Source organism: Solanum lycopersicum, chromosome 12, assembly GCF_036512215.1.
Source record: "Solanum lycopersicum chromosome 12, SLM_r2.1".
Taxonomy (NCBI): domain Eukaryota; kingdom Viridiplantae; phylum Streptophyta; class Magnoliopsida; order Solanales; family Solanaceae; genus Solanum; species Solanum lycopersicum.
This window is the reverse complement of record NC_090811.1, coordinates 61,556,766-61,700,944: the sequence shown is the minus strand read 5'-3', so window position 1 is coordinate 61,700,944 and position 144,179 is coordinate 61,556,766. Positions and strand designations below refer to the sequence as shown.

The window sequence follows — 144,179 nt, the reverse complement described above, 5'->3', positions numbered from 1 at the left end:
ATGAAATACTAAAAGCAAAATAAAAGAGGTCCTTCATAATGCAAGGAGGCTCACCAACTTACTCTGAGTGCTCAATTGGATCAAAAAGACAATGTGTGCTGATCCTAGTAACATGCATCTACATCATATATAAGATGATGTAGGCCAAGTGATATCAGTACATTGAATGTATGAATATGCGAGTTGGAATGCTAAACACAACATAGACCTGAAAAGAATCTGAATAACTTACCTGGCTCAAGTCACTCAACATAACTGAACTCATTTCATTATAAGGCAGTTTAAAACAAATGCAATATAAATAAAACTATTTAGAACATGATGTCAACTTTATGCATGCAAAGATACATTATTACTCCGAAACCTATGTAAAAAATAAATATTTCTAACATATAAAAATACAAAATATTGTTGTGGGAGTTTCCATCGTGATGATACAACGTTTTGCCTCACGCTGTCAGGGTCGTCCAATACCTTGTCGGGGTATAAAACTGTCATGTCCCAAGCCTAAACCAATGACAGAACTAACACTCGAGAACCATTGTTGGCCCCAAGCAAACCTTGGTCTAACTTAGTTACTCAGTGGAAGCCTTAACTTATTAGATAATCTCAAAACATAACTTTAAGAAGATATAAAACTTAGGCAAAATGGCAACTGGAGTCTTTAAACAACATTTGAAAGGATAATGTAAAGACAACTGAACTACATAATTGTATATGAAGTCTCTAAAACAAATAAGGATGTTGGGGCAGGACCCTCAATCAACCGAACAACTAAAAACTAGAAAGCAAATGATAAAAGAGTCCTCTGAAATGTAAGGAGACTCACCAACTGACTCTGAGTGCTCAACCTAATCAACGAGGCGTTGGATGGTGATTCTGGTTACCTGTGTCATCATCATAAGATGATGCAAGTCAATTGATATCAGTACATTGAATGTACGAGTATGCAAGTTGAAATGCTAAACACCACTTAAGCTTGAAAAGAATCTGAAAGGAACACTTACCTTATTTTTATTCAACTCATTAATAACTCAACTCAAAATGCAGTGTAAAAATAACAAAAATAGTGCAATTTAAACAAAGCATATAGAACAGTAAATAACTACTCAATTTGATAAAGAAATGTAATAACAATTTTAAACTTTACTCATGCTGCTAGAACTGTTTTATACTTTGTAGTCATAAAGGAAGCATCGACTAAGTGGAGACACTATTCTATGCTAAAAAGCACATTTAAGGATTTATCTAAAAAAACATGATCCTTTACTATCCATGATGGCTATATAGATTTTGAAATTTGAGTTAATATGAACTTGAATCTCCATATTGGTGCTTAATACTACTCTCAAAATACACTTAGCTTATAAGTTTTAAAATAATTTCTTTGATTTGATTTGAGATAAATATTCAAAACTTAGCTTAAAGAATCTTGAAAAATACATAGTCTCCATATACCTTTTTGATGAAATGAACTTCAGTCTTTACTTTTTTTCAACTTGAATTATTTGGTGCAAGAAAGAACTTTAGACATAAATTTTTTTATTTTTTATTTTTGTTTAGTATTTTTCTATTTTATTTTATTTTTGTGAGGAGAAAATAAATATTCTCCAAGTCTACGAAACATAGAGTGTGAATAAGCATTATCATTATTAGTACTTAACTCATATTTTTATTTAATTTTTTTTATGTGGTTGTTCTTATTTCCTAAAATGTACTTAATTTTGTCGAGCTAACAACGACAACATACTTAGTAAAAATTCTACAAAGTGGAATTTGGGAAGGGTAGAATGTATGCAGTCCTTATTACTATCCCTCAGAGGAAAAAATGTTGTTTCTGAAAGACCCTCGGCTCAAGCAAATCAAAACAGTAATAAAATGAAAAAGTATGTTGAGAAGCATGAGAAGGAATATTAGCAAAGCAGGAACAATTATATGCAAGGAACCATAATAACACCAAATATAATAACCGGAGATGATAACGAATACCAAACGCTAAAGACTACATGAATAGGCTAATACAAAAATGGACAGAGTGATCTATATTACCCCAAACCAAATACAAACATATATATAAGGTAGTAATATGCATGACAACTCTTCAACTGCCTTCTAACCTTCTACCCTTATTTGCAATCTGCATACTCTCATATTTAAAATTATGTCATTGGTAAGCTGAAGATGTGTTATACTCTGTCTAATCACCTCCCTCTAATACTTCTTCGGCCTACCTCTATATCTCCTCGACCCCACAATATCCAACCTCTTGCACCTCCTCACTAGGGTATTGACACATCTGCTCCTTACACGTCCAAACCATCTCAGTCTCCCTTCCCTCGACTTATCCAACACGGAGGCTACTCTCACTTTGTCTTAGATATCCTCATTCTTAATCTTATACGCCTGGTATGTCCACACATCTGTCTCAACATCTTCATTTCCGTCATTTGCATCTTTTGAACCTAAAAATTCTTGACTGGCCAACAGTCCACCTCATTATTTAGAATAAAGTCGGTCTAACCATGACTATATAAAACTTGCCTTTAAGTTTGCATGGTACTTTTTTATCACGCAAAGACACCAGATAGAAGACTTTCATTGAAGGAGCTTTATCTTTTCCAGTATTTTCTCTATAAAAGTTTGCATATATATAATGTCATTGTAGTTAACAGTACCAGTGTAGTTATTTGCCTTATTTCTAGATTAGCATGTAACACGTCTTATTTTTCTAAATTATGAATCCATAATTTTAAAAGACTTACTTATATTGTGTACATATTCTTGTGGGTTTCCTATTAGTATACAAAATTCTATATATTGATAATGGTATATATAATCTAATTTTTTACGAATTTGAATTTGTTGTGGCTCGTTATCATAAAATATCTCTAGTAGTCGCAGAATCGGGATTTTTAATGTTGAAGTTTTAAAAAAATTGAGACGGAATCGACCACCCGAACATGAGAAGTTTTACATACCTCAACTGTTGTGCTAACTCTTTACTTTGTATCAAGAGGTATTAACATTAATATATGTATGTATAAAATAAAAAATATTTAATCTATCTATATGGCGTAATTAATTTTCTGACGAAGGGGTGTCACTTAATACACCTCTCTGGCAAGGGTAGCTATGCCCCTAAGCTGTAGTGTGACATGCAAAAACAACAACAACACACATACCCAGTATAATACCACAATTGCTAGTTCATATTGCAAAAGAAATTGAGAGGTTACACAGTGTAGACACAAGAAGTGGCTCGGTGATGTTGTTGAGATAATATTTATCTGCCTATAAACCAATAAAGTACTAGCTGAATTCATTTGAATTTTATTTCACTTAGATCCCATTCGTTCATAATAAATGTCTTACAACGTGAAACCTACTTGTTCAATATTATACTTTCAATGTTATTTAATAAGAAGTAATTTACTGACAATTTTTTAATAGAGCTGGAGAACAAATATCCTAAAATTGCAGTCATAGTAAAAATTAGGTTATTTTAATCATCAGGGACTCAAACACAGGAGTTTGAATAAAAATATAAATTTACAATGAAAAAACTTATGTTCATTATGACCTACCTAAACTAGAGTTTCAACTTTCAACTTATTTATATTGAGTAATTATAACATCTTGTAGCTCGAAATAGCTAGGAATAAGCTAAGAAACTAAAAGTAATCACTTTTGGAAAGAAAGGAGAAATCTGGAAAAAATTTTAAGTCTAAAAGTGAGTTTTTGGTCATTTTCAAATGGTCATTACTTCTAGCTCAGGAAGAGTTAGAGGTATTTCTTGATATGGTTGGAAAGCCCTTGGAGAGGTCTTTCCAACGCCTCTAAGTTTGTGCATTTTTGATATCGTATGAGGGATATATGCCTATTGAAAATTGAATTGTCGAAGTGAGGGAAGTCCAATTCCGAATTTTAGTAAGGACAAACTAGTCTTTTCACCCGATATTTCCTAGTTCATTTCAAGGGTTTAATTGGGGTAAAAAAAGTCTTATGTCAGTTTTGGAAAATCGATTCACTCGTAGGGCTTTGGAGAAAAGAGAAGAGAAGAAGGAGAAGGGAGAAAGATCAAGGTTTCGCCAAGAACGCCAAGGATTTGCGAGTGGGATTCGTCGGGGGTGATCCCAATTATGGTATGTGAGACATTTTGTGTTGGGTTGTTTCAACCACACACCAATTTGTTTCAATTCATCAATCTATGAGTTGACATGCTAAAAGTTAAAGTTCTTGAAGAAAAGTGTCAAATTCTTGTTGATTAAATTGTCGGATGCATATTGTTTGTTGATTCTTGGCCAGTACACCAGGAATTGGCATCAGTCGATTCAGGCTGGCGCAGCGCCCCCCGAACGCGCTCGTATCGACGTTTTTCATTCAGTTTTCGTAGTTTAGCCTTTTTAAGTCCTTCTAAGGTACTTTAATACCTTCCGATTATTGTAGTTACTTCAAATGATTTCTAATTACCTAGAAATCTTCAAAGAACACAAATCATAACCTTGAATCCATAATCCAATTCGTGGAAAGCTAATATCAAAGTCAAAGAAGCTAAGAGTCGAGTCTAAAGTTAAGAAGCTAGTCTAAAGCAAAGTTCTTAAAGGTTTCGAAGAGTCTTTACTGAATATTTTAACTTCATTTTAAGGCTCAAGTTTCAAGTTATAGCAAAGAGTAAAAAGGTTGAAGTTTTTTCTGCAAAAGTTATAGGGAGCTAAGTATTCCCTAGGAGTCGATTAAGACTCAAGTTTCAAGTTAACCAAAGAGTAGAGAAGTTGAGTTCATTTCTCAAAAGTTATAAGGAGACTAAGTATTTCCTAAAAAGTTCACAAATGATTTCACATTTAAGTTAAGAGGAAACTAAGATTTCCAAAAGAGTTTTGAACAAGAAAAGGGAATATTGATTCCAAGACAATTTTGTAAAGCTAAAGCGTTGAGCAAATTATCTCAACTCAAAGAAAGGAATTTGTTTTAAAAGCACGAGCTAGAGTACATTCTGGAAGTAATATTGAGCACCGATGTGGGGATGAGAGTTCACAATTAACTCAAGTCTCCATAAAAATCATGTAGTCATCATGGAAATTAATAGGTCATACTTTTTAGATGATTACATAAGTTAAGCTAGTGGCCCACAAAGTTAAGTAAAGTCCTATACCGATGGCAAGGTATAGGATGGTCCTTGGCAACGTGAGATAAAACGTTGTACCGTCACTTAGGCTCGTAACGATGGTTGTCATTTAGAGAATCTCCCATATAAACTATATTGCTTTCATATATAAGTATAGTTAAGTTTGATATTGCATTTTCTTTAACGAACTAACTTGTTTACACTGTTTTTATAAGTTACATGTGTGTGTGCGCGCGCGCGCGTGCGTGCATGCGTGTGTTTGTGTGTGTATTGCGTGTATCTTTATTATTTTATATTAAGTTCAGTACTTCATGAGTTGACCAAAGCCAAGGTAAATATTTCTTATTACTTTTTTCGAGCTTAGGTGTTGTTTAGCCTTCCAACTTGCATACTCGTACATTAAATGTGTTGAGGCCAGTTGGTATGCATCGTTTTATGATGCAGAGGCTTTTAATAAATTAAATTAGAACAAGTACTTTATACAACAATAAGAAGAAGAAAGGATAGTATAAAAATTCTTTACATTGTTAATAAACATTAATTAAACTTCATTACCTTTTTTTTTTCTCGGTCCAACCTATCTGCTTTCCAAATAGATATACGGGTACCAAATTAGCATCGGCATCTTGATCAATAATTTCTTCTTGTTGATCCAGTGGCAAAACTTTAATATTCTTCACCACATCAATTACAAAGGTATTGCGAGTATTCACTTTTGTTCCATTCATGGATTCACACGAGTTAAAAACAACTTTATTTTTCGCTCTTAAACCTTTATTTTTGACAAAGTTAATCCAACCCGTTGTGAAAAGATAACTTTGACTATTTTTACAATAACGATACCTGAATATCCTAATGTTCTTGACATCTCTTCATCATGGATTTGAGAAAAATATTTTGTTGCAAATTTTTTGGGGATCACAAGCCTACTATAAATTCCAACATCTGTTGGAGTTAGCTCCTTTCGAAAAAGTTCATTGTACAAGAATTCAATATTATCCTGTATCTAACATTGAAAATATGAATTCTAACAAGAGGATTTTAAAAAATTGACACAGAATGCTTGATAGGTTTGTGACCCCTAAATAATATTGGAATCTCATATTTTAATTAGGTTGCATGTAATTTGTAGATATTCTTGTGAGTGATCCGATAGTATACAAAAAAATTAAATTAATGGTATATATAAATTAAATTCTTACGAATTTGAACTTCTTGTGGATCGTCATGAGAAAATATCTCTAGTGCGATATGAAACAACAACAAAAAGTGAAATTTGATGAGAAAAATGTGTACACATACCTCAGTGCAATGACCACTATGTTCGTCCACAATACCTTTTAGTTTTGAACCAGAAATGCTAGGGGTTTCCATATTGAATCCTGAGAAAACATAGAACAAATATTTGAAAAAATTTATAAAAGTATTAGAGATTGATAGATACAAGTTCAAATGCTTACATTTGGTGTTCATACACACAAAGATCAAAAATATGAAAATAATAATATTACTAATGAATGAAAAAACATAAATGGTCTCACGCAACTAATATTTGTTATCTACAAAACTAGCTTTATTGTTAATTCAATTCTTTTCAACAAAAAAATGATTTATTGAGATAGTATTTAATTATTAGTTTAGTAACCATGTGAGAAATCAATTCAACTTTTGACTAAATGCTATTTTTTTTCTTTTAAAATTTCATAAATTTTATGTTGACACGCCCACGAAAACAAAAGATTTTCTAATCAGAACGCATTAAGGCTCTAATTTTCTTACAATCAAAAGAACAAAAAAAAAAAGGTTTTCCATATAAGGATTTAAAGCATAATAGATTTTTTTTTGCAACACAAATAAAAAAAAGTTCATGTGAAAAATTATTAGAAGAATGAACAAAAAACAGACCTGATTATCTGAAGTATTAACAATAAAAGCTATAAGAACAACGTATATATAAATGCTTTTATAGAATTTTAACATATAGATTGTGGTTCATAATGGATAATTGACTAATTAAAATATTTCTTTGAAAATTGATGTAACTTCCAAATTTGCATTATGACAAGTTTTATTTATTTGTTGCTGTTAGATAAATAGTTTTGACTTTGACACACCTTTTATGGAGTATTAATTAATAAAATGATGATTTTAGTATATTACCATTTAAATATGATAAATTTAGTATTTTAAAAACGTATTATGAAATGACTATTATTGATAATAAAGACAAATTAGGAATTTAATTATAAATTATCCTTTGATGTATATTAATTGAACAACTAAATATAGTCGTAAGAGTTTAAGAATATATATAACATGACGTAGCATTGATTATAAACTATCCTTTGTTGTATTAATTGGACAAGTAAAAAATAGTCGCAAGAGTTCAAGAATATATATAGCATGATGTGGCATTCATTATAAATTATCCTTTGATGTCTATTTGTAATGGTGTTTCATCAAGTTCTTTCCATTAGTATTTGTTGAAAACTTGAATTAAAATATATTTAATTATAATTATAATTTTACCAAAATAAGACTCCTATTTTAAAAAGGTAAAAAAAAAAAATTTCATTATTGGATATTTTCCTCTCCAGAATCCTAGTACCTTTATCAAACATCTCTATGGGATTTTTTAAAAATATTTTTAGTTGTTTGTTTTAATTAGTAAGTGTAGTTATACACATTATTTTTATGACCCAAACCGTCGTGATTGGCACCCACTCTAATCATCCGGTGGGAGAACCACTACAACAACCCAAACTAAGACACTAAACAAAAAAGAAGGCCATTAAGTTTCAAAAACAAGTTTAATTAACTAAACAATATGGAAATTAAATACCTAAAAGTTGAAAGTCAATATACAAAAACTCTACCAAAGACATATCTAAGATCACCCTTGAATTCGAACGGTCAATGATTTTCTAAACAATTTTATCAATAGCCGCTTAAAGAAGTCCTATACTTAATAAAAATAAAAGAAAGTGCAGTATCAGCACACAACCATAGTGTACTGGTAGGATCACGCGGCTATCCCACTAAGTGAAACATATATAAGTAAAAGCAACAATATAACCATGTAGCATACTGAATATCAACAATATTGATTTACACAAATCTTCATAGCATACGAGAATCAAACTACAACCACTCTTAAGTCTACTTGTGCAATGCATGCATGAACTCTCATTCCAACATCCACATTAAGTAGAACTCTTTGACAAGTCATAAGTGATAGTCCGTACACAATGATTTCAATAATCACAGGTAGTTGGTCCTCTCATGAAACCCAAAGTCAAATTGTTAGCATGCCAGAACGTGGTAATCAGACCCAATATTTATGTCGAAACATGGAAATTGATCCCAGTTAACATGTTAGAACGTGAAAATCCGATCCAAGTTTTGTGTCAGAACGTGGCAACCGATCCCCAGTTAGTATGCTGGAACATGGCTTTGCAATCCCAATCACAAATCCCAATAACATCATCAAGATCATACAACAAGAAGTGATTCATGGCTAACAATTGTTCATTCACACTCATTTACATAATGCGTGAACAATAATGCAACATTCTCATACATACATGCATTATAATGAAACAATAACAAACATATATCACACCAACATTAAATTAGAATCATTACCTACCTAGAATCCAAGCTTGAATCCCCTAAAGCACTTGAATCATCCCTTTTTAGATTATTTCCGTTTGTTCTAGGTCTACAACAATTACTATACACAAGGATCAACAATCAAAGGTCTAATTATTTGGATTATAACAAACGCAATAACCCTAGACCAAACCTAAGATCATAATACCCAAATTACAGCTTTTTCCACCATAATTCTTAAATCAAAATCCTTCTCCATTGATAATAACCCAAGAAAATAGGTTCTACAAATAAAAAAACTGATTCGGAGAGTTAAAACTTTACCTTTAGCCTCAAAAATGGTGAAAAACTGTTATGAACTCATCTCGGTCGCCTCCTTAGTCCTAAAAGTTGAAAAATACCATATAGGATCGTGTTAGGGCTTCAAAATGCGTCTGTTCCACTCCAATGGACCCATCCCATTGTAGAGGTACCGCACCAGCGGCCTAAATCCCGCTACAATAGCCTTAATGCGGATATAATGTACTCATTCACGAAATATCAATTTTAGGAGTTCTACTCTTCCAAATTTGATTTCGTAAAGTGCTACAGGTTCCTTATCATAGTAGACCTCCACCTATATAACAAAATTCACAATTTGATCTCTTATTTATTAAATCTGATTCCTTTTAAATCTGGACTAGGTTGGGTAATTTTGAGTTACTACGAAGGAGTTTTCTATCCCCAATTCTTTCTTCATTAATTTTTCCATAACGATGAAATTAGGTCGTTACAATAGATACCCATATACCTATCACTCGTCCCCAAGTGATCAACTGTAGTATCTGAAACGTCGAATTACTAAGGGTACTTATCTCGCATGCCTTTCTTACCGAATCTCATTACCTCATAAGGATTTCACATCTCCAACCTCAAACCAACCAAAAATACCTATATATCCCCCCTTACCATGTATCAATGGAATCATCTCAACACTCAAGTGATACATATTGTTGTATGTAAACTTAACTAATGAACAAAATGAATCCCAACAACCGCCAAAGTTGATCACGCACACGCTACCACATGTTATCAATGATCTTGACACAATCATAAGGACTAATTATTCCTCACGTAACAATGATAAAAATCTAAAATCAAACTCACCACAATTAGAGGTGAACCTAAACCAACCAACACACACTCATAATACCCAAACAATCATAGTTCTTATCAACATCTCTTTCTCACAACATAAATTTTTATAAGCTTAAGTTACACAAATTTCAATCTTTAGACATCAGATACTCCTTGAGAGATATGTCCAGCCATACAAACCATCTAACAACACTATCGAAATTCTAGATTTAGTAATTGTAGATTACCTCTTAAGAACAGTAGAATAGGATTCAATGATCCCCACATTCAATCACACACAATCAATAAATGACTTCAACGACTAGATGAATATTAAGATTATCGGCCAACCATAATTGCGCATGGTATCTCTTCTATAAACTCTCATAAGTAAGATGGTACAATCAAAACCACTAAACTACTTTTAACAACTGCAAGTCCATACCACATAAGTCATCCAAATAACAAATTCATCTTAATCATCCCATTCATCCAAGAGAACATCGCAGTATCGATTCACTCGATCCACCACTAGGGATCCACACTCAAAATAAAAGAATGTGTGACCATAGTTAGTTCATCACACTTACAACCATGCACAAATAGAAATAGATGGTCATATAAGAATTTATTGAATAACACGAAAGTATTTCCTTTGAAGAGTCGATATCAACCATTTCCATTCATTTGATTGTACATACTCTTCACATCTTTCCATTGGAGCTCACACTCTCAACACTATCAACCAAACTGGACACTCCAACCATTCACCATCCTCGAAACCAATACCTTTAAAGTTAAAATCTTTGTTAGGTACTTTAACAATTCAATAGTAATCAACTTTACAACTCAATCCAGGTGTAACTCTTTTCGAACACTCAATACATGTTACATTTAATCATTCCTCACCTTACAAATTCATACCTTGATAAATGTATCACCTCAATGTAGACTACCAATGATAAATCTGAATGGTAATTCAATCGTCTAACACAATTCCCTTATCTATCAACATTAGCTTATATTTTTATTAAAGACCTTAAATCGTGCTCATCTCGCTACAACGGCACCGATCCAGTTGTCGCGGTGTCGTTGTAGCGGCATGAAACCCGCTACAACTGCAATTTTGAAACAATTTGCCCTTGTTAAAAAATCGATGATTTTAAGTCTTATCTCGTCTACCATAGCAGCATCAATCCCACTGCAGGGGCATCACTGCAACGGTAAAACTCCCGTTAAAATGGCACAATTCAAGATAGAACCTTTTTTGAATAAATTCAGTTCCACCTTTTTATAACACATTCTTAACCCACTATTTGTACAAAATACGTTTCATGGTAAGGTCTATTCCTGTAGATCTACATATCCAAATTTGAAACAAACAAAATACTTTTCATCACCTTCGAGCTAGTGTTTGTATACTTCTTTCTCAAGTCTTCTCCAATAGTTTATAAATAATCTTACAGACTTATGACACTATTACCATAGTCACAACAATATTAATAAAATTATGCATCCCAGCACCCAATTATCAACACCTCTAAAGATATCTATTTAGCCTTTCCATACAATACAATATTCTTGCCCTCGCCGCTCTTTAAAGGTTGTGCTATATCCCATTATACTTAGATCTTTACAAATATATATGAGTGGTTTCCCTCCAACTCATAAAACTTCACATACAACCACGTTACTTAAAAAATATTAGAAATATACAACCTTAGATATTTACAAGTCATAATTACTACACCAAATTTGCTTAGCCACAATCTTATTATATAGATGCATCCTCTCACAATCTACTACAATCTCTTATTACCATTATGTTCAGTCAGCCCAGACTATCACTACAAAATCAACCTTTTCATCAACATGGTACCTAAACTCAAGTATACTCATCAGATTCGAAGGAGTAACACCATTTACATGCATTTTCTAACTAGAATTATCAATCTCCTTCACACAAGTATACTCAATAGAACTTTATTTATCCATAATATTGTCATTTTTGGTATTAATCCGCTCCCTTATGGATTAATATAAAATCATCAGTCCTCACACTACCCTCCTTTTTTCAACAAACAAGACAGGAGCCCCCACGGGGAAAATAATAGGATGAATGAAAATTTTATCAAGAAGCCCTTGGATTTAACCTTTAAACTCTCTAATTTCTAACATCACATTAATAGACTCAATAGAGGAAGCGTTCGACCACAACATCCCTAATATGAACCACTTACGCCAAACAATCCTTCCCTATCAGTTTTCTAGCCAGAATGAAGGATATAATCTTAGCTAGCTTTGACTTGTACACCCCTTCCAACTCTTATTTTTCTCTATCTAGAATATATAGAGTTACCTCTTAAGAACAGTAGAATTCGATTCAATGATCCCCACATTCAATCATACACAATCAATACATGACCTCAATGACTAGAAGAATATTATGATTATCGGCCAACCATAATTGTGCATGGTATCTCTTCTAAAAACTCTCCTAAGCAAGGAGGTACAAGTAATACTATTAGAATTATTTTAACAACTGCAAGTCCATACCACATAAGTCATCTAAATAACCATTTCTTCTCAAGCATCCCACTCATCCAAGAGAAAAATGCACTATCAGTTCACCTGATCCACCACTAGGAATCCACCCTCAAAATAAAAGCACGTGTGACCATAGTTAGTTCATCACACTAAAAATCATGCACAAATTGAAATAGATCGTCATGTAAGAATCTATCGAATAACACGAAAGGTTTTCCTTTGAAGAGTTGATATCAACCATTTACATTCACTTGAATCTACATACTCTTCATATTTTTCCATTGGAGCTCACACTCTCAATATTATACACTAACATGGAAACTCCGACCATTTACCTTACTCGATACCAATACCTTTAAAGTGAAAACCTTTCTTAGGTACTTTAACAATTCAAGAGCAATCAACTTTACAACTCAACCCAGGTGTAAGTCTTTTCTAACGCTCAATACACTATAACAAATTTGATAATCATGGACAAATAACTTCGTCATTTATAAATTATATTTCGTCACTAAAAATCTTGTGAAACGAAAAATAGTTCGCCAATTAGCCGTCATTAAATGTGTCTCTAAAAGTATACAAAGACAATTTAGTGTTTTGTGGCTAAAAGTATTATATTAACTACAAAAAGAAAAATCGTCCCCAAATGCTTAAATATTTTTGACAAATTTATTTGTCATAAAATTATGTTTTTTTGTTGTTAATAGTATGTTTTGTCCTAAAAAGGTTATCACTACCGACAAAGTTATATCGTCGCTAATTATTTAACTTCAATCAGTGACGATATCTTTTGTGAGGAGAAAATATCTCTTGCTAGAGGCTATGGGTAAAAGACTTCCGGGAAGGAAGGACACAAGGTGAGAAAATATTTCTACAAGTCTACGAAGCATCGGGTGTGAGAAAGTATTATCATTATTAGTACTGACCTCATACTTTTATTTATTTATTTATTGTTATATGGTTGTTCTTATTACCTTAAATTTACATGTACTTACTTTTGTCAAACTAACAACAACATACTTAGTGAAATCCTACAAAGTGGAGTTTACTAAGGATAGAGTGTATGCAGTCCTTGTTACTACCCCTCAGAGGAAGAAAGATTGTTTCTGAAAGACTCTGGGCTCAAGCAAATCAAAGCAGTCGTAAAATTGGAAAATATGTGGAGAAGCATGACAAGGAATATTAGCAAAGAAGTAACAATTATATGCAAGGAACAGTAATAACACCAAATATAATAACCGGAGATGATAACGAATACCAGAAGCTAAAGACTATCTGAATAGGCTAATACAAAAATGGACAAAGTGATCTATATTACCCCAAAACAAATACAATCATATATATAAGCTAGTAATAGAACAACTCTTCAACTACCTTCTAACTTTCTACTCTTATTCGCAATCTGCATACTCTCATATTTAAAATTATGTCATTGGTAAGCTAAATATTTTTTATACTGTGTCTAATCACCTCCCTCTAATACTTCTTTAGCCTATCTCTATCCCTCATCGACCCCACAATATCCAACCTCTTGCACCTCCGCACTAGGACATCGACACATCTCCTTAAATTCCAAACCAACTCAGTCTCCCTTCCTCAACTTATCCAACATGGAGGCTACTCTCACTTTGTCTCATATATCCTCATTCTTAATCTTATCACTCCTGGTATGTCCATACATATGTCTCAACATCTTCATTTTCATCATTTGCATCTTTTGAATCTAAGAGTTCTTGACTGGCCAACAGTCCACTTCATTAATTAGAACAAAGTTGGTCTAACCATGACTATATAAAACTTACCTTTAAATTTGTATGGTACTTTTTTATCACCCAAAGACACCGAATAAAAGACTCCACTTCATTGAAGGAGCTTTATCTTTTCCAGCATTTTCTTTATAAAAGGTTAGCGTATATATAATGTCATTGTAGTTAACAATACCACAGTGTAGTTATTTGCCTTATTTCTAAACTTAGAGCACAATCAAATAATCTTTATATGTTATAACATGTAATGTTACTTATTTTTCTAAATTATGAATCCATAATTTTAGAAGACTTACTTATATTGTGTAGATATTCTCGTGGGTGTCCTATTGGTATACACAATTCTTTGTATTGGTAAAGGTGTATATAATCTAATTTTGTATGAATTTGAATTTGTTGTGGCTCGTTATCAGAAAATATCTCTAGCAGTCAAAGAGTCAGGATTTTTAATGTTGAAGTTCAAAAAACTTGAGCCGTAATCGACCACTCGAACATGAGAAGTTTTACACCCGTCAACTGTTGTGCTTAACTCTTTACTTTGTGTCAAGAGGTATCAACATTAATATATGTAGATATAAAATCAAAAATGTTTAATCTATCTATATAGCATAATTAATTTTTTTTGACGAAGGGGTGTCACTTTATACACCTTTCGGATAAGGGTAGCTACGCCCCTGATCTCTAGTGTGACATGCAAAAACAATAACAACACACATACCCAGAAGTGGCTCAAAGTAAGAAGTGGTTGAGATAATATTCATATGCATCAAGCATTTACACCTATAAACCAATAAAGTAGTAGTTGAATTCATTTGAATTTTGTTTCACTTAGATTCCATTTGATCCTAACAAATATCTTACAACATGATTCCTACTTGTTCATGCAATAGTATGTTTTAAATGTTATTCAATAAGAGGTAATTTATCGACAATGTTTTTTAATATAGCTGGAGACAAATATCTTAAAATTACAGTCATAGTAAAAACTAGGTTATTTTAATCATCAAGGACTCCTAAACACACGAGTTTATTAAGAATAATAATATAGATTTACAATGAAAAACTTTATGTTCATTATTTGACCTACCTCATCTAGAGTTTCAACTTTCAACTTATTTATATTGAGTTACTGCAGGATCTCAATGCCCTTTGGTTGTCAACATAAAGTCTTCTTAAAAGTATATATTTTTTTCTAAAAATATATAAAAAATAACTAGTAGCTGTCACATGTCTTTGTGATATATATGGCTATTAATATTAGTAACAAAAGAGAAGAACTTAATCCTAGTTTATACTCCCTCTATTTGAAAATAAGTAATATTTTAATTAGTAAAAAATTTGTCAAAAAATAAGTGTCACCTTAGAGTTCAAGATAAAAAATAATAGTAATTATTTTTAACTATATCCTTATATTAAAAATTTATTCTTCTTGTAGTGCACATTTCTCAATAAACATATTATAAATAAGGTAACTTATAAGTTAAATTTTACATTTATATTTATTTTTAAAAACCTAAAATAATACTCATTTAGAGACGAAGAGAGTATCAAAAATCTAATAAACAATATGCTAAACATTGTCATTAAAGGATATGTGATCGATTCCTATCTAAGAGCAATAACCTTAAGAATCTCACTCCCCAAATAAGACATTAAAGTACTTTTCGCTATACCAGTAGCAGAATTATTAAAACAGTTAAACTTATAAATATCGACAATATGATACGAATTTCCAATTATGAGATTAATTCTTGAAAAAATCTAACAATAACTTTCACAAAATAGTGCTTTTAATAATTTAAACATAGAACAAGTACTTGATACAACAATAATAAACAGAGCGGATAATATAAAAATTCTTTACATTGTCGATAAACATTAATTAAAGTTCATTGCCTTTTTTTGTCACAGTCCAACCTATTTGCTTTCCTAATAGATATACGGGTACCAAATTAGCAGCAACATCTTGATAAATAATTTCTTCTTGTTGATCCATTGGCAAAATTTCTATATTCTTCGCCACATCAATTACAAGGTATTGCAAGTATTCACTTTTGTTCCATCCATGGATTCACACGAGTTAAAAACAATTGTATCTCTCGCTCTTAAATCTTTGTCTTTGACAAAGTTAAGCCAACCCGTCGTGAAAAGAAAACTTCGATTACTTTTACAATAACGATACCTGAATTTCCATAATGTTCTTAGACGTATCATAAATGAATATCATTTCTTCATCTTGGATTTGAGAAAAATATTTTGTTGCGTATTTTTTGGGGATCACAAGCCTACTATAACTTCCAACATCCGTTGGAGTTAGCTCCTTTCGAAAAAGTTCATTGTACAAGAATTCAACATTATCATGTATGTAACATTGAAAATATGAATTCTAACAAGAGGATTTTAAAAATTGACACAGAATGCTTTATAGGTTTGTGACCCCTAACTAATATTTGAATCTCAATTTTGATTAGACTTGCATGTAATTTGTGTATAATCTTATCTTGTGGGTGATCCGATAGTATGAAAAAAATTATACTAATGATGTATACAAATTCAAGTCCTACGTATTTTAACTTGTTCTGAATCATTATGAGAAAATATTTCTAGTGTGACATGAAACGACAACAAAAAGTGAAATTTGATGAGAATAGTGTGTACACATACCTCAATGCAATTACCACTATGTTCGCCCTTAACATCTTTTAGTTTTGAACCAGAAATGCAAAGGGTTTCCATATTTAATCCTGCGAAAACATAGAACAAATTTCGAAGAATATCTATAAAAATATAAGAAATTGCTATATACAAGTTAAAATGCTTAAATTTGGAGTTCATACACAAAGATTAAAAAAAAATGAAAATAATAATATTACTAATGAACGACAAAACATAGATGGTCTCACTCAACTAATATTTGTTATCTACAAAAGTAGCTTTCTTGTTTATTCAATTCTTTTCAACAAAAAAAATGATTTTTTGAGATAGTATTTAATTATTAGTTCAGTAACCATGTGAAAAATCAATTCAACTTTTGTATAAATGCTATTTTTTTCTTTTCAATTTTCACAAATTTTATGTTCAAACGCCAACGAAACCAAAATATTTTCTTATCAGAAGGCGCTAAGGTTTTCATTTTTTACAATCAAAAGAACAAGAATTATCACAAGTAGTTTGTCCTCTCACGCAACCCAAAGTCAATGTATTAGCATGCTTGAACATGACAATCCGATCCAATATTTATGTCGAAATATGGCAACCGATTTCAGTTAGCATGGCAGATCGCAGCAATTCGATCCAAGTTTTATGCCGGAACGTAGAAATCGATCCCTATTAGTATGCCGGAACGTGTCAATCTGATCCCAATCAAACATAACAATCACATACATAATCAAATCATCAAGATCATACAACAACAGGTGATTCATGGCTTACAAATATCCGTTCATACTTGTCATGCCCGAGCCTATACCCTGGACGTGGCCGGCACCCAATGACCAATGTTTGCCTTGAGCGAACCTTTGTTCTAGCTTACTTAACTCAGTAAAAGACTATACTCATCTTAGATAAAGAATTATAAGCATTCTCATTAAATAACTTAGATAACTGTCTTGGCCAAAATGAAACTTAAGTCTCAACATTTGAACATATGAAATTATAAAATAAAAGAGACTCTAGAACTAAACGACCAACTGTCTACGAAGCCTCTAAAATGACTGAGGTAGATGTTGGGACAGACCCCACAACATCCTAATGAACTAAACTAATAAAAAAATAAAAAGGATGTCCTCTGAAATGCAAAGAGGCTCACCAACTGACTCTGGAATGCTCAATGAGATCAATGATGGGCTGCGTGCTGATCCTGGCTACCTGCGTCTGCATCATAAAATAATGCAGGCCAACTGGCATTAGTACATTAAAATACGAGCGTACAAGTTGGAATTTTGAACAACACTTAAGCTTGAAGAGGAGTAAGAAAGAACACTTACCTTGGCTCTGCTCAACTCATGATCTACTAACTCTTATTCAGTATATGCAGTTAAAAGTGATTGAGATATAAATGAATGTTGATTGAAAACATGCTATAAACTCTGAATGTATACAAGTATATAAATAATATCTGATATATATGTAAAAATATAAATAATTAATGTATGTGAAAATACAATACTTCCATGGGAGCTTCTCTAACCGACAATCATCACTTAAGAGCTATAGTGAAGATAAAGCGTTACTCGGCCCACGCTCCACGACCATCCTAATCTTGCCAGAGTATAGGACCTGAACTGCCTAATGTATCCACTAGTAAAAATGATAAGGGTTCATCTAAAAAGTATGACCCTTTTCTACTCATGATGGCTACATAGTTTTCGTGGAGACTTGAGTTAATACTGACTTAATGATTTTGAGATTAGTGCTCAAAACTTAGTTTTTACAAAGCTCTCTTGAAAATCATAGTTTCCTTGGTTGTTTAAATGTGAAAACATTTTACTTTTCTTTGGGAATACTTAGTCCCCATATACTTTTGCAGAAGGAACTTCAACTTAACTCTTTACTCTTTGATCGTCTCATAGTTTGAGCCTTAAAAGAATGTTTAAAATGTTTGTTTCAGACTCTAGAATCTTTAAGAACTTACTTGGACTTGCTTCTTTACTTTAAGACTTGACTCTTAATATTTTTGACGTGATCCTAACTTTTCTTTAATTGGATTATGAAATCAAGGATCATGATCTCATATTTTTTTATGATTTCATGATGTTTAGATGTACTTTAGAGTGTTGGAATCAACTAGAAATGATAGGTACATCACTTAGGAACTAGTACGAAAAGATTGGAAAAGAACAGGGTCTCCAAGTGGCCTTGACGTGCTAAGAGGCGCGGAGCGCTAGAGCCTGATGGATAGAGGTTGTCCTCAGGCACTCTGGCTGGCGCATCATGCCAGAGAGTGACAGACAAAGTCTAAACTGAGGGTCTCTGGTAGGTGCGGCGCCCCAGGGCCTGTCAGACGGGTTTTCTAGCTTTTCTTCTCGATTTTCAACCCTAAATATCCTAAACTTCCATGGATCTCATCCTCAAACACTTATTCATCATTCAATATTCTCTAACTTGCTGAATTGAATAAAATTGGAGTGTGCGTGAGAGGACCCAACACAGAATGATCTCACATACCTCGATAAGGATCACCCCTGACGAAATTCACCCGACAATCTTGATGTTTTTGGACAATTCTTGATCTTCTTCATTTTTTCTCTTTTCTCCCTAACCGTAAGCTTTCTTAATTTTTGTTAAATTGAATTGGGACTTGTATTTTACCCCTAAATAAATCTCAAAACGATAAGAAAATACTAGGTTGAAAGGAAAACTTTACCCTTACTAAAATCCGGATTGACCTTTCTCAGCCCAACTTTCGAAAGACATATCTTCCTCATACAACATCGAATTTGCGCAAACTTGGTAGCTTTGGAAAGATCTTCCCAAGGTCTTTCCATACATATAAACAATTCATCCAAACTATTCCTTGGATGGAAGTTATGTTCATTTGAAAATGATCAAAACTCATTTTTTAAAGCTGGAAATTTTCCAGATTTCCCTACTTATTCCGAAAAATGATTATTCTTGGTTTCTTAGCTTATTCTTAGTTGATTCAAGTTACAAGATATTACAATATTCATTTACATAGTATATGTACAATAATGCGACATTCTTATACATATATGCATTATTATGAAGCACTAACAAACATATATCACACCAACATGAAATCACAATTATCACCTACCTCGAATCCAAACTTGAATCCCCTAAAGCACTTAAATCATTCCTTTCCGGATTCTTTCCTCTTGTTCAAGGTCTACAACAATTAATATACACAAGGATCAACAATCAAATGTCTACTTATTCAGATTATAACAAATCCAATAACCCTGGACCAAACTCAAGATTATAATACCCAAATTAGGACTTTTTCCACCATAATACTTAGATCAAAACCATTCCCCGTCGATAATAACCCAAGAAAATAGGTGCTACGGATCGAAAGACGGATTCGGGGAGTTAAAACCTTACCTTTAGCCTCAAAAATTGTGAAAAACTATTGTGAACTCATCTGGGTCACCTCCTTAGTCATAAAAGTCAAAAAATACCAAATAGGATCGCCTTAGGGTTTATAAGCGACTTCAAAACGCGTCTGTCCCGCTCCAACAGACCCATCTGTTGCAGCGGCGCCACACCAATGGCCTAAATCCCGCTACAGTGGCCTCAGTGCGGACAGAATGTATTCATTCACGGAAAAGATCAATTTTGGGAGTTCACTCATCCAAATTTGATTCCATAAAGTACAACGGGTTCCTTATCATCTTAGCTATTCAATCATGTAATAAAATTTACAATTATATCTCTTAATCATTGCTATACTTTTCCTTCACCTTAACGAATCCAATTTCTTTCAAATTTGGACTAAATTCCTTTCAAATTTGGACTAAGTTCGGTAATTCCGAGTTACAACGAAGGAGTTTTTTTATCCCGATTCTTTCTTATTGACTTTTCCATAACGACGGAATCAGGTCATTACAATTATAAAAAAAAAATCAATGAATAGAAACTATGGTTTGAGTAGAAATTGGTTTAAATATATTTTGAAAAATGACTTACAGTTTATATAATATGGAAATCACTGTAGTTGTGTTATATTTTTTTTTTTGGATTTAGAAACAATTTATGTGATCTAATTAGGATCAGAATTAATTTGAAACTTCTAAATTTTGATACTTTCTAGGTAGTTTAAGATAAGAAATGATTTAATAACAATTCTTTTAGTTGATTTCAAGATTACTAAGCTTCAATTTGTGTATAAACTTTTAATATGAATTTTAAAATTTTGAGTTTTTGAAAGTTAAATTTTGAAACTTGAAGTTGTGTTTGAAGACATTTTACTTGAAAGATAACTTGGACTTTTGTCACTGAAAGATAAACATTTTTCTATTAAAAAATTAAAATTTTAAAATCTAATTAAGAATCTATGGTCAAACACTTGCAAAATATAAGATGATTATTAGCAGGGAGGGTATATGGTTATATCACATAGTTTTAAAAAAAATAAAGAATTATATAAGAAATAGATTATATTTAAAAAAAATCTTAATCAATTTGAAATTTATAAATATAATAGCAAATAAGAAAAGATTTACTAAGCAAAATTGTAGTTGATTTAAGTTTTTCTTTTTTCAGCTAACTTAAAAAGGAATCTACAATGTGTTTTCATAATAATATTTCAAGATTATCAGACATTACTAAAGAAGAGGAATTAACGAGGGACAAAACGCATAGTTAAACAACTAAATTCGATGATAATCAAGATTAATTAGCGATTAATTATCATAAAATTCTGTCACTTGCTACTAGAGTGGAAGAGAGAATTATGCAAAATGTAGTTTTGTTTACTCAAATCATGAAATTCACATTTCACATACTTGGCAATACTAGCAGTTGAATGGTTAAAAGTGTTTAACTTATATACACATGATATTATATAAATTTCTCATTATAAGATTTTTGTAAAATCCAGCGATAACCTTCACAAGAAAAGTAAGTTTTATAATCATAAAAATAAAATAGGTACTTGTCCCTCCGTCTCATTTTATATGGCACCATTTTCTTTTTGGTCAATCCCAAAAAGAATGTGACATTTCCTTATACGGTAAGTATTTAAATGTATAATTCCTCTTTTACCCTTGTTGGTCTCACATAATTTTACGGGAAAATTACGTGGATAAGCAAATTTATACTATTTAATTACTCATTATAGCTTAGTTTGCTATAATTACGACTTGCGACCAATATTATACATTAATTACGTGGGCAGACTTCGAGTTTGTATCATTAATCATGTTTGTATATGTATAATTCGTCAGGCTATACAAATAAATATGTATAATATACAATTTTTTAGTCTATATACACATACAGTTCATCTCTCAAATTTGATATAGCAAGTACTAAGTAAACAAAAAATAAATTGCAAAAGAAATTGAGAGATAAAACAGTTGTAGACAATTAATTGTATTCATACACTGAACGGAATGGCTCCATGTGTAATTGGGATAGAGTGTTAACATTAAATTAATAAAGTGTGATAATTGACTATTCACGATGTAACATTAATATAATAATGAATAAATAGGAGTTAATATCATTTCAATTACCATTAGTAGAATAAGTTTGTCTTTAAGGATGTTTTATCAAGTTCTTTCTATCTGTTGAAAAATTCAACAAAATTCAACAAAATTCAATGATTTTAAATACATTAAGTTATTATTATAATTTAATTTTATCTAATAAGAATCCTATTTTTAAAAGGTAAAAATAATACTTCATTATTTTAATGTCTACTATAAACCCTCAGCACATAAGCCAAAACTCAAACAAAACTACACGGAAGCAATTAACAAGGAGAAGAGGGTTCCATAGCATATATGTATAAAATGATACAAAATATACAAAAAGGGTCTATAAAAGTGATTGAGAAAGACAATTATATACAAAGAACCAACTTCGAAGCTAGTTCACCGATATAAGAGTGCTTAAGTATAGAAAGGATTATATACAACAAAATTGTCCAACCAAAATACAAAATATATAGACAATATAAAAGAGGGAACAACATCAAGTCTCCAAAAGCCCAGAGCTCACCACAATCCAAGTCTTCGATGGTCACATCAGGCAGAGGCGGACCCAGTAAGTAAGTTCAGGTGCTCGAGCACCCATTAACTTTAAAATTATATATATATATATATGATAAATATGTTATTAAAAATTAAATGAACACCCACAAAATGAAAGCAGTCATGGGCTCGCTAGTTTACACTTGGAAATGAGAGGCACACGAAGCACACTGGCAGGGTTTGAATCCCGCCAGTCCCATTTTTTAAAAAAACTTTTTCCAGCAAATTTCGCATCTTTTTTTTCTTTTTTAATTTTTTTTCCTTTTTCTAATTAAGGGTTTTTTTTTTACTTTTTTTTTATCGAAGAGTTTGAGTTAGTATATATTTACATTTTTTTTATTAAAGAATTCGGGTTAGTATACGTTTATATTATGTGATTGCTAAAAGATTTATGTTAAAGGAACTGAGCACCTACAACCTTTAAATCCTGAATCCGCCACTGACATCAAGATTGACCCTCATGGAGCTAGAAGTTCATGTTTAGATTTCTTCATTTGTTGCTTGGCGTCCAGATAAGCCAGCAGTTAGTTATGTGCTTGATTGAATGATATATTATGAATTATCGGGTGGTAGCATGCATAGGCTAATGGCATGGAGTCTGGGCATACGAATGTGTTGATTATAGTTGTATAGGATGGTAATGGACTTGTTTAGCTATGTTGATCTTGTGAGTATTTTCGACTGTTATCCTAAGGGTGTTAACTTGTTGGTAAACAGATTATGAACTGGAAACGTCTGAGAAGAATTATCTGAAGTAGATAATGGTTATTATTATTTTTTCTGTTTATTTTATACGTGCTTACTAATTGTTTCATTAGTATTGCTTGTATAGTACATGGTTAGGGAGATGAAATGAGTGAAAACTGAAATGTTAGCTTGTTGTTAATCTCATACAATGAATGTGTTTGACTTGGATTTATATTTGTAATTGTATTCATTGTGATTGTGAATGTAATGTGTAATTATTGGTTGGCTCAGGTACCATGTCTGGTACATACTAACGGTTGACTCAAGGTACCATGTTTGGTATATATTAATGGTTGGCCTATATATATATATATATATATATATAATTGGCAGATACCACACCAGGTGCATGATATTTATTTGTTAGCTCGAATACCACGCCTGATACATAATATTTATTTGGTTGGCTCAGGTACTATGCCTTGTATAAGTTACTATATGATTGGTTTGGGTATCATGTCTGGTATATGTTTGATTGTTCATCGTATGTTGATTCTATGAGTGAATCGATTTTTATTCTTTTTAATGTAATTGTTAAACACTATAGGTGATGATTGAGAATTTTTCAAAGTTTGGGTTATTTTCATAATGGTGGTTAAAATTGTTTATATATATTTTGAAAGTTGTAGCTACTTGTTCACATGTTGTATGGTTGGAGTGTGTAAGGAAGGGAGGGGAAAATTTAGTTGTCTGGTGTTCTGGGAAATATTATGAGGTAGTTGGGTTAGGCTATGATCTGAGGTGAGTGGAGCTGGCAGCTGAAGGAAAGTGGTGTTTTGAGTTTTGAGTTTCAGGTTGACGTAGTCCAGTTACAGGAATTAACGATGTTTTATAGGTAAAGACGATAATAAACAACAACTTTCACTCCTATTTTTTTTATGATGGGAGTTTGTATCATATATTCCTTTTATGTCTTGTGTCTTCTTAGTAGTTCTTGTATTTGCTTAGACTAGTTCTTGTACCTTTTTAGACTAGTTTCTTATGTGAAATTTTTGTTGTACTTTTAAAAAAGTTTTTTTATTATTGAAATTAAGATCGAAATTAGTAACTCTTTTATTTTAAGATAATATATCATATTTCGAGTTACTTTTGCATTTTTAGTTTTATTGATCGATAAGGGTTCTCCTTTCTAGATGTTAAAATATATCATGACCTCTTATTTTAAGTAGGTTTCAGTTTTTAATCTTTTTTGTGCAAATGGATGTTCCCAGCTTATGCTACTTAAGAACAAGTCAACACCCTTAAGAAATCATATGCTTTTGTTTTTAGAATATGTAAAATATCAAAAATTAATTCTTATTGATTTTTTAGACTACAATTGGGTAGATTTTGATAATTTTTACAATTTTTAGGGTTCTCATATTTATAAGAAAATACTAAAACTTAGAAAATTCAAATTACATATTCATACAAAACTTCAACTTCAAAGAAAACTTCGGATAGATTCAAATCATATACATGGTAAGAAATATATAGAGAGTATAGATAGTGACAATATGTTAATGATCTCATGCAAAGAACTGGTTATGTAACTGGTGATATTAGGTGTTATTATTCATGATGTTTGTGATTGTGAATGATTGTATGTATTTGATGTTTGACTTGGGTATCATGCATGGTACATGATATTTTGATGATTGGTTCGGGTATCATGCCTGATATTTATTAACGATTGACTGGGATACCGCACCTAGTATGGGGTGATTCATATACGGTTGGCTCGAATACTATGTCGATACACTAACTAAGGATGACTCAGATACCACGTCAGCATACTAACAATTTGATCTTGTATTTTTATCGAGGATCAAATATGTATTTATGCTTTGATGAGTGAACTGATTTATTTCCTTATATTGTAATTGTTGCATGTTGGATTCTAGAGTAGTCTAAGGTACTCGAAATATGAGTTGATTGAGGTCTGACTTGTGATCATGTGGGACATTGTTCATGGTAATTTGTGGGCTATGTACTAGTTGTCATGGTGGAGGTATATTCAGAGGTTATTGATAACTAAATTCTAAGGGGTGTTATTCTATATAATTGTTTGACTATTGAGTTGAGTTTATGTGGGGACTTAATTTTTAAGTTGTCTAAATTTAAGGATGGCAATGGAGCGGGGCGGACGGGTTAAGGCTATCAAGGTGGGGCGGGTGGAATGCGGTGCTTGTTGAAGTAGGTTTTTTAAAACTAATGTGAGGTGGAGTAGGATGAGGCGGATTGTGAGTATATGTGATTTTACCTGGGTTCAAATTTAATTTTAACTTATGTTAGAAAAATGATAGAGCATTATTGATTAAGATAATTTCGTTAAAGTTACTAAAATATTAAAGATAGTAAATGAAAATGATTCAATAAAAATAATACAATTTCTTACCTGTATACTACTTAATGAAAAAAAAGAATTTATATTTATGAATTTTATTTTTAGTATTAAACTTAACTAGAAAAAGAAAATATTAAGAAATGCAGGGGCGGGTTCATTTGGGGGCTGGGGAGGGTCTATGCAGGGAGGGTTAGGGTGGATTGAAATAAAAAAAAATGTTATGTGGTGCAGAGTGAAACAGAATAAAAATTTTGCAGGTTAAACTCGATCCATCCCATCGTCATCCCTATCTAAATGGTGTGTTTCTCTAGGTCATGATGAACTCGATTTTGTATTGTGTACTAAATTTAGTTTTGTATAACGAGTTAGTTGATAGAACTACTAATGACTTGGTATTTGTGGATATTAATGTAATAGAAGAATGAGACTATGATTTTACGTTGTTGTGATATTACATGTAGGCTTGAGAAGTCCTAGGGTGACATAATTGTGGGACATTGGAATAAAGGTGCATAGTCATATTAGTATGTGAATAGAGAGAAGTGTGGTGGTGTAACTTTGGTATTACATGATTTTTCCGATTAATTATATTATATTGTGTGTTAGAATCGAATCGATGATGATATGTACCAATACATATGTCTTCTTGATACTAATCAAGCTATGCTACTTGAATAATTTGATCGCAAGGCGACTTTTCATAGATGAAGATAAAAATGATATACGATATCTTTTATTTTTCTTTCCTAATGATAGGAATTGTGTTATTATTTCTTGATAAATTGTATTTTTTGGTAACTCTTATATCAGTTTAGATTAGTTTCTCGCGAGAGAATTTTATTTTGATTTATCGTAAAAAGCTTTTATTAAAGATACTAGATTTCATGAAAATTTTCTACACAAAAAAGATTTTCTTTTAAATTATTTATTTTTGGTATGTTTTAACCTATTTAGGTTTTAGATGCCTTTGGTAGTGAAATAAGCCAGTTTACTCTTAAAACAAGCCAACGCCGGAGATGACGATGACACCGGTGATGGCGCCGATGGGAAACGCAAACTTTGACGGCGGTGCACCGGCCTTACCGCCGCAACCTGGGACTGACATGACGGGTATATGCTTCAGGGACCAGTTATGGCTGAATACGTATCCACTGGACCGAAACCTAGTATTTGACTATTTTGCTCTCTCTCCATTCTACGACTGGACTTGCAACAACGAGCAACTACGATCACGATCCATTCATCCACTCGATACTTCTCATCTCTCGTATGATTTTTTATCTTTGAACTCCTCTGCGTTTGTTCTATTTGATTCCTTCTTTGCTTATCATCTTTTTTCCTAAATTAGCGGTACTGTTCACCTAAGCATAGAATTATTGAAGCAAAATAGAACTGTTTGTTCAATTGCCTCTGAGATTTGCTGAAAGTTTGAATATTGAGTGGTTTCCTGTTATTAAAAAGAGACATTGAAAAACTAGCTCATGAGATGTGGATAGACCAATTACATATTGTGGGACAATTTAACTTCAGGGGAATGATTGAAATTGTGTTTTTCCTATTTCTGGATAAATATGTTTGAAGTAACTAACGGTGTTTATGCGAGGTTTACATAGCCAGATGAGTATATAATAGAAGCTAATGGGCGGATTGCATATAGGGGATTTACATAGCCGGAGTAGTGACTATTTGATATGGTAGAAGTATTATTGAGTTTAAAACATTTCTAAAGACTTTTATCTTCCTTTTCACTCTTTCCTTTTGCAATGGGTGGGGGAGGGAAGAGGGGAGAAGGTGTGTTGGATGAGATAAATATACGTAAATGTACAAGTTGGTTGCAACAGATTCTCAAGGAGAATTAACAGTTCATCTTTTTTATATTATTCTCTATAATCTGTGCAAATGTTTAATTTTTCATAAAATACATTTGACTCTGTTTTAGCACTTTCTGATAGTGGAGCTAAAGTTTCACTATGTAAATTTCTGGTCTTTGGTAAACATATGCACAGCTAACCATGCGATTCACTTATTCTTTGCTAATTGCTCTGCAGGAAAATGACAGGCAGTGAATATATGCTGAGTGAAGTTATGGAGCCAAATCTCTTTGTCATCCGTAAGCAAAAGAGGGATGGCCCCGAGAAGGTCACACCGATGTTGACTTATTACATATTGGATGGTTCAATATACCAAGCTCCACAGCTCTGCAATGTGTTTGCAGGTCGACTGGTTAGTATTCTCTTCTTATCGCACCTTGGTACATGGTTTATTTTAATGTGTAATACTTTTACACCGTTTGTATCTCGCATTCTTGTTAATCATTATTATAATGTTTGTTTGATTAAAGTTTATTTGAGATACGCACATTATATGTATGTGAAGTATATCAACCTATAGGGTGGTCCTCTGATCAGTATTTCATCATCTAGACCCCTATTCTTACCTGAATAGATAATGGTGGATAGAGATTTTCTTATTTGTTGATAACCGAAAAATCTTCGAGGGGCAATGGCGGACTGTTCAAAAATGAATGGATAATAGGCTGCGGGACCCTTCTTCACTTAAACATCAAGCTTTTGGCTGTAGCAGGATCCAAACTTGTGATGTGCGCCTAAACCACATCACATCATGTGCTCTTTTCGCTAAACCAAAGCCCCAGGGACATGAAAATCTGTGATTTGCTTGTAGTTGTATGCCAGTAGGGATCACATATTATATTACTTAAAAAAAAATTCCTCCTTGTACGAGCTGCCTTTGGCACCAAATGTTGCAAAATATCATATATGACACTTTTGTTCGTATTTGTTGACTGTGATGAGGCGTTTTTGAACTCATTTAAGGCACTTTCATAATTTGGCATGAGATAACAAGGGGTTTCTTGGTTGCTGAAATGCTAGGGGAAGTACTCTGTAGGAAGAATATAAAGTCAACTGCATCTTAAGGATCTCACTTTCATCCTTTCTTTGACAGTGTAGTTTGAAAGGTGATGTCGAGGTGGTTAGCTTGTAGGGTTGGTGGGGCTGTTAGTTCTTTAGAGGAATCTGAAAGAATAGGATAGAAAGAAATATGGAGGAGTCAGGAGATACCAGGAATTTCACCTACAAATTTTCTCAGACACGAGAATTCCTAGAGGAGGTGGTAATGACAAACTGTACAGAAGTTCTCATTGTTAATGACAATCAGTATTGAGGCTTTCAATGTTTTCTTATGCCTTTGCAGTTTACATGTCTTTCCAAAGTGAAAGAAGCAGGTAATATCCTTGAACCGTAATATTTTGATTGCCTTGTCTGTAGCGTATATTCGTATTGTTGCTTTGTGAGACAATCAGCTGATCCCTATCTTATTTGTTGAAGTTCTTGAGGCCAGTTTGACATAAATTTCCTTTCAAAGTTTTGCATTTATCATCCTATATGTTGCTCGACGCTCATAATTAGTAGGGTTTTGATCACCTGCATCATTGCATGTATGTATGCTCATTTTCATTGAACGGAATATTGAAGAGAGGGTTCAAGTATACATATGGATTTTATTTCCAGTTCATTGAAGTAAGTTAACTACTATGTACTCCCTCAATCTAGAAAAATGACTTACTTTCCTTTTGGCTCATTCCAAAAAATAAACCTTTGCTAAAGTGTTGTAGGTTATATAACTCGATATTTAGTATCTGTACTAATTCAAAGATTTTGTTATCTTGCATAATGTGATATTAGAGAATTTGTCTGTACTTGCTGCTGTTCATGTTGAGAATTAATCTCTCCTCTCTTGATTCATTTATTTGACAGGGACGTGCATTATATCATATATCAAAAGCTTTCAGTTTTGCATCTTCAAAGTTGGAAAAGACTGGATATGGTATCTTGACATCCCCTTTCTTGTGCTTCTCTTTCTTATTTTGTTTTCTTGGGTATGCTTGGTTGGGATGGGTGATGGGGACTTGTCTTATGAGAACTTGATGCAGCAAATATCAAAAAGATTAGCTGAAACAATACTATAATAGCATTGGTGGTTTTGTTTTATTGTCTCCATTGTGTGCTCAAGATAGTCAAATCACTTGAATATCCTCTGATGAATGTAGAGGTGCTGAATTCCTTTTTCCATTTTCCTTTTGTTGTATTCTACTTGTGTTTATTCGGTTGATTGTTCAATTATAGTTAAATCTTGCTTTTAGAGATGAACTACCACAATATGCATCACCCAAAAATTTTGCTGTAAGGTGCTAGTATCATGTATTTTAATTACTCCAATGCGTAACGTCCATCCAATTTTGCACTATTGTAGATCACTCGCTACTAGTTCGTAATGCTCTATGATTTTCATGCTATTTGTTAGTTCCCTTTATCTCCATGACTATTCCTATTTTTAAGAACATCTCCTAGTGTAGATTAGCCCACAACATCATATTCCTAACATGACTCAAAATCAATGATTTGTTGCTTAAACTAAAATGGAGGAGAGAAGCTCCTAATAAGCATGTTAACTCTTGTCAAAAGACGCCCTGCGTGACTTTGCAGGTGTCTCATATTTTTTGATATTAGGATCTGCAAATATCTATTCAATTTAGGAAAAATAAGTTTTAAACTAATGTAATTAATGACAAAGTTAGGCACATGATGGTCAACACCCATTCTCGATTTGGTTCCTGGAAAGGTTAATATCTGGGATAAAAATGAACTAGTTGGAATTATGCTCTCTTTAGAAGATGTTTGTCCTAACGGGAAACTAAAACAAAAATATGAATAATAATGGGAAGTAGTGATATCAGATATGTTATTTGAAGGTGCTTTAATTCCTTGCAAGGGAATCACCAAAAACCAAAAATTCTTTAAACTGCATTCCTGATTGCGACAAAATTCCCTTTAGTACTCCGTCTGCGGAGCTTGAATTGGACCTCTCATTGTATATTATCCTTCATAGTTATGTTACGACAAGAATAGTTAAAATTTGATTTGAATCTCTCTATCAAGGAAGGTATCAAATTCTGTGCCCTGTGCCTAGATTGTTCAGATCTATTTCTCATGCTCTTTTTTAACATTTTATATAAGTATAATATTTTTATATTCGGTAACTTTATTTCGATCTGCATGCTTTCCTTTCACAGTGGCTTCTGAAAATGAGAGCGCAGCATCTGAACCTAAGGCTGCTAAGGAGACCATTGACTTCAAGGAACTTAAGCGAGTCGATCATATTTTTGCTTCCCTACAACGCACGGTAACTGTAATGTCTTAGTGTAGTGCGTCTGGATGGTGCTTTAGACTTCAGTTGTCTTGTGAGCATAACCTCTTAGCCCAGGGGCTTGATTTGAACTGTTAATTTATTATGATGATATTTTATGTGTTATTAAAGGTTAAGGTTTTTATGCTATGTTGCTCGGACTCTTCAAAAACGTCAACAGGTGTGTGGTGGATCCTCCCAAAGTAGTGCATTTTTGGAGGATCCACTACGGATGCAACAATATTCTTGAAGAGTCCTTGCAACATAAATTGTATGTTATTTTTACGAAGTCTGTGTTCACGTTAGAGAAGCATCTAAAAGTGACAATAATCTCTTGCAGCTACCACCAGTACCTCCGCCACCACCTTTTCCTGAAGGCTATGTACCGCCTTCCACAGCAGAAGCCTCTGAAAACGAGCAAGAAGAAACCCAGTTGCCTCCAGTTGATCCCATTATCGATCAAGGCCCGTCAAAGAGAATGAAAGTATGAAAGAACGAATGTCTAAGCACTTGGTAGCTGAAAAAAGTTTACGATTCCTGGGATGGTCCAGAGTGATCCTTTCAGAAGATTTCTGTAAATTATGTAGTGTAAAATCTTTATGTTAGGGATAATATATATCACCTGTATGGTGATAAAATGTTGATTCATAAGTTCAGGAAAAATTTGATAAAATAGCCAATTCTAATATATGGTATCAATATTAGTTATCAACGTCTAAAAAATGTATCAATGCTTTATTGCTGTTGTTGCTATTATAACACCTTGTTTCGAGCTATGTTTTGAACCGTTCTACGTATGTAGTTAGACTCGAACCCAGTGAAAATAACTGTACCTAGATGAAAAGGTCAATACTCAAGTTTGAGAAGCGTGTTGGGTGTGAATTAAGGTCACAAGGAACCGTCAACACAAGCTGCGTAGAAGGGTTCTTTACAGATTAAGTTTTTATATAAGCTCATGTAAGGATTAACTTTAAATAAGCATATCTCCTAAAATGTCAAAGAGTTACGTGGCCCATTAGTTATAAAACTAAAGTTCTATGATTCTAGTTTTCATACATTAAATCGTTCATCATTCAGACCTTTTAACAAAAAAAATTGTGATCAATTTATCGTAAATCCTATTCCCAGAATGTCTACCTAACTTTGGACAGCAGAATGTGTTGTCAGCACCTAATGGCACTGCATCATTCCTTAATTAGTAATCAATCCTTACACCTCCGAACTACGTCATTCATGCATCTCCTCGTCACATTTTCAAATCATGACGATCTATTTTTGTCAATCATGACGTTCAGATCCAATCAAATCATATTTTGTTGGCTTGGTTACAGATGTATTAAGAATTTGAATCTTATGGTCATGACTTTGGAATGCCAGTAAACAAACTGATATTTTGAGTAACTAGATTAAAAGTTACTTTCTCTTTTTCAGAAAGAATGAGCTGGTTTGATTTGACATCGAATTTAAGAATATAAAGAAGATTTTTGTATCTTGTGGTCCTAAATTAAAGTTAGGTTAAATGTACAAAATTATCCTTTGATCTTGTGGCCTTATACATGTCACGTGGAAAACTGAAATTAAAATGTTACAAAAAAAGAAAAAGGTCATTCTTTTTTAAACAGACTAAAAAGGAAAAGTGGTTATTCTTTTTTAATCGGAGGGAATATTATTTATGCATATTTACACAAGACTTGGTAGCTGCATTAAGTATAACTTTTTTTTACAAAAATAAAATTTTTGTTCCTTTTATCTTTATTTTACGAAAACTGATGTTCTATCCTGTATAATACAAGAAAATCGAGTTTGCTGCTCCAATCATTACCAAACCAATACCTATTTTTTTTTAGTGCTTACATTGTGTATATAACATTAATCCCTTCGTGAATCAATTCCAACGAGCCTTTCAAACTAGCACTATAGTAATCATTTCTATCGTAGACATGAAATTCAGTTTGTTGTAGCCATTATATCTTAGACAAAAAATTGCTTTTAGACTTGCAATAAAATGTCTACAAAATGCTGAATACACAATATTGTTGAAGTAAACTTTATAACCAAAAAAAAAAAAAGGGAAATATATATAGCAACCCTAAAAGAGAAAATATCTCATGCTGCTTTTTATTTTCCCATAAACAAAAAAAAAAAAACTCCAGAGCCAATTTGACCCTAGAAAATACATATGCAATCACAAAATACAACAAAATTCAATTATGCCATAATCAATTTTATTAGTGACTAATTAATATCCCTGATCAACAAGGTAATCACCAATTTTCTCCACCACCATGTTGCACTGTCCTGGAGTCACTGGTTCCTCATACACACCAAAAATCAGTGCCTGTGCAGTCTTCTTAATAGTTATTCCACCAGGACCCTACACCCAAAAAAAAATAAAATTACTCGCAATCAAATTCATCAGATTTAAATACTGAATTCCTCGAAAAAATACCTTTTTCCCGCGGATAACAGCACCAGGTTCTCCTTGAATGACCATGTATTTTGTACCCGCAAGGAATAGACCAGTTGGAGCTAGATGTCCAGGTTCATCGAAATCTTTCATGATGTTAGTTATCTCCTCTGCTTTAAACTAGACAACGCAAAATTACCATTACATATAAGCAATATTGAAAACATACGTAAACACAAATGTCAAGAGGTAGTCTCGATCCATCAATATATTTTCCGATCGATAGATTAATGACAGATCTATCGATCCAAATCGAAAAAATGAGAAAAAACATACAAGATCCATACCTTAGGGAAATTGGGACTCTGAGCCCAGACACTACCATCGAACCCGAGGATGGCTGCAGAAGAGAGATGGTGACCAGTACCTTCAATGTCACACATCAAGTGATCATCTACATAGGTTTGCCACGACATGTTTCGTTATTTTTCGATTTTTTTTTTTAATAAAGTTAGGTTATTGTCTTGTCGATTTCTCGTAGTTTTCTTTCCTCTGATAGTAAGGTTTGTTTTAAATTGATTAAAATTGAAGAGAGAAGTGAGTATAAATAGGAAAAGAGAAAGAATAGTAGCCTTTGATTGGACGTGATTACATGAGTACCATTCACGTTGCTCATATATTCTCTTGCTTACCCATTATTTCTGTTAAATTTGGTCACCACTCACTACTCATGTGCCACAACTAACATGCATCATTATTCACCACCCACCTCATCACACACACAAAATAATATAAAATAAAATATATATTGCTTTGTTCAAAATCTAATATATATAAGAATGGTTTGGTCTATTTGCATGTATTTTTATCCTTACATTGTTTGATTAGATATAAAGTATATGAAAATAGATTTTAAAAATTTTCATTCTTATATTGTTAGATTAGATATATATATACCAACATGGTCGTGGTGCGGCACTGGTGGGAGTGTTTCACCCTTAATCAAAGGTCTCAGGTTCGAGCCCTGGATATGGAGAAAATCATGTTGGGAGCGTCACTCTCGAATGGGCCCTGCAATGCGCGAAGTTGAAGCTCTAATATGGACTTGGAACATCGAGTGGAAAACCAGGAATTGTTTTTAGATATATAGTATATGATGGTAGATTTTAAATTTTACATCCTTATATTGTTTTATTAGATATAGAATATATGAATTATGATGATAGATTTTCAATGGCATGTATAATATGTAAATGCAGTTGTTAATTTGATCTCGTTTCACGTCTATTTCTTTTTAATTTTAATTTTGGATATACACAAATAGATACTTAAATTTATATAAAGTTGAACAAATAGACACTTGTGTTTGTTTAGTTTTAAAACATTAGTTGATGAAGTACAATAAATAATCCATTTTAAAACATTAGTTAATGAAGTAATACAATGAATGACTTCTTTTATATGATTTCAGTGAGGAATTTTTGTTTAGTTTAATTTTGAATTAATAATTTTATATGGCTGGCATCATATGATAAAATGTATTATTACTATATTATTTCTCCTTTATTTTAGTCTATCATGAAGCTCCATCATCTTCTTTAGAAAATTCATGTCTATTTTAATATAGTTCAAATAAAAATTTAAAATATTTAATTAGTATATTGAGAAAATCAATCTTATATAGTGTTTGTACTAACTATGATTAGTTTTACCGTTAAATTATTTTTCTATTATAAATAGTAAAGAATATTTCGAATAAAACATATGTTAAATATATCTACATGTCAATTAATCTTATTATAATAAATATTTCATGTGAAAAGTTAGAAATAGTTGATTGTTACATAGAAAATAATATAAAGACATAAGAAGAAAGAAGAACAAACACTTAAAAATATTTGAAGTATTTGATTTTTTATCAAGATAAAATAATGATAAATTAATATTATTCTTAGAAAATTTCAACACAATATATATATTTTAAAATTAAAAGCATAGTTGATATAGCTATATAAATTATATTTAAAAATTATAAAATTAAATTGCACAGTAATCACATTAACTTAATGTGCTTAAATAAATAAGCTAATGATTTCTGTTATTACTTCCCATTTTATATTAGTTAATCATTTTTTTTTATATACACATATTAAGAAGTGATAAAAAGAATATAAGTTTATTAATTTATCTTTTAAAAAATTTCTTGAAAATTTTACAAATAAATTTTACAAATAAATGTGAAATAGAATTATTTGCAAAGGTGGTATAAACAAATTAATTAATTCATTCTTGATTTAGTAAATGAACAACTAACATGGAACAATTATTTTTAGTAAGATGATTAATTAATATAAAACGGAGAGTACTCCCTGCGTTCATAATTAATTGTTATTGTTTTCTTTTTAGAGTCAAATTATATGAACTTTAACCAACATTTTATGATGTATATTTTCATCATATTGATATGCAAAAAGTTGCAATTGATAGTACTTTTCATATAGTTTTTAAATGTCTATTTTTTTTAAAAAACATATCGAGTTAGTATAATCTAATTTAACTTTAAAAAATAGTTAAAATTGACTTCTGAAAAGTGTAACATGACATATAAAAATAGAAAGATCGAGTATTATTTAAATATATCACCAAGTGAATATCAATTCTTATTAGTTATTTTAATTATAAAATAATTATATTTTAAATATTTGCATAACGCGCGAATATGTATACTAGTACGCTAAAAAGTATAACAAATGACAACAATAACTTATTTATCCAATTTTTGTATACTCCCGTTTTTAATTATTCTCTAATTGATTCTTCAAGTTGAAAGTTATATTTAAATGTTATGCTAAACTTTTTGACATACTAATTAATTGAGTTTGTCTTTACAAATTTTTTTTTTTGTATTTATACATGCAAAAAACAATAATATAGATTGTGTCAGAGGTTAAATAACAAGCGGTGAAAATTTGCAAAACAAAGAAAAAATCTTTTGGGTATTTTTTAGGCATATTATGGTAGAGTATAATATATATATATATATATATATATATATATATATATATATATATATATATATATATATATATATATATATATATATATATATGATCGATATTTATAACGAAGCTTTCAATCATAAAATTAAAGCACAGGAGTGTTCAACCATTTGGTTGTAACGAGAGAGGCATTTTTGAAAAGGCTAGAATATAGGCGAAGTTAGGTGAGAGTTTGTGGGTTTGAAAGAATCCAATAGCTTTTTGGTGGATTCTATATATGTACAAGAAAATTATATATATATAAAAACTCGTGAAGCCTTTAACATAACTAATTGATGGTTTAATTATAAGAAAAGGGTCATGAAAATATGCTTTTCACGCAAGTCTTATTGGTGTGAATCTCATTATAAAAAAAATTTAAAACTCTCAGACTCCTAATTCGTAAGTGTGCGCATGCATCAACTACTTCCATGATTAACTTTTTCAAAATATTTTCAAATTTTCCTAAACTATTTTAGGATTCAACTCACTTGAAAATCAAAATTAATTTTGTTCCTTTTTGGTGAACAAATCATATTTGGGATACCTAAATTGTTTTGTTTCCTTTAATGGAAAATGACGTTTTTCATCTCTTGCTCTCCAATGATTATGACGTTTTTCATCTCTTGCTCTCCAATGATTATGACGTTTTTGGTTAATAAATGCATTTTTTATCTTCGTACATAAAACAATTAAACTATTCTTAGAAAATATTATTACACAATATTTTTCAAGGAGAAATTACTAATGTTTGCCTTTAAAATTAATACTCTTATTTTGGTTAACAAATATATCTCTTTTTCTTGGTACATAAAATAAGTAAACTATACATAAATATATTTCTTAGAAAATATTATTTCACAAATTTGTGTATGACTATGATTACTTTTCCATTTTCAAAACTCATTCGACCCTATAAATTTCACAACACCTTAATTCTCCTAACATAAGAAAAATCTTGCTAAACACATATTGAATACTGTATTACTTGTGGTATCCATTAGAAATCATGAAGAATTTGTCTAGCCTAATTGCCTTCATGTTTGTTCTTTCATTGCTATCGGTAAGTACCAGTCTCATTATTGCACCACAGCTCAGGTTACTTTCGATGTTTCTTATATTAACTTTGTTGTTGTTTTTTTAATACACATGCAGGCATTAATACAAGGGGGGCAAATGGATCAAGAGTTTGTTTGGTTCCACTTGAACATAATGTCCCTTGTGAGACAAGTGATTGCAACTCAAGATGCCTTTATAAATTTGGAGTAAAGGCACCTGGACCTGGTAATATTAAAGGACAAATTATTGGTGGAAATTGCATTGGTTCATCTGGAAAATGTTATTGTTCTTTTTGTTGTGAGAAAGATTGTGCTTAATTCTAATTAGTTTTCTTTAGTTTTTTTTATTTATTCATGATGTGATGAATTACTATATGAAAACATTATCAATATAGAAAGAGTTTTTTGCTTAACTTATTGGTTGTTGATTGGTTTTTCTGTTTACTTTTGGTGAAAGACATTCAAAATATTTAAAACTTTGGTCGAAACTGTTGTTACGATATCAAACTTTACGAGGATCTTTTATTCTACACTATTTAAGTAGCTTATTTTGAAGGTTTATATGTGTCCATATGGACATGTTACTATTTATAATTATGCAATATTTTTAATGTCCATATAGACACATATATACCTTTAAAATACACTATTAAATAATGTAGGGGTAAGAGGTCCTTTTCAAAGTTTGATATCCTTACAATAATCTCGGTCAAAATTCATATATATTTCAAACTTTTTTCTCTTTACTTTTCTTTTGAATTTTGTACTCTCTCGATTCTATTTTATTTTACTATTGACTACATGGGAACAATGTTATATAGGTCGATTCTAATTCTTACTGCCCGCTTAATAGTATGAGGGGAATAGAATGGAAGAAGCAAAGTGAAACTATATTGATTTTACACTTTCTAAAAAAGAGCTAGATAAATGTACTTCAAGTGAGAGTCAGACAAATTGTATTTTAAGTGGGAGAGAGATAAATAGTTTTGATTCAAATAAGAGTAAAACTAATCCAAAAAAAAGACGATATAAGATTATTCGAATCTCAACCAAAACATAACACTTTCTGAAGGTGAAATAATGAGTCAATAATATTCATATACTCTTTTATGACCTTTAAAGATAAAATGAACAAGTGCTTAAAGATACAAAGGGAGTCTAAAAGAATTAATCAAGTATAAGAACACTATTGGGGAAAAAAACTTAGGAGTGAAAAAAACATTATTGAACCAAACATTATTTTGAATCTAATTTCTTTGAGAACGAAGAGCAATCTTTATTATTATTATTATTATAGATGGAAAGCTCTCCAATTGGCTACTAATGTAAGTATTGTTGTCGTTTGGTAGAGTGTATTAGAAAAAATAATGTATACATTAGTCTTGTGTATGATTATTATCTTATTTGGTACTCTTTTCTAATCTATGAATGATTAATATTTGTATTAAGTATACAATGTATTAAGTTGTGCATTACTAATATCATGAATTTATAAGTATTAGTAATATAAAAAACTACTTAACTACACTACCATATATACTATATTTATCTCTAGTTTTAAACAATTATACATGCTTGATACTACCACTTTCAATATTTATATCATATATTTTAAAAGATTTAATCAAATACACATATCTCTTAAATATGGTATTGGATAATTATCTTAAATTAAAATTTCTTAATAAAAGGAAAGGGGTCAAAAATATCCTTGAAGTATTCGAAATAACTCAAATATACCCTTGAACTATGTTTCGGCTTTAATATACCCTTTTTGTCAAACTATAGGGTCAAAAATACATTTCTCATTAACATAATCTGTTAAACGCTACTTGGATGTCATGTGGTGCCACATAAGCCAATAGAGTTTCACTCATGCCACGCAGACTAATAAACTTACCCCTAAATTCCCCCAATTTTCTCCATTTCCCTTAAAATGTAGAAACGGTTTCACTGAAGAATATAGAATCCCTTTCCCTCATTTCTCTATTTCTAGCATATCATTGACCCTTTTGAGCTTGTTTCGTTTGACTTCCAACAACAGATTTCATTGTTTCAGGTACTGGGCACCAGAAATATTGCTTGAATCAAGTCGTTACTTTGTTGATTTACTTTGCTTCATTCCGATTCCATTTGAAAGAAAGCCATTTTTTATTGAACGGTTGTTCATGGATGGGTTGAGTGGCTATTGTTAAGACACAGACCAAAATTAGAATTAAGAAGGTATGTACTTTGAAACCTTATATGCAAAATTGTTCTAAGGAATTAGAGTAATGAGGGAAAGGGGTACTATTTCCTCAATGAAATCATTTCTAAATTCTAAGGGAAATGGAGAAAATTTGGGGAAATTAGGGGTAAGTTTAATCTACGTGGCATGAGTGAAATTCTATTGGCTTATGTGGCATGCCATGTGGCATTCCCATCGCATCCAAGTGGCTTTAATAGATTCTGTTAATGAAAAGGGTATTTTTGACCATATAATTTGACAGGAAGGGTATATTTGAGTCGAAATATAGTTCAAGGGTATATTTGAGCTATTTCGGATAGTTCAAGGGCATTTGCCCCCACTCCCACGTTCATTTGTCCTCTTTCTTCCTGCCTTCATCTTCTCCCTCTTTCATCGTTCATCCTCTCAATACATGTTTGCATGTTCAAATAAATATTATACGTATAGGTTTGTGTTAATCGATTGCAGGAATTCACAATGAATTCGAGGATCGAAACACTATTTCAGAATTTATCGAGAAAACAGTTAGTAATAAAGAAGAATAGAAAGAGAGAGTTTAGAAAGAGAAAGTAATATTGCATTCAATATGATAAATGTAACTAATGATTACGTTGTCCATTTATAAAAACTTGAATAACTTATTCCATCTAACAAATTGAGTTACAACTAACATCTAACTAACTACCACTACACTGATTATTGTTGCTTAACAATGTTTAACTAACTTTTAAATTTTGAATTCCCAAATTATTGTAACAGTACTCCCCCATACAAAAGATCATTGTCCTCAAGGATCAAAGAATGGAAACCTTGTATTCAAGATAGTAACAAATTCCTAAGTAGCTACATCAGCAGAAAGACCAACCCATTTAACCAGTACCTGCGCAACAACTTTGTTGCCCTTCTTGACCATTCGTCATTGTAAAATAGACTCTGGAGTAGGGCAATTTGGATCACTAAGTCAATATTCGGCAGATAAGAAATGTGGGAATACACTTCATAACACTTTTTTAACAACGAGACATGCACAGTTAGGTGAATCTTGACAAAACTAGGCAACAAAAGAGTGTAGGCCACAGGTCCAACCTTCATAATGGTCTGAAAGGGACCATAGTATTTAGCAATAAGCTTATGAGAAGAGTGATGACAGATAGTCGTTTGTTAGTAAGGATGCACCTTAAATTATACTCAATCCCCCTACAGCGAAATTCCTCTCACTGTTGTGGGAATCTGCCAGCTGTTTCATTCAGAGATGATCCTTATGCAAATGATGCTTAAGAAGTTGCAACTTAAGTTCTCGATTCACCAAGGTAGTGTCAACTTTGATAGAAGTTGATTCATCAGGTAAGTAAGGGAGATGTAGAGGAGGTGGCCTGCCATATAAGGCTTTATATGGTGTAGTTTGTATAGCTGAACGGAAGCAAGTATTATACCTATACTCAGTCATAGGCAACAACCCAACTAATTGGAAGCATTATCATTGTAGTAGCATCTTAAGTAGGTTTCAAGGCATCTATTTAACACTTCTATTTGTCGATCAGACTGAGGATGATAAGTTGTAGGTGTATGCAATAATACCCCTTAAAGAGTAAATAGCTCCTGCCAAAAAGACCTCAGGAATAGAACATCCCTATCACTAGTTATAGCACTAGGTAAGCCATGTAATTTCACAATAGTATCCAAGACACCGGGGCAACTGATTGAGCAGTATAGGGTTGTTTCTGTGGAAGGAATCGACCATATTTGCTGAGTTGTCAACGACCACCAGAATCACCTTACAACCATGAGACTTAGGAAGACCATCAATGAAGTTCATACTAATTTGAGGCCACACCACCTCAGGAATGGGTAATGGTTGATACAACCGAGGGTAAGCGGCTGAATCAGATTCCTTCTTCTGACAAACATCACACCTTTTAATGAAACCCTTCACTTCTGTTCTCATGTTCTTCCAATAAAATAGTGTCAACAGTTTTTTGAGGGTAGCGTCTGCACCTAAATGACCTCCTAGAGGGCAAGCATGTCATAGGAGCATAATTTCATTCCTTAAACTCTGCACCTTTCCAATCACTAGATCCCTTTCCTCCTTAATTTTCCTTGCAACCAAGTAAATTTCCTATGAGATTCAGCATTAGCTTGTAAATCTGCAATCAACTGTATAAGCTTTGGGTCTGAGTGAAAACTGTCTACAATAGCTTGAAAGATATCAGTGTTGGTTGGGGAAATCACCAAAGCAAGTAACTCATCCCCAATAACTCTTGACGATGCATTAGTGAATTTGTTCTCAACTCCCTTTTTGTACTCAATAGAATAGTCAAATGGCATCAACTTTGTTAACCACAATAATTGTGAGTTTGTGTGCAACGTTTGTTCCATACGGTACTTTAAGGCTCGTTGATCAGTCCTTACAATAAACCTGATCTAAAAAGTACTGCGACCACTTAATAACTCTGTATCATAAACTAATATAGCAGCATGTCTTGGAGAAAATGTTTTGCTAATAAAGGCTATAGGATGTCCCTCTTGCATAAGAACAACACAAATTCCATAACCACTGGCATCAGTTTCAACGATGAAAGCTTTGTTGACATCCGGTAAATCTAATACAGAAGATTAAGTCAAAGTTTCCTTCAATTGCAAAAATGCCTCTTAGAGATGTGTGGTGCCATTTGAATTTATCTATTTTAGTTATACTAGTAAGAGGTTTACAAATAACTCCAAATCCCTGTATAAATCTTCTATAATAACCAGTCAAGCCTAAGAAGCCCCTTAATTTCTTAAAAGTAGTTGGGAAAGGTCAACTCCTCACAACTTTGATCTTTTGAGGATCGGTAAAAACACTTTATGATATGATAAAGTGACCAAGGTACTCAATTCTGTGGACACCAAAGAAACATTTGCTTTTCTTGGCAAATAGCTGATGCTCCGCCATTTTCAAAAAGACAAACCTGAGATGTAATATGTGTTCCTCCATAATTCTACTATACATTAGTATATCATCTAAAAACACCAAGACATGCTTCCTTAGAAAATTCTGGAACACAATGCTCATCAGACCTTGAAATGTAGCTGGGGAATTTGATAAACCAAAAGGTATGACTAAGTATTAAAAATGTCCCGAGTGTGTTCTGAACATAGTCTCGAGCACATCATCCTTTGTCATTCTTAGTTGATGGTATCCAGAACTTAAGTCTATTTTAGAAAATATTTTGGATCCTCCTAGTTCATCTACAATATGGATTGGAAACTTGTTCTTTATAGTTAGATTATTCAAGTCTCTATAGTTTACACCTAGTCTCTAGGTACCATCTTTTTTGCCTACTAATACCACTGGTGATGCAGAAGGACTGCAACTAGGTTGAATGATCCCTTGATCCAACATTTGTTGCACAAGATCCTCAATATTATCCTTTTTTCACTGAAGGATATCTATAAGGTCTCTTATTCATAGGTTCAACTCCAGAATGTAACACAATCCTATGATCAAATACACCTCTAGAAGGTGGTAAACCAACAGTTTTTTCAAATAATGCAAAAAACTCTAACAATACCTCTAGTAGTGCAGGTTTTTCTTTAGGATGTTTATCAGTTGCTACTTCTAATGGATGTCACTTTCTTCATCACTTCCCTGAGGAATTACTTGAATCATACAAAGTTGAGATTAGTTTTCGAAGTGTTTGGTCAGTTTCCCAACACTTACAGTCAACACTTGACTGCCAGACCCTCTGAGTAAGTGGTTTCTTCCCTTGTACCAAAACTCCATTGTTAAATTTCTGAAATTCAACTTGATATCACCAAATATTAATAGTCATTGGACCCAGCACAACTCCACAAGAACCTAAATTTAATAATAGAAAACCAGCAAAAAAACTCCGCTTCTTGTAGTAACCAATTCATAGAAGTCATCTTGTCCACCTGCATGCTACCATTTGTTGCGGCTACTATCTCGGGTTTAATAGACTTAACTTCAACCCAAATTGTTTGACAAAATCAAGGTTGACAAAGTTATGAGAACTTCATATATCAATTAATATGTAATGCCATTTTTGAGTGATAACCAGTCACCTTCAAGGTTCTAAATCCCAAAGACCCTTTTAACGCATGCATTGAAATTTCCATGTGTTCCACAAGTAGCCCCAACTCTAGTTGTTCATTTTGTTCCTCTTTTAATTCTCCAATTTTTTCCTGCATTTGATCATGTCATTCTTCTAATTCTTCCACTTCTAACAGGTACAACTGCTTGTAATTTTTATACTTATGCACAAGCATGTACTTTTTATTGCAAAAGTAACATAACCCCCTTTGCCCTATTTTCATTCATATCCTATGCTCAAAGTTCTTCTATTTATTGCCTTGGAAAAAATAGAAGTATTTGTACCAGGGGTAGATAACAGAGGTTTATTATTACCAATCCTTTGGTCCATGAATCTTTTTTCTCCCATTTGAGACTGGTTACATATTGGTTGTCTCACGGTAGTTAATTATGCTTCTTGCATTCTTGCAGTCTTGTATACTTGTGATAAAGAAGTCGGATAGTGGTCTTCATATCAATATTCAGCTCATGTTTTATCCCTCCAACAAAGTTATTGATTGTGTTCTCTTGTGACAAATTCACCCTAGTCAGATGTCTTCCAAACATTGATTGATATTCCTTAACACTCCCTACTTGTTTGATCTTCTAGATTTCCTCCATGGGATCATCAAAATTTGTCCCAAATCTCTCCACCATAGCCATCACATACTCATTCCAAGTATATTGTTGTAAGTATTGTTTGTATCTCATGAAAAAAAAGATGTCATTGGATGGCTTCTCCTTCCAGTTGCATTGCATCTACTGTTGCCTTTTCCTCTGCAGCTACATTATCCATAGAGAAAAATTGTTCAATCTTGAACAGCCACGATCTCAGATCTTCCCCTGCAAACTCAAGGAATTCCATTCAGACCATCTTGATAAGTTCCAATGATGGGTGTTGTAACTGGTAGGACTCCTGGGTTTGTGACTTCTCCCTTCAAAGTGGTGAATTCTCTCATCAAAATTTCTTGCAATCGAAGGACCACCTTTAATACGAGTTTTCTCCCTCCCAAATTCTCGATTAGAGACCAACTGTTCTTTCAATTCCATGACCACTTGATCCAATTTTTTAAGGTTTGTAACTTCCCATGCCAACGTTCTCATTTTCTAGCCAAATTATGCATCATTTCCTTCAATTCCCCTATTTATGTTGGAGAATTATCAACAGATCTTGTTCATTTCGCCATTAAAATCCAAGGATAAAGTAGCTCTGATACTAATGCTACTAGATTGCAGGAATTCACAATGCATTTGATGATCAAAGCACTGTTTTAGGATTTCTCAAGAAAATAGTTAGTAAGAAAAAAAGAGTTTAGAGAGAGAGAGAGACAGAGAGAAATTTGTATAATCAATATGATGAATGTAACTGATGATTACAGTGTCTATTTATAAAGACTTGACTAACTTATTCCATCTAACAAATTCAATTACAACTAAAATCTAACTAAGTATCACTACACTGATTATTGTAGCTTAATAGTGTTTAACTAACTTTGTCAACTAACTTTTTGAATTCCCAATTACTGCAACAGTTTGTTTCTATTATTTTATTATTCTCGTGTATCTTGATTTTGTATCTGAGTTAAAATTCATAATGTTCTGAAGTTAGAAATTAGGTTTATAGTTTTTGATTTTGTTGTATTTTCAAACACTTTTCAAAATTGGATGATTCTTGTTAAAGGTACTACACATTAACAATATTACAATCACATAACATACTAGGATATTCATTTGCGGACGGATCTTTGATTATGTACAAAGATTTTTATCATCCCTTCTTTTTGTGTTCTTTAACTTTTTCAAGATTTACAAGAGCCGCAGGGATACTAAACCTCCAATCCCTTAGTCTTCTAGTCCATCTTTTCTGTGCTTGTGAGGGGTTCCAGGAGTGTCAGAAGTATTATGTATCTCAAAAATAAGAATGTCAGAACTAGAGAGGAGACCCAAAAAAAACCCACTAATTTCTGGTTGCCTTTGGGAAGATGGAAAAGTAAGGCACCAAATTTGAGAAAACTGATGTTTCCATCCTAGATTAGTTCTTCCGCTTGAGATATTGCATCAAATACACCATTAGATACACTTTAGGTGAAACAATGTTGGATATACCTCAAGTATACATGTATCTAGTTAAGAGTTCATAAATCTGAGTTAAAATTATATGTATTTATGAGAAAAAATTCAGAGCCTAAAAGAAAGAAGAATTTTGAAAATTTTTACTTTTTTTGGATTAATGACAAGACAGATGTTCTATAGTCGTAATTTGTTCCTAAATTTATGTGTTTCGGTTACATTTCATGTTTAGATACACACAATTATATGTATATGTTTGCTATGTATATGAGATATATGTTTTTGAATATAATGTATGAAATTGATACTTGATACATCAAATTAATACTAGATACAGATAAATGATACATGAAATTAAAATTAGATTATATAAATAGATAATTAAATCAATACTAGGCACATATAACAAATACACGAAAATAATACTAGATACTGCTACGATAAATATGAATATACTTGTATGGGTACTCATATATCTAAATGTTTTTTTGTTAGATATTTCATATATTTGATAATACATACATATAATTAATGAATTTATTAATTTAAGAGTAATGAAATAAAATTAATCAAATTGCATGATCAAGGTACATGCTTTTTTTCTTTTATTGATAATGTTAATAAATTTATTATTTTAAATAATAATGAAATTAATTATACATAGATGATATATGACTTATATTAAGAGATTTGATCAAATTCAATTTTCAGAATTAATTGTCCACAGATTTTGAAAATCCTCAAATAGTCCTCTAATTAAGAGAATTAGTTACAACCAATTAATTTAAACAAATAAAATACGTATCTCAGTTTTTAAATTCGGAAAATACATGTTTCTCGCAGATTTCAAATTCATGTATCCTAAGCATGAAATACGGTAGAGGAAGTAATATTTGAAATGCAGTATTAATAATTATGATCTAAACTAGTGAGATTTATGTAATTTTTCTATCACGCCCCAAGCCTACATCCTGGGCGGGACTGGCACTCAGTGACCATTGCTGGCCTCGATCTGGCCCTTAGCCTGGCTTACTTAACTCAAAGGAATACAACAATCACACTTATAATGATACAAAAAACTTATCTCAACTGCAAACAAAATAACTGGAATGTCTTAGAGATTTAAACATTCAACTTGTCCAATATGGCAACCCAAGTCTTTAACATACGAATGAAAATGTAAAGACTGTTGAACTACTAACTGTCTATGAATCCTCTAAACTGATTGACATGAACGTTGGTACAAACCCCACAACATCCTATTGAATTAACTGAAAAGCAATAAACATGTCCTCTGGAATGCAAGAAGGTTCACCAACTGACTCTGGAGTGCTCAATTGGATCAACGGTGTGTTGGATGTTGATCCTCGTTACCTGCATCTGCATCATAATACGATGCAGGCCAACTAACATCAGTACATTAAATGTACGAGTATACGAGTTGGAATGCTAACACAACATAGGCTAGAAAGAGATTCTGAAAGAAACACTTACCTTGACTTTTCTCAACTCATGAATACTTACTAAACTCATTTCATTATAAAGCATGTTTAAACAAGTGCAGAATAATGAAAAGTTGTTTACAAACATGCTATAAACTACGTGTGAATGCAAAGATACAAGAAACTCTGAAATGAATATAAAAATACAATGAACTGATGTGTATGAAAATACAATAACTGATATGGAGTTTCTCTAACCAACAATCATCACATAATAGCTATAGTGATGATATAGCGATCTTTGTCACACTGTCAACGCATCCTATACCCGGCCAAAAGGTATAAGACTTGAACTGCCTAATGGATCCACTAGTCTACTATGAAAAGGGGTTCATCTAAAAAGTTTGAACCTTTCCTACCCATGGTGGCTACATGGTTTATGGGGGTTATGAGTTGTCTGAACTCTCCCCCATATCGGTGCTCAATACTACTCTCAAATATATGTTGGCTCTTATGTTTTAAAAACATACTGATTATGTGGTTTAAGATTAGTGCTCAAAATACTTAACTTAAATCTATCTTGAAAATCATATTTTCCCTGCTTAGTTCTTTTTGAAATTGATAGTTCTTTTCTAAAAACTTGCCCTAAGGTTCATTGGAAATCAAAATTTCCTTACTAGTTAAATGTTAAAACATTTCAATTCTCTTTAGGAATACTTAGTCCCCTTATACCTTTGAAGAAAAGAACTTCAACTTCACTCTTTATTGAACTCAAAACTCAAGTTAAATCAAAGTTAAAATGTTCGTAAAAGACTTATGAAAACTTGAAATGACTCCTCTCATTTGACTCTTGATTTCTCTTAATTTCACTTCTTAATTGCTCTTGACTTGACTCTTAACTGATCCTTGAATTGAATTATGGATTCAACGAATTAATTTCGTGTTTAAAAAAATCTCATGATGTTAAAGAATGATTCTAGATAGCTGTCATGACCCGAAATGGGTGTGATGGCACTCGTCTTATCCCACCAAGACAAGTCAGTCTAAAACCCAATATCTAACAAAGTGCGGAAGTAAATGACAATCCAACAACAATTTCTAAAAAAAAAGACCAAGTCATATTAATTCAATCCCCAAAACCAGGTTGTCACGTGCACAAGCCTCTAATGTAAATATTAGAATTGAAACAAAATAAAAGTCTAAAATGAAGTTGTCTTTCAAGTAAAAACAAAGTCATAAACTGGAGTAGGAAAGTTCGCTGAGATGACAAGCAGCTACCTCACAATCCTCCACAAGATGCCTCGGAAACGAAGAGAATGGAAGGTATCACAAAAATTCGGACTCGTAACCGACAAAAATATAATATCCATCGCGACGCGCGATACGACCCTCGAAATGGTACATCCTCTTACCACAACCATGTCTCAGAAAAAATGCAAATGACATGCTCAAATGAAAATGAGGAGATAACCGTTTTGATAACAAGCGCAATTTACTACAAGGAATATAACACCAACAAATAAGCAACAAGTCTCCAAATCATTCTCAACATCACAAAAGGAAATACACGAATTTCATACGCTTAACAAGAGTTTAGAATTTCACTTGCCTTAGCCAATCGAATAATTACTCTTGGACTTGAGCCTTCCCTTTCCGTTGAGCTTCTGAACCAATGGAATCTATTCAAATATATATATTCACAATAAGGTTTTAGAACTAACAACACTCACACTTTTATGTGTTTAACCTTGACCTAAAAATACACCCCAAATTTATAATCAAATTTGTAATGCTTGATGTCAACTAACATTTTAACTATCATATTTTTCCAAGTTTCAAGTCTAAGGTTAAGTCCCTTTTTTTTTGTTTTTAATACCAACTCTATTAATTATGTATGATATAATATACCAATAATTAATTTCCTATCTTAGTTAGCAAAAACTTGAATACTTACCTATCTAGTCAATGGCATAATTAATAATTGTCACTTTCCTGGTAAATTCTCAACCTTGCAGAATGCAAATATTTACATATACTTTCCCCTTCCAATTACTTTCAACCATCCAATATAATAATACATTATTTCCATAGGATCATTAATGCTCCATGATAAATTTACTTGTAATTTGTGTACAATGTAACAAATGTACTCCACTTTCCATTTTATATTGCAGTTATATTTATGCCTATCAAAAATTTATTTAATACTAATAACAATAAGTTACTTCCATTCAACAATCAAATAACATAAACAAATATAACCAATAACATATCTCCAGCAATTATATAAAATTACTAAATAACTACTGCTCAATCACTTGTAACCCAACCAACAAAATCATTTTTTTTCTTTAATCCAGAACATTTTTTTTTCTACACTCAATATTGTGGCTAAGCATTACACCTCCCGTAATGATAATAATATAAAATAATGTGACTCTCCATTAAGTAAAACAAAAATATATATATATATATACACATCTATATATATCTAATCATCCATGACACATACCAAATCGAAAGTGTTTACCTTAATGGTTTCTTTCCACACGAACGGCGCCAGGAGTATTTCCCCTCCTCCTCTTTTCTAAAATAAGCCCTAGTAAGGAGTATTTCCTCTCCTTCTCTTTTCTTAATTTAATTTTTATTTTATTTTTTTTCAGTTGTGATTTATACATTAAACCCCAAATAACTTAACTCACTTTAACCCACTAAGTATTAACTAAAGTTAGTTATTTAATAATTAATCATCAATTAATTCACTTTAGTTAAATTAATATTTTAAATTTCCAAAAATGACCTTACGGGTCATTACATTATTCACCACTAATAATCATGTTCGTTCTGAAACATAAAGTAAAAGAAAGTACCTGAAGCTTCAAAAAGTTGAGGATATCTGGCACGCATGTCAGACTCAGTCTCCCAAGTTGCCTCTCTCACTGATCGGTGCTTCCATTGCACCTTCACTGAAGCAATCTCTTTGGTCCTAAGCTTTCGAACCTGTCTATCCAAAATAGCTATAGGCTCCTCCTCAAATGTCAAGTCTGGACTTAACTCCACAGAGTCAAGTGAAAGCACATGAGATTCATCCGGAATATACTTCCGAAGCATAGAGACATGGAAAACAGGATGAATAGCCGACAAACTAGGTGGCAAGGCCAACTTATAGGCCATCTCTCCAACTCGGCTCAAAATCTCAAAAGGTCCAATGAACCTAGGGCTAAGCTTGCCCTTCTTTCCAAACCTCATCACACCCTTCATGGGTGAAACTCGGAGCCAAACATGATCAAGTAAGCACCCTACAAATGGTACACGCTAGGATGCAGAACCTTTTACAACACTGTCGGATAACCATAACTATTCATGAAAGCTCTTTTGTAAGTTCCCATAAGCAAGGTTGTGCATATAAAAATAGTGATATATTTCTAATTTTTCAAACAACACCAAATATGCCATAACTGAAGTGAACAAGTCTAACCAATGATCCTACCCTATCAAGAAGACATAAGAGGATCGGTACATCCGATCCACCACTAGGAATTCACCCATAGATGTAAAAAAAACGTGGGCATATGCAATGAATCATACTCCAAATCATGTCCGAAACGAAGTAGGTGGTCAACTTAAGAATATACGAAATCAAGGTCGAATAACACTAGATACATTCTCCATAATTCTCATATCAATATTTTCATTCATCTGACTACATCCCTCAATTTATTTATTTATTTATTTAATTTTTTTCCACCCAAAATCAACCAGTCTGATCTCCATTACAATTTTACACATGCTGGATTTGCCAAACCCTGTATACTTCTCACAGTACTCCATCATAGCCAACACTATTAATATTAACAAATATCATAACCACACCAACCATTTACCTTACTTTCACACCGTCATTACGTATCACATTCTCCTTAGCAAGCACATTGTAGTCTCCAAGACTTTGAACCATGGTTTCTTATCTTTCCATTTAAGCATCCCATAATAGATATAAGTCACACCCAAGACCGATAACACTAATTTCAAATCTATATTTCTCCTTTAGGGTAAAATAATTAAGTCACACTTAATGTCAACTTCACCTAAACTTTCACATATCATTTTCAACCACCATTTGCACCATCATTTACCTCATGCGGTAACTCGAATAAACTCTTGATCACTCCAATATTTATGTATACTATAATCTCATAACCTCTACTCACCATAAAATGCCTATGTAACACATTATAACAATATATTTTGTCTCGTCAATAAAATAATTTTATTTTATTTATTTGATTTTCTTTTTTTTCTTTTTTTTATTCTTAGCAACAAAATAATCCTTTATTAAATCTAAAAATTATGTCACTCATTCTTATAAGTCATATAAGTTATTTACAAAATCTACTAAAAAAAAGTTAATATAATAATACTGGTTAAAATTTCTAAAACGACTAAGAGGATCATATCCAAACAGGTCACACATTTCTACCCATCAAATAGATGTTAAGTATTATCATAGTTCCATATCTAGCCCAAGCTATATGAATCCTTTCATAGTTCAGGTCAATATCAAAAGTAGCACACTCCATAACTCCAACCAAGTAAGCATCGATACTACTATAGTAGAAATTCTAACCTTAATTGGTGCATCATTTTCTAAGAATTCCATTCATATTATGATAATTTTACTGATTATAGTTTCCAAAGTTACAACTCAATTATCTATTCATCCCTTTAATCACCCCACTTTCAATTGTTAACCACTCTAATATCGTATATACCACACAAGTACTAATCATTTTACTAGGATAACTAAACTTACATAGCCCCTTAATTTTTTTATTTTTTTTTTAATATTCAAAATATAACCACAAATCCTTTTTATAAGTATATCACTTCCACTTTAATACCAGATCTAACATCAAACCAATACACGACATGGCAATGATTCACAAAAGGAACTATGCACGAGTCATCACATAAATGAGAACGAATGGAGTGAAGTGATAAGAATCAAAATGGAACCAAGTACGCACAATAGAATCCAAGAAGTGAAGATATTTCCTAGAAGTCACTACAGCCTCTCAAAGATAGGTACAGACGTCTCCGTACCGATCATCGAGACTCTATTTAGACTCGACTTGTACACACGTGAGACCTATGAACCTGGGGCTCTGATACCATTTTGTCACGACTCGAAATGGGTGTGATGGCACTCGTCTTATCCCACCAAGACAAGTCAGCCTAAATCCCAATATCTAACAAAGTGCGGAAGTAAATGACAATCCAACAACAATTTCTAAAAAAAAAACCAAGTCATATTAATTCAATCCCCAAAACCAGGTTGTCACGTGCACAAGCCTCTAATGTAAATATTAGAATTGAAACAAAATAAAAGACTAAAATGAAGTTGTCTTTCAAGTAAAAACAAAGTCATAAACTGGAGTACGAAAGTTCGCTGAGATGACAAGCAGCTACCTCACAATCCTCCACAAGATGCCTCGGAAACGAAGAGAATGGAAGGTATCACAAAAATTCGGACTCGTAACCGACAAAAAAATTTGTAGAAGCAAGGGGTGAGTACCAAACCACGCGGTACCCAACAAGCAAACCTCTAAACACAAGTTAAGTGAACAAAATACGGGTACTTCTTACACCCTATCTAGACCTCCACGCTACAGCCTAACAGTTTACAGTTTACCAAACACACAACTCAATAACCACACTCTATCAGTTTACACATTCTCAATAACAACTCTATATTCAACAGTCACAAGCTTCACAGAAAAACACTCACAAGGTCAGCAAAACACGTGTTCTAGTTCATCAATAATAAATGTGCAATGCCATGAGATGCAATGTCAAATATAGTGATGCATGTCTTTCTTAACGATACACACCCGCTGTCTCTCAGTCCGGGACCCATGGGGGACATATTTGTCCATGCATCTGTCGCGGCGCACGACACGACCCTCGATAATAGTAAGCGGCGCGCGATACGTCCCTCGAAATATAATATCCATCGCGGCGCGCGATACGACCCTCGAAATGGTACATCCTCTTACCACAACCATGTCTCAGAAAAAATGCAAATGACATGCTCAAATGAAAATGAGGAGATAACCGTTTTGATAACAAGCGCAATTTACTACAAGGAATATAACACCAACAAATAAGCAACAAGTCTCCAAATCATTCTCAACATCACAAAAGGAAATACACGAATTTCATACGCTTAACAAGAGTTTAGAATTTCACTTGCCTTAGCCAATCGAATAATTACTCTTGGACTTGAGCCTTCCCTTTCCGATGAGCTTCTGAACCAATGGAATCTATTCAAATATATATATTCACAATAAGGTTTTAGAACTAACAACACTCACACTTTTATGTGTTTAACCTTGACCTAAAAATACACCCCAAATTTATAATCAAATTTGTAATGCTTGATGCCAACTAACATTTCAACTATCATATTTTTCCAAGTTTCAAGTCTAAGGTTAAGTCCTTTTTTTTTTGTTTTTAATACCAACTCTATTAATTATGTATGATATAATATACCAATAATTAATTTCCTATCTTAGTTAGCAAAAACTTGAATACTTACCTATCTAGTCAATGGCATAATTAATAATTGTCACTTTCCTGGTAAATTCTCAACCTTGCAGAATGCAAATATTTACATATGCTTTCCCCTTCCAATTACTTTCAACCATCCAATATAATAATACATTATTTCCATAGGATCATTAATGCTCCATGATAAATTTACTTGTAATTTGTGTACAATGTAACAAATGTACTCCACTTTCCATTTTATATTGCAGTTATATTTATGCCTATCAAAAATTTATTTAATACTAATAACAATAAGTTACTTCCATTCAACAATCAAATAACATAAACAAATATAACCAATAACATATCTCCAGCAATTATATAAAATTACTAAATAACTACTGCTCAATCACTTGTAACCCAACCAACAAAATCATTTTTTTTTCTTTAACCCAGAACATTTTTTTTTCTACACTCAATATTGTGGCTAAACTTTACACCTCCCGTAATGATAATAATATAAAATAATGTGACTCTTCATTAAGTAAAACAAAAATATATATGTATACATCTATATATATCTAATTATCCATGACACATACCAAATCGAAAGTGTTTCCTTAATGGTTTCTTTCCACACGAACGGCGCCAGGAGTATTTCCCCTCCTCCTCTTTTCTAAAATAAGCCCTAGTAAGGAGTATTTCCTCTCCTTCTCTTTTCTTAATTTAATTTTTATTTTATTTTATTTTTTCAGTTGTGATTTATACATTAAACCCCAAATAACTTAATTCACTTTAACCCACTAAGTATTAACTAAAGTTAGTTATTTAATAAGTAATCATCAATTAATTCACTCTAGTTAAATTAATATTTCAAATTTTCAAAAATGACCTTACGGGTTATTACAATAGCGAAACATGAGAAAAATCCGAAAATAAAAATTTTAGATGGGTCCCCGATGTGGATGCATAATTTATTTTGGTTTCGAAAACGTCTTTTGAGGCAGAACACCTCGTTTGAAATTTCAAAATTGCATGTTGGACGCGCGACACATGATCAAGTCCCAGTTTTGCCATCGAATTTTCTTCTTCATTTTTTTCCCAATTCATCCAAACTCGATTCTTTTTCAGATACAAATACCTAAGAACCTAACCCAAAATGACCTCATAATGCGACGTAACGACTCAAAAACTTCACAACTCAGACAATTCAAGAACAACATATGAATTCAAGAAAAGATATCAAGATATCAATATTATAATGATTTTAGGACGAATCCAAACTGAAATAACATGTTTGGCACGTGGGAGAAGGATCCCAAAGTTATGAGAGTCTCACATACCTGTTTAAAGAAAGTTTCTTAGCGAAAACACCAACGTTCTTGGTTGATCTTGATGATTTTGTTTTTTTTCCTTTTTTTTTCTCTTCTCCTTTCTCCTTAGCCCTAGCGTGAAAATAATTTTCTAATACTGATCAAGTTCAGTCTTGACCAATATTTAACTCCTAAAATGGAATAAAATAATAGGGTAGCTAAAAGACTAAAATACGCTTAAAATTCCGAATTGGACATGTTCTTAATTCGACAGCCCAACTTCTGATAGGCATATCTCTCATACGATGTCGAAAATGCGCAAACTTGGTGGAGTTGAAAAGATCTATCCAAGGGTTTTCCAACCATATAAAGAACTGACCCTAATTCATCCTGAGCTAGAATTTATGACCTTTTGAAAATGACCAAAAAACTCACATTTACACTTAAGGAAAATTTTCAGATTTTTCCTATTCTTTTCAAAAATAACTATTCTTAATTTCTTTGTTTAATCCTAGCTATTTCGGGTTAAGAGATGTTACATTTTCCTTGCTATATAGTGATTTTAATGCTTAAATCAACTCTGTTAAAGACCCAATTAGCCCTCAAAATAATTTTTTACGTCTTTTCCACCTTAATTGTAGAAGGTATTTTTTTTAATTTATATTTTTATATAATACATGTTATTTTTAATGCATCAAATAAAAAAATACATAAAAAAATAAATTTTGTAAAACTTACACAAATATGTATTACTATTGCAAGCATTACTAATACACCCTATTTAACATTATTTTTTTAAACTCTATCAAATGACACTATGGTTGAAAATGATTCTACGGATTATAAGACCTCCATAAATTTTAGATACTACTTGGAAAAAGAGTGTAAGTTGAGTGAAAATTTTAGTATATATATATTTTTTTTGTAAAGTATAGTTGTGTTTATTTAATACATAACGTATACTATGCAAAATTTTCTTTCATTACTATAGATATATTATACACAAAGCTCATAGTTTTAAGATCTAATTACATTCTATCTCTACTTTTCTTCAAATTATAAAAATTTCTTAAATTTGGTGGAATCCGTATACATTTCAAAATGTTCCGAAATCTGAAAAGTTGCAAGGATGACACAGAGAGGGTGCTTTCCTGTGTTGCACAGAAAAAAAGGATCTAAGAGACGAGCGTCTTCTACATCGAGTCCCGATTTTGGATACATCCTTAAATATCCTGATACACTGCGTCTCGATTTCGAATATATCACTCAACATCTTGATATATTGTGTAGTTTTGATACATTGCGTAAAGTGATGTATGTGACTAATACATTGTGTAAAGTAATGTCTCAATACATCGTAAAGTGATATAACTTATTGATACATCACGTAAAGTAAAAAATTTTATAATTTTTTTAAATGATAGAAGAGATTATAGTAAAATAAGTTATTTGTAATATTTCCTTAATATATACATAGCTCCTCCTATTGGGCTCCAATGTAACAAAGCCGATCCATATAATCTCAAGCCCGAAAATAATTCAATTTCAAATTCAGAGAAGACAGCAAGAAGTGACCGTTGGAGAAACACGAACCAGATGCCGACTAACAATCTGAAGAACACCGCCGGAAAATCTACGGGCAGATTCAAATCCACTAGAAAACCACTACGAGATGTATCGAATTCAAATATGGTAAAGCCATTGACAACTTCCTTCAAATCCAAGAAGCCCTACGGAAGGCAAAACGACGACGTCGAACCAGTTGCCGGTGAAAATGTCATCGATCATCTCCTTCTCATTCGGTCCGACTTCTCCTCTGTTATTCACCAGGTAAGATTAATTTGCGCTCAAAAATAGTTCGAGAAGTATTCGATAACGGCCTTCGAAGATAAATTATTTAGAATTAGAATGAAATGGATTCGAATAGAGTGGAATGGATGTAGAAGTACTACACAGGCACAGCCAATCAAAATAATTTGGGGGATTTAAGTGATTCATATAGACAATCTATATGTTTTTGGGAAATGGCCTCGTCAGGTGGGCATACACTCTACCCTCCTCCGATATGTTGTTGTTATATGACCAACCAAATAAGGATTTCAGTGCTGGATAGACATATAGACAATCTATATGCCTTTCTGAAATGGCCTCGTAAGGTCTCATACACTCTACTCTACCCTCCTATGATATGTTGTTATATGACCAACCAAATGAGGATTTCAGTGCTGGATAGACATAGACAATCTATATGTCTTCGGAAATGGCCTCGTAAGGTCTGTATACAATCTAGTCTACCCTCCTCGGATATTTTTTTGTTATATGATCAACCAAATGAGGATTTCAGTGCTGGATAATTAATTAATTGGTTTGCTTATTAGAGCAAATTGCTTTGGTGTACAGTAGAGGTTTGTCACTTATTATAAGTAGCGCAGTGCAATTTACGCCATTTTGGATACTTATCAGTGCAACTGAGAGAGCTTTGATGTTTCGGCATTGTCTGTGAGTTTTATATTCTTGTAAAACAGGTTTTGCTGCATCCTTTTATTTTGGAGGAGAAAGAGGTATCCAGTAGTTCTCATTGGTTACTAGAAATTGGTTTCTTTTGCACTCTGCTGTTGAGTGTCTCTGCCTGCTGTAACTGCTTCCATGGATGAGTCTACAAATGAACGCTAACTGTAGGTCTGAGCTTCTTAGCTGTGAACACAATCCTAGATAAAGTCACGTGAAGAGATGGATTAAGGGCTAATTTTTTGGTACTGGGACAAGGTTGTCTCCTTTTGGAAATTCAAAGATGTACATTGGCAGTCCCAGTTAGTTGGAATTAAGTTATAATCATGTTAGTATGTTTCGTAAGATCCATTATTTGGTAGGAGTCTTAATAGAGATTTATATGCCATAAGAAAAATGTAGAGAACTTCTAGTCCTAACTAACTTTTGAAATATAGGGAGGATTTAAATAGCTGACCCCAATTTGCTTGGAATTGAAAGGTAATTGTTATTGATGTTCTTAGGAAGTTCATAGGTTACCCCAGAATAAGATGATGAACATCAGTTGTTGGCCCCATAACTCTGGTAAATGGAGCAGAACTGAAGACCTCTGCGAAGAAGTTGTACCTTCCTGCTTCCTTTTTTTATCCCTTTTTACATAACCCTCATCAGCCTGCGCTCATTCTCCTTTTGCTGAAAATTAGGAGTTTTACTTCAGTCATCTTTACCTGACATATATAAGCATTTTGAATAATGACAAGGCATCCAGATATCTATATATTTATCGCAGTAACTCTCACATAAACTAAATTTTGTATTCTCAAGTTACTTTAAACTCAGAAGAGCTGAGAGACATTTACCATCTTGCTCGAACTGTAACAGATACCAATACCAATCTTTTGAAGTTTGTTTGCCTGCATCAACTTCAATGTTTTCATAAAGAGGTTAATCTCATTTTCTTTACTTGATCAACTACAGATTGATGAACTTGTTCAAGTGCTCAAACTAAGGGGCAAGAAGAGTGGGAAGGAAATTGAATCTTTCGCACATGTCTTGTCTGAAATGCAAGCTTCTTTGAAGGTTCTCTTTATTTTCTGTCATATTCTCTGCTCCTATATTAGTCTTTCATTACACTGTATTTTACATATTTTTTATGTTGGCAAATTGCAGCCATGGGTTCTCAAATTTCAGAAAGCCCTTTCTGATCTATCCACGAGGCCCGAACATCCATCTGAACAGTCACAAATTAGTGAGGCAGTTCCCATGTTAGCTGATAACACAAGCGATGGTGTTGATAGCCCTGATCAATCCAAATGGGATTCCCTAGTTTCACCATCACCTCTTGTGTCCTGGCGGGCAGGCTGTACGACTGAGAGTGGCAGACAACTTTTTCTGCTCACACCTTTGCCTCTTCACAAAGTGCTCTCATCAAAATGCCAAGGATCTTCTAAAACGTTTGGCAACTACACATCAGACACGAATGCCCAGCAACATCCTCTTTTTGATATTAGGGGAGTTATGGAAGAATGTTTACTTGAGAACACAATATCCATGGCTAGTCAACCACCATCCCTTTCTGATGTAACTGGGGAGATGGACATACCACCATCCCTTTCTGATGTAACTGGAGAGATGGACATACCACTATCCCTTTCTGATGTAACTGAGGAGAGGGACATATTGCGTGTGAATAACGAAGTGAAGTCAATTCTGAATAATGTTTCTGCTCATGATATGATCATCAACGAGGTCCCTCAGAAAAGAGATCTTATTTCGCCTGTAAAATTTTCACAAATTGACAGTTCGTTGCTAGTGATGACTCCATGCTTGAAAATGTCACCGCCGAAGACCTGTGTACTGCTTGAACCTTCATCAGAATACAACTGTCGGGATAAGCATGGGGCTTATAAAATGACACCGTTTCCTATTTCACGTCATTTCCCTGGCATGTCTGAAGATTCAGAATCCTCCAGCTCCGAAGGTGCTGAACATTTAACAAAGAAGTATCCAGAGCTATTTGGAATCAAACTAAGTCAAAACTTGACAAACGGAGGGAAGGTGGCCGATGATGAATCACCAGACTTTCTATTTTCACCACCCAAAACTTGTGTATTGATGGAGCCACCTGTGGAAGAACCATTGACTAATGCAGCTGGTGAGTACCCACTGCCCAAACATACACCTGACTATATTTATCAGCAAACATATTTTGTGAACCTAAGTAAAAGAATATTCAAGATCTTTCTTTTTTGAATCCAATCAAGATGTTTCCATTTGGTATTCGTTAACATGATCACTCTGATATTTATTGTTCTTTCTTTCTTTTGGGAACAGAAACTGGTGGCAGCAACTTAGATATAGTTGAAAGAACTCCCGTGATGACAGAATCGAAGAGCATTCTAGTAATGAGAAAGCATCCTGGTGAGAACACTTTGAAGAAAGAACTGTGGATGAAATTTGAAGCCGCGTCAAGTGATGGCATCTGTTTTAATCCCTCTACTATCCACGAAACTATCCAAAAAGATTTCCTTGAGAGATTAGAAGAGGTTTCTGTTGATGAGTTAACTGCAGAGGAGGGGGCCTAAGATGGTAGAGATCATCACCCCCTCGGATGTGCCGGAGTATGCAGGGAAGAGGGATTCAGAAAGACAAAAAGATGGAACTGTGTATCTTAAGTTAAATTTGAAACTTCTTCTTCCCTCCTGTTTTGTGAAGTGAAGGTGAACAAGGACTTCAAAAAATCCCTCCAAGTGCAATATTTTGTAATTTTCTGATGAAAACTTGAAGTTCTCATCCTCCTGTTTTGTAGTAAAGATGAACATAGCAACAAAGGACATCAAATATTGTAAGTGCAATTTTTTCTAATTTTCGAATGAAAACTTTGAACTTCTTTAGTAGGTGTTTCGACAAAATTGCAAATAAAAAGGACATGGTGCAATATAAAAAGCTATTCCTCTGTCTCAATTTAAAATAAAATATGTAATTTGACTGGATATATGAGGAAATTTTGCAATTTGTCTAAATTATCTTTAAGGTAAATAAAATTTTAAATAGAAGAAAGAGTATATCTTTGTGAATTTTTTTGTCAAATAAGTGAGATTCAACCTAAGATAAATAAGAACAAAGAGGCTATTAAAAGACAATAGCCAACCCACTATATCCCTCAAAGTCACTTTATGTCAATTAATTTTATTCACTCAATTAATAATTATTATTTCAAAAAATTATTTTCTATTTTCAATTTGTAAACAGACTAAAGTAATAAGCAAATCAATAACGTATTAATTATTGACTTTTGGTTTTTATCTATTTGATTTAAACCAATAAGCAAACGCTCCTCTATTTTATTTTTAAACTTTTTTGTTTATTAATTTTCATTTTTTCATATATACACTATTTGCTACTTAAATTTACGTGGCAAAATGACAAAGTCATGTCTCAACATTTGTTACTTATACTCAAAAGTCACAACAATTCCATATTTTAGATGGGTTCAAAAGTCTTAATTTGCATTTATTGAATTAACCATAATAATAACGATGCTCAATTCTAACTCAAAAACAAGAACGATAAAAATAAACACATCCATTTTAATAAAGTAATTACGAAGTTGAAAGAAATTGAGTCTCATTGAAATTGAGTAATTACCAGGTTGCTTTTAATTAGTTTATATACTTATTTTATTTTTGTTTTTTTTATTAATTTGCATTAACACTTTAAAGCTATTATTTGTTTACTTAATGAATTTAGGAATAAATGGGTTACGATTTAACTATTAACAAAAACTTAAAAATCGAATTAATAAATTAATTAAAAGAATTTACAAAAGCATTTAAAATAGTTAATTCAATAAATATCGATAAATTAACAACATTTTTATATATAATTTATCATAAAATTAATTTTTACGCACCTCAACTATAAAAAAAAACTAATTATTTTAATGTATTTTATAAACAAAACAATTTGTAATAATTTAAAATAATACATAAAAATGTTATTATTTTATTTATTATTATTTTTAACAAAGATATCAAATTAAACATCAACAAGCATATTGTTTTGGTATTCATGCTATACCATGCATATTCGAGCACTAGTCACCAACGTTAATTTTCAAGCTTCAGCAGGGGATCTACGGAGATAGAGAGTGAATCGCTGGTATCATAGTTCAATTATCATCTGTATATAGTTTTGGTTAGTCCGTTGTATTTGAGATAAATTTATATTTATTTAATCTAGTTTGTATCTTGTACTATTTTCAACAAAATGTATATAAATTTATATTTATTTAATCTAGTTTGTATCTTGTACTATTTTCAATAATTTTGTACCTTCGGCCACCGGGTTATATAATTGGATCTTGTAATTGTATATATTTGTTTCATTTCCTTTTTTCCACTCACTATGTTTTTCTTTTTATTTGTTATTATCTTCTCATTGATTTTTGATTCTGCCCGATAAATTTGTTACTTGTAATTTCAGGATATGAATAGACTTACTTATTAGTCAGTTATAATAAGTGTCATTATGATGTTCGAATTTTCGAATCATAATATTAAGTGAAGACTTAATTAGATATTTAATTGATAAATAATTAAATAAAAAATTCACCGATACAAATCCATATGAATATAAAAAGGAAAATTTAGCTAACTAGTCAAAAAAACCAACTTATTCAGTGATAATATCCATACTTTAATAATATTAGTAAACATGTCAAAAATGTCATTATTTTGAAAATAAATAATTATTATGATATTATTAATATTTTCTCTCTCATTATTTACAGTTTTTTTTTCTCTCTCATAGATTACACATTTTCCTATATTTATGTAATTGGATAAATATTAATGTCATTTTAATTTTTTTCTTTCTTTTCTTAAGTTTATCAATTTCTCTTTCTTACTTTCTTCCAAATCAAATTTCCAGATTTTTCTATCTTTTCTTATTCTTCTTTTAATTTTTCGCTCTAACATTCTTCCAAATCAATTCCACAGATTTTCCATTCAATATATTAATATTTTCTACTATTCTCATTTAATTTCGTTGCAAGATTTAATTTGAAGATTAACAATGATTTGGGTATTATGTTTTTCAGATTCCTTATTTATTTACTTACTGATTTTAGTGTTTTTTTTTAATTTTGTTGTTGTCCTTAAAATATTTTTTGGGGTTTGAGACTACATAATTTTCTTTTAAATTGACGTTTTCAAGAGAGTTACTAGAGTTATTAGACAAAATAATCAAAGTTCTTCCGATTTTCCATCATTTTTTTTTCACTCAAGAATTAAACAACAATGTAGGTTCCGCTTCTAAGGAGGATATATGACGGAAAAAAATGCCTGAATCCGTCGATGTGCAAAATCCCACACAAATTCATAACCATGAAGTTGAAGAAGACCAATTTGTTGGAGAAGGGGGTTTTTTTTTTTTACATATTCTGTGTCTTGCATGTTAGATTAATTTGTTTAGTAATTTTTAAGATTAAAAAAAATTCATGTTACAATGCGTTTGGAAGTGTATATGGAATTTTTATTGTGTTATAGTTAGTATTTATTTTTGTATTTCATATATTTATTGTATTTTGTGTTCTATTTTTTTTTTTGTGTTAGTTATGTCAATATAACACATTATATGAGTTTGATTGTGTATATTTCATAGTTTTGATGTTTTTTGTATTCATAGATTTGGAAGTGTATATTGAATTTTGTTGTTGTTTTACATGACGTATGTATTTTTGTATTTCATTATTTTATTGTATTTTATATCCATAGATTTGGAATCGTATTTCATATATTTAATTCATTTTGTATTATGTTTTTTTATAGTTATGTCAATGTACCACACTTAGTATTTATTTTTGTATTTCATAGTTTTATTATTTTTTGTATTCATAAATTTGAAAGTATATATTGAATTTTGATACTATTTTAGTCAGTATGTATTTTTACAATTAACAGTTGTATTCATTCAAAAATTATGTTGCATTGTTTCTGAATTTGACATTTTTTTCTAATTTGTATTTATTCTAAAGGTATGTCAACTAGTTATGTATTTTATTTAAGAATGAGTACACCAAATATTCAATTATTCCTTTTCAATTTTATATTTCATTCACTTTTTCATCATACTATTTTTTTGTATTTTATATATTATTATACAAAATTCTAAATAAAAACTAGAATAAATAGAAATACAAATAAAATACATATTGAAATGAATACGTACAAGATTTTTGATGAAAATTAACTATATAGGGAAAAAAATATATGAAAATACAAATATATTTCTTAAATGACTATATAGATAAATTCGGCATACCTATTGGAATGAATACAAACTAATAAAAAACTATAATAAATATAAATAGAATATATTTTTGAAATGAATATAATTTTAAAAAGGTAAAAATTCTAGAGAGAAAAAAAAGAATAAAATTTAAATTTTATTTGAAAATGTAACTGATGAGAAAATTAAGTATCCTTACTTTTTTGAAATATTCTCTTCCTTGATTTTCTCCCTTTTGTTATTAAATAATTATATTTTTTAAATAAAAACAAATAATAAAAACATAAATAACATACATAACAAACTAAAATTTGACATTATTACTAAATATTGAAAGTGTTGCTAATGAACCCTCTTAAATGATAAAATATTGACATTTTAAAACATTTTCCCTGTAAAAATGCACTCGTTAAACTAAAAACATAAGCAAATTTCCTTTTTTTTCTCTCTCTTGTTGATTGTACACTCCCATCCACAAACTAAAGTCTTTTCCTTTTTTATCTCCCTCCTTCTCCACCTTATTATTCGCATATTCTTATCCACCATTTATAAACCTTTCTCCTTCAAAATCAACAACAAAAAATTATATAAACTTCTAAATCATAAAAAAGAAATAAAAAATTAAATCTTATCCATTTACTCGCCGAGTCAATCATCATGACTCGGCGGTGTTCCCATTGCAACAACAATGGCCACAATTCCCGGACTTGTCCTACCAGAGGTGGCGTCACCGGTGGTGTCGGTGGTGGTAGCTCCGGAGGCGGAGGTGTGCGGTTGTTTGGTGTTAGGCTTACGGATGGTTCGATCATGAAGAAAAGTGCTAGCATGGGAAATCTATCATCCCTTCACTATCATTCTTCTTCATCCGCTGCTGCTTCGCCTAATCCTGGTTCACCTTCTTCTGATGTTCTTCGTGAATCTGTTCATTTGACTGATGGTTATCTCTCTGATGATCCTGCTCATGCTTCGTCTTCTGCAAATCATAGAATTGAAAGGAAAAAAGGTTTGGTGTTTTATTATTTTTTTTTCAAAATTGATGAAATGTTGAAATGAATGTGATATTAAGGCTTATTTACTGCTCTTTAATTGCCAAATATAGCTGGATTATTCCTTTGAAGCAAGATTAAAATTAGTCTAATTATGAGGAATCTTCGAAATTTAATCTTTTTTTTCTGGACAAACAAATCTAGTAGCATGCCTGAATAGAGCGTATGGAATACTGTGCTGACTAGTTTGTGGTTGAGGTTTAATTGATTAGTTCATTTGAAACTTTTATGTGTTTTCCCTAATCCTAGAAAGTGGCTCTGGGAGGTTAGAGTGTAAGCAGACCTTATCCTACTTTAGAGAGGTAGTAGAGTCTGTTTCTAATAGACTCTTAGCTCGAGGAAAAATATGACAATAATTGGATAGGCAGGATGGTTAGATTTACCTAGTGCTTGATATTGATTTTTCATCTTTAAACCCCTTCCCCTTTTCTCCCTCTTAATTTTGTCTGTTTTATAGTAGTAAGTAAGAAAGTCGGGTTTTTTTTTTGTTTCGGATGATTTTGTTTATTTGCAATTTACACTTCTCCTCTTTATTTACTTGGATAGGTAGGATGATTAGGTCTATGTTGTGCATTATATGTGACTCTGATGATTTTCTTTGAATACTACATACGATACAATACTCATATAACCGAGCAACCTTTTTTGGGAAATTGATTGATATATACACCTGCCAAACCCCTACCCACTTCTTTCCTCCATCCTAATTTGTTTGTTTTTACAAAATGAGTATCTTTTTAGTATTTTGCTGTCTCTTTACTTTGGGGCCGAGGGAGGGAGGAAGAGGTTGATGTTTCAGTTTGCATCTTTGATTGATGGTACTTAGTTGGTATTTTCTTCTCTTAAAAGTTGGTTTTAGTATTTTCTCCTTTTTTTGGTTCTTTTTTCCCTTTTAGGTTTTTAATGCTTTTGTTTCTGCATCTTCGGTTTTGTATTGCTGTTGTGCTTTATATTTGATGTATATCTTAGATGTTATGTTGTGCATGTTTGTGTCTGGGATTTTTTTTTTGGTATCTTTTGTGCCTGATAATTCAACCTTGGAACTCAACCAAAATACTAGCTAAATAGGTGAGCATTGTCTAAGACCATATGAGGAGAAAACAGTTCACTCCTCAACTAATGTGAGACACTCTGACACCCCACACAATAGGACTGGAAATCTAGAGCATAGACAACATAATATGAGGGCCCAACATTGTATAAACCGAGAACATGAATGTGTGTGGCTCTGATAACATGTGAACAGAAGTGATTTTTGGGTCTAATTCAATCTCAAAATCTAGTATAATAAGTGATGATTGCCTAAAACCCTATAAGAGTTCTATCTTTCCCTCTTCCCAACAGTTGAGTTTCCTAAGTACAAGTAGATAATTCTTGTTAGGTCGATCTGGTTGATTTGTCACATGTTTTTGCTGGTTGATTTGTAGCATGTTCTTGCTGGTTGAATGTCTCTAAGTTAATTTTTTCGAGCAGTTTTGGTATATGGAAACTTGCATCCCATTTTTGGTGTGCTCAGAGTGAATGTTAAGTTGTGGGCTAGATACTCGCACTAGGTAATCCAATTAATATCAAATGTCCAGAATAAGTGGAGCTCTTTTGTTTTTATTTGTTTTTTGATAAAAAAAATGTTTCTTGTGGAATAGTTTGGTTACGCTTGAAAAATAAAAAGGGTTGCCAATGCATGAAATGTTGCATTCACATAAGGTCCAAAGCATGGCCGCACCGTAAAGGAAGGGTGTAATGTAAGCAGCCTATCTCGAGGCCAGCACCAGTTGTTGATTCCATGGTTCAAACCCATGACCTCAAGTGATTCAGAAAACTTTACTGTTGCTCCAAGGTTTCCCTTTTTTTGGCTACATCTTGCATATTCACTTGATTTGTCTTTCACTTTTGCACTCCATGCAACTTTGTATTCTTGAAAATTGAGCTGTCTTTCCTCTTTTGATTGGAAAATACTGTTTCTGTCAAGTTGTGCCTCTTCTTAGATGTCCAATAGTGCCTTTATGAATTTTTGTCAACTTATGACCAAAAAACGATGAAGTCGTATTCATCATCTGAACATCTTGATCAATTTAATCAAATCAAAAGTTCTTGTGACATCGCCTGGAAGAGTAAAGATCAGCTGCCTTTTTGGACGTCTGATGCAGATCTTCTGTAACCTTTGTTTTGTTTCTCCTTCCTTTCAAGGCATTTCAATGCCACATCTGTAAGCCACTTTTCAGTATCCTCTATTTCATGCTTCTCAATATACTGGATGATTCCAACTTACTCCATACCTTTGTCACACTCCATATGTCAATTATATCCTACTTAGCCATGAGAATGGATGCACCCTCTCGGTCACTTTCTTCTAGTGGATCTTTAGTAAATCAATCCTTTCATCTTTAGCTGTTTCTTTTCATTCTTAACGACTCAAATTTATCGTCGATAAATAAATGGAAATGAGAAATTGCTGCTTCCTGCTACGGATATTAATGAATGGGATGATCATTGGATGTAAGATGTTTGGAGTGGTAGCGTGGAATTGATATAAAATAGTGAATTTGGTCTATAGCGCTTCATACTGTTGGATATTCATACAGTGTCAGTATGTTGCAATAGTTGATGATTAAAACAAACTGATGTTGGAAAATAGTTATTAGTATAGCGTTGTTCTGGTGTGATTTACTGTGTTTGTGTGAAAGGGGAACTTTCTTATTCACTGTGTGTTTACTGCATCAATGAACAAAAAGGGGGCCGTTCTTGTGGTGTGGTTAATGCATTTGTGTGGAAGTGCACCTTTCTTATTCACTTGATACAAATACATTCAATGTGATTTATAGTGTTATCTAGTTGGCTAGCTCTTCCTGCGGTTGCTGATCATAATCAAATTATTAGTCCTCCTACTGTAATTCGTGTTACATTGATGCATCTTCAAGTTGACATTTGTCTGTGATTTGGTAATGCAGCTTCAACTGGAGGTTTTGGTTTCTCTTATACTTCCTCGTGTAGTTTTCGTCCTTCTTTCTATGGAGAAGATAAACTGAAAAGATCAACATAATAAGCAGGGTGACACAAAAATGTGATCCCACCAATAGTGCTTGTAGTAATGACATGGTTGTTTCTCTAGAATTAAGTTGTATAGCAAGTCATTGATCCAATAGTCTTTTCGTATAAACAGTTAAGGGTTTTTGTTATCTCCGAGGCTTCTAAAGAAGAAATTATGTGGTCTTGCAATTATTTTCAAGTGCATTGATCAAATATTCTTATTTAACTCATTCCCTTATAATTGGACATAGCATGTTGCTGTTCAACTAATGATGCCATCTACCATCTTGATTTGGTGCGTGATAAGTTCGGTCTAAAATGTAATCTTCTCAAATTCTTAAAGTTGTGCCGAGGTGCATGAGAATTCATGGAATATCATCTTAAACAAAAGTTTTTGGAATTGGAAGTTTTTCTTTTCCCAATTTGTGGTTTTTGTTGGTTTTTTAAGAAGGGTAGAACAACAAAAAGATTAAACATTTTTGAAATTGTCTCTTAATTTTTATCAAGCACAGAGTGTTTTTGAACAGAAGATAGAGCTAGGATGGATGAAAAGGAGGATCGCATCAGAGTCATGTCTGATAAGAAGGACATAACCTTACATAGGAAGGTGTGAATGACAGAATTAAGGTAGAATGTTAATAGGTAAGAGCAGTGATTTAAAAGGCGGGGGCGGGGGGCGTGAGGCGAGGCGAGGCGTTTTATACAATACGGGGCGAGGCGTAAGCCCCGAGACATGGGGCATAAGTCCCATGGATCTATAGGGCGTGCTCTCATGTATATTCAATTTTATAGTTCTATTACTAATTAAATTCCTTTCAATGATTTTACATATTATTTTTTATTAAAAACCTACGATATATTTGCGATAAGTATTGAGAATCTATAATAAAGAAAAAAAGTATCATAATTACTATTTGAGAAATATCATTACACCAATAACAATAAAACATGACTATACAAGTATAAATAATCTAATATCTTAACTTTCTAATAATAAAAGAATCATCATTTCTAATATATATATATATATATATATATATATATCGTACTATACAATTTATCCCCATGAAGCCCTAAAAGAGAATAATCAATAAACTTACAAGTATTATAGTATAAACATCACTGTTTCATCAATAAAAATAAAATTACTTTCAAATAATTAAATAAAATATGATAATTTTGAGACATATGACAAAACCATGAAGACCAATGATAAGTGAACAAGTAAAATTTTGCTACATATTTTTAAGAGAAATGTTACGTAATATATAATTACCTTCATAGTGCTACCAAATAGTAAATATGTGATACTACATTTGTTGTTTAGGGTACTCTCAATCTTGTTATCTTTATAGATTAAAAAGTTGTGTATCATTCATTTATTCAAGAATTATGAGGGTCAAAAATGTTAATTAAAGATTTTAACAGATAATTTGTGTAAGTATTGTCAGGCGAGTACCGAGCGTTGGGCGTGCTTAGGGCATATAGTCGGGCGCTTAGGGCGTAAGTCTTGTAGAACTAAGTCCCAAACTTGAGTCTCGAGGCGTTTTGCTAGAGCCCCGCCTTAGGGGTCCCAAGGCGAGTCCCAGAAGAGTCTTTTAAAACACTGGGTAGGAGTGTGTCCTTAGTAGTAGGTAGCAGTGTTTTGTCTTGTTGCCCTTACTAGTAGTTGTAAGTCTACTTCTGTAGTTTCATGTTCTACAATTTCTGTTACCATCAATTATTTCATATAGTTCGTTTCTTTTATTGTTTGTTATAGTACTATTTTGTCACCATCTGTGGTTTTTGTTACTATTTATTGTCTCTTGTTCTTCCTTTATGCCTTTTTCTAGAACCGGGGGTCCATCGGAAACAACCTCTCTAGGTAGTATGTACACTCTACCCTCTCCACCCTCTCTAGACCCCACTGAGCGGGACTATATTGAGTATGTTATTGGTGTAGAGGGTCTTTTAAAAAGCCAACATATAATTAGAAAATTTGCAAAAGAAAAAATGCATAATGAAATTCAAAAACCTAAAATATCTCAACTAAATTTGTCTAACTAGGTTTAAGTTTAACAAAGACTCATCCTACAACTACACCACTAATTGTTCTTGTAAATTTTGTAGCAACAAAATAAAATATTCAACATTCCTCTGCTTCAGTTGCTGCAATCTAAAAAGGTTGTTCCTCCTTTAAATTTCTGCTTAGGTAGTTTGTGCTTGTGAATTCTTTTGAGTGTTGTTGAACTTGCACACTTTTTCGTAACATGATTTTCCTTCTCCTCCTTTCTTTTTTGTCTATTGGTTTGTGCATAAACATCAGCCTCAATAATATTGTCTTGTATGAAAGATCTTTTAATGTGCTTTAATTTGGACAAACCTTAGGATTTGCAAAAACTTGTCATGAGGATTTTTCTTCCATTATAATGTCTCATAGATCATAGATTTCAAAGTAAAACTTGAATTTCACTGACCAATTTTGATAGTTTTCGTCCGTGATTCAAAAAGATATTGATGCTTGTCTTGATTAAAATAGGTACGGATTAAAATAAGTATTGGTTTTATGTATCCCTACATTAAAAATTGGTATTTGGCTCAAGTGTTAAAAATAAGCACAGGTTAAAAATGAGTTGGAAATAGGTATAGTTTAGTGGATGGAAGGTTTTCTTCTTCAGTGAACTCACAGATGCAGTAAAATAAGATCAATGAAAGATCTTATACCACGGGTGGGTAATTAAAAAAGGGTGGAGCTGCAAAATGATTGAAATTCCCTTAATTTTTATTAAGCATAGAGGCCTTTAATAGTCAATTGAAAGAAAAAATCTGCAGAAATTTATAAAATATAATTCAAAAACCTTAAATATCTTAAATAAAATTTACTAATTTTTATTTATACAGAAACTCCTCCTACAACTAACCTATTTATTATTCTAGTAAATCAACAGTAACAGAAGCAAATATTTTCCTTTCCTTTTTGGGTCTCACTTTTGTTGGGATGATTTGCTAAAAGAGTTTTGTCACTAACTCCAACATTGGGTGACAATTATATCACCTAGGTTCGTGGAGGAAAGTTGGTTGTGAACTTATTTCTCGGATGTGTTTGTAGGCATTCCATGGACAGAGGAAGAGCACCGGCTTTTCTTGATCGGCCTACAAAAATTGGGCAAAGGAGATTGGCGGGGTATATCGCGAAACTTTGTGACGTCAAGGACTCCTACCCAAGTAGCTAGCCATGCCCAAAAGTATTTTATTCGGCAGAGTAATGCTACTCGGAGAAAGAGAAGATCCAGTCTTTTTGACATTGTTGCTGATACGGTTTGTCTTGCTTCTCAAACTTAAGCTTTGGATAATGATCATATTATGACCATATAGGCATTGCTGTGCACTATAGTAGGCCTAAAGCTACCCCTGCCCAAGCCCACCCAAATGCATAGGCAGTTGATATGCCATTGCAGCATGTGTACTCAGTTACTTGGTCATCCACCCAAATTCACACTTTCGTTTTGATCCTTTTTCATGTTTCATTTCTATGATGTTAAACAGGCTGCTGATGCTTCCCATCCACTTCCCGAAGAACAATTTATGCTCCCACCTAGAGCAATGGAAAGTGATAAGGAACAGTTAGCACCTTCTGCAACAAAAGCAATAGAAACTGATTTTGCAGATTCACTCCCTTCCTTAGATCTCTCTCTCAAGTCAAATTTTGAATCCATGGAAACCGCTCCAAGTGAACCTGTTGAAGAAACGAAACCAAATACCACAATCAGCGAAATTCCTTCAGGATTTCCAGCATTCTTCCCAGCTTACATTCCAGTTCCATATCCCTTCTGGCCATCAAGTGCCTTCCCGGTCCCTGAAGATAGAGGAGCAGAAGCATCTCATCATCAGATCCTCAAGCCAATTCCATCCGTCCCTAAAGAACCAGTGAATGTAGACGAACTAGTGGGAATGTCCCAGCTTACTTTAGCAGACGCTGGTTCTGGCCATATTGAGCCTTCACCACTCTCCCTAAAGCTAACAGCAGAACCATCACGGCAATCAGCTTTTCATGCTAGCACACCAGTCAAAAGCTCAGAGATTACCAAGGGTGAAACTGCTCCGATTCAAGCAATTTAAACCCATTGGGATGAGTCTACCTTGTTTTTCTTAAGGGTGCAAGTACATGTTCTCTTCCCTCTCATCTATGTGACATAGGGTAGGTACTTTCAAAGAAGCAGCAAGTAGGTGAATTTAGCTGAAAATTCATTCTTTGTCATTGTATAGAACTTAGGGTGTCTTAACATACTTAATACTGTGGTGTTTTATGTAAATTGTTGGCTTCTTTGTAATTGCTTTTATTTTCTCATATTAAGAGAAAATATAGGGTCACTGATTCTGTTCAGTGTGAGGGAGTGATGGTTTTGGCATAGTTGCTTCCAATTTGAGAACTTTTGATATGGAGTTGATTGTCATATGTTATGCATCTGTAATAGTATGGTAAAAAACTCAAGTGTAAAAATGTAGAATACTTCATGCTATGCTTATAGAATAATCATGAACTTATATTCAAATCAACTGAAGTGTGAGTGAGATAACATGCGTCATTGTATGATGTTTAATATAAAGGCGTAAACATAATGTGTTCTTTAACTTTGCTTCACTTGACCTCTAATCAGGAGTTTCAAATTTAGGGATTTTTCATTTATGACCTTCATCTTTAGGTGTGCATAAGTAAATGTTTAAATTTGTATAAAATTGTTCAAGTACTTGCACATGTCTTACATAATAATTTGTGTGAGATATACTTGAACTGATTTGTAATTTTTGGGGGGTGTAATGGTCCATTTATGTAGTTTTTCCTAATCAATAACTAAGGTAATTTACAGAATTTTCATTAGCTTGGAAGTTAATTACTTAGATATATGTTTTTTACAATGTTATTAGTCTTAATAAATTTTGATGCGTCAGATACGTTCAAATACATGTAGCTTGGTATATATGAATCAAAATTAGGTGTGAGTTGGTCTACATACATTGCATCCTATTGGATTCGTATGTGTCTAAGATACACAGAAATATTTTACTCGTCTTCCTCCAATCTTGCTTATCACTCTTTAAATGTATTTGGCATCCCAAATCCATGTGAATCTTATCAGATACATGTATCTAGTGGAATTCGCATGTATCTGGGATACATAGACAAATGTGATTCGCTCTTTATTATTTTTTGTCGCCTTTCTCCCTATTTCAGTTTGTCTAGTAATAAAAGCATATATCTAGGCGTATCTTGCTTGAAATCTGATATAAAATTATAAATTAATGATATAAATATAATTATTTTAAACTATAAGGAAAATTAGTAAATATAATAGGATTATTTGTGTAACTAGATAGTTTCTCCTAATTATTACTACATATTGATATTCTCACTATTGGATATGTAAGGGTTGTTCGCTTTAATGTGTTATTAAAATAATATTGATGTTAAACTCATACATAAATAAATGTGTTTTGCTTTTAGTAGTATTAATTGCCAAGATATGAGACAGGTTAATATGAAATTGAAATTTTGGAAAAAAATCCTAGAATCAATATATTTTAAGTTGAGCGAAATTAAAATCAAATATTTAAAGTGTAAATTTAGTGATGTGTCTCATATAGTGCATGGATGTGAAGACACACGGTAGATGAAATAGACTCCCATCTGATATCATGTGTAATAACAATGTGTCATCTAATCTGGTAAATTTTACAAAGCAATAGTTAAAGTTATTATGATTTATAGGACTGGATATTGTTCAACAAGAACTCGCATGTTAAGAAGATGAAGTGTAATGACGAAGTGGAAGTTTGGTCATACCAGAAGAGATAACATTAGGAGTGCGGCTATTCTTATAAGGAGAGAGTGAACTCCATAAAGGACAAGATGCAAAAAGTGAGATCGGGTGGTTTGTGCATATGTGTGGAGGTAGAAGGTTAATCGAAAGTCAAACGTATTTATTTTCCATTCTCACAATATTAATATTAATTCTTTTTATTTTTTCTTATAATTATATGTCTACTAGTATAAACTAAGTATAAGATACATTATTTGTCATGTTATCATGAGATATTCATTGAAGTACTAAAATGAAACTTAATGTTAAATTTAAAAGTAGAGCTGTCAAAATGAGTTTGATTTGCTAGGTGGGTCCAATCTAATAATTAAGAAAAAATGGCACAACATGTACTCTTTTTAATTAATTGGCAACATATAGCCTCTTTTTATTTTTATAACAAAAAAAAGATTTTAAAAAATTAAAATTGGCATATTTTTGCCCTTATGGCCAGTTAATATATGAGAAGTAATTTAGTTTTAAATCAATTATTTTTTAAAATTAGTAACAACATGTTGCACTTTTAAAGGGAAGCGGGACTTTGTTCCCTTTTTTCTCTTTCTTTTTTCATAAACGTTTAATGTAAAATTTAGATCATTCTTCTTCAATCCTCTTAAACAAAAGTGTTAAAAATTGATGTTCTAGAAGATTTGTATGTTTTCGGTTTTTATATTGTTGTTAACTTTTTTCTTGGTCTTTTAATTTTTTCAACTTGAAAGTTTTTATATTTGGGTGAAAATTAAGGAAATAGTAATTGTGGGTATCAATTGTCATGGTTAAGAAAAACATTTTAAAATTTTTTCCTAAAAAAGAGATTCTAATTTTGTTGAATCTCCATCAAAAACTTTAATTTTAGTCATTTAAGTTCTTCGTAGTATCCGATTCGTAGTAAAGATAATCTTAAAGATAAACAATGTGAATCAGTTGGTGTTGTAGATTAAAAAAAATATAGAAAAGAGATATTCCATTTGAGGTTGCTAGAAGGAGAAGTGAAGGAACCTTACCCCAGGTTCTTGTAAGTTGCTTTTAAGTAAAGACACAAACACGTATTGAATTAAAAACCTTCCTCACTCAAGGAAGGAAAAACCTCGTTTTATTAATTCAACTATAAGATTTTGTGATTACAACTCAATAATCAAAAGTCTTATCTCTACCACCTCTCTCGATTGACTCCAATCGATCTCTCCATAAGGCCAAACCCACCTTTTGTTACAACTTTCACTAACACTCAACCCTACAAAGAGCCAAACCCACCCTTTGTACAATAAACTATAAATTACAATCAAAACAAAAAAACAAGACAAATAGTTCTACACGATAAAACCTTCTCACTCGAGAATGTTTTAAACGTAGCAATCCTATCAACTTTGAAGACTTCAGTTTGATGAATAATTCTCTCTTGTTCCCTGCATGAAGTCGTGCCTTTCTTCCTCTGCCTCGTGCTCTTCCTATAGAGTTTATTTTGTCTTGTACAATCCTTTTCTGATAAGGTAAGGAAGTTATGTTTAAACACCCTTTTAAAGTACAATCCTTATTATATACAACTTCCTTCCCTAATAATATATTTAAGGTTTTTCTTATTTGTATCAACTTATACCTTTAATATATTATTTTTGGCTTTGACAAATAACTCTATTTTCTTGATTACAAATAGAGTTATTTGTCAAAACCAAAAATAATATATTAAAGGTATAAGCTGATACAAATAAGGAAAACCTTAAATATATTATTAAGGAAGGAAGTTGTATATAATAAGGATTGTACTTTAAAAGGGAATCCTTGTTTAAACATAACTTCCTTACCTTATCAGATAAGGATTGTACAAGGCAAAATAAACTCTATAAGAAGAGCACGAGGCAGAGTAAGAAAGGCACGACTTCACGCAGGGAACAAGGGAGAATTATTCATCAAACTGAAGTCTTCAAAGTTGATAGGATTGCTACGTTTAAAACATTCTCGAGTGAGAAGGTTTTATCGTGTAGAACTATTTGTCTTGTTTTTTTTGTTTTGATTGTAATTTATAGTTTATTGTACAAAGGGTGGGTTTGGCTCTTTGTAGGGTTGAGTGTTAGTGAGAGTTGTAACAAAAGGTGGGTTTGGCCTTTTGGAGAGATCGATTGGAGTCAATCGAGAGAGGTGGTAGAGATAAGACTTTTGATTATTGGGTTGTAATCACAAAATCTTATAGTTGAATTAATAAAACGAGGTTTTTCCTTCCTTGAGTGAGGAAGGTTTTTAATTCAATACGTGTTTGTGTCTTTACATAAAGCAACTTACAAGAACCTGGTTCTTGTTCTGGGGTAAGGTTCCTTCAAGAAGAATTATAGAAAATGATGAATCGTCTAACTTTGAATATTTTTTACTTGTATAATATTTAACATTTTAACTTCCAATGTAATCCTCATTTACACGCTAAAGGAAGAATCTGGAATGTATACAAGTTTTTAGTGAATGAATACACATGTATGCTACATGAATTTTTGTATACACGATTGTTCATTCAAATGATAAAAAATCCATTCAAGTGATAAAAGATTATTCAATTCAATGTTTACATTTTTAGTGAATGAATATACAAATATGTATACATGATTGTTCATCCACGTGATAAAAATCCAATCATGTGATAAAAGATAATTTAGTTAATTATTTACCTATTATAAATGATTGGATACATAAAGTATATAATTTTTGAAAAGGCATCCATTGTAGTAGATAACATAGATTTATATGTCTAGTTGTACTAATTGAATTGAATAGTGTGTGGTGGTTAGTTTCGCAAAAAAAATTTAAAAAAAAACAAAAAAAAAACTACTAGTATGACGTGGTTAATATGAGCAAATTGGCTCTCTTCTTCTTCTTTTTTTTGGTCTATTAAATGCTAATTATTTATGGGCTATTTAGTGCTAATTTTTCATAACAGTTGTATATATATATGTCATTTGGAGTTGGGCTTAATTCTTTTGGCTCATTTAGGAACGAGACTTTTTAACTCAACCTCATTTGGCCCGCTAGCCTCGTGGCCCAACCCGCAAGCCTTAGAATCCACCCCGTGGGCTGTGAATATTTAAAAATACTTTTTATATATATATTTTTAGTAGTGTTTTATTTGTAAAGTTTTTATCAATAAATATTTTTAAAATAAAAAATCAAGTCTTTTAAATTAGCTAGTTTTTTTGTGGGGAAATTGATGGAATGATGAACATTTTCTGATAAATCTTACGTTGATTATTATGTATTTTGTGAGTATTGTCCGAAGTGTTTGAATCATAGATGTATTTTTGTAAATATTTACCGAAGTGTGTGATTTGTAAATGAAAATTTATATGCATTGATGTCGTGTTCATAGACGTCAACGTTCGATGCTCTTAGTTACTCTTTCTAAGAGAGTAATATTGTTCATTTTTTGATTGAAGGTTCAACCCGTCCCACCCTATGGCCTGCTTAGGATTGGGTTGGGTTGTTATTTTATAAGCCCCTTTAATTAAAAGGAGTCAGTCCATCCCTATCCATTTAACTCTTTAGCCCGTTAGAGTTGGGTCAATCTATTTTGACAACCCTATTTAAAATGTTATATATGTGTTTGGTCAAAAATAAAGGAAAAATTGCCAATTAATATAGTTGTGAGGATTAAATTTAAAATATCTATAAAAGTTTCAGCCTTCTACTTCGGCTAACTCTACACTTTTTATTTAGTCGTTGCACTCTTTTTCTCTACTGTGTGAATGATCTTCATGAGCCTTTAGTATCTTTTTGTTAACAATTATAATTGTTACGTTATTTTTTTTTATACAAATAAAGCTATATTTTTATGGAATAAACATGGGCAAAGCAAGTAGTGGAAAAGTCATCTTCAGATACATAAGCATATAATTAATTGTTTTTTAACAGTGTATGGATATTTATAAATGACTAGTTATTTACACCTACTAAATGCTTAATTGTTTTTTTTAACAATATATGGATATTTGTAAATGACTTGCTATTTGCACCTACTAAATGCGTATGAATTGTCATTGATACTTTTGGATTTCTTTCAATGTTTAGGATGACCTACATAAGCATACACTTAATTGTTTTTTTAACAATGTATGAATATTTGTAAATGACTTGCTATTTGCACCTATATAAATGCCTATGAATTGTCATTGATGCTTTTGGATTTCTTTCAATGTTTAGGATGACATATGCTTGCTCTTCTATTTTGGTAAGTTTATAATATTTTATTTTTATGTTATGAAAAAATTGAATAAAAATTTTACTGTCTCAGTATTTTAATTTTTATTTTGAAGTTGATGCAATATTATTTCACAAATAAAATTAAGTATAGATTATTAATAATTTTACATTTTGAATTGATTATCTATGTCATCTTGATTTTATATCGCAAATTCTTAGGTGCGTCGACCCATTTGTCAAAAGCTGATAAAATTATGTGAATCATTTTTAACTTTCTAAAAGTATTATAAACGATCGGATTGAATGACATGCTTGGTTAAAAAGTCTATTTTATTAGAAGAGATTCTTTACCGATAGCTATTTCACTCAAAAGATTATCTTTTATAGAAATAATATATCATAAAATCACTTATTTTTTATTATTTATTCATAAGGTTACTCAAGTCAAAAAGTGGTACATATTTAGCTAAATTTTGATGATATGACTCTTGATTTTTAAAACCTAATCCATTTTAACAACTACTATTTGACCTAATACCCAATCTGTAAAACCTATTCATATGTTACGTCCAAAAATTCTTTTATATGATAAACAAATCTCTTTATATAATAATAATAATAATAATAATAATAATATTAATAATAATAATAAAAAAATTATATAAAAATAAAAATAATAATAATAAATAAAAAATTATATATAATGCTTAAAAAGGAAACATAAAAGGTAGAGGTCATAAGAGGAAAGTAATTGCATTGACAAATTTTATAATTGTACATATGTATTAATTCGTTAAATTAATAAACGATCTTCTTACATTTATGTATACATATTTCTTAGGTTTTTTTGAATCATTTTGAATAAGAAATGTATCCATTAATTATGACATATGATGTAGTGACTTGGAACGATTTCTCAAATTATTAACATTTGAATAAAAATGATGTGTACATTTTATTCTCTATAAATCTTATTCTATATTGCTAATATTTGCATCATATTTCTCTCAAGACCAGAGACAGTTTACCAGCATACTTGAGTAAGAATAAAGTATTTACAAAGAAAGAAATATTATGTGCCCAACAACTAGCTTTAATTTGTCTCAACAACAAGCCATGGGCTTAAATTAAATTATAACTAATGGTTGATCATCACGTATTATAAAAAAATAGTACTTAAATAATTTAAATGAAAATTCATTGAAGAAGTGGTCATATTTGGAATCAAAGGTGGATGACAAAGATATTTAGAAGTCAATAGGTGAATAAAAGGTAATTTCATACCGTTTTCAATACTTTAAGCGTGTTTTAAGCCCTTATCTTATAATATATGATATTTTTGCATCTAGATCAAATTGATATAATATCTAATTAAGTGCAAGTAAGTTGAAAATTAAAATCTAGATTGATCAAATGAAGGTAATAATTATTTGTTAACTGACATTTTTCTCATTCCACCTTAATTATATAAGACACCAAAGTATCAAAAGACATTTTGGTTATTTTTCTTCTTCTCCACAATAATCTACTAATATTTGATGCTGCAAAGTTCCCTACATTTAACTCTTAACATAATCAAATATTTCACGAGTACACCATATCTGCAAGCTACCGTATTTTCTTAAATTTTAAGAGCAAACCAACTAAAAGGAGAAAGGAATGACATCAATAACTAACTAACACTGGAAGGAACAGTGACTAATTTTGAAGCAACAATATCTTCTCTGACTCAACGATAGCTGCGGTATGCTGGGCTGTACATGCAGCTCTCTGCATATGCGACTAGGTCCTTGGGCTGCGGTAGACGAGTGGCCAAACCTATTAAGCAACAAAGTGGACAAAGTTTAAGAAATATGTGTTAGGCATGCATGTGAATCTTCTTTCCAGAGAAGAAACATACCTAATTCATATGCTTTAGCTGCCACTTTGGCAGCAATATGCGCTGAAATCTTTCTTATGTTGGAAAATGGCGGGTATATGAGTCCCTTTTCAAAGTTCTCTTGAGAAACTTGCTCCGCTAAAGCTTCCGCTGTTTCAAAGAGCACAGTTGGAGATAAAAGTAAGACCTCATGAAGCATAAAAAGCTAAAAAGAATAGTCATCTTCCACAAGAAAGATGACAATGAATTCTCGCTTATGTTTTTACGAGTGGCCATCTGAGTCGGGTAGTGAAGTTGTTTGAAAATATAAAAAGTGGCTAGAAGGAAGTGCAGTATCAAAAAGGATGAAGAGCAAGTGTAAAAACTGTTTTTATCTGTGCACCAAACTCGGAAGTGAGAAATTTACAACTGAAATGGTACTCTTCAGAACATCTGAAAGTTTGTCGTGGTCTGTCCCTCCAAACTTAAGGATAAATGAGCTTGCTAGAGGTGTCGTGATTGTTTAAGTGGTCCATGTTTGACTGCATAGGAAGCATATTATGGACTACTAGCTAACTATGTCCTTGTAATTCGATTGCAAAATCTTCCTTCATAGTGTTTATCTTATTAGTCAACCTTTTTAAAGTATGAACTAAATGCAAAGGTTCGCAACTGACAGCTAGCTCATGGAAACATGTAAATCCCAGAGACCTAGAAAGATGAGCAATTTCATAGAATCAAACAGAAAAGGTGGACCTATTTTTGCAATTCCATGGACAAAATCTGTTCTGGCTGAACACTGATCTCCAAGGTTTGCACCTACTTTGTTAACCTCTAATTTCTAGGCTACACCCTTGGGTCCTACTGGTTACTATGTTGTTCGAAGTCTGGTGTGGGTATCCGATCTGGGTATCTAGACTAGAGGTCTGATCCTTCCTAATACAAAATTTTAAAATTCAGGCTTACCGCTAAAATAATTCAAAATTCTGTAAAAGATCTACAAAAAAAAACTTAAATGTTGTGGGATGCTAAGTTGAGTGGACTATTTCACTTTCGATGCCGCGATTCTCCAAAAATAAACTTTTGAAGAATCCGAAAGCACCCATTGACATTTTAGAATAGTCCGAGTAACATAGATGGGATGTAGCCAAAATTCAATCTTTCATTTTGACAATTTCCCAAGTAGTAGGCATTAGCAGGCAGCACCTAAAATTCGACCTTTCATTTCCCATTTTTCCTTGAAATTGTCATGGATTTTGGTCAAAGTACTAGATCTCGATTGACCACACCGTTATCAGTACCACGTGTCGACACAGATGCGGTGGCTAAAATGAAGAGTCCACACAACATAGATTGGCTGTCAAATCTTTTACTACACCCAAGGAGAAAGGCTGGAAATATGTTGATTATGGCAAATTATATCAGTGACATCTGGCTAATATTTTCATCCAGAAATTTTCAAAATATAAGAATGGATGCATGTCAGTATTTTCCCTTTTTTCCTGTTGCTCTTTTCCCTCATTTACGTATTTATGGAAAAAAGGAAGTGGTAATATTGAACTACAACAAAGTTCACAACTTACAGGCTACCAGGAGCATGTCATCGTGGACACGAATTGCACCAGAGATTATCAGTCCTAGACCAAACCCAGGGAAAATATATGCATTATTTGCCTAGAGAAAGAAAAGAGAGAAGTTTAGTATGGATCTTGCATAAGACTGATAATGTAAATAATATACCAAAAAGAAAAAATGATGATAATGGAAAATAGCTAAGGGTTTGAAATCTCTGACCTGGCCAGACGCATAGACCTTCCCATTGTACTCAACTGGAGCAAATGGACTCCCACTAGCAAAAATGGCTCGCCCCTGAAGGAGACATGATAAGAAAATTACACAGAGATAAATATTCACGGTGTATTAGACCGACTTCAAACATGAAAGTAAACAGTATCTTACCTCACTCCAGCTATAAGCCTCCTCAGCAGTACATTCAGACTGTGATGTTGGATTGGAGAGGGCAAAAATAATTGGTTTCTGCAAGACATAAAATTGAAGGAAAAAGGACCATCAGTTTATTGTGTTACATCTTAACTACACAAACTGGTTGGACTACAGAAAGTAGCTTTTCCTATCCTAGTAGGGCTTCATTATCTTACCTCATTGAAGGTTGCCATAGCTTGTACAACTTCTTTAGTAAACGTTCTCCCAGCTCCAGAAGATCCAATCAAGACCGTAGGCTTAATTGACTGACACAAAACGAGAATTGTGAGAGGGAGGATGAGAGGAGGGAGGGGGGGAGGGTAGAGGAGGAAAAATAGGGGCACCACCTTCACGGCATTCACTAGTTCTTGTACTGGTTCGTGGTCATGTGCCCAGGGCCTCTTGAAATGTTGAAGCATCTCCATGCGAGACTTAACAATTAGCCCCTGGAAAGAGAATGACATATGGATGCTTCAATTCCATACGAAGTGTGGAAAATGATGAAAATAAATAGCAAGTCTGATAAAGGAAATTTAATACCTTAGAATCCACCATCCAAATTTTCTTGCGAGTCTCTTCTAGAGGGATTCCAGTCTGCACAAGAAATAGTAAAGTATAAAGGCTTGTAAAATATCTTCATTTTAGACGTAGCTGAAACTAGAATGGGAAGAGCTGACTTAAAAAAAGACAATTGTTCTATTTAAGTCCAAACCTGCTTTGACATCTCAAGAGCTATGAGTTCAGCTATACCTGTGCCAGCCTGCATTAACAACAAAGTGAATGGGATACAAAATGATCAATTGATTGAGGCAGAAGGGGTGATCAAATCATAAGAAATACAAGCAGCTCTTGAAAAATAGATAAAATATTAAGAGCAAGGAACACACAGAGCAACTTTAAACAGAATCCCATTTTGGTCATACAGTACACGATACTTTGTGACAATCAAATTTTCAGTATTCCAGTAAGACGTGTTATTTCTAGGAAATAGTGGCAAAAGAAAGTTCACAGTTCAAAAAGCAAGTCAGCAGTATAAGTGAAAGATGTACCTCTCCTGCTCCAAGGAATAAGAATGTATGTTCAGACAAGCTTCCTCCAACCAAGTTTAATGCGGCCATCAGCCCAGCAAGGACCACGGATGCTGTCCCCTGGAACAAAAACACGATAACATGTTTGCATTTGCTAAAGAATTTCTGTAACAAACAGAAAACCACCACTTCCTACTCCAAGCACCCGTGAAAAGAAAACAATAACAAATTAAGGAGTCCTTGACTTACCTGTATGTCATCATTGAAAACAAGGTGGCTAGTTCCATACTTTGCAAGGAGGTCAAATGCATTATGATTTGCAAAGTCTTCAAACTAAAGATGTCAATAAACAAAGTCAGATTATCAAGTATAATGTTTAAGTGTACTTATCTGCAACTTTGCCAGAAAATATCTACCTGAATGAGCACTTTCTCCCCATAATTCTGCTTGACGGCATACATAAATTCATCTAAAAGTTCAGAATATTCCTGAGAATGGAAAAGAAGATCAAACAAAGAACATTAAGGAAATATTACATCTTCTATAAATCCAAGGTAAAGTAAGCATGATCAGATATATCAAATTTGTGAACCTGTCCGGTAGCTCTTCTTTGCCTGAGTCCAATGTAGAATTCATCGTTCAACAAATTTTCATTGTTTGTACCCACATCAATGGTAACGGGCAAACACTGAAAAGAAAGAGAGGATAATCAGACTTTCAACTGATGGACAGAAAAGCAAAGACCAAACAAATAATATTATATGACTGATAAACCTAGTGCTCCCACCATCCCAATGAACAGTAGAGTAGAGTTGGAGTACGAGAGTCCTTAAAGTATTGAAAATGGTACATTTCTCGCCAAACATTTAGACAAGGAAACAGATGTTCTCTCTTCAAGTAGTAATAGTGCCACACAAATTGGAATATAGAAAATATATGATATTTTAGCTCTGTGTGCTCATAGCATATACAACAGAGTAAACTATAGCAGGAGACTATGAAAGGTGACGACCAGGAAACTGTCAGATACCGCTCAGGCTGTTAAGTTAAAAACATTTATGCTCAAATTACAGCTTCATTTGGGAAACATCAATCAGAAGGAATTCATTAACTTACACAACGAACCACATAATATGAGTCTATGACAAGCTGTTACTGGATAGAGTGATAAAGTGAAATCCCAGAACTCCATATAGATACAGTAGTGTTTGTGGAATAAAGTATTTGTGGATACAGTAGTATCATCTAAATTCCAACTACTGTTATAAAGAGAAACTTACAGCTGAAGGACGAATGCCTCCCAGAGCAGTGTATAAAGAGAGCTTGCCCACTGGTATCCCCATTCCCTGGTAGAAAGAAATACATTAGGAAAAAGATAAATATAGGTCCAAAAATGTACTGGAACCAATAGTTAAACTGAAGGAGGATTTATTTCTCCTGAAAATAGAATTAAGGAACTTCAATCAAATCAATACACAATTTACCTGGCAACCAAGGTCCCCAAGGCCCAGAATTCGTTCTCCATCAGTAACAACAATAACTTGAATTTTCTTCTCGGGCCAATTTTTTAATACCTCGTGAATTTTGCCTCTGCAAAAAGCTAGCACATATTAGTTTTAACAAGAAATAAGAAATGTCAAGCCTTTAATTTGAGAAGCTATCTAGTGCATTTCAAATGCTTACTTTTCTTTCAAGCTGATAAAAAGACCTTGAGGACGCCTGAAGATGCTACCATATTTCTGGCATGCTTCACCAACAGTTGGAGTGTAAACTATCGGAAGAAGCTCCTCAACATTGTCAATAAGAAGCTTGTAGAATAGCCGCTCATTCATTTCCTGCACCACGATTCATACAACAATAAACAAGAGTATTATGAAGCAACTAAAGCCGGGCATACACGTGCAGAAGGACTTCTGGACTTGAGCTGAACAAACAAATGGTTTAACATTTCCCAGTGTCATCACACTTGAAAGATTATTATACACTAATCATCTGTGTTCTGCTCAATTTAGTATAACATAAAGGAGTTTTGACGCAAAAAAAACCTTAATTGCAGAAAGTATTTAGAACCTAAAAATCATTTTGTTTACTACCTGAAGATCCATCATGGCCATGTATCTTTGAAGTGGTACATCATACTTACGGATGCTGTTCATCATTTTCTTGACCTGTGACATCGAGTAGCACAACAATGTTGTTATTGAGCTTTCATCTGATCAGATAAAGAGAGACACGGAAACTGTAGGATTTTGTAACATGCAGAATATACAACCTGAAGGTCATGACTAATTACGACAGGAGGAAGAAGACCACGCAAATAGTGGGTGTCTCTCTCTCTCTCAGAGAAAGCAAGGCCCTTATTGTAGTGTGGGTTACGCAACAATGAGAAACCACTGTAAGCAAAAGAACACAGTATGTTTCAGTGCACGTAAGTAAAGACAACTTCTGAGATAATCAAGTGTCAGACTAAAGCTCGAGTCTTTTTCATTAACATGGAAGTAGGAATTGTTAAATGAATGCTGAAAACAGATGATCTTTGAAAGAAAACGACATGGAAGTTCAGCCCTTCTAAAAAAATACATAGAGCAACCGCATTTATGATATCCCAAGACGGCTCAAGAGCAGACTGTATTAATTCGAACTTAATGCAGAATGTATATCAAGAGCAAACTGCGTTAATGATATCTCAAGAAGGCTCAATCAGTAACTAACAACTTCAATACATTAAGAAATAAACATATAATATACTCAAACTTAATGCTCATATCTTATAATTGTTGCATCATCATGATGCTTTTTATTGAAATTACTAACTTCATCAAACAATAAATACTCTAAATTAATATGGAAAACTCAATCTACAACAAGGCTTATAGAAATAGCCCCAAATTCCTGGGATCACCCTTTGGAAACAGTGTCTCGTGATACACCTTACCCTCCGTGGACCCCACTTGTGCGACCTCGCCGAGTATGTTGTTGTTGTACCCTTGGTGACTGTTGGAGCATAGAGGCATCATACTTAGGAAACAGTATCTATAATGTAAAATTATAGGTGACTAAAGAAAACAGTGACTAACACAAAATATGTCCACCATTGGTTTACCAAAAAGACAAATCCCAATAGCTCTTTAGTGGGGACAAATTCTTATATATTCTTTTTTTTCCCCAAAAGATTATAATAATTGTAAAAGAAATAGAAGAAAAGCAAGTGCCTTTATTTGATATTAACAAAACATCTAAGAAAATCAGATCATGCATATGTAGACAAAAGGTTATAAGTCTAGCTGTGATGAAAGCTCAATTTCTTTTCTTTTTTAAATCAAAAAAAAAGCCAGAATACAAGAGCCTCTAATACCAGATAACCCCATTTAGTTGGACCGACATGAACATTCATCTCGGTCACAGATTCAAGCCGTGAAAACAGCCTTCGTATACAATACACTCTTGTGGTCCGGCCTTCCCGGTCCTTAATTGAATTAATCAAAATCCATCTAAATCTTGAACTTAAACCCCATCTGGGAACAGAAAGCATAGGATTATCAATTCAAATTCAAAAGAAGTAATTTTTCACCTAGCAACAGATAAGGTCCAAGGTGTGATGGATTGATCTTCTGTGGCACTATCCTCACCATAAACGTCTTGAACTCCACCAGTAACAGTAGATTTAACCTCCATCTCAACCGGTGCAGGACTTTCCGTCAAAGCATTCTCAACCAATACACTAACACTTCCATCTCCAGGTTTTCCGTTTGAGTTCACGGCGGCTACCACCACCATAGGAGCTGAAACTCTTCTGCTTGACTGATTCAAACATCTTGAAACCCCAGATAACGAATTGTTCTGCAAATTACAATAAAACAATCACAATAACACAAAATAGAAATCAAAGATTGTCCACAAGTAAACAAAAACACTAATCAACAGCTTTTCAACTCAATTCTAAATATGGGTATGTCTAAATCAATCTGAATATTCATGAATCACATCAAGATTCCTTTTTTTTCAGTTTCAGTGAAAAAAGAAATCTGGGTGTTGTTCCCTTTTCCTTATCCTATCTCTATCACTCAAAATTAACACTTTCAGCTCAATCTATGAAAATGGGAGTCGTAAAAAACTCAATCTGAATCAAAGAACTAACAATCAATCAATCAACACAATTTCTCCTTCTTCTTCTTCATTTCATCAGACTGTGAACAATCAAAACAGAGATTCAAGAAATGGGTCACTGGTATTACCGTAAAACTGGTGCCATTCAAGGAGAACATGGCTGAGTTTTGGGCAGAGTGAGAGAGAAGAGATTGTTTGTGATAGATCTGCTCAAAAAGTACTGCTCTTTATCTTCCTCTCTCCTACTTGTCCTCACAACTCTGCAATTTTTCAGGGCATTTTGTAGCAAACCAAATTAGTACCACTTTCCTTTTTATTTTCTTTTTTTCACTGTTCAACTTTTTTCTATTACACCATTTAACCTTTTTCGGACACGCTTTCAATAAGATTTTCTTTTATTAATATTTGGATACGAATTTGGATTTGAAATCTTTGTAAGAATATGAAAATACTTTTACACATTCCATAAGTCATTTTCTTTCTATTTTAAAAAGAATGATTTTTTTAAGTATGTTTTAAAAAGAATGATTTTTTTAAGTATGTTTTAAAAAGAATGATCTTTTTTTTTATAATAATTTTTCACGTGATATGTTTAAAGCCAGAAGATTAAAAAATAATTTTATATATTTGGCATAACTTTAATTTAGAACCACATGATCAAAAGTCTTCTTTATTTTCTTAAATTTCATGTCAAATCAAACTAGGTCGTTATTTGTGAAACGGAGGATAATAATCTAGGTTGGTAACCCTGCCTCCAAATGAACCCAACTAGAATATTTATTTTATTTTTCTAAATTTTTTTAGTTCATGTAAAAAAAAGGGATTTTTAGATGCATATATATATTTATAATTTAATTTAAGTTTAATTTAAAATTATATTAATTGAGACTGGTGAACTGTAATAGAAATTACATTTCTACTTATAAAGCACTTCTTTTATTGTTATATAAAAATGAGTAAATGTGTTTTTATTAAAATTTGATATTTAGATTATTAATATATATTTTTTCAAAAATAACATATAACATGTGAGACTGTTAAGAAAGGAATGATTTATTTTTCTTTTTAGTTTATTTTGAAAAGATGATTTTTTTTTATAATATTTTAATTTTAGTTTTTTATGTGCTATGTTTTATGTCAGAAAATTAAAAGGTACTTTGACATAATTTTAATTTAACATAATAATATTTTTTTAAAAATTATTGTATTAAGCTTCACGTTAAATCAAATTAAAATATTAATTCAAATATTAATCATATTTTAATACCTTAACATAGATTTTAATTAAAGTAAATAATTGTAATTTTCCAACTAGAAAATATTTATTCTTCTATGAAAAAATTGGTTATAATTTTAGTTTGTTGAATTATGTTTGCTTCTTCCTCCTTATTGTCTTGAGCGTAATAAAATATTTAGACATTTTTTATTGGTCAGACATTTAAATTAATTAATATACATTGTATTTCATGCTAATTTTTTTTTAAAAAAAATCAAACTCATGAGGACACGATATATACCTATGATTTTTTCTACATTGACTGACAATCCAAGAGAATATTATTTCCTTTTAATTTGACATAATTTAATAAGAATTTTAAAAAAATATATGATAATATTTGTATAATTATAACTTTTATTAAAAATTTGATGTAAAAAAATTTATTAAAGTAATATTTCAAAAAAGTGGTATTAATTTGAATTAACTAACTTTAAAAACATCATGAGAACCATGTGTTGGAAAAAAGAATAAGAAAGTGATGCTGGGATCTGTTTGTGCATCTCTGTGGACATCTGACATATGAATTGTATATGTTTTGCAAAAGATTTTGTGATTTGCATCTAAAAAACTAACAAGGAATAATATTTTTTCGTATCGATTTATATTAAATTATACTATATCACGTAAATTAGAATTAAAGTGTTTTTAGCTACACGTTTGAGACCACTTAGTCCTAACATGGATGCAAGTCATGTCTATTTCTGCTTTGGGGATTTTGTTCTCATCCCTTTAACAACACAAAAAGGAATTTTTTTTAAAACTTCCTAGTAGTTGTTATTATACCATATAATTAAGGAAAAATAATTAGAAAAAAATTTTAATTACGAGAAATGAATAAAATTATCTTTTGTTTATAATTTGACTTTAATATATCTGTCATCAGTTTTTTATTCAGAAATACTTTTGTAATTAATATTTTGATCTACAAATGCCTCTATAGTTATTAAATGGGTTAAAAAATTCTTTATTCTAAATAAATATATTATTTCTTTTTTTAAAAATATAATTTCTTTTTAATTAAAATATTATTAAAAAATTGTATTCTTGTTTTTTTCTTTTAAAATCGGTTTAACAAATAAAAATATAGGAAATAACTTTTTTCTTCTTAAATCTCATTTATTAATTAAATAGAATAATTTCATGTACCCTTTGATGGATTATATATATAAGAATATAATATATTCGTCATTTATTTTTATTTATATAACAATAAAATTAATTGTAATAAAATAAGAGAAAAAAAATTAATTGAAGTAGGATAAATATATCTTTTTTAGAAATAATATTATTAGAAAAAAATATATTAAAAAGAAAATAAAGAATATATTTATTCGAAAATGGGCATTTTTAACTCATTAAATAAAAATAAAGACATTTTGAATCAAAATATTAATGACAAGAACATATTTGAATCAAACTATAAATAGAGCATTTTTATATATTTTATCTAGTTTAAGGCCTTTTTTTTTTTTTTACCTTTTTTCCTATAATTAATTTTAAATTTGTTCTTTAATAAATATTTAACGAGTAATAAAACAATATTAATTATTAAAAGAAACATCCAATGGAAAGTGAATAACACAAGCCATTCAATTTTGGTGGGTAGGGTAGACTGCCTAGGTTGGGTGGAAGATGTAATGTTGTATAATTGGAGTCCATGCAATTAATCACAAACATAGGCTCAATCATAGTTTTACGTAGCGGATTTAAAATCTAAAAAAATAGACATATGAAATAATTAAAAAAGATTTAAAAATTATAATTATATATAAATAATATAATTTTTCATCAAGAAATTCAAATAAACCCCTTAATTATATCTGTCACTGATCACAAATATTATCTTTACAATCAAAATAATACAAAATACTGTATACGTTTGAAATTACATCCACACAAAACCATGATTTTTCACATCGTATAGTTCGTTTAATTTGGACATTAATGATGATGACAAACCATTTATTTGGCCAATCAAATTAAAATGGGTTTCTTTTTTATTTTTAGGTATAGAATGAATATTTGTTTTATAAAAATACCATAAAACTAAAATAAATAAATTGTAAATGGCCTATAAAACTAATTCTCCCGGAAATTGACATATTTGACATGTCAAATTATTCTACATTTTTTTTTCGTTTGGCGTGTGATATTTATTTTAAAATTTGACTAATTCGAATTCATATATGAAAGTTTCATCTTTTTCTTATAGATAAAGTATTATATATAAAAGATAACTCTAAATTCAAAACTCAAATATAAAACTTCTAACAAAAAATAGAGAATTTCTTATTCCACGGTTGGATGGCGCAAAAAAGAAATTCTAATTTGTTGCTAACCACTTTGGAATTTTAAAATGTGAGAAATTTTGGAAAGACAATACGTTAAAAGTTGTTGAGAAAATATTCTTAGGGGAAACAAAAATGAATAGTTTTGAATAGATTAAAGTTGTGTCCATTGCAAAAAAAATAAAAATAAGAAATTCCTTAAAAGAAGTAGTCATTTTCCTTGAGTTATGCTTCTACTCAATTGTCATCAACATTAAGTCATGTATGTTGTTTTTGTTAATTAACTTCTTCAACAAGACTACAACCAATCTAAAATTTTTAGTCATGCACATAATTAATTACATTAAAAAAAAACAAATAGTGAAGAAGAAATAAAATATTTGTAAGAATTTAACTAGATTCAAGCTAATTTTATGGATCATGCAGTGAAATTCAAGTTGCTAAGGTGGACAAGATATTAAGGCTAATTAAGAGAGGACAATCATAATGTTTCGAGTTGAAAATTGTTTGCTCCATATTAGGCCGAGTATGGTTCGATTTTAGAGTTTATTAATTTGATTTATCGAATATCAGTTCGTATTTATATGAATTATTTTATAATTATTAATCATTATCGGTTTTGTTATTGATTTAATAATTAAATTTCTCAAGAAAATAAAATTAAAAATTCATTTAAAATGATAAACTAAATAAACCATACATATGAATTGACATATTGTACCATGCTCAAAATCAAACACTGATACCTTATAGTAATTAAATTTTGAATCAGACTTAATATATCATTAATATAAGTATAATTTATTAATTTTATTAATTAACTGTTAAAAAATTCTCAAATCATTAATAATCAATTATTCAAAAATAAAATAAAACAATTTAAAATTGTTATTTAAAATTGCTAAATCAATAATCTATTATATATTTTGATGCAATTAATTTGGTATGTGGGGTTAATAAAGTTGAACCAGACAAACTAGGAATTCTCACATCGTTGAATCCGCCTGACGTTAATGTTAATGCTCTTTTCTTATTGCGTGGCCAAAAATTAGCGGTAGACATAAATATCGAAATATCGAAAAATTAAATCGAATTTAATTATTTTAGTTTTTCTGTGCCGTTTCTTTGATTTGATGTCGACTTTTTATTTGCGAAACTTCAATTCTTTAATTTAGAATTCGATGAAAGGATCCTGAAATTACGATTTAATATATTAAATTTAAAACCAAATGTTATAAACGTTCTCCTTTTCAATAACATTAGGGTAAAAAAAATAAATTGAGCTCTCATTAATAAAGTAAAATTTAAGTAGTAAAAATTAATAGGTTCTAAATCTAACAAATCAATTTTTTGATACTCATTTTCTGTTCAACAATAGTCGTCTACTATTGAGATATATATTCTTTTGACACACATTAAGAAATATTAAATGTTCTTCGAATATAAATGTATTAAATGTTTTTTAACATGTGTCAAAAGAACCGAAGTTCCAAAAATATTCTTTAAAATAAAGAACCGAAGCTCGATTTAATTTTTTTTACCCTAATGTAATTTAAAAGGAGAACGTTTATAACATTTAATATATTAAATTTAATGCTTTAAAAAATATATTTAGACATTGAATAATAATATTTGATAGCAAGAGTAAAATAGAAACACAAAAAATAAATTATCTCTTAATTTTAAAAACTGAACGGGCATTGTTGAACATTTATATTTAGAATAATGGACAAATAAAGGACAAAAATAGTAGTATAATATATTTAAGAAAAGACATAATACATAAATTGAACTTTAAACTTGACTTCAAATTTTAACTTTGACTTCACAACTTTTATAATGCACAAATAGACACTTAACTATCCAACTTTTAAATATATAAACACATGAGTCCTATATGGAACAATACATGTAGGACACCACGTAGGACGAAAAATGACATGTAGGACATGTGTGTCTACTTGTTCAACTTTATACAAGTTTAAGTATATATTTGTGCACATCCAAAGTTGAAGAGCATAAATGTGATTTGAATCCAAGTAAAATGGCACATTTATGTATTATGCCTTAAGAAAATAAGATAATTTTTTGTAGTATTAATTGATTGTTAAAAGTATCAACTAATTTGGATCTAGATCTAGCTATTACCCAACAAATTCAAGTTCCCTATTAAAATAGTATTAATAACAATGACGACTAATTAATTAAGGTCCGTTAGAACATCAATTTAATCTGTTAAATAATTCAAAATATTTTCTCATATACATTAAAATGATTTTTTCGTAAAAAAAAAAACACAATTTTTTCACGCACATTAAAATTTTAATTACTTTTCTTTAATTTTTTTTTAAATATCACTCGATTAGTATCAGAATACCTATTAAATATTCAACTAAAAACTAGTATTCCGGTGTTTCTGAGTTAGATGTGAATGGCGCAGAAAAGTTAGATGGGAAGGCAATTGAATTTATGGTTTTATTGACCTATAATCTAAAATTGTATGTAAATTAAGAAAAGTCACTCATTGTTAGAAAAAATCAAAATAAATTTAAATGATTTTTTAGCTTACTCTTTGTATTAAATACATCATTGAAAAGGGAGTATATTATTTATATGGTTGGTATAGATATACGATAAATAATCATTAAAAAAGATATGAAATAAGATAATTTTAAAAGGTAAATAATTTTTTTAAATATACATAGTTATTAAGAAGAGATATGAAATAAGATAATTTTAAAAGGTAAATATTTTTTTTAAAATATAAATAGTTATTAAGAAGAGATATGAAATAAGATAATTTTAAAAGGTAAATATTTTTTTGTTAATATTTCTGTAAGAGTCAGATAAAACTAAAAATGCGATAACTATTTTGAGACAGAGAAAATATGAGTTTTGTGCTATCAACCCTTTTCATTGTCATTAATTTCCACCAAGAAAAATATATTAATTTCATACTTCCCCTTTTTATCCTCTCTAATTCCATTTTCTTGGTTATCATCTTATGGAATATGAGGTGTTTAGTTTAATTAAGAGTCAATTTTGTCACAAATCATAATACTATTTGAATATGAGCAATTTTGCCCTTGTTCTAACTTCTAATTAATATTCTCTTTTAAAAGAAATTCCCGTTTGGCCCTTAAACACTGACATAATTTCAACTTATATTAAACCACGATCAAAAGTTAATGCATGTATATGTTTAAATATTTATTTTATAAAATTTAAACACGCATGTAAAGTCCGTTTATTATATCCTAAAGCTAAGCGAGTATTATTTCAGTATTTCACGTGAAATTCATGTACTGAAGTTCAATAACCATAACTTATAATCAAGTTGTTTATTCCAAAATACAAACAATAGTATTTTTGCAAATATTAAAATTATATTCAAATTTGAACATTTTCCAATTAAAAGGAATTAAATCAGAGAGGAACTTACTACTAAATCCAACGCGTTTGGACAATATTTGTATTAAAGTTGTACAATTAAATATTTGAAGTTCAAATTGCTAAGAAGTTAATAAAAACTTTGTGTTTGGATATGAATTTAACTTAAAAAATAATTTATTTTGATTTGATATAGAGTTTATAAAGTAAAATTAATTTGAAATTTTGCGATTTTAAATTAGAATATCTAAAATGTATTAAAATATCCTTTTATTTTAAATTTAAACATGTCATATAAAAAAATTAAAATTGAAAAATAGATTTACTTTAAACGAACTAAAAAGAAAAGTACAACAATAACATACCTAGTGAAATTCCACATAAATAAGGTCCGAAGTGGTAAAAATTTACGGAGATCTTACCATTATTCTAAAGGTAGAGAAATTATTTGAATAAACCATTATTTCAGACCAAAACGAATAAAGTTAAATAGTATTTCACTTGAAGTTCAATATTTATAGTATAAAATACATAAATTCTACTTTTTGCACTAATTACATCTTTTCTCAAAAGTTTTTCAAATTATAATAATTTTGAATTTTTCATGACTCGTGATATATTGTTTATTCACCCGATACATAACAAGCGGTATTAAATTATGTATTAGATATAGAAGTATGTATCAGATACGTAATAACAAAACCAAATTCCTATTGATATATGTTTGAAATAATTGGAATTATGCATTAACAATAACATATTTGCAAATACTTTATACACAAATAAAATGTAATATATTTAATAGAGATGGAGTGACGTATCCAAAGAGAATAATTTTTTATTCTTTTGCAGTTAAAATGGTTAAGCTTTTTAGAAATTATATTATTTGAAGTAATGTAGTTAATTTTTTAATATTTACATCACAGCTCAATTATTTTTAAAAAATACCCTAATTTTTTTTAATATTTAAGTAAATAAAAATTGCTGTTCCACTTTTTTTGGATACTGACTTTCTATCAACTTCCTTGGTCCAAGAGAATCCGCGTCGACACGCTCATTCAATTCATTAAAATAATAATATTGTGCAGTGGCCCACACCAAATAAATCAGCCATTACTTTTTAAGCGAAAAGATTTAAAATATTTTAGAAAAGAAATTGATTTATACTATTTAGGGGTGTAAATAATTGGATTGGTTCGCGTTTTTCAAATATCAAATCAAATTATACATATTGAATTTTTGAATTTATAAATTAAACCAAATCAATAAAATTCAAATTTTTCAACTTCAGAATTTTCGGATTTTTTCGGATTTTCGAGTTTTTTTCGATAAAATATTCATACAAACATATAATTTACTTGTAATTGAAATATTTTTTTTAGTTCTACCAAAATGCAACTATGTAAGTTATTTCTCAAGAAAATAATAAGAAATATGATATGATTAATGACATTAAAATATCCAATAAAAAATAGTAATAAAATCTCATAAAACAAACATTACAAATTATTAAGTCATAATGAAATTGATAATAATTAAAGTACTAAATCATGCTAAAATAAGAATAGTAAGCATTAGTTATATGACTAAATATTAAAAGAAAGTAAAATTAGATCATGTATTTTAATTGTCCAAATCTATGTAAAACTAAAAAATAAATATTCAATATTATTGTCATTCTTAGTCTTGAATTGATCTTGTTTTTGCATTAATATTAATTTGATTTTATTTAAACTTTATTATAATTAACAACATGTATGGACTATAAATTTTATTAGATCATTAAGAATTTCAACTTCCGAACATGAAATAAATATATTAAAAGATAAAAATTATTAAAAAGTAAAAGAGATATTTAAAAATTATTTCAAAGTAAGTATTTTACATATAAAATAAAAATTTAAAATTATATATTAATGTCGGGTTGATTTGGTCTCGGGTTGTTTTTCTTTAGTTGAAACCATACTAATCCAAATATAGTCGGGTTTTTTTTTAACACCAAATCACTAGTTGGAGTTTTTTCCGATTTAACTCGGTGTGAGATTTGGTTCGATTTTGTACACACCTAATACCATTGGTTAAAAGTTTGACTTATTTATACTTTTTTTTTCAAAGCTCATTTATATCGTTATTTATTAACTGAAATAATGTAGATGAGCTAAATTTTTAAAGAATGATATAGATAAATCTTTTATTAAAGTTTAACGATATATTTAAGCTTTCTCAGTTAAAAAAATTATTTAATTGAAGACATGACCAAGTCATAATTGATTCTCTGTAAAAAATAGCTTTGCCAAATGAAAGCTATTTTCAGCTAACAAATAATGGCATGGATGAACCATTTCTATACAAAAATGACATAAATGAGCCAAATTTTAAACGAATGACATAGATAATTTTTTTTTTAAAGTTTAACGTCATATTTGAACCTTCTGACTTTCTTTAAATGACGTATAAAGTCAAAATAGTCAAGTAAAAAAAATTAATAAAAAACTTCTATTTGTGGCTAGTTGAGTGTTTTTTTTCCTGTCTCATTACTTATATTAGATTTCAATAATTCAAATTTGCATCTTATAAATATGGTTCATTTCGAGTAATGCTTCATACCAAAACTTTCTAAACAATTAGGATTAAAAATTAAGATCGATAGTTAGAAAATAAATAATCTCATCCATTACACTATATCTTTTGATAATAATGTTTAATATTAATTTGTAGTATCACAAAATAGAATAATTTTTTCTGTTAAATTTAAATAAAAGTGAAAAACTCAAACCTAGTATATTTCTATTGGAATATGAATTTTTGTTACCTTGATGGCTAGATTAGCTTCTTATGGACAATCCTTTCTTCTCTACTTGTATTCTTTTATTTGAAGTTAGATTGAAAATTTTATAGTAAGTGAAATTCAAATATCATTCTCATTTAGATAGTGTTATGCTACATTAGTCATATTACTTTCTTCTGTGATATTGAAATATATGAAAATAGAAATCGAATAACAAATTAATAAGATAATAAATTGAATTACGTGAGATTATCTAAATTAATTTAATTTTTTTGAATACATGGCATGTACACTCACCATCCTCATCCATAAAAGGACCACAAAGACTTCTATTTGACTACTTGTAATGTGCAATTTCAACACCAATGATTTGGGATAGGAAACCCCTTCTCTCCCAAGGCAATAACCCCACAAATTGACATTTTTTAAATTTATTTTTTCCCTCAAAAATAAGAAAATTATTTTTTGTACATTGGATGCTTCTATCTACCCATAATCCTACATACATTTGTAGAATAGTAAGCAGAGGTGATCATCAACCAGGACAATGATAGAGTTGTAAGTACTTCTTTTATTCTTAGTTAAAAATCTCGATTATTTTGAGTTAGGTAAGATTTAAGATAAACACAATTTCCTACTTATATAATTTAATTCCTACCGAAAATTCTCGTCTCTTCTATTTTTTCCTCCTCATTTTTCATGGTCAGTCTCAACTAATTATTTACAATAAATAATACATGTACCCTTCAACCATCTAGTTTGGCAACATGGCCTATAGCCGCAATATACATTATCTACAGAACTTGGTTGTATATACATTAGTACAAAATATGCAATACATATATAATATATACCTATTTTATAAATTAGATATGCCAAAGGCATTCAACTGTATTTTTTTCATTTATCAGTTTCATTTATGAGATGGTATATTTGATTGGACATAAAATTTAAAGAATAATTTTTTTTTGAAAACATCTTTACGCTAAAACAAGTCATAAACAAACAAAAAAAATTTACACTAAAACAAGTCAAAAACATTTATATTTATATGATTATAAATTATTTTTTGAAATAGCAAGAGAACTTCAAGAGCCATAATTAATGATTTTCTCGTCTTTGTGTGTAGCACAAACAAGATAGACGTGTATCATCCAAATTAAAATCATTATCTATCAAGAACAAATACAAAATTCCTATCTGTTGAATATATGTATGATTAAAAATATATCCTAAGAGGCTAGAACAATTCATTCCACTTTAAATTTTAGGTATAAACGTCTAATTATAGATGTGGAAATCCAGGAACTGTTGTTTAATATTTCCACTTGTTTTCTTGTTTTCATAGAAAGAGACATTTAAGGAATGTGCTAAATGATTAGAAAATTTGGTCAGAATATGATCAGAAAAATAAAAAAATTATAATATTTCTTTTTATTTTAAAATAAATTGATATTTTTCCATTTTTAGTTAAATGTATTAAAGTTAAAAGGATAAAAATGTTTAAAAAGACTAAATAACATAAAAAAAAGATATTATCTTTTTTCTCCAAATTCAGACCAAATTTCTGACCAAATTTTTTTTCCCATTTATTAACTAGATTTTATATTGTCTTGAGAAGCAGTGTGTCATCATATTTCTTGCGTTGGACAAACAAATCTATGACTATTTTGTCTAAAAATATTTTCTTTGTTTTAACTTATTTTAAAATTTAAGAAAGTAAAGAAATTTTTAAAATTTTGCGATCTAATTAAGACTAAAGATACGTACACTATATAAAGTAGATTAGAGTTTTTGGGTTAGATATTGGAGTTTGAAATTTTTGCTACATAGGACTTCCTTTGCATTTACGACGCTATTACAATGTTTTGAATGTAAGGAAAAGGACCGAAAATGTGTTCCAAATAATGGGGGGAGTTGAAGGGTCGTTCATGGGTATAAACATAGATTTGAGCATAATTTATGAGTTGGAATGTCTGTATTCTTGCATATTTTGATAGTAAGGTACTTTAGAGACACCGATATGTAGTAAAATCGATGAAAACGAGAATTTTGGGCCGAGGGGCTCCATTGACACATCCTTTGGAGGTCGGAGACGATGAAGGTGTAATACATCAAAATTTAGAAAAGAAAGAAATGAAGTTTTTGGGTTGCAAGTTGTGCCTATGGATTTCTCTACGGACCATAGAAGCTTCTACAGGTCATAGATGACAACTGTAGGAAGGGGGAAAATAAAATTTTCAAATCAAGTCCTGATACCCCTTTTATGGTTCACAGGGATGATCTGTCATTCCTTTTACAAGTCGTAGATAGGTCATGTAAGTAAGTCTCTGACTTGGTAAAATTTTGAGGGTTAAAGTTAGTTTTTCTAGTTAGTGACTGCGGACCATAAAAAGACCTAGGATCCATATAAGTGTTTCGTCAAAAGATAGGTGATTTCGTGGTCCTAGTACTTGGTCTATGGTTAACCAGTATAGACAGTAGAAAGTCCTATGGTCCAAAGGTCGGAATCATAGGTCGAGTCTGACAGTTATTTTAAAAAAAAGACTTTTAGGTCTTTTTCTAATTGTTTTAATTCAATACTATGTCATTTTTCTTTCTACCCTAAGTCTTATATAAAACTTTTAAGCCCTAAATTACCATTATCTATTCATTATCCTAAATTCACTCCCCAAATTGATAACTAAATAAACTCAAAGATTTAATGTGATATAGGCACTTGATACCAATTATTAGAACTAAACTTTAAGAGATCCTTGGAACTTTTATGGTGTCCTCCACATCACCATAGTGTGAGAAAATGCACCCGTAAAAAGTCCATGCCACCGGGCAAATCTAATAATTATAAAAACTGAATATGTGCTGGAAGATTACATTCTATTAATGAAAGCAGTTGGGTATTAAATGGAGTTATAAGGAAAATATAAGAGTACTCCTAAATGAACTAAGCCAAAAGTAATTGTCACGACCTAAGGGTACCCCTTAAAAGTAACATGGCGTACTTGACCCCCAAGGGATCACATACAAGCCCTTAGCATATTATGAACATAAGATAATAGAAAATACATAAAATTTTAAAACTTTTACAATCGAAGTCATTTTCATAAAAATCAAGCGGAAGTCTTTCTTTCTTTGTCTCAAACCATCTAATATACTGTAGATTGAACTCTTGGAACACAACCATACAATAGTCTCAAAAATATGAAATAAATACATAAAGGAAATGGTTGGTTTGTCCTAGTAGCTATGAGGACTCACCAAGATCTTCAACTCCTTAGCTCCTTAGAAACCTAGCTTCAAGATAGCACTCAAGTCTCCAAACCCTACATTTGATTAAAATGTAGGCAATAAGAGTTAGTACAAAACGTACCAAGTATGATAGCTAGAACAACATAATAAAATCATTCCAAATTGCTTGTCAACATAAGACATGAGCATAAGAAATAACAAAATAATCATAGCATAATCATCATAGTCATAGCATAATCTCCAACATATGCTCATATAAACATAAGTCAACATAAGACATAGTTGATGAGCATATGAGATATGTCATAATCAAAATAAGTCAAGTCTTCATCATGAGCATCATATAAGCATAATTGAATCTTGGTCATCTTTTCCATAATAGCACCATTCCCAAGTAACCTCAAAAGCATAGAGTGCAAAACATGAATAACATCCCATAATACCACCTAAGCCAAGTATCCAGTTTTGGTCATCTTTTTATATCATATATATATGGTCAACTCTTAAGCTCTTTTTACCATAAGGGAACCATACTCCTAATTAACCTCAAAGCACACTTGTGCAATGCATGAAAGACACCCCATTCTTCCCTTCACACCAAACATAACTTTGAAGTCATCATAGTCATATTTACCCTACTTTAGACTCATTACTAGCTTACTTCATATAGACAAGGGACAAGGAAGGCAACTATAACACAAAGCTATATAAACATACATCATATAAGAGCAAACATCTCATGAGTCACCTTAAGGCAAGATTGTGCCATGCATGAACAAGACCATATAATCCTACCCATGCTAAGCTAGACACTTAGGTTCATCATTCATGTTCATCATATCTAAACATCATAAATACAAGGTTAATCATCTCTTAGTCATGTATGAAGTTGAGAGGTGTCTAGACCTACTATCCAAACTAGTCATGCTCATGTTCATAAATGCAAGAGGGGAGTCACCTCAAGGCATAAATGTTTAGTTCATCATGAAAGACAAGGGAAGTCACCTCAAGCCAGCCATATCATGGAATCATAAAGATAAGGCTATTCACCTCTAGCCATATCATGGAATCATAAAGATAAGGCTATTCACCTCTAGTCATATTTATCAGTGAATCATAGGTATTTGCCTCCATGTTCATTTTTAGAGGAATATAGGTATTCACCTCCATATTCATTTTAAGGTGATATAAGTATTAGCCTCCATATTCATTTTAATGTGTAACATAGGTAGTCATCTCCACATCACCACATAAGGATCATAGGTAATTGCCGCCATAACCACTCATAAAGGCTAATGGGTAATCATCTCTTGCCTTCTGAGTCGCACATATATAAAGGGTAATCACCTCAGAATCCTCATACATAAATAATTAGGAATAAGGGAACACACCAGACATTCCTATCATGTAAAGATCATTTGGAGGAATCACCACAAGCCTCGTCACATGTTAGAGTCCTAGGACTTAGATTCATTTTAGGCGAGAAAACCTTTCAACCTAGAATCATTCTACGTGAGAGAACATTTCATGTCATATCATGTTCATGCATAATATCATGTTTAGAATTCTACACTAGATATGGATACTAGGATAATCACAAGTGATTCTATCACTCTGTGCACTTACACACTCATAATGTAGATTAGGTAGGTATATACCTTCTACCACAATTCTATGCTTTAATTTTCTAATCTCACATATAAAATTTTGTCATGTCTCGCCTTTATCCCAGTGAAATTTTGCAACCAAATAGGCGTGAAGGTTCTAGAGTTGAAGTAAGGCTTATGAGAAACTCTAGAATACCTTAGACAATTCAATAATGCCTTAGAAAATCCTAGATAATGTAGAATTCTCTAGAAAGGAACCAATGTGCAAATATCTTAGGGACTTGTAAAGTAATTTTAAATTGCACTTTAGTCTTTAGGTGGTAGTATAAATAGAGGTGTCATTCATTTGCAAGGCATCACTCAAGTGTATAACAATCTTCCAAGCGTAATAAAAAGCATTCTTCCAAACTTTCCAAATCTTTCTAAGTTCTTCCTTTCATTCTCTTAGTGACCGTAGTCTTAGGCTTACCTGGGCTTACAGTATTTGGAAAGAATTGTAAGTTGTCAAGTGCCGCACGGAGCTTTAGCAAAAACTCTAAGTCCGTAACTCTTTACTCTCAAAGCCTTAACATTCATAGTTCATCATATTGGATTTACCTTCAAACATTAGTGATCAACATTTATGACTACAATCCTTACATTCAAGCTTTACTTCTTCAAACTTCATTCATACCTAGATTTCAAGGTATTCTAATCATATTCGTCATTACTACGTGATTTTAGTCATAATTGATCATAAAGGTTCAATTCTAACTTTACATGTCAACATTCATCATACACAATAGAGTCTAGTTCAATTTATGATAACATTCATATTATCCTAACTTTGAACAATTACTACACATGACATTGATTTAGAAAGATCACTCACGAACCTTCAATTTCACCTCTAATGACATAAACTCACAAAATATCACATTTATCAAATAGACTAGGGTTTACCATATAAATCAAATGAGTTTATCTTAATATCACAATTCAATTCCAATACAATCATAATTAGGTATTATCCACTACATTGGAATCATACCTAATCCCTACCCACAATGTAAGAAGAACCCTAGCTAAAATTGGGTTTTTGCCTTCAAAATTGGGAAATAAGGGGATCTTTGGGGGAAGATCTCATAGATGAATAAGATAAACATACCTCTTTTCAAATACCTAAACTAAGCTTGAATCAATGGTGAAAATCGACCTAAGTTGCTGCCCCAACTTCTTTTCTTTTTCTTTTTCTTCTTCGCTTCTAGAGAGAAGATTTCTTGGAGGGAATTTGATTTTATTGGTCTTCTTTGACCCGCGGGTGCGAATTGGTAGCTGTGAAACTAGCTCTGGCTTGATGACTGCTTTACTTTTCGCCTTTTTTTGGGGCATAGAAGGAGTTGATCCTGGTCGAGGTAAATGGATTTAGGAATTCATACCCTCTCACTTTTAAAATGACTTAGTTTAGGGGCCTGTTAATCTAATATAGGTGTCTAAATAACTAACTATACGACCTACCTTAACCCCTAATTAATTAACTATATAACCCCCAAATCTTTAACTAAAACTGAAAAATGACCACAACTGCCTAGACCTATGACTCCACCACCTACGGATCGTAGGTAGAGTCACAGAGCATATTAAACCCTTAGTGGGTGTGGTCTGTGGCCTAATGGTGTAGGACTTGACCTACGGCCCTACCTACGGGGCGTGGGTCCATCTACGACCAGTAGGTGGAAATTGTAGGTCACCAAAAGTTGCAGCTTTTAGGGACTATTTTGGGATCCTCCTTGGTTCTTAGGGAGTTGTACCCGAACGTTTAAACCCTAAACACCTCATTCTTAGTACGTGAGTTTATTTTTACAATCTTAACCCTCATACAACACTCCTAAACTCTTACGAAAGGCTCTAGAACTCTTTATTTTAACTTACAATTTATGGGGTGTTACAATATTCTAAATAAATAATAATTGTTTAACTAACTAATGCAATATCCTACTAAGAATAATCTAATAAATCATGTTTGAACTAACTCGTGATGTTCTAATATGCTCCCTCAAGTTAGGCGATGAGTTACCAAACCAACTTGAACATATTAGTCTAAAAAGTAGATTTAGGCAGTGCTTTAGTGAGAGTGTCAACTTTTTGATTGGCACCACGAACATTAATTATACGAACCTTTATGATGTTAACATGGAGGAAGACAAAGTGAAACTCCACACCAACATACTTTACACGACTATGGAGAACTTGATTTTTGCTCAAGAATGTGTCTCCAAGATTGTCACAATAATTTTTAGGTAAGAGATGGACTAGAAATCACAGCGCATTTAAGAGATAGGTGAATGGAGGAGTGTGGGATAATATTTTTCTACTTTACGGACCAACTTATCGGATTGTAACCAAGAAACAAGATTTAACCAGATGTAGAAACTCTATCAACAATTCCCCCACTACAATATGCATCAGAGTATACATATAGATTGAATTCATCAATGAGAGTAACATGTAGGCCATGTTTAATGGTGCTACACAAGTATCATAGAACAAATTTTATAGCCTTCCAATGAAGGTCTGATGGTGCTTGCATGAATTGAGACAAGTTCTTCACTGCATTGGCTATATCTGTTCTAATGAAAGATAGGTATTGAAGCCTACCCAAGACTTAGCAATAACATACAATATTTGTCAAGTAAGTTCCATCACACAAGGTGAATAAATCATATGCACTCATTGACATGCTAACACTCTTGCAGTTGGTCATTAGTTCATCATATAAAATTTCATTCACATAATTTACTATGGTGAGAATTAAACCGATAGAGCTGCGTATCATTTCAGCACCAAGAAAGTAGTGAAGGTTACATAAATCTTTTATAGAGAACTTAGAAGCAAGGGAAGTAATAACCTAATTGACACTTAAATTATTGCTCCCACTGATATTAATATCGTCTACATAGGAAAGGACAAACAAAGTGTCACCTTCACTATGTTTGGAAAGTAGCGAGGCATCATATAACATCTTAAAAAAGACTATGGATGAAAGATAACGTGTGAGGTTATTGTACCATGCCCAAGGAGACTATTTTAAGACATAGATATATTTTAGTAGTTGACATATACACGTTGGTTTTTCATCACTAGTAAAACCCAGAGATTGTACCATATACACCTCCTCTTCTAGGTTGGCTTGGAGGAAGATATTATTGATCGCTGGCGAAAGTCCAGTTGTGACGACGTGCCATATAGAGGATAATGCAAATTATAATGGTGCACATTATAATGGTCCTTATACTCTAGACCTCACACGCGGAAGGACCTCACGTAACAAAATCCCATAGTACAGTATTCCATGAATCATTTTCGACTACCTTTGTCAGGAAATCTCACATAAGGATAAGGTTGTTCCTGATTGGCAACCATTTGAGTTATGAATTTGCAAATGCATGAATATCAAGTTAAAATTCGTAAAATATCCTAACAAAATATTTGTGAAAAAGATACTATCGAGAATTTTTTGCTATAGTTTCCTCTACTATAGCGGAAAGCAAAGCCTTTATATCGACCTTCATTATCTTCAACCTGCAACAGATGCATCAATCACACCCCTTGAACCAAAAATCCTGCTTGAAATGATTTTACTACATATAAGTATTTTTAAAATATGTACCTACTATAAAATATTCAAGAATCCAGATATTCCAGCTCCTAAATCATGCCCAAATCTAGGTTTATACCCAAGAGCAATCTTTTAACTCCTCCCTCTATCTCAGACCCATTTTCGATCCTTTTATACAAAATCCTTATACTCAAAATGTTGTAGTAGAGTTGTAAATACAAGCAAAACCCCATGCTCTAACAATTTCAACGACCAAGAGAAAAATTTCAAATCCCAATATTTGACCCAAATACTCTAATCTACTCTATTAATTTTACCACGCAGTAATCAGTATGCACCTTGTACGTAATGAGGGCATAAAAGTAGAGACTGTGTTACCTTGATTTGAGCGTTAAGGCCAAATTGATTAGAGAAAGTTTGGGAATTCAAAGAAAGTAATGAGAATTAAACTCGTTCCCCTCCTTTATCTTCACTTTTGATACATGACAAGCAGCTATGACAACATCTTTATATAGCGGGGTCCAATTTATGTGGGTGGAATTTTTTTTTATAAACATTGAGACCAAAAATACCCTTCTTTTTTATTATTAACCGACCCAATATGTCAACATCAATCGTATCGTGTATTCACAACCTCCCTGTCCTTTTTCTCTGTAGACAGTGTTGGAGATTCACATATAACAAAACTACTCTTTACAGCTAGACACTTCTTTACGCACTCTTCATGGTACTCATACCGACAGTTAAGAATGCAATATTTTCCAAGTCTATAATAACGTGATTAATGTATGAATGTCATAGGAGCTATATCAAATAAAAGAAATATAGTTCTACGAAAAAGCAAATCAAGTAAAATGTTAACAACACATAATTGAATACAATAGTAATACTCATGCAAAAGGTATTAATACTGCCTATTTAGATCTAGAAGCTAACCTCCCTAAGCTTACCCTTAATCTAGATAAGACGCAAACTTCAAAGAAGGTAGAAAATTACAACATAGAGGCCGTGGAGAGAATATTCTAGGTGGACAACCAAAAAGTTTCTCTGTAAGGTTTCTTTATCATGCAAATAAGAATGTTTTTTGGTTGTCCACCCGAATGATTCCACCTCAACCTACAGGTTGTGATTTTATTCGTTCTTTGAGGTTGTATCTTATTTACATGCAGGGTGAGATTATATAGGTTAGCTTCTAGTAGTAAATAAACATTAGGAATCCCTCATTGCTTCTACATGACAATTAATCCCCTATTCAATTATGTGTTGTTAAAATTTTGATTTATTTTCTTTTTCAGTGAAGTTATATTCCTTTTCATATTGATTATTTCTTTGAAATAACTTTGATGACCTTTCTATGTTACACGCGTTATTGCAAACTGAATACACATACAAGGAAAAAAAATTTGGCATTCTTCATTGTGGGCATGAGTACCACGAAGAGTGTGTGAAGAAATGGCTGACTGTGAAGAATAATTATGCTATTTGCAAATCTACAACATTGTCTATTACGAAAAAAGACAAGGAAATTGTGAATATAAGAGGCGATCGATGTTGCCATATTGGATCAATGAATAACAAAAAATGATAGCATTTATTGACCGATCGATATAACAATATTTATTATCCCACTAAGATAGACCCGCCATAGTGGTCACAATGCTGCTATAATAAATACCTAGAAGGTATAATGCTTGTCGAGGATCAGAAGTAAATATAAGGGAGGTGAATGAGTTTCATTCCCATTTTCGTCTTTGACTTCTAAAACTTCCCATTTCCGTCTTTGACTTCTAAAACTATGTCTAATCACTTCACTTCAAATGTTGAAATGAAGGTAACAATAACAGTCTCTACTTTTATGCCTTTTTAGTACATACTTATTAATGCATGCTAAAATTCAATAGGGTAGATTCGAGTTTTTGGGGTTAAATATCAGAATTTGAAATCTTCCTCTTGTTTGTTGAAATTATTTGATCATGGGGCATTCCCTTTCATTTAAAATACTACTACAACGTTCTGGGCATAAGGATTATGGAGAAAGATAGGGAAAATGGGTCTAAAATAATTGGGGGGGGGGGGGAGATATGAAGGGTTGTTCTTGGGTAGAAACTTGATTTGAGCATGATTGAGGATCCTCGACCCGCCCTTTCAAGCTGAGTGAGGGAATTTTTTGCTCCTCTTATAATGTTCCACTAGGAGTCCCTTGGAATTTCTTTTGCATTTGGGAGGAGGGGGGAGGGGGAGGAGGAGGAGGGAGGGGGTGTTGCATTTTCTGTGGATGTTCAGATAGTGAACGAGTTTTTAAGGATGTCAGACGTTCCTAATGATGAGTTAGCGGTCAAGTTGAAGGTAATGTATATGAGGTGGTTGTATTACTCATTATTCAACAATGAGTACTAGAGTATGGTATATTGGCCCACTAATAAGGGAACTACTAATGCCTATTTCTTTATAAATGCGCACATGTGGATATAGTGTTTGCAGGAGGATTCACCCACTAGGAAATCTTACTAATGTAATTTATCCCATGCTTTAGTACTGGAATTTGCCTATTAACGAACCAATTCAATGTGAGGGCAACAAAATGTGAGAATGTAAGGATTTCTACTGAGGCAACAAGTTGGGTTCGCCTTTCATGAGTTAGTATTTGTTCTTTGCAAATGAGTTAGGGTACCCGTGGATGATACATACAAGATAGATGAGATGGCCCCCTTATTCAATCCCTTACTGGTAAAGAAGCTTCTCACCCTCGATAGCAAAATGAATAAGGTAGATGGAGTTGGGATCAGTTGTGTTGTAGTAGGTTCAGGCAAAGAGGGTGATATCGATGATGAGGGAATTTCCCTTCTTCCTAGTCCCAGCACCTACCCTCCAATAGTCATGTGTATGATGCCTTAGTTGTTGTTTGTAAAGCTTTTCCTTTATTGGTAACATGATCTCATCTGCTATTGCCGAGGAGAACGAGTTGCTTCGTACCAACTTAATTGAGAGCAGAGGAAGAACAAGGTATGAGACCGCCTAATTGGCTGGATGTGAAAGACTGTCGATGTTATCTTTACATGAGTTGCTCCCCAGCAGAAGTTTCCTACACTTGATCCAGAGGAATTTGTGAAGTTCTCCATCTGGAGCTAGGTGTGGACATGCGAGTGGGCCCTATAGGACCTTGCATCCAAGTATGCAACTTTCTCCCCCCTTTGGTTATGTTTAAAGTAGATTTGGTTTTTTACCCATTTGGGCATGAAGACATCTTTACTGTTTTAATTTTTCTGTTAGCACATGAATGATCGTACTAACTTTTAATCACAGATATAAATGTGAAGGTTGTTTTTAGATATATTGATATGTTTGTTGCACAAATGTATGATAAGAAATTAGGTATTTAAGGCATTTTAGGAACAATGCCAAATAGGGGGATTAATGTAGCGACCCTGTCCCGCTATAGCAATTGACACACCATTTTGGCAATAAGATTTACATTATAGGGGGATCAATGTAGCGACCCTGTCCCGCTATGTCGGCCTCGACAAGCTCAACCCAAAGAGTTGAAATTATGCAACACTCCATATTCTTATGGAACTCCTCTAACACAACTTTAAATAATAAAATATTTCACCAGATCATTCCCGCACTCGTATGATGCAATGCTTTTCATCATGGCATTAAACATGACCCAAAGATCGTTCCTAGAATACATAATAGAAACTCACTCCATACGATCAAAAAATTTAGGACTAAACTACACCCAATGTATGATTATTTAACACATAGGAACTTATCATTCAGTTATCACACATAAGTAGGTTAAAAATTTTCCTTGGCCATAATCTCACAGAAATTCAAACCACGCAGTGCACACAAATTAATTAGGTTTATTATAATTTATTCGCATCAGGGATGACCACTAGCTGACCATCCATACATTAAAGTGACTTTAAATCCAAATACCTATTGAACATACCCGGTTCCAATCTTTTATTGTTTGTATCCCTTTAGCTGTGACTACGTCATCCATTTACTTCGTATAGATATCCATTGGAATTCGGAAATGCCAGTAGAACTCAACCTGTACCTCAAGTAAAGACCGCACAAAACGAGTGAGTAAGTGGGACTATGTCCAAGAATAATTTATACATCACTAAAGGTTAAATATGGACATCAAAACACTAAGACTTGGGACATTATGAAACGAATAGCCCGGTCTCTCTGCCTAATTATCACGAGGCAACCCTCTAGGTCGTGCTGACACCTAATGAAATACTTAGATAGGTGAACTCTTGTGAAAATAATTAAAGATAAGGAATATATTCAATGCGTTGGAATAAACATGAAAACTCAAGAATAAGAATCATCTTTCTTACAGTTATTAGAAATTTCCTCTAAAGGAACTAGTGTCAAAAGGTACAAGAGTGACTAAAAAGATACAATGTTTAAAAGAAAAGGCAAAAAAATTCACCATAGGAAGTAGCAGTAGAAGTTGTTGAAGATCATCATCGTCTCCACCTATGAAACATCACTGAATCCTGCAACCAGACTATATCTAGTGGCATAGCAAGAGAGTAATTATGCAAACAACATATAGTGGTAGGCATCATCAGTTGACCCGAACTCACCACATAATATCTTGCAAAAGAACCAAAGATACATGCATCTTGAATATGAAATAATTGCCCCCTCCCCTCTACCAATTCATCCGCGTGCTACCTCGCTCAAGTGTCATTACCTCGAAGCCAAAATACCACTAAATCTTCTGCTGTCAACTCCATTCACACTAGATCATAGCCTAGTCTGTGATAATATAATCAATCCTCGAGCACTCCTAATCGTACAACTAATCCTTACCTTACACACTCTTATTATGCAATATGTGAAACAACGACCCCAACTTAATTATCAAACCAATATAAGCAATTCCAACCACCACTATAAACTAGCCTGAACTTTCAAATTTCACAATCAATACTTACAACATTTAATATGTCCTTTCTATCAACACAAGAAACGACCCCGACATTTGAACATATCAATCCGGTCCTTCAGAGACCAACACACACAACAACATATGTATAGGTTCCAACAGGGCACCCGATCCAATACTAATATATATATATATATATATATATATATATGACATTGATTATTCCATTTTGTAGCCTTTTGATTTCAAGACTTTCCTTAAAGAAGACTTAACCTAAAGCTTCACCTTAAAGTGGAAGTAACCTTTTGCCACAATATTTCTTAATCCAACTTTTTAAAAATATTTTATACTAACCAAGATGAATATATATTTAATGACAACAAGTTATTCCATAAAATGGCCTTAATGAACAAGATCTTAGGGGAATTAACAACCCCACTAATTCAAAATCCACACTAGATGAAAAGAATAACAAAATAATAACAAAAGTTCTTGTTAAGTCATAACTGAAATAAACTCAAACATTTAATGCGATATAGACTCTAGATTTCAATTTTAGAGCTGAACTTTAGATATACAAACCATCGTCTTTTCTCAAGATCTATGATGTGAAACCATTGAGGACATAATACTTGATACAAAAGCTTACCTGAATCCATAAACACCATAGCGTTTCTCCATCTTTTGGTTGTGAATCTTCCAAATCAAGACGTATGCGGTACTATCCTTTCCAATGATGGGGTGCGAGAAAGAAAACCCTACATAATTTGGGGATCAAAAACCTTTTTTTATAATAGGCACAAGTTTAGGTAAATCTAATCTAACCCATCATTAAACTAGAAATTACATTTGATACCACAAACTTTGTAAGGTGTCGTTTAGGCCCATTAACTTCAAGATCAGACTTTTAACTATAGAAATCAACACACAATTATTCTTCATACAAATATATATGGAAGCCCATAAAATTTCTGACATTACAGCTTGTCAAAGATCATAAATTGAAAAACACAAGCATTTTTTATGAGTTTGTGAGCACATAATTTAATTATAGGTCTTGATTTCATTCATCTACCTTTATTTGTCTCTATTTCGTTCATAATTTCATGTGGAAAGAGTTTGTGCTAATTAAATGTCGTGATTTAAGCTAAATTTTAAGCGAAATAAACGTTTTTGAAAAAAAAATTGATAAAAAAAACCCCTCAAAAATCAACTAGTACTTCATTTATATGCCTGACTGATAGACCAATATTTGTTCCTGCAGAATGTAATGAATAAAAGAAATGCAGCTTTTGATACAAGTCCTAAAATAATACTGTAATCTTTATATATATGTGTGTGTGTGTGTGTGTGTATATATATATATATATATGCATATATGTGTGTGTATATATATATATATACATATATATATGTATATATATACATATGTATGTATATACATATGTGTATATCTATATGTATATATATATATATATATATGTATACACACACACACACACACACACACACACACACACCAATTGTTTATGTTAATGTTAGTTATGTGATTACTTCATGAATTACCTTATATTATGTGTTTATTACACATTTTTAGGTTGATTGATGTATCTATTCCTTTGAAGTGATAAGAAGTATGAAGGTTGGTTCTCCATGGAACTCATGTATGAGAGGTGAATCATTTAGATAATGACGATTCTGCATCTATTGTATTGTTGTGGTATTGATGTAAAGGTTTTCTCATCCTTAACCCTATAAACTTTAATTAAGTATGAAGTAAGTATGTATTCTATGTTAAGGTTGTTATATGATTGAAAGGTAGTTCTCATGATTATAATGTAATGATAAAGTGAAAGGCTTACTCAGTTGGTAGTGTTTCTAAAGCGAAAGTACCATTATCACTTTTGGACACTTATGAACTATTATGATAAGATGTTGACATAAATTCCTAGTAAAGACTAAGGTGAAATTATGTGAGGGGATAATTGGGTAACACCGAGAGGACATAAAAATGAGATGGGACTATATCTTAGTGGATCCACTTAGATAGTATTAAAAGCCTTAGGCAAGAAAACCTCTCTTTTCGGTGTAGGAGTAAAACACCGGATTCCATGTTGCTCACATGGTCTATGTCGATTATTGCAATCTTTCCCTAAATAAAAAAGTAAATGAATGAATAAATGAATGTAAGGTTATGAATCCCACTAGGGATTTCTTGAGGGGTTCTACATAGTAGAAGAAAAGGCATGAGACTTCTCTTGCACATTGCACATTTAAGATTTCAAGAGGGGTTTATAGTAGGGTTCTCTTTTGATTACGTTTATTTTGGATTATGTATTGTAAGCTATGTATGGGTATTATGAACATTGTTGGATTCATCTTATGGTATGCTTATGATGATTATGATGTTATGGCATATTAATGTTGTAGGTGGTTATAGTTGACACTGAGCTTTTGATGGGGTTATGGGATCCTATCAAGGGCATTGAACTAGTGTTGCTTATATATTGGGTACTATTTTGTTGATTTGGCTTATGTTCGTTGCCTTGAATGTATATTGGGTTTTACTTGTTAAAGAGCATGTTTCCAAGTATAATGTCTTTTTCTACATATTTGAAATGTTTTATATGCATAGCACCATACGTAGTACGTGCGTTATACTAACCCATATTGTTTTACTTTTTCCCAACAAATGTAGGTTCGATCCATTAAGGTGATTCAAGGCCATTTCTCTAGAAGCTTGGATTTTCTTTCCCAAGTTGGTGAGTCTTCAAGTCTTAGGATAAAGCACCTAAGATTCTAGCTTTAGTTCATTTCGTATATTTGATAGACTATGTTGTTCTATCCTATTCTAAGACTTTGTATTGATGTAAGGGCCATGTACCAATTTTCATATTTCTTTTGTCTATATGCTACTATGAGAAAAAAGTTAGTTTTTTATTTTGGTATATAGAAGAAGTTGACTTTTAAATTGTAAAAGTTTTAAAAATTCCATATTTTTCCATGACTATATGCGAGAATGAATGCTTAGGTCTTGTATAAGACCTCTTCGAGGTCGTCGACGCCGGTTACGACTAGGGGGTGCTCTTGAGTCGTGATAAACTTGGTATCAGATTCTAAAGTTGGAAATATTGTAGGATTAATGTCTCAAAATATCACGTCTAGTTGAGTCTTATTCATGGGTGTGAAGTGCGTCACACTTATGAATGAGAGTCTATGAGATGTTTAGGAACTTTCACTCTTTTGTCATTCATTGGTCGTGCGTAAGATTCTTGACTTTATCTAGTTCTTTCTTATAACCATTTCTTGTGCTTATAGACAAGGAATACAAGAAGAACTACTGCAAGGAGGGTCGAGAAGAAGAATGTGAATGAGACGCTTACCCCTCAAGCTCTTCAAAACCCCCAGAATCTATTGAAGAAAGAGCTATGTATAATGTTGAGATAAGGATGACCATTCATAGTTTGACTTAAGTGTTGGAAACACAAATGTCTAGGGACACTAGGGTGCAAGTGAACTCCAATTCCAACACAACCGCTTCTCAGATTAGGGATTTCACAAGGATTAATCCCCATAGGTTTTTTTGGCTCCAAAGTGAAGGAGGACCCACAACGGTTCATTGATGATGTGTATAAGGTGTTAGATTCTATGAGTGTGTCCTCTCAATAGAAGATGGAAATAGCTGCCTACCAACTCAAAGATGCGACTCAATTTTGGTATGAACAGTAGAAAGAAGAGAGATCCATTAGAGAGGGTCCGATAGGTTGGGCATACTTTAAGGAAGATTTTGTTGATAGGTTCTTCCCCTTGGAATTAAGGGAGAGGAAAGTGAAAGAATTCATCAATCTTCATTAAAAAATATGAGTGTGAGGGAATCTATCCTCAAGTTTAATCAACTATCCAAACATGCTTTTACTATGCTGGCGGACTCTAGGGCTAAGATGAACATTATTGTTACGGGGAGATCAGATCTTGTGGTGAATGAATGTAGTTCAACTATGTTGATTCCTAACTTGTATATAACTCATCTCATGGTTCATGCAAAACAAATTGAGGAGCAAAATCTTAAGCAAGTTGGTAAGGAGTTGAAGTAGTCAAGGGCCGATGATTGAAATTATTCCTAGGCTAAATTTGAAGTTCAAGATAAGCTAAAGTTAAAAAATAGGTTTTCAAACCAGGCTACTTCTAACATTCCAAGGGTTAACAAAGGTGGGGAGTCTAACCCTAAACCATAAGTAAATATGAGTGGTGGTTATTTTGTTTAAAAGCTAAATTGTGCAAAGTGTGGTAAGAATCATGAAGGCAAGTGCCTAGTTGGCATGGGTAATTGTTATGGTTGTGGTAAGAGTGGCCACAAAAGGAGAGATTGTCCTATGTTGAAGGTTCAAGAAAGGGAAAATGCTCAAGTACAAACAGATGTTCCTAAATCTAATGCTCCTAAGAAGAATCGCTTCTATGATCTCCAATCCTGAGGTGATCAAGAGAGCTCTCCGATTGTTGTTACCGATATGTTGCAAGTACTTTCAATTAATGTTTATGCATTGTTGGATCCCGGTCCAATTTATTCTTTGTAAATCCTTTATTAGCTATGAAGTTTTATGTGCTCCCCAATGTCTTAGATGAACCTTTTTCAGTTTCTACCCAAGTCGATGATTCTGTTGTTGCTAAAAGAGTCTATAGGGGTTGTCCCATTTCATTGCCCAATAGAGTCACATTGGTGTATTTGGTAGAACTTGATATATTAGACTTTGATGTCATATTGGGAATGGATCGACTGCATTCTATTTTTGCGCTAATTGATTGTAGAACCCCAGTAGTCAAGATTTATTTTCCTAATGAACATGCGTTAGAATGGAAGGGAGGAAACTCAATACCTAAAGGTCGAATTATTTCATGTCTAAAAGATTGTAAGTTGATTTCTAAGAGATGTCTCTATCATATTGAGTCTCAGACTGCTCCTTTAGATTCGATCCCCGTAGTAATGGATTTTCCAAACATCTTTCCCGACGACTTGCTCGGATTCCTCCCGAACGGGAAATAGATTTTTGCTTAGATTTATGTTGGATATGAAACCAATATCTATCCCTCCTTATCGGATGGTCCCACCTAAATTGAATTAATTAAGAGCTCAACTTAAGGATGTGCTAGATAAGAGTTTTATTCAACCAAGTATATCTTTATGGGGTGCATCGGTACTATTTGTGAAAAAGAAAGATGGTTCATTAAGAATGTGTATTGACTACCATCAATTGAACAAAATCATTATAAAGAATAAGTATCCACTCCATAACATTGATGAATTGTTTGACCAACTCCAAGGAGTGAGTTACTTTTCAAAGATTGATTTGAGGTTGGGTTATCACCAACTTAGAGCGAGAGGTATTAATATTCCAAAAACAGCCTTCCGAATAAGGTATGGTGACTATGAGTTCTTAGTCATTTCCTTTGGTTTAACTAATGCCCCGTCGGCTTTCATGGACCTTATGAATAGAGTCTTTAGAAGTTATCTTAATTCGTTTGTGATTGTCTTTATTGACGATATTTGGTATATTCAAGGAGTGATAATGACCATATGAGACACTTGAGGATAGTTTTGCAAGTACTCAAGGATAACCAACTATTTGCTGAATTCAATAAGTGTGAGTTTTGTCTAAGGTTGGTGGATTTTCTTGATTACATTATTTCAAGTTAGGGTGTAAGTGTCGGTTCGACGAAGACAGAAGCAGTTAAAAAATTGGCCTAAACCCTTAAGTCCTACCGACATTTGAAGCTTTTTAGGTTTAGTCGGGTATTATAAGAGGTTTGTAGATGGCTTTTAATATATTGCTTCTCCTTTGACAACCCTAACCCAAAAGAAAGTTAAGTTGGAGTTGATGGAATCTTGCTAAAAGGGTTTCCATGAATTGAAAGATAAGCTTGCCTCTGTTCCGATATTGACTTTATCGGAGTATATCGAAGGGTTTGTTGTGTATTGTGACGCTTCTCGAGTATGATTGGGTTGTGTCCTTATACAACATGGCAATGCGATATCATATGCCTCTAGGCAACTCAAGTTACACAAGAAGAACTACCCAACCCATGAGCTTGAACTAGCGACCGTAATTTTTGCTTCGAAGATATGAAAACATTACCTTTATATGGTTCATGTATATGTGTTCACCAATCATAAGAGTCTCCAATATGTGTTCACTAAAAAATAATTGAATCTACGTCAAAGAAGGTGGTTAGAACTTCGAAAAGACTATGATATGAGTGTCCTTTACAACTCTGAGAAAGCCAATGTGGTTGCGGATGTGTTGAGTCAAATGTCTATGGGAAGTGTGACTAATGTTGTTGATGAGAACAAATATTTTGTAAGAGATGTGCGTAGATGTGCAAAGTTTTTCATAGCTCTTAGTCGTCTTTAGTGATTGATGTGAAGTTTAAACAATATCTTGATCCTCTATTGATGGAGTTGAAAGAATCAGTTATCAGTAAAGCTATTGAGACTTATTCCCAAGGAGAAAATGAGGTACTTAGGTACCAAGGTAGGTTGCGTGTGCCAGATATTGATGGCTTAAAGGGGATAATTTTGGAAAAGGCTCATGCCTCCCGATATTCCATTCATTGGGGTGCTACCAAAATATATCATGACCTACAAGAAATATACTGGTGGAACGGAATTAAGAGGGACATAATGGATTTGTGGCTAAATGTCCAAATTCTCAACAAGTCAAAGCCAAGCATCAAAGGTTGGGAGGCCTATCCCTAATTATGGATATCCCCACTTGGAAGTGGGAGGATGTCAACATGGATTTTTTTGGTAAGTTTGACTCGAACTCGAAGACAATATGACTCCATTTAGGTTATAGTGGATAGATGAAGAAATCAGCCCATTTCCTTCTCGTCTAAGTTACTTTTCCTGCAGATGATTATGCTAAGGTGTACATTAGAGAGATAGTGATGTTGCATGAAGTTTTTTTTTCCATCATTTGGGGTGGAGGCACCCAATTTACTTCTTACTCTTGGAAGTCATTCCAAGAAGGATTTGGTACCAAGGTGAAACTTAGCACTGCATTTCATTATCATAAGGATGATCAAGCGGAACGCACCATCCAAACCTTAGAAGACATGTTTAGAGCATGTGTTATTGATTTCAAGGGTAATTGGGATGATTTTCTAACGTTGATAGAATTTTCCTACAATAATAGTTACAATTCAAGCATTTCCATGGCTCTACTCAAAGCACTTTGCGTATATGTACGGTTGAATGATTTGAAGTAGGTGAGCTTGCTCTTCTTGGTCCCGAGCTTGTTACGAATCCATTAAAAATGTTCGTCTTATAATGGAATGGTTGAGAATGTCTCAAAGTCGGTAAAAGTCTTATGCCGACAATAGAAGAACATACCTTGAGTTTAAGGTAGGTGATTGAGTCTACTTGAAGATCTAACTTATGAAGGGGGTAATGAGATTTGGTAAAAAGGGGAAAGTAAGTCCCCTATATGTGGTCCCTTATGAAATTTTGAAGCGAGTATGGAAAGTTGCCTATGAGTTGGAACTACCAAATGAATTAGCCTTAGTTAATCCGGTATTCCATGTTTCTATGCTTAAGAAATGCATAGTTGACCTCGTGTCTATTATCCCATTATAAAGCTTAGGGGTGAATGAGAACCTTTCTTATGAAGAGGTCCCGGTCGAGATCTTAGATCGTCAAGTTAAGAAATCGAGGAATGAAGAGGTTTCCTCTATAAAAGTCCTATGAGAAACCACCTAGTCGACAGTGCAACACGGGAGGCCGAGGCCGACATGAAAACCTGCTATCCTCATTTTTTTCCTCTAGATCCTATCCAAGGTTGAGGTTAGTAATTTCTCGTAATTTAGTATAAGTTGAGAGTTATTGTAATATTGTACTTGTCATGGTTTTTCCTTATATGTGCATGTTGTTATGAGAATCCATGCTTAAATGAATTTTGAATTTCCATGCACTGTATTTCCCATGGTTTGCTTGCACTTATATGTGATATGAATATGTAGTATTCATGAGATTTGTATTAAGCATGCTTGATATTATCTAGATAAATATCATGTTGATTCTCTAAATGCCCAAAATGATGCTCATTGAAATTTGAGAAGGTATTTCCTCCTATGGTCATGCGAAATAATGAGTTTGGTGCATAATGATGTTGAAGAGTAGGTTACTATGTGATTTTATGATATGAAGTTGTATTTATATTATTTTTTGATGGGATGCTAGTCATGAGTCGCTGTCTTCCCTAGAAAAAGGTCCAAGTGTCATTCGGGGACAAATGTTCCCACCTGGGGAGAGTTCAAACACCCTAGAAATCCAATGACCTAAGCTAGAGCCTCACATTATGAATAATGACTTAAAATGGTTATAATGATGTTTCTAGATCCAAACTAATGTAATTAACTTGGTTTGGAATTATTAGAGTCTAAACGTCAAGAAACAACCATGACACCCGAAATCTAGTGATATTAAAATAGTAGGTGTTCTAAGGTCTCGTGAAGGGTTGGAAGTGTCATATGATGGTTAAATCTTGTAAAAGTACTTTAAATAGGCACAAAAATGTTTTTAGGGTGAAAAAGTTCAGGTATGACCCCCCAAGGACCACACAAGGGGTTCTTGAGGAGGACCCAAACTTTTTGACCAAAAGTTGTCAAAAGACAATAGCCCTGCACGATGCATTTGATGGACCGTCAACGGAGTGACTCCCCGTAGGTATGGATCATGGGTTGTTACTTAGTCTCCCCACAAAACCTTCTCCAACACCCCCTCTGTCAAGAGCCATAAGGGTGCAGGATGGAGCATGGAACCATTACTAGGTGATTTGAGTCATAATTACTAGGATAGAGTGTGGAACCATTTCAAGATATTCTAATCAATATTCATCATATACAATATAGTCTAGTTAAATTCATGATCATATGATCCTAATTTTGAATAGTTACTACACATGACAATGGTTTCGAAGATCACTCACGAACCTTCGATTTCACCTTCAATGTCATAAACCCACAAAATATCACATTCATCAAATAGGCTAGGGTTTATCATTGAAATCACATGAATTCATCATAACAATTATATGTCAATACTGTCATAATTAAGTATTATTCACTAGATTGGAATCATACCTAAGATCTTGAACCAATGGTGAGTTGCTACCCCAACTTTCTTTCTTCTTCACTTCTAGAGAGAGGATTTCTTAGAGGGAATTTTTGTGGGTTCAAGAGTAGGTTAAAATGGCTTAGTTTAGGGGACTATTAAGCTTATATAGGTGTATAAATAACTAACTAAGTGACATACCTTAATCCCTTATTAATTAACTAATAAACCCCCAAACCCCTAACCTAAACCTACATCCGTCAATATGGCCTAACCCGGGGTTTAATAGGGTTGGGCCATGATTTTTGTAGCCAGTTTGAGAAAAGGGATTTTTAGCCCGACCTGAGGAAGCCAGTTGATTTGTGGGGCTTGATAAATATTGAAAAAGCCGTCATGTGGACCGATAAAAAATAATTAAAAAATATAATATAATATTAAATTTTAAATTTAAGAGAGTCCAAACTCAAAAAGATTAGGTTAATGTTTCTATATAGATATTTATACATTTACTTGAAAAACTTTAATAAATATAATAAAGATAATTTTATTTGTAGATTTGGTTAAAAAGTAGTAACATTAACATCATGTATTTTTTTTGTTGATATTTATGATAATATTTTAAATTATAATTTATAATTTAATTTAATAATTCTAAAAATAATATAATTTTTAAAAAAGTGGGCCGGCCCAACAAGCCTGTAGCCCACGTACCTGTGGGCTGGGTTGACTATTTTTTGGCCCTCAACAAAAATGTGCTAGCCTCTAAAATGTCGAAGTCTGTATGAGTTATTCCAGATGGGGTGGTCTAGCCCATATTGACAGATCTACCTAAACCTAAAATGACCAAACCTGGCTTGACCTAGGACTTCACCACCTAAGGATCCTAGATGGAGTCAAAGTGTGTACCAAAACCTTTACGGGAGTAGTTTGTGGCCTAAAATTGCAGGCCTTGACCCACGACCCCTACCTATGGGGTTTGGGTCTATCTACGGCCAGTAGGTAGCAACCATAGGTCACCAAAAGTTGCAACTTTTAGGGATTGTTCTGGGATCCTCCTCAAGGATCCCTTTGGTTTGTCCTTTGGGAGTCGTACCCAGACGTTTAACCTTTAAACACCTCATTCTAATTACGGGAGTCGTTTTTACGAAAGGATCTATTTACCAATTTTTGTGGTGTTAAAGTAATAAAAAAATAATAACTGTTTAACTAACTAATGTAGTATCCTAATTTGACTAAACTAGTAGCCTATGTTTTAACTGACACATAATTTCCTAATACACCTTGTCAAGTTAGGTGATGAGTTACAAACCTATCTTGAACATATTACTCTCAAAAGTAGATTTAGGTAGTGTTTTGGTGAAAGTGTCAACTGTTTGATAGACACATAGACATGACCTATAATAACCTTTATGATGTTAACATGAAGACAAGCAAAGCGAAAGTCCATGACAACATTCTTAACACAACTATGGAGGACGTGATTTTTGCTCAAGAACATGGCTCCAAGCTTGTTAGAATAAAATTTGGATAAGTGATGTACCCGAAATTGCAGTGCATTTAGGAGATAGCTGAATGCAGGAGTGTGAGATAGTATTTTTCTACTTTACAGACCAACTAATCGAATTTTGACCAAGAAGTAAGATCTAACCAAATGTAGAAACTCTATGAACAAGGCCCTTAACCCAATCTGCATCAGAGTATACATATAAATTAAATTCATCAATGTGAGTAACATGTAGGCTAGTTGAATAGTACCACACAAGTATCGAAGAACACAATTTTATAGCCTTCCAATGAAGGTTTGATGGTGCTTGCATGAATTGAGACAACTTCTTCACTACATAGGCTATATCTGTTGTATTGAAAGATAGTTATTGAATCCTACCCAAGACACAACAATAACGTGAAATATTAGTCAAGTAAGTTCCATCAGACAAGGTGAGAAAATCAGATGCACTCATTGGCATGTGAAAACTCTTGCAGTTGGTCCTTAGTTCATCACTTAAAATTTTAGTCACATAATTAACTTTGGTGAGAATTAGACCGCTAGAGTTGTGTATAATTTCAACACCAAGAAAGTAGTGAAGATTACTTAAATATTTTATAGAGAACTTAGAAGAAAGGGAAGTAATAACCTAATTGAAAATTAAATTATTGTTCCCAATGATAATAATGCCGTCTACATTGGATAGGATAAACAAGGTGTCACCTTCACTATGTTTGAAAAGGAAAAAGGGATTATATAACATCCTATGGATGAAGATAACCCGTGATATCATTGTACCACACCCAAGGAGACTATTTTAATCCATAGATATATTTTTGTAGCTGACATATGCGCGTTGGTTTTTCAGAACTAGTAAACCCTAGAGGTTGTACCATGTACACTTTCTCTTCCAGGTTAGCTTAGAGGAAGACATTATTGATAGTTGGCGATAGTGCAGTTGTTATGAATTTCCATAGAGAGGATGATGAAAATTATGGTGGTCCTTCTCCTCGACACCTCACATGCGGAAGGACCTCACGTAACAAAATTCCATAGTACGGTATTCCCTGAATCATTCCCGACTAATATTGTCAGGAAATCTCACATTTTATAAGGTTATTCCTGATTGAAAATAATTTGAGTTATGAATTTGCAATTGCACGACATCAACTTAGAAATCATAAAATATACTAATAAAAGATTTGTCCAGAAAAAAGGCTATTGAGAATTTTTCTGTTATAGTTTCCTATATTACAACGGATGCCTAAATCGCACCCTTTGCCTCCAAAATGCTGCTTGAAATGATTTTACTACATATAAAGTATTTTTAAATCATGTACCTACTATAAAATATGCAAGAATCTAGGCATTCCACAACCTAAATCATGCCCAAATCTAAGTTTCTACCTAAGAACAATCTTTAAACTCCCTCCTCTATCTCAGACCCATTTTCGGCCCTTTTATACAAAATCCATATACCCAGAATGTTGTAGTAGCTTTTTAAGTTTAAGAGAAGCCCTTTGTTCTAACAATTACAAGAAACAAGAGCAAAATTCAAATTCCAAAATTTGACCATAAAACTCAAATCTACTTTATTAAATTTTATCACACAATAATTAGTATGTACCTTGTACGTAATGAAGGCATAAAAGTAGAGAATGTGTTACCTTGATTTTGATGTTCGGGAAAACTTGAATAGAGAACATTTGGGAAGTCAAAGAAGGAAATGATAATGAAACCCATATCCATCCCTTATCTTCACTTTTAATCCGCAACAAGAAACAATAACAACATCTTAATATAGCGGGGTCCAATTTATGTAGGCGGAAAGAAATTTTGTTATAAACATCAAAACCAGAATTTCCCTACTTTTTTTTATTCACTTACCCGATATGGAAACATCAATCACATCTTATATTCACAAACCCTTGTCCTTTTTCTCTATAGACAATGTTGCAGAATCACATATAACAAAACTACTCTTCACATCTAGACATTTTTTACGCACTTTTTATGATACTCATGCCGATAGTTAAGATGCAATCTTCTCCTAGAAGTTTTAGTCATTATGCAATAAAGTGAGTATATATAAAGGTAATCGGGGTATCTTAAACAAATAAGCAATAATAAAAGGAATATAATTCTACTAAAAAGCAAATCATATAAAATTTTGACAACACATAATTGTATACAACAGTAATAGTCATGCAGAAGGAATGAATAATGCCTAATGCCTATTTAGATCTAGAAGCTAACCTCCCTAAGCTCACCCTTCAGCTGAATAAGATGCAAACTTCAAAAAATCACAACATAGAGGCTGTGGAGAGAATATGCCATCTGAAAAACTCAAAAGTTTCTCTATAAGCTTTCTTTATCATGCAAATAAGAAACTTTTTGGTTAACCACATGACACAATCTGACCTTGACGTCTATGTTGTGATTTTATTCCTACTTTGATGTTTGTATCTTATTTACCTATAGGGTGAGCTTATATAGGTTAGCTTCTAGTGGTGAATCGGTATTAGGCATCCTTCATTGCTTCTACATGACTATTAGTCTCCTATTCAATTACGTTTTGTTAAATTTTGATTTATTTTTTTTTCTTTAGAGTTATATCCCTCTTCATATTGCTTATTTCTTTGAGATAGCTTCGATGACCTTCATATGTTACACATGCTAGTGTAAAATGACTACACAGATAAGGAAAAGATTGACATTCTTCATTGTGGGCACAAGTACCATGAGGAATGTGTATAGAAATGGCTGGTTGTGAAGAATAGTTGTGCTATGTGCAAATTGCGACATATCTACAGAGAATAAGGACAAGGAGATTGTGACTATTTGAGACAAACGATGTTGCCGTATTGGATCGGCGAATAACAAAAATGAGGGCATTTATGGATATGATAGTTATAGCAATATTTATTATTCCATTAAGATGGACATGCTATAGCGGTCAGAATGGTGCTATGGCAGCCACTTAGCAGGTATAACGGTTTGTCGAGAATTAAAAGTAAATATAAGGGAGGGGATGAGTTTCATCCCCATATCCGTATTTGACTTCTAAAACTATGTCTAATCACTTCACCTCAAATGTTGAAATAAAGGTAAGTCATAGTCTTTACTTTTATGCCTTCATTAATACATACTAATTACTGCATGCTAAAATTTAATAGGGTAGATTAGAGTTTTTGGGGTTAAATATCAGAATTTGAAATTTTCCTACTGTTTGTTGAAATTATTAGATCATGGGGCTCTCCTTTAAAATGCTACTACAATGTTTTGGGCATAAGGTTTATGGAGAAAAAGATAAAAAAAATAGGTCCAAAATAATGGGGGGAGATGAAGGGTTATCCTTGTGTAGAAACTTGATTTGAGCATGATTCAGGATTCTCGACCGACCCTCTTAGGCTGAGTGAGGGAATTCTTTGCTCCTTTTCTAACGTTCCTTTGGATTCCTTATTCTTTTGCATTCTGGAGGGGAGGGGAGAGGGTGCAATTTCTGTGGACGTTTAGACAATGAATGTAATCTTAAGGATGTCAGACATTCTTACTGATGAGTTATCGGTCAAATTAAAGGTAATATATATGAGGTGGTTGTAGAAATCATTGGTCAACAATGAGTAGAGTAAGGTATATTGGCCCACTAAAAAGGGAATTACTAGTGCCGACTTCTCTATAGAGGCATACACATTGATAATAGTGATGGGCTGGAGAATTCACCCACTAGGAAATTTTACTGATGTAACTTATCCATGCCATAGCAGTGTAATGTGCCTATTAAAGGACGAATTGAATGTGAGGGCAACAAAATGTGAGAGTGTAACGATTTGTACCGAGGCAACAAGTAGGGCTCGCTTTTCATGAGCTAGTGTTTGTTCTTTGAAAAAGAGTTAGGGTACCCATGGATGATACATACCAGATAAATCAGATGCACCCCCAATTCAATACCTTATTAGTAAAAAGCTTCTCACACTCGATAAGAATATGAATATGGTAGATGGAGTTGGGAGCAGTCGTGTTTCAGTAGGTTCAAGCTATACAGGTGATATCGACGATGACGGAAATTTCACTCCTTCCCAATCCCAGCACCTACCCTCAAATAGGCGTGTGGATCAGGCCTTAGTTGTTGTTTGTAGAAATTTTCCTCTATTGGTAACATGATCTCGCCTTCCATTGCTGAGCAGAACGATTTGCTTCTTGACAACTTAATTGAAAGTAGAGGAAGAAAAAGGTGTGAGACTGCCTAATTGGCTGGATGTGGACGACTATCAATTTTATCTTCACATACGTTTCTCCCCAATAAGAGTTTCCCACATTTGGGTTTAAGAAATTTGCGAAGTTCTCCATCTGGAGCTAGTTGTGGATAGGTGAGTGGGCCCTATAGGACCTTGCATCCGAATTCGACACTTTCGCACGCTGATTATGTTTAAAGTAGATTTGATTTTTTTCCCATTTGGGCATGAAGATATCTTTACTACTTCCATTTGTTTGTTTGCACCTGAATGCTCATACTAACTTTTGTTTTTGGAATTCATCTTTCTTATAATTATTTGAAATTTACTCTGAAGGAACTAGTGTAAACAGGTACAAAAATTACTAAAAAGATACAATGTATAAAAGAAAAGACTGAACAACTCACCATAGGAAGGAGGAGTAGAAGTTGTTGAAGATCATCATCGTCCACTTATGAAACATCACTTAATCCTGCAACAAGACTATGTCTAGTGGCATAACAATAGAGTAATTATACAAACAAGATGTAGTGGTGTGCATCATTGGTCGACCCGAACCCACCACAAAATATCATGCAAAATAACCAGAGAAACATGCATCTTAAATATGAAATCACTCCCCGCCCCCAAATTCACCCGCGCACTGCCTCGCTCAAGTGTCATTGCCTTGAAGCTGAAATACAACTAAATCTTCTGCTGCCAACTCCACTCACACCAAATCATAGCCTAATCTCTTATAATATAATAATTCCCTGAGAACTAGATTCCTAATCTTACAACTGATTCTCACCTTACACACTTTTATTATACAACATGTGAAAAAATAGCCCCAACTTAGCAAACCAATATAGACAATTCCAACCACCACTATAAAATAGCCTGAGCTTTCAAAATTCACAATCAACGCTAACATATCCTCTCTATCCACACAAGAAACCACCCTAACATTTAAACATATCAACCTGGTCCTTCAAAGACCAACAAACACAAGTACACACTTATAGATGCCAACATATCACCCGATCCAACAGTAAAATATATATATGGCATTGAATTATTCCATTTTGTAGCCTTCAGGTTTCAAAACTTCTCTTACAGAAGTCTTAACCTAAACCTACACCTTAAAGTGGAAAAAACCTTGTGCCACAGGATATGTTAATCCAACTTTATTAAAATGTTTAATACCAACCAAAAATGAATATATTTTTTCATGACAACAACTTTTGCCATAAAATGGCTTTAATGAACAAGATTTTAGGGGAATCAACAAACCCACTAAATCAATAATCACGGTACATGAAAAAAATCACAAAATCATAACAAAATTTCTTCTTAAGTCATAATTGAAATAAGTTAAAACATTTAACGCGATATAGGCTCCTGATTTCAATTTAAGAACTGAATTTTAGAGTTGCAAACCATCGTCTTTTCTCAAGATCTATCATATGAAACCGTTGAGGATGTAATACTAGATAAGAAAGCATACTTGAATCCATAAACACCATAGTGTTTCTCCATCTTTCGATGATGAATCTTCCAAATGAAGACGTGCACCGTTCTGTCCTTTCAAACGAAGGGATGTGAGATAGAAAACCCTACATGATTTGGGGATCATAAACCTTTATTTATAATAGGCACAAGTTTAGGTAAATCTAATTTAACCCATCATTAAACTAGAAATTAAATTTGAATATCTATACATAAGACCACATACTTTGTAAGGTGTCATTTAGACCCATTAAATTTAAGATTAGACTTTTAATTATAGAAATCAACACACAATTATTTTTCATACAATATATATGGAAGCCTATAAAAGTAGTAACAATTACAACTTTAAAAATGTCATAAATTGAAAAACATAAGCATTTTTATAATTTTGTGAGCATATAATTTCATTATATGTCTTTATTCATTCATCTACCCTTTATTTGTCTTTATTTCATTTATAATTTCACATGGAAAAAGTTCGTACTAATTAAATGTCGTGAATTAAGCTAAATTTTAAGCGAAGTAAAAGTTTTTTTTTAAAAATTGATCCAAATAAACCTAAAAAATCAATAAATGAATAGAATAAAGAAATGCAACAGAATTAGTTATTTACATAACTTTCAAATGCAATACATCTTTATAGAGGTGGACACCTTGTTGGTAACTCTTTACGTATGAAGTTTAACATAATATGTAATAATTACCATACTCTACTATTAATAAGATGTATCTACCTCCTCTGGAAGTTCAGTGTCTTAATACTATAGAAATACACAAATGCAAAAAAGATTGCAAAATCGACCAACACTATGGCAACTAGTCCCGTGAAGTTCGGATTATATCCAAAATGATCTATGATGTAGTCCTTAATCTTAGGGTCAATAGACATTCCTGGAACTTTTATTGTATCCTCTACATCACCATACTGTGAGACAATGCACCTGTACACAGTCCATGCCACTGGGTGAATCCAGATATACCAAATCCACCACTTTGGAATTCTCTTAAATGTTAACAATAAGAATTAGTCTTGTGGTTAGGTTTATGGTATTTTGAGACTGTGGTAAAGAGTAAACTTATTGGTCTGGGACGAAGAAACATGAGAAGAGACTGAAAAGCGAGAAGAATGTTGCAGCAAAGATTGAAGCACATTGTGATTTGGTGTGATAACAACAGTCATCATTCCGTAGTACGTAGAATATAAAAGGAGAAGAAGGTCACAAAGTAGAACTAGAAGAATTTAGCTGTTGTCAACTCAAAGCTAAACAGTGTATACACTATAAGAGTGCAGTATGTAGTTTGGATAAAGATGTAAAGTATTTCTGAAATAACCTGCGATACAAATAAATGAAATCAATTCGTGAAATTCAATAAGTTTATTGAATATAATTTACAAATAAAGGTTACCTATGCCATAACATATGGTAATTGAGTACATTCCAACAGCTCTTTCTCGATAAAAAATGGTTGTTCCAACGGCTACAGTTGCCTGTACAGTTGAACAATTGTTGGTTCCAACAAACAAAATAGTTGTGTACATTGCCCCAATGATTGTTGTTACATCGCAGCTAGTTTCTCTGTACTATAGAAACAATATAAAGATGTAAATCAGTCACCTTTTTAACAGCCTCTCTATCTCTAGAAGGTAGGGGTAAGATCTGCCTATAGAAACAGCCCCAATGTAATTAACTTGGTTTGGAATTATTAGAGTATAAACATCAAGAAACAACCATGACGTCTGGAATCTAGTGAAATTAAACTAGTAGGTGTTCTAAGGTCTTGTGAAGGATTGGAAGTGTCGTATGATGGTTAAATCTAGTAAAAATACTTTAAATAGTTACAACAATGTTTTTAGGGTCAAAACATCCAGGACCACCCAAGGGGTCCTTGAGAAGGACCCAAACTTTTTGACAAAAAGTTGTCAAAAGACAACAACCCTCAACGAATGCATTTGATTGACCGTCAAGGGAGTGACACCCCGTAGGTCAGGATCATGCATAATAAGCATACATATCTGAGAATACATAATACAAAATCAACATAAACATATGAGGTCCCTACTACAACCCCCTCTTGGAATCCTACGTGTGCAATGTGCACGAGTAATCTCATACCCTTCCTTCCACTATGTCGAACACTTTAAGAAAGCCCTAGTGGGATTTTATAACCTTACATTAATTTATTTACTTTTAAACTTAAGGAAAGATTGCAATAACCAACATAGACCATGTGAGCTACATGGATCCGGTGTTCTACTCCCATACCAAAAAAGAGAGGGTTTCCACTTGCCTAAGGTGGAACCTTTCATACTAGCTATCGAAGTGGATCCACTAAGCTAGATTCCCATCTCATTTTCATGTCCTCTCGGTGTTACACAATTATTACTTTTAGAAAGCATCTTAAGTCATCACATAAGTTAACCTTAGTCTTTACTAGGCATTCATGCCAACATCTTATCATAATACCTCATAAGTGATCATAAGTGAGAATGGTTGTTTCACTTTAGAAACACTGCCAACTGAGTAAGCGTTTAACTTATCATTACATTGTAATCATAAGAACTACCTTTCAGTCATAAAATAACCTTAGAATATCATACATACTTACTTCATGCTTAATTCAAGTGTATTGGGTTAAGGATGAGGAAACCTTTTCAGCAATACCACAACAACACGATCGATATAGAATCATCATCATCTAAATGATTCATCTCTCGTATATGAGGTCCATGGAGAACAACCTTCATACTTTTTTTCACTTCAAGGGACTTGATACTTTAATCAACCTAACAATGCGTAATCAACACATAATATAAGGTAATTCATGAATTAATAACATAACTAACATCAACTTTAACAATTGGTATATCCATCATCTTCAACCAATCCACAATACCAAATTTTAGATTTAGGAAATTGGGGAAGAACATGGGTCAAAGGGGAAATCAAGTGAACAAAAAAATTAATTATCATTATACATATAATCAACCCTAAATATCCATGATTAATCATAATAAATCTATAAAATTTGTTTAAGAATGAAACCCATGTTTAAGAGTAAAACCCTAGCTTTTGGCAGAACTTTTGAAAGCTTAATTTGAGAGGATCTCTTGGGAAAGGATTCCCAAGAGTTAAAAGTAACCATACCTTTTAAATATTCAATAATTATGGAAGAAATTTTACTTCTTTAAGCCCTAGTGAAATCTTCCTCTTCCTCTTCAATGGAGTCATGAGTTGAGAGAGTTTGAAGACATTTATGTTTTGATTTAAGGTGTTTAGTTAGAATTGCTTAAGGTAATGGGGTTGGTTTCTTATAGTTAGGTTTATTAAGTTAATTAACTCACCAACCACCCCTCTTAAACCCTTATTATAGAAAAACTTGAACTAGGATCCCAAACTTAAAAAGTAAAAGTTGCATACTGCCTCCACCTATGGTCACCACCTTTGGATCGTAGGTGGTTCCATGCTCCGTCCAGCACCCTCGTGGTTCCTGACTGAGGGGGTGTTGGGTAAGTATTTTTGGGTATAATAAGTCTCAATTCACGATACTGACCTACGGGGCGTCACTCCCTTGACGGTCCATCAAAGGCATTCGCGGATGGCTGTTGTCTTTTGACAGGTTCTGGTCAATAGTTTAGATCCTCCTCAAGGACCCCTTGGTTTGTCCTTGGAGGGTCGTACCTGGAAGTTTTGACCCTAAAAATATTTATTTACCTATTTAAATTATTTTTACAATATTTAACCATTATACGATACTCAACCCTTCACAATACCCTAGAACACGTACTAGTTTAATGTCACTAGATTCTGAACGTCATGGTCATTTGTTGACGTTTAGACTCTAATAATTCCAAACCAAGTTAATAATATTTGTTCAGGTCTAGAAACATTATTTTAACCATTTAAGGAAATATTCATAGTGTGAGGACCAGCGCCGGTAGAGGGGATGTGCGAGAGGAGCTCGGGGCAGTGCTACTATCCGGGATAGAATCGACTGGGGTAGTGTTAGTGGACGCCACTTGCGTAGCTGTGCGGGACTGGGCTACCGTATCAGCAATATCATCAGCAAGTGGGGGCAGCTCTGGATGGGGCCCTCTGCGTGGATCCAACTCATTTGCCTCATCTCTGATAAGGCCGACGTCAACAGTGCCCTGCGGGGTCTTGAGATGATCTACGTGTCATATAGGCACACCTGCGGACCTACAGAGACAAAATATCATGCACGGGAAAGGGTAAGTAGTAGTGACCTTGAAAGTCCTCTCGTGTATGACTGCCTATAGAAGCCACGCGAAATCCACCCCGAACCCAGCAATCATCGCCACCATCAACACTACTTGATCCCATGTAACGATATTATCAGCGGCTGTGGGGGAAAGGTAGTGGCGGACAATCATCCACAAGAACTTCGCCGTGAAAGTTAGGTTGGCCTTCTTGATGGCCCCCTTTGGCTCCGTCACCCAGTCGGTACCCTCTCCATCAACTGACAGGTGCAGGGCTATCCACCTCTTTGGTGGTCTCTCTCAGTGATGGCTCGCGTAGGAACTGGCCATCTTTAAGAATCTACCATCGGTAGTCAAACTCGGCAGTGAGAGGGGTTCGAGTAGCATCAACACCCTCGCTGTATAGAAACCGGCGGATGGCAGGCAAGAAAATATCAACCTGCACGCCGCGTACTCGGACCTACTCCAGTGGGGCCTGTTTGGCGAGGGAAGCCCGCCTATCTATCTGTGATCAGAGAGTCGCTACGTAGGATGCGTAGAACTCTCGGACCATTTCTTCACTATAACGTCCCAACGAACGTGCTGTCCACTCCAGGCGATGCCTGGTGAAGAGATTGTAGATCTCAGGCATCGTCGGGAGACTCCCTGTAAGGACCCACCGCTCCAAGGTGAGTGTTCGAGTCATAACTCCTTTGTCAGTGAGGAACTTGGCGTCGGAGTAGACTTGAAATTTCCCGTCGACACACCACCGGTTGGGCTGGTCAGTAGCTGGGGTGGGGGCCTGAGCTGGTGAACCTGATGTGGATTTCGAACTGTCAGCCTCATAGACGAGGCCGACGCTGCAGCGGTGGCGGGTGCGGGAACCTCAGCAGAGTCGGAGGTTTCCTCCGACCAGGATACTCCTAAGGAGCTAGACGCTCCTTCTTCATTTGTGGCTGACCTAGAGGGTGTGCCGGTATGTGTGCGCTTCTCATCAAACTGGGAGGCAGTGACTATGCCGGACGCAACCTTTTTGGGGGTGGCTCTGGGAGTATGTGTAGCACGGGAAGGGGTGAAAGTGCCTGGGGGCACGTACTCGGGGTCACGCTCATCATCAGAGCCAATGACCATGCGGGAAGACGGGGCGACAGACTTCGATCGCCTGCGTGCATAGATTCGATCTTGCTTGGGTGCCATAGTAGATAGTACCTGTAAAGGATCAATATTAGTACGAGAAGTGGCAAACAAGACAATCAAAACCACAAAAAAAATTAAAACAGTATATCATTTCTATGGTAACAGTGACACACGACGGGCCTGGTGATGGCTCGTCGTGACTATACCGGACCGTCATGGGGTCCGTCGTGTCTTACTTAGACTATGTATATATGGAGAACCCTGAAGGAGAGTCTCTGACTAGTATGACAGTATGTGCAAGATGGACCGTCACAGGTACGACGGTCCGTCGTAGGTGTCCGTCCGAGGACACTTAGAAAAAAATGAGAGACCCTTAGGAGAGGGGTCTCTGATCGTCATAACGGTCATGCAGGACGGACCGTCATGGTACGATGGTCCGTCACATGTGTCCGTTGAAGGACACTTAGAAAAAGTGAGAGACCCTTAGGAGAGGGGTCTCTGACCGTCATAACGGTCATGCATGACGGACCGTCGTGGGTACGACGGTCCGTCACATGTGTCCATTGAAGGACACTTAGAAAAAGTGAGAGACCCTCAAAAAGAGGGTCTCTGACAACCAGAACGATTGTGCAGGACGGACCGTCGTGGGTATGACGGTCCGTCACATGTGTCCGTTGAAGGAAACTTGGAAAAAATGGAGAGTGGGGTGTTAGGGCTTTAGTAACGGACCCTACGACGGTCCGTCGTGGGTACGACAGTCCGTCATCGGGGTCTCGTTCTGTAGATCAGTGACAAAACTGGGGGTACCCCATACAGTCCCGATGAACCCAAATCAACTTGTAGTGTTTTTGACCTACATTTGCCTAACCCAACTACCTAGGAAACTAGCAATGCGAAAGCACCTATGTCTAGGGTTGTAAACACGGCAATTTCGAACATTTTTAACCTAGATTAGGCACAATCTTATATAAAAGAAACGAATATATCACAAAGAACTAAGATAATACTAATTAATAAACAAAAATGCAGGATAAATGAGTAGAAATTAGAGATACATACCTTAGAATTGGAGATAAAAAAGATGGACAAGTACTCGGTGACCAGGAAGACACCCACAGTAGCAATTCCGACAAGTAGGTTATAACTTGTAGGGCTTTGGAGAATTTTGGGGGAACAATGATCGGTTGATAGAGGGAGAGATTGTGGAAGTTGAAAAGAGAGGGAAATGGGAGGAATAATGAAGGAATGGGGTGAAATGAGGGGTTGGGGAGTTTAAATGGGGAAATTTTATAATAAACTCCAACCGGGTCGGGTCGGGTATGCCTCATTAATCATGCGAAGGTTCCCCGACGACGGTCCGTGGCAACTATGACGACCCGTCGTTGGTTCCGTCATGTGTGCCCTAGTTTGAAAATAACAGAAAGACGTACCTGGTATGACGGAGGCATATGACGGTCTGTCGCAGGCGCAACGGTCCGTCGATGTATCCATCAGTGACTGTTGCAGAGTAATTTTTTGCAGAATTTCCAGGTGATGTGCCTGCAAATTTAAAAACCCATTAGTAGAAAAATGCTACCATTACTAAAAACATTATAAGTATTGGGTTGCCTCCCAACAAGCGCCTGATTTAATGTCGCGGCACGACTGGGGACACTTGATTACTCAGATTTCATCAAGATGGTATGCCTCGATCACTTCATTCGCTGATTCAGCATGCTCGAAATAGATTTTTATGCGTTGTCCATTCACCTTGAACTGCACACCCTCCTTAGTTTCCAACTCAACTGCTCCATGAGGGAATAGTTGGGTAACCAAGTAGGGGCAAGTCCATTTGGACTTGAGCTTGCCCGGAAACAAGCGCAACCTGGAATTTAATAAAAGCACCAAATCCCCGACCATAAACTCTCATTTTTCAATTTTGTTATCATGGTAATTCTTCATCTTTTCTTTGTTATAGGGCTGAGCTTTCATAGGCTTTCAGGCGAAATTCATCGAGTTCATTCAACCCATTTAACCGTTGTTCTGCAGCTTCGCTCCAATCCATTTTCAACTTCTTTTTAGCCCACATGGCTTTATGCTCTAACTCAACCGGAAGATGACAAGCTTTCCCATATACAAGTTGGTATGGAGACATACCTATGGGAGTCTTATATGCTGTCCGGTAGGCCCAAAGAGAATCATCAAGCCTCCTTGACCATTCCGTTCTACTAGCGTTCACTGTTTTTGACAATATCTGTTTGATCTCCCGATTCGACACTTCAACTTGCCCACTAGTTTGAGGGTGGTAAGGAGTGTCCACATTATGGCGAACCCCATATTTCTCCAATAACCCCTTGAACAATCTGATGCAGAAGTGGGAGCCCCCATCACTAATAATAGCCCTTGGGGTGCCAAAACGAGAGAATATATTCTTTTTCAAGAATGCAGTGACACTCTTCCCTTCATTATTTGCGAGGGCGATGGCTTCGACCCATTTAGATACATAATTGACTGCTACTAAAATGTACTTCATTCCATGAGAACTCACAATAGGGCCCATAAAGTCAATACCCCATACATCAAATAACTCAATCACAAGAACGGGGTTTAGAGGGAGTTCTTGCTTTCTTGAAATGCCACCATCTCGTTGGCATCTGTCACATGCTTTAGAAAACTCATGAGAATCTTGATGAAGAGTTGGCCAATAGTAACCACATTGTAATATCTTTTGAGCGGTTCAGATACCGCTGTGATGTCCACCAACGGGTGAGGAATGGCATGCCTCCAACACACTCAACATCTCACATTCTGGCACACAACACCGAATAAGCCCGTCGGCAGAACTCCTATATAAGTATGGTTCATCCCAAAAGAACCTCTTCACATCGTACATGAAATTTTTTCTTTGATGAAAGGACAAGTCCGATGTAACAGTATCACTAGCCAGATAGTTCGCAAAATCTGCGAACCATGGGATCAAGTCTTGTGAAGCAGCCAATACATGCTCATCGGGGAAAGTATCATCAATGTTAGTCTTATACCCTAACTCTCTCATAGCTTCATCCTCTAGACGAGACAAGTGATCAGCAACTTGATTTTAAGTTCCTTTTCTATCCATCACTTCAAAGTCAAATTCTTGTAGCAGTAATACCCAACGAATTAGCCTAGGTTTTGCATCCTTCTTTGCCATCAAATATCTCAATGCTGAGTGATCAGTATGCACTATAACTCTAGTACCTAGCAAATAGGAGCGAAATTTCTCAAAAGCAAAGACTACTGTATGGAGTTCTTGCTTGGTTATTATGTAGTTCTTCTGAGCTTCATTTAGGGCTTTACTAGCATAGAAAATGGGGTGAAGGATTTTGTTTTTTCTCTGTCCCAATACTACACCAAGAGCCACCCCACTAGCATCGCACATCACCTCAAATGGATTGTTCCAATCTGGAGAAATAATGATAGGCGCAGACACCAATTTTTCTTTTAGCTCAATGAATGCTTTAAGACAGTATTCATCAAAAAAAAATTTACAATCTTTCTCCAGCAGTTTGCACAACGGATGTGCAATCTTTGAAAAGTCTTTGATGAATCTCTGGTAAAAACCTGCATGCCCAAGAAAGCTTCTCACACCTTTCACAGAGATCGGTGGGGGAAGTCTCTCTATTACCTCGACTTTAGGTCGATCAACCTCTATGCCCTTTTCTGAAATGCGATGACCCAAAACAATACCCTCTTTCACCATGAAAAGACACTTTTCCCAATTTAGTACTAAATTGCAGTTTTCACATCTCTTAATGACCTAAGATAAATTGGTCAAACACCGCTCGAATGAATCATCAACCACAGAAAAATCATCCATAAAAACTTCTATAGTATCCTCCACCATGTCATAAAATATCGACATCATACATCTCTGAAATGTGGCGGGTGCATTGCACAACCCAAACGACATTCTTCTGAACGCAAAGGTCCCATATGGACAAGTAAAAGTGGTTTTCTCTTGATCTTCTGGTGCAATAGAAATCTGATTATACCCCGAATATCCATCAAGAAAACCGTACCACCCTTTTCCGGCAAGTCTATCCAACATATGATCAATGAAGGGCATATGAAAGTGGTCTTTTTCAGTCCATGAATTTAGTTTGCGGTAATCCATACACACCCTTCATCCAGTAACCGGTCTCATTGGAACAAGTTCATTTTTTTCATTGGGGACTACAGTCATTCCCCCGTTCTTAGGTACACACTGGACCGGGCATACCTAACTACTATTGGCGATTGGATAGATTACTCAGGCATCCAACCACTTAATGATTTCCTTCTTCACGACCTCTTGCATAGGAGGATTTAAGCGTCTCTGGTGATCAATACTGGATTATGATCAGGCATGAATTGGATTTTATGAGAGGAAATACCAGGAGGGATCCCAATAATGTCCGCAATAGTCCATCCAATAGCTCTTTTGAACCTTTTTAGCACCTTCACCAAACTTTGAACTTGTTTTTCATTTAGTCTGATGCAATGATTACCGGCAAAGTGTCACCATTTCCAAAGAATTCATAACTGAGTTGAGGTGGGAGAGCTTTTAGTTCTAATTTTGGAGCCTCCTCTATGGATGGTTTTGCGGGTGGGGACTCGCGATTCTTCATATCTAGCTCGTATTTCTTCGGTTTAAACCGAACATCTCCTCGGTCAAGAGCCGCGACTAATGACTGATACTTTTTAATGCAATCTCTATCAAAATTCATTATCACTGCCGCTAATGCTTCTACACTTAGACGTTCTTCTATTTGTGTCTCAGATGTCTCACCCATGTTGTAGGATATAGCAGATACCGATTGGAGCTCACCACTCTGCCTCATGGACCTACAAATGTTAAAGGTCACTTCCTCATTGTTCAGCCGAAATTTGATCTGCCCCTTTTCCATGTCTACTAAGTCTCTTCCCGTAGCAAGGAATGGCCTCCCAAGAATAATGGGCACTTCAAAATCGACTTCACAATCAAGAATAACAAAATCTGCCGGAAATATGAACGACTCCACTTTTACTAGCATATCGTGGAGTATCCCTATAGGCCTTTTTACTGTTCGATCAACCATCAGTAGCCGCATCGCAGTGGGCTTTGGATCACCCAAACCCAACTTCTTGTAAATCGAGAGGGGCATGAGATTTATGCTTGCACCCAGATCACATAATGCTTTCGCAAAATGTAATAGCCCGATTGTACAAGGAATAGTGAACGCACCTGGATCTTGTTTCTTTTGGACCAGAGATCTTGTAGCAATAGCACTACAATGTTGCATTCTATCATCATCCTCAAAAGTGACCGATCTTTTCTTTGTGACTAGATCTTTCATAAACTTGGCGTAACCGGACATTTGTTCTAAAGCTTCTAACAAAGGAACATTGATAGAAAGTTGCTTCAACATTGTTATAAAACGTCGATATTTACCATCCTCGGTCTTTTTCAATAATCTTTGAGGAAATAAGAGTGGTGGCCTAGGCATGGGAGTTACCTTTTTAGGCACTTCAATATCTTTTATAGTGTTATCCTCTAATTCACCATCAACATCTACCACTTTATCAGTATCTTTTGTCACCTTTTTATCATTAGACGGCATAGGTAGGTCAATGGTTTGCTTGACACCGCGAGTAGTAATTGCCATACAATGTCCATCATTTTTCAGATTTTGGACAGTGTTGCTAGGAAGAGTGCCCGGTTGCCGTGTGTTCACAGTCGCAAATAATTGAGCCAATTGTAACTCAAGTTACTTAATCGATATTGCATGCGTATCGACTTTTTGCCCAATACCCGCTAATCATTCCTCAACTCTATATTGTGCTCATCACTAGCATCGAACCTCCTCATAATTTTATGCAACATATCCTCAACTCGCGACATACTACCTCTACCATCCCTAAGAGTAACTTCACGATTTTGAGGAGGAACATAGGGTCCATTCCTGTCGTTTCTATTACCATAGTTACCCCTGTTGAAGTTGTTGTCGTGATTGTAGTTTCCATCTCGAGCATAATGACCCTCACGATTGTAGTTACCATAGTTCCGACCTTGGTTCCCTTGACCTTGCCGCCAATTCTCCTAATTAGAGCCTTGGGAACTTGGTCGGAAACCCCCCATCTATTTATTTACTGCATAGGAATCCTCCTCAAAATAGCACTCATCGTTTTGTGGTGGTAATTTTGACGAGTAGTTGAATGCATTTATCTTTTCTGCACCCCAATGACATGTTTTAGTACCAACCCAATCTCGGTTCTCATCTGAGACATTTCTTCGCGAATCTCATCTGTGGCTGGGTTGTGAGTGGACTGCACTGCGAAGGTGTTTCTCCCTGTATCAGACTTTCTAGTACTCCAAGCTTTATTATTCACGGAGATTTTCTCTAATTTTTCAGCAATTTCAGCATAAGGGTATTCCCCATAACATCCAACTGCTATAGTGTCCAACTCCGCTTTATTATTATCATCCTGTCCCTGATAGAACTATTCCTTCAATGACTCATCATCTATACGGTGATTTGGAACACTTCTCAAGAATAAGGTGAATCTATCCCAAGAACTACTAACTGACTCTCCTGGTAGTGCCACAAAGTTGTTCACTCTGTCTTTGTGGTTTAGTATCTTGGAGACCGGATAGTAGCGTGCTAAGAAAACATCCCTTAGTTGGTTCCAAGTGAAGATTGAGTTGTAAGGGAGCTCAGTGAACAATATAGCAGCCTCTCTCGTCAATGAGAGAGGAAACACTCTGAGCCTATTACATCTAAATCCAAATCAGGCCTCCCTACACAGCTTTTACACACTGCCTGTACCTTAGCTATATGGGCATGTGGATCCTCAGAAGGTAGCCCTGAAAACAAACCTCTGGCAGTGAGCATTTGCATCAGGCTACTAGTTACCACAAAAGTATGGCCTGTGGGTAGAGGAGGCAAAACCAGTGGCCCATCGAAGTCTGCTATGTTATCATAGCCTCTGTCGTATGCTTGGGGCCGTGGAGCGGGATTTTGTATCCTCTGTTGGTGTTCACCCGAAGCATCGGGTAACAACTGACCATGAACATCAACCGGAGCTGGGATGTTCTGGTTTGGATCATCATCATTTATTCCAAGTTTCGATTCATATTGCATAGTGTACGCTCTAATTCGTGATCGTAGGAAAACAAGGGTTCTCTTCCTTTACGTGTATTTGGCATACAAGGAGGATAGTTCTGAAAAAAATCAAAAACAATAAAACAAGGTAAAATCAAGAAAATATCAACTAAACTATAGTAATAAGTTCAAGTTAATCTAAAAGCTATAATCCCCGGCAGCGGCGCAAAAATTTGATACGCTCAAACTTATTTCTCAAATAAGAAGTAAAGCGGTCGTGTCAAGTAAATAACCCAACTAGTGAGGTTGGGATCGTTCCCACGAGGAAAATAGTCTAGACTTAACTTTAATCTATTATTACTATTGTTCAGTCAATGACTTCCTTGGAAAGTAAAAACAATAAAAGGGGGGATTCTATTTCTAAATGAATGAAAATAACTAAATTGAAAGAGACACTTAACAGCTTTGAATGTTTAATTTTAATCAATTAATCAAAGTAACTAGCAGTTCCTAAAATCAGAGAGAAATGCAATCTAGCCACTTGGATGCTAAAAGTGAGTTCAGTTGACTTAGAAATTCGATTAGGAATCGCTTTTGCTGAATACATAACTCATCAGCTTCATATCGGTAAGTCAAAATGAGCACATTGTTAAACATATTATCCATATTCAAAATAAAATATCCAACATGATAAATGTATTTGTGCTAAAACTAACTAAAGCTCTCGTCAAAGAGCTAAAAGGACCTCCTCCTGGAGCAAAAGATATATATTTTCCTACACAATATTCTCAGTCAGCATGTAGACAGTTCAAATCCTATTTATGGAAAGAATGGTGGAATCACTAGAGAAGTTCAAACTATAATCTTGTTAGATTCTTCTTTAGCTTAGCTGCAACACTATTGGTTGGAACAATTTTCTTGAAAGTTGGCAGTTAAAGGTCTTTTTCTATCACAGGGTTGAATAAACTGAAAGGGCTAATGGTATAGGTAGTGGGGTCTAGGGAGGGTAGAGTATACACATATCTTACACCTACCTTGTAAAGATAGAGAGACTGATAAAAAGTTCAACTAATTTACATATTTATATTGATTTTGTGGTATAGAGAAACTAGCAGTGATTAAACAACAGTCATTGGGGCAATGTACACTCCTGTTCTGTTTGTTTTATTACAGGTCATTTCTGAAATACCTTACATTATTATCAAAACTACATACTACACTCTTATAGTGTATACAATGGTTGGCTTTGAATTGACAACTAAATTATTCTTTTTCTACTTTGTGACCTTCTTTTCCTTTATATATTTTACGTACTACGGAATGATGACTGTTGCTATTACACCAAACCACCATGTAGCTTTGATCTTCGCTGCAACTTTCTTTCTTACTTTTCAATCTCTTCTAAGATTTTTTCATCCCCCGACCAGTTAGTTTACTCTTTCAAACTAGTTCAAAATATCGTAAACCTAACCACAATACTAATTCTTCTTGTTGACATCTCAGAATTCCAAAGTGGTGGATTTGGTATTACTGGATTTTCTCAGTGGCATGGCTTGTGTACGGGTGCATTGTCTCATAGTATGGTAATGTAGAGGATGCCATAAAAGTTCCAGGAATATCCATTGACCCTAAGATTAAGGAATATATCATAGATCAATTTGGATATAATCCAAACTTCATGGGACTAGTTGCCACCATGTTGGGTCGGTTTTGCAGTCTTTTTTGTATTTGTGTATTCCTACAGCATTAAGACACTGAACTTCCAGAGGAGGTAGATACATCTTATTAATAGTTACAGTGGCTTGTAATTTACATGAAAGGTCACCATAATCTCATAGTAGAGTATGGTAATTGTTACATATTATTCTAAACTCAGGATGTAAAGAGTGACCAACAAGGTGTCCACATCTGTAAAAATATATTGCATTTGAAAGTTCTGTAAAAAATGGTATATTGATTTCTATTGTTATTAAAACTTATAAATTCATCTGTTTTTTCCAATAATTATAGTATGTTGATTTCAATAGTTAAAAGTCTGATCCAAATTAAAGTGATCTGCTAAGATTTAAAGTTAATGGGTCTAAACGACACCTTACAAAGTATGTGGCCTTATGTGTAGATATTCAAATGTAATTTCTAGTTTAATGATCGTTTAAATTAGATTACCTAAACATATTCCTATTATAAACAAAGTTTTGTGATCCCAAAATCATGTAGGGTTTTCTATCTCGCATCCCTTCATTTGAAAGGACAAAACGGCGCACATCTTGATTTGGAAGATTCATAATCAAAAGATGGAGAAAAGCCATGGTGTTTATGGATTTAGGTGCGCTTTTGTATCTAGTATTACGTCCTCAATGGTTCACATGATAGATCTTGAGAAAAGACGATGGTTTGCGTCTCTAAAATTTCAGTTCTAATCTTGAAATTAGGAGCCTATATCGCGTTAAATGTTTTAGTTTATTTTAATTATTACTTAAGAAGAAATTTTGTTATTATTTTGTGATTTTTTTCATGCACTGTGAATTTTGATTTAGTGGGGTTGTTAATTCCCCTAAGATATTGTTCATTAAGGCCATTTAATGGCATAAGTTGTCACAAAAAATATATTCATTTTTTGTTGGTATTAAATATTTTTATAAAGTTGAATAACATATATTGTATTAAAAGGTTTCTTCGACTTTAAGTTGTAGGTTTAGGTTAAGTCTTCTTTAAGGAAAGTCTTGAAACCTAAAGACTACAAAATGGAATAAATCAGTGTCAATATATATATATATATATATATATATATATATATATTACTGTTGGATCGGGTGATATGTTGGCACCTATACGTGTGTAGTTGTGTGTGTTGGTCTTTGATAGACCGGGTTGATATGTTTAAATGTTGGGGTGCTTTATTGTGTGGATAGAGAGGATATGTTAAATGTTGTAAGTGTCGATTGTGAATTTTGAAAGTTCAGGCTATTTTATAGTGGCGGTTGGAATTGTTCATATTGGTTTGCTAAGTTGGGGCTATTGTTTCACATGTTGTATAATAAGAATGTGTAAGGTAACAATCACTTGTAAGATTAGGAGTCTGGTTCTCGGTGAATTATTATATTATAGGAGATTAGGCTATGATCTGGTGTGAGTGGAGTTGGCAGCAGAAGATTTAGTTGTGTTTCGACTACGAGGTAATGAAACTTGAGCGAGGCAATGCACGGGTGAATTGGGGGGGGGCAGTGATTTCATATTCAAGATGCATGTTTCTTTGGTTATTTTGCATGATATTATGTAGTGGGTTCAGGTCGACCGATGATGCCTACCACTACATGTTGTTAGTATAATTACTCTATTGCTATGACACTAGACATAGTCTGGTTGATTGATTGAGTGATGTTTCATAGGTGGAGACAATGATGATCTTCAACAACTTCTACTCCCCCTTCCTATGATGAGTTGTTCTGTCTTTTCTTTTATACATTGTGTCTTTCTAGTTACTTTTTACTTGGTTACACTAGTTCCTTTAGAGTGAATTTCAAATATTATAAGAAAGATGAATTCCAAAAACAAAAATTTAGTATGAGTATTCATGTGCTAACAAAATAAATGAAAGCAGTAAATATGTCTTCATGCCCAAATGGGCAAAAAATCAAATCTACTTTAAACATATCCAGCGGGTAAAAGTGTTGTACTCGGATGCAAAGTCCTATAGGGCCCACTTGCCCGTCCACAACTAGCTCCAGATGGAGAACTTCACAAATTCCTTCATCTCAAGTGTGGGAAACTCTTATTGGGGAGAAACGCATGTGAAGATAACATTGATTGTCTTCCACATCCAACCAATTAGGCAGTCTTACACCTTTTTCTTCCTCTACTTTCAATTAAGTTGTCATGAAGCAACTCGTTCTCCTCGGCAATGGCAGGTGAGATCGTGTTACCAATAGAGGAAAAACTCTACAAACAACAACTAAGGCCTCATCCACATGCCTATTTGAGGGTGCGTGTTGGGACTAGGAAGGAGTGAAATTTCCCTTATCATCGATATCACCTTCATAGGCTGAACCTACTGCAACACGACTGCTCCCAACTCTATCTACCCTATTCATTTTATCAATCGAGTGTGAGAAGCATCTTACTAATAGTGGATTTAATGGGTGATCTATCTCATCTATCTGATATGTATCATCCATGGGAACTTTAACTCATTTGCAAAGAACAAACACTAGATCATGAAAGGCGAGCCCTACTTGCTCCCTTGGTAGAAATCCTTACACTCTCACATTTTATTGACCCCACATTCAATTGGTCTTTTAATAGGCACATTCCACTACTAGGGCATGGGATGAACTACATAAATAAGATTTCTAAGTGGGCGAATCCTCTAGACCATCACTATCATCCACATGTTTTCCTCTAGAGAGAAGTAGGCACTACTAGTTTCCTTTTTAGTGGGCCAATATACCTTACTCTAGCACTCGTTGTTGACCACTGAGTTCCGCAACCACCTCATATACATTACCTTTAGTTTGACCGCTAACTCATCATTAGGAACGTCTAACATCCTTAAGAACACATTCACTGTCTGAACCTCCACAGAAACTACATTACCACCCTCTCCCCCTCAGAATCCAAAAGAAAGTCTAGGGGAATCCAAAGAAATGTTAGAAAATGAGAAAATAATTCCCTCATTCAGCCTCAAGAGGGCGGGTCGAGGAGCCTCAATTATGCTCAAATCAAGTTTCTATCCAAGGACAACCCTTCATCTCCCCCATTGTTTCGAACATATTTTTGTTCTTTTTCTCCATAATTCTTATGCCCAAAATGTTTTAATAGCATTTTAAATGAAAGGGAATCCCCATAATCCAATAATTTCAACAATTCTGATATGTAATCCCAAAAACTCTAATCTACAAATTTTTGCATGCAGTAATTTGTTTGTATTAATGAAAGCATAAGAGTAGAGACTATGACTTACCTTTATTTCAACATTTGAGGTGAAGTTATTAGACACGTTTTAGAAGTCAAAGACGAGTATAGGAATGAAACTCATCCCCTCTCTTATATTTACTTGTAATCCTCGACAAACCGTTATACCATCTAAGCGTTGCATAGCAGTATTATGACCACTTTAGCGGGTCCATCTTAGTAGTCTAATAAATATTGCTATAACT

General features: G+C 33.2%; 5 protein-coding genes and 1 long non-coding RNA gene across 7 annotated transcripts; 3 read left to right on the top strand and 3 right to left on the bottom strand.

Annotated features, from left to right (window-relative positions):
- Positions 1-26,441: 26,441 nt before the first annotated feature.
- Positions 26,442-31,672, top strand: LOC101249154 (mediator of RNA polymerase II transcription subunit 6). Its single transcript, XM_004252314.5, has 5 exons — positions 26,442-27,223; positions 28,005-28,179; positions 29,733-29,802; positions 31,049-31,158; positions 31,502-31,672. Exons 1-5 carry the CDS (start codon positions 26,973-26,975, stop codon positions 31,649-31,651), a joined length of 756 nt encoding a protein of 251 aa, XP_004252362.1. The 5' UTR covers positions 26,442-26,972; the 3' UTR covers positions 31,652-31,672.
- A 1,522-nt stretch (positions 31,673-33,194) lies between these two features.
- PRO1 (profilin) lies at positions 33,195-34,044 on the bottom strand. The gene is given in 3 exon segments (NM_001246940.1): positions 33,195-33,535; positions 33,611-33,748; positions 33,916-34,044. Coding segments are annotated over 3 exon segments (402 nt in total). The 3' UTR covers positions 33,195-33,400.
- A 22,791-nt stretch (positions 34,045-56,835) lies between these two features.
- LOC101248851 (uncharacterized) lies at positions 56,836-60,718 on the top strand. Its single transcript, XM_004252313.5, has 4 exons — positions 56,836-57,167; positions 58,803-58,904; positions 58,995-59,979; positions 60,159-60,718. The coding sequence occupies exons 1-4, from the start codon at positions 56,934-56,936 to the stop codon at positions 60,407-60,409; spliced, it is 1,572 nt and encodes a 523-aa protein (XP_004252361.1). The 5' UTR covers positions 56,836-56,933; the 3' UTR covers positions 60,410-60,718.
- Positions 60,719-64,539: 3,821 nt separating this feature from the next.
- On the top strand, positions 64,540-72,724 carry LOC101248552 (transcription factor MYBS3). The gene is made up of 3 exons (XM_004252312.5): positions 64,540-65,118; positions 71,277-71,485; positions 71,714-72,724. The coding sequence occupies exons 1-3, from the start codon at positions 64,773-64,775 to the stop codon at positions 72,284-72,286; spliced, it is 1,128 nt and encodes a 375-aa protein (XP_004252360.1). The 5' UTR covers positions 64,540-64,772; the 3' UTR covers positions 72,287-72,724.
- Positions 72,725-79,630: 6,906 nt separating this feature from the next.
- Positions 79,631-87,448, bottom strand: ME1 (NADP-malic enzyme). 2 transcript variants are annotated; one of them, XM_069291842.1, is made up of 20 exons: positions 87,309-87,434; positions 86,645-86,913; positions 85,346-86,067; positions 85,167-85,241; positions 84,757-84,908; positions 84,558-84,663; positions 84,354-84,419; positions 83,666-83,761; positions 83,490-83,561; positions 83,323-83,406; positions 83,095-83,193; positions 82,758-82,805; positions 82,586-82,639; positions 82,393-82,491; positions 82,222-82,311; positions 82,022-82,099; positions 81,857-81,931; positions 81,646-81,736; positions 80,105-80,233; positions 79,631-80,022 (listed from the first exon to the last, which is right to left on the bottom strand). In XM_069291842.1, the coding sequence occupies exons 4-20, from the start codon at positions 85,230-85,232 to the stop codon at positions 79,934-79,936; spliced, it is 1,494 nt and encodes a 497-aa protein (XP_069147943.1). In that variant the 5' UTR covers positions 85,233-85,241; positions 85,346-86,067; positions 86,645-86,913; positions 87,309-87,434; the 3' UTR covers positions 79,631-79,933. The 2 variants fall into 2 exon arrangements, with proteins under 2 accessions (XP_069147943.1, NP_001234458.2); NM_001247529.2 differs by having other exon boundaries at positions 79,633-80,022; positions 85,346-85,466; positions 87,309-87,448.
- A 12,571-nt stretch (positions 87,449-100,019) lies between these two features.
- On the bottom strand, positions 100,020-126,697 carry LOC104645024 (uncharacterized). The gene is made up of 6 exons (XR_738948.4): positions 126,605-126,697; positions 125,526-125,590; positions 110,941-111,049; positions 109,830-109,896; positions 109,335-109,439; positions 100,020-100,248 (listed from the first exon to the last, which is right to left on the bottom strand). It is a non-coding gene; the product is annotated as an uncharacterized lncRNA (long non-coding RNA).
- Positions 126,698-144,179: the final 17,482 nt, after the last annotated feature.

Bases quoted from the DNA above. Each gene is read 5' to 3' on its own strand.
- LOC101249154 (XM_004252314.5), top strand. From the start codon at position 26,973: ATGACGATGACACCGGTGATGGCGCCGATGGGAAACGCAAACTTTGAC. The intron at 28,180-29,732 runs GTTAGTATTCTC...TTTATTTGACAG, and splicing joins ATGTGTTTGCAGGTCGACTG to GGACGTGCATTATATCATAT. The intron at 31,159-31,501 runs GTAACTGTAATG...AATCTCTTGCAG, and splicing joins TTGCTTCCCTACAACGCACG to CTACCACCAGTACCTCCGCC.
- LOC101248851 (XM_004252313.5), top strand. From the start codon at position 56,934: ATGCCGACTAACAATCTGAAGAACACCGCCGGAAAATCTACGGGCAGA. The intron at 57,168-58,802 runs GTAAGATTAATT...GATCAACTACAG, and splicing joins TCTCCTCTGTTATTCACCAG to ATTGATGAACTTGTTCAAGT. The intron at 59,980-60,158 runs GTGAGTACCCAC...TTTTGGGAACAG, and splicing joins ACCATTGACTAATGCAGCTG to AAACTGGTGGCAGCAACTTA.
- LOC101248552 (XM_004252312.5), top strand. From the start codon at position 64,773: ATGACTCGGCGGTGTTCCCATTGCAACAACAATGGCCACAATTCCCGG. The intron at 65,119-71,276 runs GTTTGGTGTTTT...ATGTGTTTGTAG, and splicing joins TAGAATTGAAAGGAAAAAAG to GCATTCCATGGACAGAGGAA. The intron at 71,486-71,713 runs GTTTGTCTTGCT...GATGTTAAACAG, and splicing joins TTGACATTGTTGCTGATACG to GCTGCTGATGCTTCCCATCC.
- ME1 (NM_001247529.2), bottom strand. From the start codon at position 87,338: ATGTTCTCCTTGAATGGCACCAGTTTTACG. The intron at 84,664-84,756 runs GTAAGCATTTGA...AGCTTTTTGCAG, and splicing joins TTTATCAGCTTGAAAGAAAA to AGGCAAAATTCACGAGGTAT. The intron at 82,100-82,221 runs GTAAGATAATGA...TATGTCTTGCAG, and splicing joins CTATGGCAACCTTCAATGAG to AAACCAATTATTTTTGCCCT.